Source organism: Lygodium microphyllum, chromosome 21 (assembly GCF_053477565.2).
Source record: "Lygodium microphyllum isolate KBCC chromosome 21, Lygodium_microphyllum_v1.1.10, whole genome shotgun sequence".
NCBI classification, from domain to species: Eukaryota; Viridiplantae; Streptophyta; class Polypodiopsida; order Schizaeales; family Lygodiaceae; genus Lygodium; species Lygodium microphyllum.
This window is the reverse complement of record NC_141155.1, coordinates 54,954,887-55,099,065: the sequence shown is the minus strand read 5'-3', so window position 1 is coordinate 55,099,065 and position 144,179 is coordinate 54,954,887.

Below are 144,179 nucleotides of genomic sequence, written 5' to 3'. Positions count from 1 at the left end.
CGTTATAGTTGTGAGCGTGGAATGCTATCTGGACTTTAGGGTGGTAAGGTTTTTAGGACATCCTAGCTATCGAGTTTTGCTAGGTTGGCCGTGGATCTTATGAATAGATTGCCAAGTCGATATACCCGCTGGTTGAGTGATTCTAGGTAGAGGTGCTAATCGTGTAATAGTGGATGCTTACCCTGAGTCACCTCAGAGTGAGAGGGCTCCTTTATCCTCTACTGAACTAGAAACAATAGAAGATCCATCTGGTAGTGAGACGTCATCAGCGCTGGATCTAAAGAAGGGTCCACTATAGAGGACATTTATTAGATAACATTGAATGAGTCGATAGAGCCTCAAGATCGAATAAGAGACGCAAACGTAATTGAGTTGGACCTTGGTACTGTTGAGATATCGAGCTCCACTCGTGATACGCCAGGGTGACCATTGTGTATTTATGTCACCGACTTGTCAGTTGCAGACGCGGTTGGTACACCGCCCATGAATAATAGCTACATGATAGCTATCCTTATCTACTCTAGTTCGTGGCTCAGTTAGTATGCCACCTTAGTTAGTTGAGTTTGGTTTGAGACCCATATATAGGGTTCTTCTATTTCTTTGTACTTGAGTTCTTTTGGCTTACACAACTAAGAAGAGGAAAACTGTTTTCAGCCTCCACCCTTGTGTGTCTTCCCCCATTGTGCAAGCAAGAAAGCTTCAAGCGAGACTCCTTCCTTCTCTCCCACAATCTTGACATGGTATCAGAGCCTTGTTCGTGGTAAGGAGCTCAAGAAAGCAAGCCAAGCTCGCGGTGTTTTGGTAAGAGGAGCAGTGTTGCTTTCATTTTCTGTTTTGGGAGCAGATCTCTGCAGGTAGCACAGCCGGAAATTGCAGGAGTGCATTGTCTCAGTTTGAGACGCCCTTCGCGGTGAAGCAAGAGGGCAGTATATGCTGCGGGATAGGGCTTTGGCCATTTCGGGGCCATTTCGGGGCCTGTTTTTTTGATTTGAGGCCATTTCGGGGCCTGTTTTGCAGACGGAAGTTTTCTGCACGCACTCAAGAAAAGGCTCAGTTTTATGCTGTGCGACCACTGTTCTACAGGTCGGTGAAAAGTTACTGTAGAAATTGCATCGTATGCTTGTGCGCAGAGACATTGGGAGTTTCAGAATCATCCTTGGTTCCTGTTTATGCAAAATCGTCACTAGGAAGTGACTGTGTGGTCAAATACCACTTTCACTAGTTGTGCAGATTTGCCCTTGTGAGGGTGAAGCTGTGTTTTTTGCAGTGACAGAATTTCTTGCAGTATTCTGTAATGGCGTCTGATTCTCTTTCACAGATTGTCACTGAAAAGCTTGACAAGAACAACTTCCAGGCATGGAAGTTTAGAATGACGAATTTCCTTATGGGAAAAGGATATTGGGAATTTGTTGCAGAAAATGAAGAAGAACCAGTTCTTCCTGATGTTCCCAATCAACAACAAATGCAGGCATTTAAAACATGGCATGAGAGAGCCAGGAAAGTTATGTATTGGCTGTCTATCAGTATTTCAGACTCTATGATTGTGCATATTCAGGATGCAAGTACGCCAAAGGAGGCATGGGATACTTTGTCAAAAATGTATAGCACAAATACGCAAGCCAGGAAAATGCAGCTCAAGCAAGAGTTACACAATGTGCAAAGAGAAAGTATGAGCATCAACGACTACCACATGAAGGTGAAGAAGATTGCAGATGCACTTGCTTCCATTGGGTCGCCAGTGGAAGATGATGATTTAGTTTCCGTGACCTTGAATGGTCTAGGAAAGGATTATGCACAGTTTCAGACATCCATTTCAGTTCGTGAAAGATTTCCTGATTTTGAGGAGTTGATTGCTCTTCTAATTTCTGAGGAACAGAGAAATGGTGGTGCATCTTCTTCAGGAGGAACTTCAAAAGAAGCTGTCTTCTACTCAAATGCTGGAAGAGGTAGAGGCAGAGGTAGAGGAGGCCGATTTGGAGGCTGTGGCAGAAATCAGAATATGCAGCAAACTCAAGAAAACCAGTCCTATGGAGGAGGACGTGGTAACTCTAGAGGCAGGGGGAGCCAAAGAGGTCATGGTGGATGGCAAAGAGGTCAAAATGGAAACAGTAATGTTGAATGCTACTACTGTGGCAAAATGGGTCATATGGCTAAAGACTGCTATAAAAAGAAGAATGACATCATGAATGGAAAACTGCAACAAGGGAATTATGCATCTTCTAGTAGACAGGGTGATGACAGAAATGAGCATTTGTTCATGGTGCAGCACATGAACAATTCTGTGACAAGTGCAGAAGAAAGCAATGATGTATGGTATGTTGACTCAGGTGCATCAAACCACATGACAGGTCATGCAGAATGGATGGAGGATGCAAGGAAAATGGAAAAACCAGGATTTGTGGAGACTGGTGATGATACTGTACATCCTATTGTGCAGATTGGAAAAATTCCCTTGTCTATGCAGGATGGAAAAAAGAAATACCTGTCTGATGTATTTCATGTCCCGAATATCACCAAGAATCTGGTTTCTGTTGGTCAAATGGTTGAACAGGGCTTGCAGGTCAGATTTAATCCTCATGGATGCTTTGTTGAGGATATGAAAAATAAAGGTCTCTTGATAGCAAAAGGAAAGAAGAAGGGCAGAATGTTTACATTGGATGCAGACATGTCTGAATTGAGTGCAGCAATGTTTGCACATGGGACCGGTGTAGTTGCAGATATTGATATCTGGCATAAACGCATTGGTCATGTTAATGTACAGCGACTTAAATCAATGCAAGCCCAAAATATTGTTGCAGGATTGCCAAAATTCAAGGTTGCAGAAATGCATAAGGTATGTGAAGCCTGTCAGTTTGGAAAACAGGCAAGGAAACCATTTCCTAGACATGTTCAAGAGAGTAAGAAGCCATTGGAATTAATCCACTCTGATGTGTGGACTACTAAAGCTGCATCTCTTGGAGGCTGTCATTATTTTGTCAGTTTTATTGATGACTATAGCAGAAAAGTTTGGGTGTATTTTATGAAAAAGAAAAGTGAAGTTTTTGGGCATTTCAAAACTCTTAAAGCTATGGTTGAAAAAGAAACAGGCCTGCAAGTAAAATGCCTAAGGTCAGATGGAGGGGGAGAGTACCTCTCAAATGAGTTTGCAAGGTTCCTGCAGGAGCATGGCATAAAGCAGCAATATTCATGCAGTCATACCCCACAGCAAAATGGAATTGCAGAAAGAAAAAACAGGCATATTGGAGAGGTATCTCGTGCCATGCTTAATGAAAAAGACCTGCCAGATTTTTATTGGGCTGAAGCAGTTGCTACAGCAGTCTACATAATGAACAGGACTCCCACTGCAGCAATACATGGAATGACTCCAGAGGAGAGGTATACTGGTAGGAAACCAGATATTTCTCATTTGAAAATTTTTGGTTGCATTGCCTATGTACATGTGCCAGATGAGCTGAGATCCAAGTTGGATCCAAAAGCTGAGAAGTGCATCTTTATTGGTTACTCTCTGCAGCAAAAAGGGTATAGATGCTATAACCCCTCTACTCGTAAGTTTACAGTGAGCAGAGATGTTGTTTTTGATGAGATGAGTAGCTGGTATAAACCAGTAAATGTGATTGATGATGTAGATGCACAAAATGGTAATGCTGCACAGAATTCACAGCAGCAGTCACAAAATATTAGTGGACCTGGAGCGTCCTCTAGCAGTGGTTCACATTCTTCGCCATGGACAGGCAGATTGAGATCAGGAGAATCTTCTCAAAGCAATGCAGATAGTGGTATGCAGGTATCACGAAAAGGAAAAGAGAAGGTTGATCAGCCCATGTTTGATGTGAATGCAGGTCACTCTTATGTGGATGGTGAATCCAGTGGCTCAGAACAGAGCATTGATGATGAGTTGGGTATTCCTTCTATTGTTACACCTGGAGTAAGGAAGACCAGGGATGTTTTGAGAGCACCTGGGAGTGAACCTACTTTGCGCAGGTCTACAAGAGCTAGGTATCCTGTGGATAGGCTGAAATATGATGGATTTACAGCCATTCACTATGCATATATGGTCAAAGTGATACAGGAACCAGAACCCACATCTTTTGAGCAAGCCATGGGAAAAGAAAAATGGGAGAAAGCCATGGATGAAGAAATGGATGCCTTGGAAGCAAATGCTACATGGGAGTTAGTACCTTTGCCTAAAGGTAAGAATGCAATTGGCTGTAAGTGGGTTTATAAGGTGAAGCACAATGCTGATGGTTCTGTGAACAGATACAAGGCAAGATTAGTAGTCAAGGGGTATGCACAAACATATGGCATTGACTATGAAGAAACATTTAGTCCGGTTGCAAGGATGGCAACCGTAAGAGCAGTCATTGCTATGGCTGCATCAAAGGGATGGTCTTTACATCAGATGGATGTAAAGAATGCCTTCTTGCATGGTGATTTGCAAGAAGAGGTCTATATGGAGCAGCCACCAGGTTATGTGCATGCTGTTCATCCTGAGTTTGTTTGCAGGTTGAAGAAAGCCTTGTATGGCTTGAAGCAAGCACCTAGAGCATGGTCTGACAAGATAGGACAGTATCTTGTCACTATTGGCTTTCAGATTTCCAAGGCAGATTTCTCACTTTATGTGAGAAAAACAGAGAAAGGTATTATGCTGCTTGTCAATTATGTTGATGATTTGATTATGACAGGTGACAGTGATGAAGATATCCTTCATGTGAAAATGCTATTGAAGCAGAAGTTTGAGATGAAGGATTTGGGAGAGCTGCATTATTTCTTGGGCATTGAGGTGATTAGATCACCAAGTGGGATACAGCTCTTGCAGAGGCAGTATGGATTGGACATGCTGTCCAAATATGGGATGACAGGCTGTAAGCCTATTTCAGTTCCTTTGGAGCAAAATGTGAAGCTGAGCACAGATGCAGGTGAGCTTCTAGAAGACCCTACTATGTACAGACGCATAGTAGGAAGTTTGATTTATATGACTATTACCAGGCCAGATTTGAGCTATGCTGTTGGATTGGTAAGTCAGTTTATGCAGGCTCCAAGGAAACCACATTTGGATGCGGCTAGACGCATACTTAGGTATGTGAAGTCCACATTGCAGTATGGACTATTTTATGAGACTGGGGTTCAGATACAGTTGCATGGATACACTGATGCTGATTGGGCTGGTAGTATTTCTGATAGACGATCTACCAGTGGATATGTATTCTCTTTTGGGAGTGCTGCAGTCACTTGGAGCAGCAAGAAACAGCCTACAGTTGCCTTGTCGAGCACAGAGGCTGAGTACAGGGGTGCAGCAATGGCTGCATGTGAGGTAGCTTGGTTGCATAAGCTACTTTATGATATGCATCAGTCTACAGATGGGCCAGTTGTCATTTATTGTGACAACATGAGTAGTATACACTTGGCAAATAACCCAGTCTATCATGCTAGAACAAAGCACATTGAGGTGCATTATCACTATGTGCGAGAGAGGGTTTTACTAGGTCTTATTGATCTAGTTTATGTCAGCACAGAGGATCAGGTAGCTGACATATTCACGAAGGCATTGGGCGCAGAGAAGCTGCGCAAGTTCAGAGACCTGCTTGGTGTGCAGGAATTGGGATTGAGCTCGAGGGGGAGTGTTGAGATATCGAGCTCCACTCGTGATACGCCAGGGTGACCGTTGTGTATTTATGTCACCGACTTGTCAGTTGCAGACGCGGTTGGTACACCGCCCATGAATAATAGCTACATGATAGCTATCCTTATCTACTCTAGTTCGTGGCTCAGTTAGTATGCCACCTTAGCTAGTTGAGTTTGGTTTGAGACCCATATATAGGGTTCTTCTATTTCTTTGTACTTGAGTTCTTTTGGCTTACACAACTAAGAAGAGGAAAACTGTTTTCAGCCTCCACCCTTGTGTGTCTTCCCCCATTGTGCAAGCAAGAAAGCTTCAAGCGAGACTCCTTCCTTCTCTCCCACAATCTTGACAGGTACGCCTAATGATTCACAGCCAATTAAATTAGGTTCCATGCTCAGTTTGAAAGAGAGAGAGGACTATGTATCCTTGATTTAGGAGTTTCGTGACATCTTTGCTTGGCGAACTTAGGGGCATTCCCCCCCAGTTTGGCTATGCATACTATTCCTGTAAAGGAAGGTACCCACCCTGTACGTCAGAAAGTAAGGCATATGCCTTTTGAACTAAGGGACGAGTTGTTTGAGGAGTTACAGAAGTTGTGGAAAGCAGGTTTGATCTTCCCTGTTCAGCATACTAAATGGTGTTCACCAGTCATGATTAGAAAGAAGAAGAACAATCAAATCTGACTTTGTGTAGACTTTAGAGAGTTGAATAAAGAGACTATTAAAGACTACTACTACCCATTCCCTTTATTGACCAAATTTTGGATCAATTAGCAAGTAGGGAAGTATATTTGTTCATGGATTGCTTTGCGGGATATAGTCAAATGGCAATTGCTGAGCAAGACAAGCTTAAAATGACATATATTACTGTTTTTGGTACCTTTGCATACCATGTGATGGCATTTGTGATGGCATTTGATTTATGTAATGCACTTGGTTCGTGGCAAAGAACAGCTGACAAGACCTTTGGTGACATCTCCCCAGAGGAATCGAAAGTATTCATTGATGACCTGGGGGCAGCCACTACAAGAGAAAGGTAGTTGATTATTTTGCGGAAGTGTTTTGAGTGTTACAGACAATTTTACATAGCTCTCAACCCACGGAAGTGCGTCTTTGGAGTCCCTTGTGGGCTATTGTTAGGCCATGTGGTTAGTTTAGTAGGGATTGTGACCGACCCTGAAAAGATCAAGGTCATAGTTGCCATGAGTCTACCGTGTACTCCAAAGGAGGTGCATAGCTTTCTCTCATCGGTAGGGTATTATCGGAGGTTTATCAATGCCTTGGCAGAAAGAGTGTTGCCACTGACATACCTATTGTCTTTCAACTATTAGTTTACATGGAGTGATGCTTGAAAAGTATCTTTTGACGATGTGAAGTAGAAGCTTGGCAAAGCACTTGTTTTAAAAGCACCTAAAAGGGACAAAATGTTCTATATATTTTTAGCAACCACCATGTATAGTATCAGCTGCTGCTTATCCCAAATTTGGGAGGAAAAGTGGCACCATTCGATAGCCTTTGCTAGTCGAAAGTTGGACATATTGGATATTAATTATACCTATATGGAGAAGTTATGCCTTGCGATGGTATTTGCAACCAAAAAGTTCAGGCATTACACTCTTTATGAGAAGGTGGTTTTTTATACGAAGGCGGAAGGGCTTCGATTGTTGTTGAATAAGTTACAGCCACTGGATCGTTTAGCAAAGTGGTTAATCACTTTGCAAGATTTTGATTATGAGATTAAGAGCAAGCCACCGAGGCTATTGGGCATTGTGGAATGTCTTGTGGATTTTGGAGAGCCAAAAGAGGTCTTGTCTGAAGGAAGTGACATGGAAATTTTGTTCAAGATTGATATGGCATCTATTCCCTCATGGTATGCTGTTATAACACACTATTTATCTACAGGAGAGACTAGAGCTACTTTATCCAAATCTGAGAAGAGGAAAATTAAACAACAGGCATTGAAATTTTCCTTGATCACAGGAACACTATATCGGCAGGGTGTTGATGATATCTATCGCCGATGTGTGATGCTTGACGAGGTTCCATTTATCTTGGAGAAGTGCCATGACTCCGCTTGTGGAGGGCACTTTTTTGGGCGATTGATGGTGCAAAGGCTTTAAGAAAGCTAGATATTGGTGGCCGTCCATCTTCCAAGATTCATTTGAGTATGTTAAGAGATGCGATACATGTCAAAGACATGACAATCGAGAGAATAGGAAGAGTCCACTTACGCTTATTATGGCTATTCTTCCATTTGAGAAGTGGGGCATTGACTTTGTGGATCCCATTACCCTGTTGTCCACTACTCAGAAGAGATACATTATAATATCCGCTAATTACTTTACAAAGTGATCAGAAGCACGGGTGACGATGCAGGATAATGCAAAAGAGACTGCCAGTTTCCTACTTGAGCAGATCATTTGCTGTTTCGGTCCCCCAAAGGAAATAGTATTGGACCGTGGAACACAATTTTTGAATAAGGTGATTAAAAGCTTGACTGAAGCATGGAAGATGAAGCATAACAATATGACCCCCTATAATCTGCAAGCCAATGGACAAGTTGAAGTGCCAATAAGCAGCTTGTGAGTATCCTATCCAAGATAGTCTCTGAAAAGAAACAAGACTGGGATACAAAATTATATGTGGCAGTTTGGGCATATAACACAATGCTTAAACAAGCCACTAGCCACACCGCATTCAAATTAATTTATGGGGAGGAGTGTGTCTTGCCTTTGGAATTTGAGTTGCCGACTATAAGATTCGCAATCAATCATTCTTGGGTGATAAGGATGCCCTATTCAAGCTATTTACGACTATAGCCCACTTGGATGAGATTAAATTGTAGAGTTTGTTTCACCAGGAAGTGGCTAACCATCAGATGAAGCGGCTCCATGATCTAAAAGCGAAGAAATATACCTTTAAGAAAGGACAGTTAGTTCTATACTACGATGCACATAGTGAGCTATTTCCAGGAAAGTTGGAACCTAGATGGGATGGCCCTTATAAGATAGTTGGAATCTACATGGTGTGGAATTTAAAAATAAGGTTAATCTTAATAAGATTAAAACTTATTATTTTTAAGTATGTTGACTGATGGGACGTGAAATAGGCCGGCACTGGCTATGGCACTAGCCGGACCTCATGCTCATAACATACAAACACACCCTCACGGCCTCGCGGACCAGGAGCGTCAATTTATTGCTGAAGGAGAAACTGCCCTAAAGCCTAATCTATGCATTTATAGTTTTATAGTTTTGTACTCCAACGTTTCCCTTTCTATAAACTCCTCAGAGGGAGAACCCATACCAATTGGCAATAAATACCACAATAATCACATACATAGGAGGCAACCTCTCGGTAGGAACACCGTGGCCCCACTATAGCTCTCCTACATCACAAGGTTTGCCCCCTTGATACACTGCTCAACATATAAAACAAATGAACAAACTCCACTCTTCATTTTGCAAATTTCTAGGAGATGATAACATGTGTCCTTATCGAATAATCCCCCAAGAAACGAACGTCTATCCTACGGCTTAGGATGCCTTTCCATACTCAACGTGGTCATTGTCATTGAAAACAGGTGCTATGCATCCAGGTTTTTTTATTTTGACACCATGGTTTCATGCACATGCAAAGTGAATGATCCTAGAGTGCTCAAATATCATTTTCAAATCAGCCATGTGCTATGCACAACCAGGCTTTCATTGCTTATTCTCTAACGCGTTGCGGCGATGAAAGGATAGCACCGAGATAACACTCGTGCTACTATCCTCTTAATTAAAATACATGAACTCTACGTCATGAAATGCATCCGAAAATCAACAACAATCAGCACGCAAATCACACCATTCAAACATCCCAACCCCCTACGTTTAGGTCTTGCTTTCATTGCATAGGTGTAGAGGTTCATTTTGTCATGTTTTGATGTATAGAAAGCGATAAATCACAAAACTTGACAAGGAGATAGGGCAAATTGAGGCCAAACCTCATGCTTTACCATTACCACATATCCACAAACAATTCTTATATTTTTCCTTATTTTTCCGATACGTATTTCTATTTTTTCCCTTATTTTCTCCATTTTCTTGATTTATTTGGCAATAAAACATGCTATTTTCTAGTTTTTCTTATTCCAATCACTTCAGCATACTAACATTCAATTTATCTTCCATAGTCCCTCCATGGGAACACTTTTTGCCCACCCGAAACAGAAAAACTACCATTTTGCCACTTAAAAACCGCATTTCGGATTTACGGGAATTAAATAGAGTATGGAAATCATTGCAAAATCAGAATTTTCTAATGAATAGCAATTATTCATGATGCAAACGGCACACAAATAAATTTTCATCCAATAAGAACATAATTATCATCATAAACTATAAAAAATCCTTCATTTTCTTCATAACAATGGTCATACCGTGTTTTTACGTAACCCGAGACGCCTTGAATACATGCATAATCAGCAAATGGAGCCTCCATTGCTCTCAATCCAACAAAGAAAACTTCAATCTTCAGCATGTCCATCAATCTCCATCACCATTTTCTTTATTCTCCTTCCTGGTTCCTCCATTCAAGATGTCACACATGAACAGCCCATAGAGAAGAGAGAGAGGGAGGAGAGAGAAAGAATAGAATCTGTTCTCTTCATTTACACAGCCATTCCTCACATGAAGGGCGGCAATAGAACCAGCCCATAGGGAGAACATTAGCCCTAATGTCAATTAGATGGGTTGCTTTCAGCCTGATGATCATGATCATGATGAGAGAGCGCAATTTTCGGCCGTTGCTGCATCATGCCATCACGCCATGAAAATCTCCACATTTTTTTTCATCTTATTCTTCATAAAATTTGGAGGGGGGGGGGGTCAAGGCTCCAAAGGGCACCCCTCCTTTTGGTCCTTATCTTTGTCCACCTTTTTGTATCTTGCCAATTTGTGGCCACTTCCTCGTCCGGACTTCGATTCGAGCTCTGAAAAATCTTGGGCGTCCGTCTTGACATCCTGCACTGACTAGCAGCTCCTAACATCCCACATGGTAGTCGAAAGAATTATAAAAAATCCACAAGTGTCGCTCGGGCGCCTTTTAAAAGCCGTCTTTCACTTGGTGCTTAAAATCGTCCTAGCTGCAGCTGCCGCCCTCGATGTTAAATATTTTTTCCTAAATTTTGGATTTTTTAGAAAATTTTAGGCACATTCCAAGCTCAAAAATTTTCTCTCATTGGTGACCATAGGATAGGGTGACTCAACGCGTCGAATCCCACAACAAATCTGCACAAAACAACCAAAGGACGCATCAAGCTGATACCAAATAGATACATATTAAACCACAACACAGTGCTCACCCTACCCCTTGACAAAACCAAGGCATGACATCTACAAGGAGTAGGCCTAGCATAATTTGATAGAAGGCTTGAAGCTAGTCACTAACCAACTGCTCCAACACGGCAAAACTAAAAAGAACTATCAAAGAAGGTCACCCTAAGTGGTGGTCTGAACTACTACCTAACTAAGGATAATACAACTAGGAGTTCCTACTAGGCGAGGACTCCTATAGCCTGATCAAGGAGTATTTTCTTTTAGCACAATTCTTCTTTTAGGTTTTTATTCTTCCATACTCGGGCATGTAAAAAGGAGGGAGCTGAGCGTAATGACCCAAGGAGAACAGGGCATCAGCCTCAGGTCTTGTCTCAGTACCCAAGAACCTACCAAGCCCTCGCAAGGCGACACTGAATCCTTTTCTGACACTCACTTTTATTTTCGCTCCAACCTTCCTTACTTTCTTCTTTTCCAGCAAGACGCCACCCCATAGGAAGACAAGGCATCGGCCTCGGGTCGGACTCATTCCCAGGAACCTACCAGGCCTTCACAAGGCGATGATCAACTACTTATAAATTTTTATTTATTTCTTTTCTATTTTTATAGGGGGTAGAACCCCTTTTTACACACCTTTGTATATTTTTATTTTCTTTAAGACATTCAGGGCTTCTTTTCTATCATCATCATTTTTCTTGGCAGGCTTCGCTAACTACCTCACAACTAACAAGAACTCCTAGAACGGCTGCCTAGCAGGCTAGAAGAACAAGGTCACTAGAATTGCCTTCTAAAATAGGTCGTTCAATGCCTGGCAATGTCTTTACAGGAGGCAACGACTATTCAGACCTCCCTCAGACATACCTAACCTAAACCTAGGACTTCATGCCTTGGACTCCAGTCCCCAACAAGAAAAGAAACTCCCCTACAAGTACACAGACACATATAGTAGAAAATCATTTAACTCAACAGGGATACTTGTCAACATTCGTAAGTAGTGATGGCAAAAGACTTTGATCTCCCACACAAAGGTTTCGTCTTCTTGCTCAATCACTTTGTATCCTTTGCTCCACCAGACAAGTTTCCCCTGATGGTATCTCTGCTCCAGATATGGGTGCTCCAAATAAGGAATTAACCGCCCCATCAACCAGCTTTAAGCTCTTTTGCAGGTCTCAAATCAGCCCCAGCATGGACCTGCAATGCATTTCCCGTATTAGCATACTCAGAAATAATAAGGTTTAATCTTATTAAGATTAACCTTATTTTTAAATTCTACTCCCTACAGATCAGCTAGTAGAGCCGTAGACCTATTTTTTCCTATCCTTACAATCTTGTAGGAGCCATCCCATCTAGGTTCCAACTTCCCTGGAAACAGCTCCCTACGCGCATCATAGTACATAACTAATTGCCCTTTTTTAAAGGTATACTTCTTTGCTTTAAGGTCGTGCAATTGCTTCATCTGACGTTTAGCTACCTCCTGGTGTAACAAGCTCTGCAATTTCAGCTCATCCAGGCGGGCTAGGGTCATGAAACGTTCAAAGGGTGAATCCTCATCTCCCAAATAGTGGTTAATTGTAAACCGTATGGTTGGCAACTCGATTTCCAGGGGTAACACCCACTCTTCTCCATAAACTAATTTAAATGGAGTATGGCCGGTAGCTCGCTTGAATGTTGTATTGTATACCCATACTGCCACATACAACTTCCTGTCCCAGTCTCGTTTCTTCTCAGAGACTATTTTAGACAAAATAACCACAAGCTGCTTATTAGTACTTTCAACTTGCCCATTTGCTTGTGGATTATAAGGGGTCATTTTATTGTGCTTGATTTGCCGGCTTTTAATCACTTTATTCAAAAAGTGGGTTCCACGGTCCGACACTAGTTCCTTCGGTGGACCGAAACGGCAGATAATCTGCTCTAAAAGAAAACTTGCAATCTCTTTTGCATTGTCCTTCCTCATCGCTCGCGCCTCTGACCATTTTGTAAAATAATCAGTTGCTACTATAATGTACCTCTTCTGAGTAGTAGAGGATGAGGTGATGGGACCCACAAAGTCAATGCCCCACTTCTCAAATGGAAGGATAGCCATGATACCCGTAAGTGGGTGTTTCCTATTCTCTCTGCTGTCATGTCTTTGATAGGTATCACATCTCTTAACGTACTCAAAGGAATCTTGGAAGATGGACGACCACCAATATCCATCTCTTAAAGCTTTCTGCGCTTTCAACCGTCCAGCGAAGTGCCCTCCACACCTAGAGTCATGGCACTCTTCCAAGATGAAAGGAACCTCATCAGGCATCACACATCAACGATAGATATCATCAACACCCTACCGATATAGTGTTCCTACGATCAAGGAAAACTTCAAAGCTTGTTGTCTGATTTTCCTCTTTTCTAATTTTGATAAACCATCTCCAGTCTCTCCTGTTGATAGATAATGCATGATAGTAGCATACCAAGATGGGATAGAAGCTGTATCAATTTTTAACATTTCTTCGATATCACTTCCTTCAACCAAAGTCTCTTTCGGCTCCCCGAAATCCACAAGGCATTCCACAATACCCTGCAACCTTGGTGGCTTACTCTTAATCTCATAATCAAACTCCTGCAAAGTCATTAACCACTTTGCCAAACGATCAGGCGGTTGCAGCTTGTTCATAAGCAATCTAAGCCCTTCCGCCTTCGTATAGAACACTATCTTTTCATAGAGGATGTAGTGCCTGAATTTTTTAGTCGCAAAGACCATCGCAAGGCACAACTTCTCCATGTAGGTGTAGTTGATTTCTGAAATGCCCAATTTTTGACTAGCAAAAGCTATCGGATGATACAACTTTTTCTCCCAGATTTGGGCTAAACAACAGCTGATACTATGCATGGTGGCTGTGCTGAAAATATGTAAAATACATAGCCTCTTTTAGGTGCTTTTAAAACTGGTGCTTTTACTAGCTCCTGTTTCACATCCTCGAAAGCTACCTTACAAGGGTCGCTCCATACAAACAGATAGCTAGAGGATAATAAGTTTGTTAATGGCAACATCCTTTCTGCCAAGGCATTTATAAACCTCCGATAGTACCCTATCAATGATAGAAATCTATGTACCTCTTTCGGAGTGCATGGTGGACTCATAGCGGCTATAGCCTTGATCTTTTCAGGGTCAGTTGCTATCCCCACTGAACTGACCACATGGCCTAGCAATAGCCCATAAGGCACTCCAAAGACACACTTCCGTGGGTTAAGAGCGATACAAAATTGTCTGCAGCGCTCAAAACACTTTCTGAAAATAATCAACATCCTTTCCCTTACAGTGGTTGCTCCCAGGTCATCTATAAATACTTTCAACTCATTTGGGGAGATGTCACCAAAGGTCTTATTTGCTATTCGTTGCCATGATCCATGCGCATTGCACAATCCAAAGGCCATCACATGGTACGCAAAAGTACCAAAGACAGTAATAAAAGTTGTTTTCAACTTGTCCTCTTCTGCAATTGCCATCTGGTTCTATCCTGCAAAGCAATCCATAAACGAATATATTTCCCTACCCGCTAATTGATCCAAAATCTGGTCAATAAATGGCAACGGGTAGCAATCCTTAGTTGTCTGCTTATTCAGCTCTCTAAAATCTACACATAGTCAAATTTGGTTATTTTTCTTTTTCTTGATAACAACTAGTGAACACCATTTTGTGCGCTGTACAGGGAAAATTAAACCAGCTTTCCATAACTTCTATAACTCCTCAAACAACCCGTCCCTCAATTCAAAAGGCATACGCCTTACTTTCTGATGCACAGGACGATTGCCTTTTTTTACAGGAATAGTATGAATAGCTAGGCTGGGAGGAATGCCTCTCAGCTCGTCATAACTCCAAGCAAAGATGTCACGGAATTCTTAAATCAAGGACACATAGTCCTCCCTTTCTACTGAACTGAGCATGGAACCTAATTTAATTGGCCGTGAATCATTCGATGTGCCAAGGTCCAACTCAATCACATCCGCATCTCTTATTCTATCTTGCGGATCTATCGGCTCATTTAGAGTTATTTGGTAAATATACTCTGTAGTGGACCCCTCTTTAGATTCATCACTGGATGATGTCTGACTACTAGATGGATCATCTGCTGTCTCTAATTCAGTAGAGGATAAAGGAGCTCTCTTACTCTAAGGAGACTTAGGGTAAGCATCAACTATTACTCGATTAGCACCTCTACCTTGAACCACTCGACCGGCAGGTATATCGACTTAACAGTCTGTTCGTAAGATCCAAGACCTACCTAGAAAAACTTGATAGCTAGACGTATTGTAAACCTTATCACCCTAAAGTCCAAGAAGCATTCTACATTTGCAATTGTAACATGGACTTTAGTAATGCAACCTTCTGGTTGCCTTAGACTATCATCAACCATTCTAAGAAGGGTGGAGCCATCTTTTTGGATGCCTAGACCCAACCTCTCCATCAACTCTGAACTCATGATATTGATGGAGGACCCAGTGTCTACGATGGCATGCTCTACTAATATTCCATCCATATATGCTGGAACCCTAGGGCAATTCTTTTCCGCATGGTCAAACCAATCTTCCCCTACTCGTGCTATGCCCAAAGGTTCTACAAGATACCCAATACATAGGATCTTCTTGAATTCCTTGCATACTCCTAGAGATAATTTAATCAACTGTAAGAGGTTTACATCTGGTTTGACTTCGCAAAGAGAACTTGCTAAATCAAAATCATGATAGGTAGCCAAAGCTCTCTTTTCTCGCCATACCATTCTTTCTTTTGGTCTCGGGACTGGCTTTGGTGCTTTGTTTTTAGCTCTTGCCTTCTTTCTTGGTACTTCCTCATCCTTCTTGGGATTAACTTTTCTATCAATAGGCCTTAGAGGTCCACCTTTCACTCCAGGATTTAGGACTTGCGTCCCCTTATCCCCTTGCTTAGGGATTCCCTCGACCGGTTTTGCATTCTCTTTGTCAACCTCTTTAGCTTTTTGGCCTCTTGTCACGGCTCGTAGGTTAGAGGTTTCAGTGCCATTGATGGGTACAGCCTCAATAAGGCTGACTCCATTGCCTTGTGGCAACTCCTCTATAGTGGTCTTTCCCCTTTGCAATATTTGTCGGTCCATCATTTTGCTGCAGGTTATTACCTTGCGCTCTATGATTAACTGGACCTGGCTATTTACTCCCTTGTTGGAGGGAACTAATCTTACTCCAATAGGTAGCGGCTAAGTGGCTCGACTTCCCACAAATATCACATTTAATATTTGGACAATTTCTAGGGAAATGTTGTTTGCTACACCACTTACAGCTGAATCTTGAGGGATCACCCTCTTCGGGGCATCGACTCCCTATCAGATTCTGCTGCTTCTTCAGGAAATTGACATCAACATCTATTTTCCAATATTGTTCAGAAATCATGTCGGTGTAGTGCCTCATCATATCCTTAACTTTGCCAAGGACATTAGAGGCACTCGACTCATAGCCTTGATCGTCTACCAGTCGTTCCATTGGCCTAACAATTTGATTGGGCATTGGTTGTTGACTTACAAGAACAACATTAGGGTTCAAAACTTGGCCTCCAACATTTGGTGGAGCCAACTGACTAGCCATAGGCATAGTCACACAGGGAGGAGCTGGCAGCAAAGGTACATTTTGAACCATGCTTCCTCTCCCATTAGGGTTATTCATAGGCATCCCTTGACTTCCATTTATCAATGTTAGATTGCCTCCAGGTACTAAACCCGCATTAAGATTTATTCGAGAGGAGTAGGCCGTTTGTAATCATGCTTCTACTCCTTCTGCCCATGTGATGGTGGTGTCTATATCAGCCAAAGCCACACTGCTCAATTGTACTTGAATATTGAAATCCAATCCATGCAAGAAGTATTGCATTTGGGCAGCCGGTGGAATAGGAATGTAAGTTTGTAACTTAAGAAATGCTTCCTTAAGCTTCTTGGCACAAGCTTTCACATTCTCATGGGGGTCTTGGCGTGTTACATTCAAAACACACAACCAGTATTGGCCACCTCTTTCAGGGGCATACTCTCCTTGGAAAGCTGCATAAAATTGATCGATTGTAGTTATGGTTCTAGTCTCTATGCTATGATACCATAATGTAGCCCTTTCTTTTAATGTCATATTAAAGAATATCATAAGATGTCCCTCATCTTGGATACGGTAATTAAACATTAATCTTTGGGATTCACAAATGTGAAACTCCGCATCTTCTTCGGCTAACCCATTAAAAATGGGCAAAGGAACTCCTAAAGCTGGCAAATTCGGCGTCCCTGTAAGAATTGCAATGGGTTGTGCCATGACGAAATCGGATTAACAATAGGAGTTTGGACTAATGGAATCACACCCCCACTTGAAGTGGGTTGACTTGGTGGAAGAGAGGAAGAACTTACGCTTCCTCCTGCACCTAAAGGACTATGTGCAGTCGTTGGGTTACTAAGACCACTGCCTCTTATACGTATCGGGCTACTCCTTTGAGGAGAATAGCGACTTACAATCTCCAACCGCCGTCTAGCCCTCTCAGCACGTTCTGCTTTTTGTATTTTGGCTTGACGGTCCTTGTCAGAGGACATAAACCAACTTTTTGGTCCCTAAAAACCCTAGATTCGAGAACCACCACTTGTTGGCGGCTCTCGACAGACGCACCACTGATGGGACTTGAAATGGGCCGACGCTGGCTATGGCACTAGCCGGACCTCATGCTCATAACATACAAATACACCCTCACGGCCTCACGGACCAGGAGTGTCAATCTGCTGCTAAAGGACAAATTGCCCTAAAGCCTAATCTACGCATTTATAGTTTTATAGTTTTGTACTCCAACGTTTTCCTTTCTATAAACTCCTCAGAGGGAGAACCCATACCAATTGGCAATAAATACCACAATAATCACATACACAGGAGGCAATCTCTCGGTAGGAACACCGTGGCCCCACTGTAGCTCTCCTACATTGCAGGGTTTGCCCCCTTGATACACTACTCAACATATAAAACAAATGAACAAACTCCACTCTTCATTTCACAAATTTCCAAGAGATGATAACATGTGTCCTTATCGAATAATCCCCCAAGAAACGAACGTCTATCATATGGCTTAGGATGCCTTTCCACACTCAACGTGGTCATTGTCATTGAAAACATGTGCTATGCATCCAGGTTTTCTTATTCTGACACCATGGTTTCATGCACATGCAAAGTGAATGATCCTAGAGTACTCAAACATCATTTTCAAATCAGCCATGTGCTATGCACAACCAGGCTTTCATTGCTTATTCTCTACCGCGTTGCGGCGATGAAAGGATAGCACCGAGATAACACTCGTGCTACTATCCTCTTAATTAAAATAAATGAACTCTACGTCATGAAATGCATCAGAAAATCAACAACAATCAGCACGCAAATCACACCATTCAAATATCCCAACCCCCTTACGTTTAGGTATTGCTTTTGTTGCATAGGTGTAGAAGTTCATTTTGTCATGTTTTGAAGTATAGAAAGCGATAAATCACAAACTTTGAGAATGAGATAGGGAAAACTGAGGCCAAACTTCATGCTTTACCATTATCACACATCCACAAACAATTCTTATATTTTTTCTTATTTTTCCAAGATGCATTTCTATTTTTCTCCTTATTTTCCCTATTTTCTTGATTTATTTGGTAATAAAATATGCTATTTTTTGGTTTTTCTTATTCCAATCACTTCAGCATACTAACACTCAATTTATCTTCCATATTCCCCCCATGGGAACTTTTTGCCCACCCGAAACGGAAAAACTACCATTTTGCCACTTAAAAACCGCATTTCGGGTTTACGGGAATTAAATAGAGTATGTAAATCATCGCAAAATCATAATTTTCTAATGAACAGCAAGTACTCATGATTCAAACAGCACACAAATAAATTTTCATCCAATAAGAATATAATTATCATCATAAACTATAAAAAATCATTTATTTTCTTCATAACAATGGTCATATCGTGTTTTTACGTAACCCGAGATGCCTTGAATGCATGCATAATCAGAAAATGGAGCCTCCATCGCTCTCAATCCAACAAAGGAAACTTCAATCTTCAGCATCTCCATCAATCTCCATCACCATTTCCTTTATTCTCCTTCTCGGTTCCTCCATTCAAGATGGCACACATGAACAGCCCATTGAGAAGGGAGAGAGGGAGGAGAGAGAAAGACTAGAATTTGTTCTCTTCATTCACACAACCATTCCTTGCATGAAGGGCGGCGATAGAACCAGCCCATAGGGAGAAGATTAGCCCCAATGTCAGTTAGGTGGGTTGCTTTCAGCCTGATGATCATGATCATGATGAGAGAGCGCAATTTTCGGTCGTTGCTGCATCATGCCATCACGCCATGAAAATCTCCACATTTTTTTTCATCTTCTTCTTCATAAAATTTGGGGGGGGGGGGTGTCAAGGCTCCAAAGGGCACCCCTCCTTTTGGTCTTGATCTTTGTCCACCTTTTTGTATCTTGCCAATTTGTGGCCACTTCCTCATCCGGACTTCGATTTGAGCTCTGAAAAATCCTGGGCGTCCGTCTTGACATCCCACACTGACTGGCAGCTCTTGACATCCCACATGGTAGTCGGAAAAATTATAAAAAATCCACAAGTGTCGCTCGGGCGCCTTTTAAAAGCCGTCTTTCACTTGGTGCTTAAAATCGTCCTAGCTGCAGCCACCGCCTTCGATATTAAATATTTTCCCCCTAAATTCTGGATTTTCAGCAAATTTTAGGCACATCCCGGGCTCAAAACTCCGCTCTCACTGACGCGCTAAATGCATTGCAAGTCCATGCTGGGCTTGATCTGAGACATGCAGGAGATCTTAAACTGGTTGATGGGGCGGTTAATCCCTTATTTAGAGCACCCATATCTAGAGCAAAGATATCATAAGGGGAAGATTATCTGGTGGAGAAAAGGAAACAAAGTTATTGAGCAAGAAGATGGTACCTTTGTGTGGGAGATTAAAGTTTTCTACCATCATTGTTTACAAATCCTGACAAGCATCCTTGTTGAGTTTAATGAAGAATGTGGGATGGAGCCGTTAGTTTATCCTCTAAATATGTTGAATTTTGACTATCATAATTACGAATAGGGGGAGTTGTTGATGGCTGGCTGTGTAAACCCCTTGTGGATATACACGTTATACTTTGATGGAGCGTCTAGTGGCCCTAATAAAAAAGGGAGTGCTAGAGTAGTTATCTGAGATCCCCGACACAGAGTACAATGAAATTAGTTGTTTATCTTGGGGTAGGATTCACTAACAATATGGCTGAGTATAAAGCCTTGATTATGGGACTGAACATTGCCAAGAAACATGGTATTTGGTGGTTGTTAGTAAAAGAGGATTCCCAGTTGTTCTTAAATCAGCTAAATGAGACATATACAGTCCGGAATCCATTCCTTCGTATGTATCATCGAACTCCTATGACCCTACTTGATGAAATCGAGAGCATCTCTCTTCAACTGATCCCACATTATTGGAGTTTGCGGATTCCTTAGCAAATTTTGCTTATGAGGAGAACCTCTTCTTCAACTGTGGTCCTAGTCCAGATGTTGCTATTGATAATGAGACATGACTCGATCGCTTGTGGGGAATGTTATCAGACCACACATTATATGGCAGATGATGGTTGGTATGGGTAATGCGAAGAGTAGCCGAGACCCATCTACCACTACTGTCTTGGACCCATAGGTTGGTCAGATGACATGTTATGCGTACGCCTCTTGCTATATATGTAGGAGGTATGGGTCACAACTTGATGCATTTAGTTTAGGGTAGAAAGACCTAATTTTTCCCCTTGGAATAGAGCATATTTTTGTATATCTGCCTTCTTCCAAGGAGGGATCTATATGAGTTGGTTTGCTTGATTTTTTAAAGGCCACGAGGGCCAATTGCTTTTAGGTTTTAATGTCTGATTTCATTAGGACAACACGGCCAGTTAGTCTGCAATAGAATTGTTAGAAATGCGGGATCTAGAGCATGACATAACCGAAAGCTATGGAGGATGGAAGGAGAAGTGTAGACTCATGATGGAATGGACACTGTTTGTTACACAAGTGAATTAGGTTCCAAGATTGAGACTTGGACTCATAAACACAATCTTGTGTATGTGGACAATGACATTGACACTTTACTGAAATGAAAAGAGTACTATCATTGCATTAAGAAAGAAAGCAAGTACAATGCTTTATAGGAAAGTAGGAAACTGCAGTAGGCACCATTGTGCATATGGGATAAGTTAGCCTGCATGTCCTTGACCCTGAGACTCCATACAAAGAGGCTGTTTGAGTGTGATTGCTGATTCTCAACACCCCTCCTCAATCACAACTAGGAAAGGCACAAAGTGTGTAGAGGCTGTAATGAGAACCACCTGCAAAGTGTGGGTATACCACAGACATGGCAAAACACCAGAGGCTGTCGCAGAAAAAGCTAAGTGTGGGTACCATAAGCATGGTGGACATCCAAAGGCTGTAACAGGGGCCTCACAAAGTGTACAGGGACTGTAATGCCAAGTTACATAAGGAGTTTACATAGCTTATGGCAGGAAGCATTAGGGCAAGGAAAAATACAAGGCTATTAAAACAGTCTATCAGAATTATGAGAGTACAAGGACTGATGAGTCTTGTCCTTCCGATCCTGGTGATCTTCATCTTCTTCTTCCTTTGCTTCATTTTCTTCTTCTTCTTTGACTGCGACTAGATAGGCCTTTTGGGATCTCTTTCTTGCGTGGCAGAACTTCTCGGTGTGTCCGGTCCTTTTGCAGAAGTCACAAAAGAGCTGATCTTTCTTGCCTTTGTACCTGTTGCCAACATATAATGCATGCTCATCTCTAGAGGTACTTGGTTCTTCTTTAGTTTTTAGCTTCTTTTCTTCTTCTAACAGTGATGCCTGGATATCAACAAGTTCAGGATTTGGCATGTTGATTAAAGTTGTTGATACGTTATTATATTCAGGAGGCAAGCTCTTAAGTAGAACACCGATGCAAACATCTTCATCCATTTTAATGTTGATTCCTGCAAGTTGGGTTAGGAGTCCTTCCATGTAATTAAGATGTGTGGCAAGTGATGTGCTGGACTTCATTTCAAGCCTGAAGAATTCAATTAGGAGACCATACTTTGATGATTTAGATTGTGCACCGAACAGGGTGTCAAGTCTTTTCCATGTATCCTGTGAGGTCTCACAGTTATCCACGTGATGGATATAACTGTCATCTAGCTCCAATTTGATAATGGCCTGGGCTCTGTCATCATTCTTTTGCCAAGTAGTTGCAAGGTCCGCGTCCCGCGGTTTCTTCTCTTTGCCATTTGTGATGGCCCAGAGACCCTTCTTCATCAGGATGAGCTTGATGCGGGTTTGCCAAGTGTGGAATCCGACTCCTTTGAATCGATCATTTGGCGAGTCTTTGCCCATGTTAGATTTACGGGAACAGTAGCAAATCAACTTTATACTTTATTAGATTTGAGCAACAGAAGAATTGATTGAGAGACACAAGTGCTAAAAAGCACTAACTGAGTGTCAATGAATACCAAATCTGCAAAAGTCTTTTACTCCAAGTGATCTTCCCCTTCTTGATTTGATGCTGATGTCTTCATATCTGAGTGACAGTACTTTAACGAACTTCAGAGAGTATTGCTCAGTGATTAAAATCACTGTTGATAACTTCAGTGAGAGAAACAATGAAAAATGTCAAGATTTTGAAGCTTTTGGCTATGGTGGAATTAGGGTTTCTGAGACAGGGCCCTGGTTTTTTTGCTTATTGCAGGAGCTACAGTGCATCATTTTCAAAACTTTTTACATATCTAGGAAGCTTATGTCATGGGCTACCAAAGCCCCATGGAGATTGTGCAGATTGCGGGCTGTACGGCGCACGCAGAGGCCACGAACAGAATCGGCGCAGATCTAGACAGCGACAGTCAATTTCTGCAATGCTGGAGCCATGGAGCATCAATGTCATCCATTATTGTGCCAAGATGAAGCGCCTTGAGCAGAGGAACAACTCTCTAGAAGAAATCGTGGGCTGAAATGGCCTGGTTGAAGAGTTATGGAAGCTCCAAGCAAGGTAGGTCCTGTCTGGCTATGGCAGACACAGAGCAGAGATTGGGGATTTTCACAATGCTGAGCTCCAGATGGTCCAATGTCCTGGATTGATGTGATACAGGGAAGCTTTATGAGTTGGGGAATACTTTTCCAGAAGGAAGCTCCAAGAGATTTGACTTGTGGAGTGAGATATAAGCAGTTCAATCTGACAGGGTGCTGCTGGCTATGGCTGCCATGGAAGCTTCAGTGAGAGTAGAGTTGAGAAAAGAAGTCATACACTGACACTGAGCTGGATGGAGGTTCAAAAGAATCAAGAGAGGCTGGAGAAGCAATGCCATGCCCAACTGGGCTCTGATACCATGTTAGAAATGCGGGATCTAGAGCATGACATAACCAAAAGCTATGGAGAATGGAAGGAGAAGTGTAGACTCATGATGGAATGGACACTGTTTGTTACACAAGTGAATTAGGTTCCAAGATTGAGACTTGGACTCATAAACACAATCTTGTGTATGTGGACAATGACATTGACACTTTACTGAAATGAAAAGAGTACTATCATTGCATTAAGAAAGAAAGCAAGTACAATGCTTTATAGGAAAGTAGGAAACTGCAGTAGGCACCATTGTGCATATGGGATAAGTTAGCCTGCATGTCCTTGACCCTGAGACTCCATACAAAGAGGCTGTTTGACTGTGATTGCTGATTCTCAACAAGAATGTGTTATTTCTTATTTCAAGAGGGCCCTATGTCTATTTGGTGTAGGTACGTTTAATGGTTTGCTATTTTAGTGATTGTTTCATACAGGTTGATGAAGTCGCTAGAGGGAGCCTTTGTTGCGGAGGAGCTTCTTGTGGCCATTCCAGGTGGTTTCGTCCCCTTTCCGAGTCTTTTTTCCTTAAGCAAATAATGATACATGTGTATGTAAGGGTGCTTTGTTTTTGTTGGGGATTGGCAATCAAGGTATGAAGTCCCAGGTTTAGGTTATGTATATCTGGGGGGAGGTCTGAGTAGTCATTGCATCTTGCAAAGGCATTGTCAGGCTGAAAAATCTATTTTTGAAGGAAGTTCTAGTGACCCTGTTATGCTGACCTACTAGGTGGTTGTGCTAGGCATTCCTATTAGTGTGGGGCAATTAGAGAAGCGTACTAAAAATAACCCAAAGGAAAAACCCTAAATATCCGTAAGAAAATCTATGAAATACATAGGTGTGTAAAAAGGGGTTCTAACCCCTATAAAAATAGAGAAGAAAGAAAAATCTTTAAGCAATCGTTTATCGCCTTGCGAAGGCTTGGTAGGTTCTTAGGGACGAGACAAGACCCAGGGCCGATGCCTTGTCTTCCTGGGGATGGCAACTAGCTGAAAAGCAAAGTAAATAAAAGAAGGATTGGAACAAAAATAAAAGTGAGCATTAGAAAAGGATTAAGTGTCTCCTTGCACGGGCTTGGTAGGTTCTTGGGTACCGAGATAGGACCTGGGGCCGATGCCTTGTTCTCCTTGGGTCACTACGCTCAACTCCCTCCTTTTTACATGATCGAGTATGGAAAATCCGGGGCTACAAGGAAAATGTGCTAAAAAACACCATCTATTGATCAGGCTATAGGAGTCCTCGCCTAGTAGGAGCTCCTAGTTGAGTTGTCCTTAGTTAGGTAGGTAGTTAAGACCATCACTTAGGATTACCTCTCTGATAGTTCTTTTTAGCTTGGCCATGTTGGAGAAGTCGGTTAGTGACTCACGTTGGGCTTTTTGTCAGATTATGCTAGGCCTACTCCTCGTGGATTTCATGCCTTGGTTTTGTCAGGGGGTAGGGTGAGAGGTGTGATGTGTTTTGTTGTGTATCTATTTTGTATAAGCTTGATGCTCTTTGTGGTTGTGTTTATGTGTAGATCTGTTTGTGGGATTTGACGAGTTGAGTCGCCCTATCCTGTATCGCCATTGACATAGGATTTTTGACGTCGAGAAGTACTTAGAAATAGCCCAAAAATTTGAATTTCAGGTGAAAAATAGACTTCGTCGAAGGCGACAACTGCAATCGGTATGATTTTAAGCAGAAAAGCCCCAAAAGTGCTTTAAAGACCCACCGAGTGACAATTGGGAAATTTTCATAATTTCTCGGCATGTCAAATGAAACTTTGGGAGATGCCCGGCAATGGGGACTTCGAGATGGATGCCCATGAATTTTCAGAAGTTGATTTGGATGCCGAAAGCGGGATGAGTGCCAAAAATTGGCCAACCACTTGAGAATTAAAAGGGTGTGACCCTTGGGGGCTCCCTTTGGCCGCACCCCCCCCCCCCCCCCCCCCCCCCCCCCCCCCTTGATTTCATGGGGGGGAGGGGCTATTTTTTTGCGATGAGAAATTAGAAGGCCATTGAAGGTGCCGTTGGAGATATATGAACGATGAAGATTGTAATCCTAATCAATGCAAATTGCATTGAACGGAAGCATGTTTGATGCTCTTGCAGCTTAAGATTCAATCATCCATAGCAGGCATAGAGTCTCTGTCAAGATTGTGGGAGAGAAGGAAGGAGTCTCACTTGTAGCTTTCTTGGTTGCACAATGGGGGAATACACACAGAGGTGGAGGCTGAAAACAGTTTTCCTCTTCTTAGTTGTGTAAGCCAAAAGAACTCTAGTACAAAGAAATAGAAGAACCCTATATATGGGTCTCAAACCAAACTCAACTAACTAAGGTGGCATACTAACTGAGCTACGAACTAGAATAGATAAGGATAGCTATCATGTAGCTATTATTCATGGGCGGTGTACCAACCGCGTCTGCAATTGACAAGTCGGTGACATAAATACACAACGGTCACCCTAGCGTATCACGAGTGGAGCTCGATATCTCAACACTCCCCCTCAAGCTCAATCTCAATTCCTGCACACCAAGTAGGTCTCTGAACTTGCACATCTTCTCTGTGCCCAATGCCTTCATGAATATGTCAGCTACTTGATCCTCTGTGCTGACATAAACTAGATCAATAAGACCTACTAAAACCCTCTCGCGCACATAGTGATAATGCACCTCAATGTGCTTTGTTCTAGCATGATAGACTGGGTTATTTGCCAAGTGTATACTACTCATGTTGTCACAATAAATGACAACTGGCCCATCTGTAGGCTGATGCATATCATAAAGTAGCATATGCAACCAAGCTACCTCACATGCAGCCATTGCTGCACCCCTGTACTCAGCCTCTGTGCTGGACAAGGCAACTGTAGGCGGTTTCTTACTGCTCCAAGTGACTGCAGCACTCCCAAAAGAGAACACATATCCACTGGTAGATCGTTTATCAGAAATGCTACCAGCCTAATCACCATCAGTGTATCCATGCAACAGTATCTGAACCCCAGTCTCATAAAATAGTCCATACTGCAATGTGGACTTCACATACCTGAGTATGCGTCTAGCCGCATCCAAATGAGGTTTCCTTGGAGCCTGCATAAACTGACTTACCAATCTAACAACATAGCTCAAATCTGGCCTGGTAATAGTCATATAAATCAAGCTTCCTACTATGCGTCTGTACATAGTAGGGTCTTCTAGAAGCTCACCTGCATCTGTGCTCTCAGCTTCACATTCTGCTCCAAAGGAACTGAAATAGGCTTACACCCTGTCATCCCATATTTGGAAAGCATGTCCAATCCATACTGCCTCTGCAAGAGTTGTATCCCACTTGGTGATCTAATCACCTCAATGCCCAAGAAATAATGCAGCTCTCCCAAATCCTTCATCTCAAACTTCTGCTTCAATAGAATTTTTACATGAAGGATATCTTCATCACTGTTACCTGTCATAATCAAATCATCAACATAAATGACAAGTAGCATAATATCTTTCTCTGTTTTTCTCACATAAAGTGAGAAATCTGCCTTGGAAATCTGAAAGCCAATAGTGACAAGATATTGTCCTATCTTGTCAGACCATGCTCTAGGTGCTTGCTTCAAGCCATACAAGGCTTTCTTCAACCTACAAACAAACTCAGGATAAACAGCATGCACATAACCTGGTGGCTGCTCCATATAGACCTCTTCTTGCAAATCACCATGCAAGAAGGCATTCTTTACATCCATTTGATGTAAATACCATCCCTTTGATGCAGCCATAGCAATGACTGCTCTTACGATTGCCATCCTTCCAACCGGACTGAATGTTTCTTCATAATCAATGCCATATGTTTGTGCATATCCCTTGACTACTAATCTTGCCTTGTATCTGTTCACAGAACCATCTGCATCGTGCTTCACCTTATAAACCCACTTACAGCCAATTGCATTCTTACCTTTAGGCAAAGGTACCAACTCCCATGTAGCATTTGCTTCCAAGGCATCCATTTCTTCATCCATGGCTTTCTCCCATTTTTCTTTTCCCATGGCTTGCTCAAAAGAAGTGGGTTCTGGTTCCTGTATCACTTTGACCATATATGCATAGTGGATGGCTGTAAATCCATCATATTTTAGCCTATCCATAGGATACCTAGCTTTGGTAGACCTGCGCAAAGTAGGCTCACTTCTAGGTGCTCTCAAAACATCCCTGGTCTTCCTTACTCCAGGTGTAACAATAGAGGGGATACCCAACTCATCATCAATGCTCTGTTCTGAGCCACTGGATTCACCATCCACATAAGAGTGACCTGCATTCACATCAAACATGGGCTGATCAACCTTCTCTTTTCCTTTTCGTGATATCTGCATACCACTATCTGCATTGCTTTGAGAAGATTCTCTTGATCTCAATCTGCCCGTCCATGGCGAAGAATGTGAACCACTGCTAGAGGATGCCCCAGGTCCACTAATATTTTGTGACTGCTGCTGTGAATTCTGTGCAGCATTACCATTTTGTGCATCTACATCATCAATCACATTTACTGGTTTATACCAGCTGCTCATCTCATCAAAAACAACATCTCTGCTCACTGTAAACTTACGAGTAGAAGGGTTTATAGCATCCATACCCTTTTTGCTGCAGAGAGTAACCAATAAAGATGCACTTCTCAGCTTTTGGATCCAACTTGGATCTCAGCTCATCTGGCACATGTACATAGGCAATGCAACCAAAAATTTTCAAATGAGAAATATCTGGTTTCCTACCAGTATACCTCTCCTCTGGAGTCATCCCATGTATTGCTGCAGTGGGAGTCCTGTTCATTATGTAGACTGCTGTAGCAACTGCTTCAGTCTAATAAAAATCTGGCATGTCTTTTTCATTGAGCATGGCACGAGATACCTCTCCAATATGCCTGTTTTTCCTTTCTGCAATTCCATTTTGTTGTGGGGTATGACTGCATGAATATTGCTGCTTTATGCCATGCTCCTGCAGGAACCTTGCAAACTCATTTGAGAGGTACTCTCCCCCTCCATTTGACCTTAGGCATTTTATTTGCAAACCTGTTTCTTTTTCAGCCATAGCTTTAAGAGTTTTGAAATGCCCAAAAACTTCACTTTTCTTTTTCATAAAATACACCCAAACTTTTTTGCTATAGTCATCAATAAAAGTTACAAAATAATGACAGCCTCCAGGAGATGCAGCTTTAGTAGTCCACACATCAGAGTGGATTAATTCCAATGGCTTCTTACTCTCTTGAACATGTCTAGGAAATGGTTTCCTTGCCTGTTTTCCATATTGACAGGCTTCACATACCTTATGCATTTCTGCAACCTTGAATTTAGGCAATCCTGCAACAATATTTTGGGCCTGCATTGATTTAAGTCGCTGTACATTAACATGACCAATGCATTTATGCCAGATATCAATATCTGCAACTACACCGGTCCCATGTGCAAACATTGCTGCACTCAATTCAGGCATGTCTGCATCCAACGTAAACATTCTGCCCTTCTTCTTTCCTTTTGCTATCAAGAGACCTTTATTTTTCATATCCTCAACAAAGCATCCATGAGGATTAAATCTGACCTGCAAGCCCTGCTCAACCATTTGACCAACAGAAACCAGATTCTTGGTGATATTCGGGACATGAAATACATCGGACATGTATTTCGTTTTCCCATCCTGCATAGACAAGGGAATTTTTCCAATCTACACAATAGGATGTGCAGTATCATCACCAGTCTCCACAAATCCTGGTTTTTCCATTTTCCTTGCATCCTCCATCCATTCTGCATGACCTGTCATGTGGTTTGATGCACCTGAGTCAACATACCATACATCGTTGCTTTCTTCTGCACTTGTCACAGAATTGTTCATGTGCTGCACCATAAACAAATGCTCATTTCTGTCATCACCCTGTCTACTAGAAGATGCATAATTTCCTTGTTGCAGTTTTCCATTCATGATGTCATTCTGCTTTTTATAGCAGTCTTTAGCCATATGACCCATTTTACCACAGTAGTAGCATTCAACATTGCTGTTTGCATTTTGCCCTCTTTGCCATCCACTACGACCTCTTTGGCTCCCCCTGCCTCTAGAGTTACCATGTCCTTCTCCATAGGACTGGTTTTCTTGAGTTTGCTGCATATTCTGATTTCTACCACGGCTTGCAAATCGGCCTCCTCTACCTCTGCCTCTACCTCTTCCAGCATTTGAGTAGAAGATAGCTTCTTTTGAAGTTCCTCCTGAAGAAGATGCACCACCGTTTCTTTGCTCCGCAGAAATTAGAAGAGCAATCAGCTCCTCAAAATCAGGAAATCTTTCACGAACTGAAATGGATGTCCGAAACTGTGCATAATCCTTTCCTAGACCATTCAAGGTCATAGAAACTAAAACATCATCTTCCACTGGCGACCCAATGGAAGCAAATGCATCTGCAATCTTCTTCACTTTCATGTGGTAATCATTGATGCTCATATTTTCTCTTTGCACATTATGCAATTCTTGCTTGAGCTGCATTTTCCTGGCTTGAGTATTTGTGCTATACATTTTTGACAAAGCATCCCATGCCTCCTTTGGTGTACTTGCATCCTAAATATGCACAATCACAGAGTCTGAAATACTGATAGACAGCCAGTACATAACTTTCCTGGCTCTCTCATGCCACGCTTTAAATGCCTACATTTGCTGTTGATTGGGAACATCAGGAAGAACTGGTTCTTCTTCATTTCTTGCAACAAATTCCCAATATCCTTTTCCCATAAGGAAATTCCTCATTCTAAACTTCCATGCTTGGAAGTTGTTCTTGTCAAGCTTTTCAGTGACAATCTGTGAGAGAGAATCAGACGCCATTACAGAACACTGCAAAAAGTTCTGTCACTGCAAAGAACACAGCTTCAGCCTCACAAGGGCTAATCTGCAAAACTGACGAAAGTGGTATTTGACCACACAGTCACTTCCTAGTGACGATTTTGCATCAATAGGCAACAAGGATGATTCTGTAACTCCCAATGTCTCTGCACACAAGCATACGATGCAATTTCCACAGTAACTTTTCACCGACCTGTAGAACAGTGGTCGCACAGCATAAAACTGGGCCTTTTCCTGAGCGTGTGCAGAAAACTTCCGCCTCCAAAACAGGCCTCGAAATGGCCTCAAATAAAAAAAACAAGGTCGCCAAGGACTAAAGCCCTTACCCGCAGCATATACTGCCCTCTTGCTTCACCACGAAGGGCGTCTCAACCTGAGACAATGCACTCCTGCACTTTCCGGCTGTGCTGCCTGCAGAGACTTGCTCCCAAAATAGAAAATGAAAGCAACATTGCTCCTCTTACCAGAACACCGCGAGCTTGGCTTGCTTCCTTGAGCTCCTTACCATGAACAAGGCTCTGATACCATGTCAAGATTGTGGAAGAGAAGGAAGGAGTCTCACTTGTAGCTTTCTTGCTTGCACAATGGGGGAATACACACAGAGGTGGAGGCTGAAAACAGTTTTCCTCTTCTTAGTTGTGTAATCCAAAAGAACTCTAGTACAAATAAATAGAAGAACCCTATATATGGGTCTCAAACCAAATTCAACTAACTAAGGTGGCATACTAACTGAGCTACGAACTAGAGTAGATAAGGATAGCTATCATGTAGCTATTACTCATGGGTGGTGTACCAACCGCATCTGCAACTGACAAGTCGATGACATAAATACACAATGGTCACCCTGGCGTATCACGAGTGGAACTCGATATCTCAACAGTCTTTAGGCATAAATGAGGACTATGAGCATCCAAGGATCACACAACTAGATTTCTCCTCCCGATGTGCTTCCCTCAATGCAATTTGAGGCTTTTATTATTATTTTTTTGCTTGCTCTTTCAACACATATGTTTCATGCTTGTCTTCTCTTTTAGCTATAACTTGCTCCCTAGGGCATGTAGCCCCAACTGGATTTGGCCTACAAGCTCTCGGAGTCTTTCACCAGTACTAACAAATGAGTCGCAAAGAACAAGATCACTGACTTGCTCAAATGAAGGGGAAGGAGGGTAGGTCCTCTCTGTGTTTACTAAGTTTGCTTCCAACTCATTTGAGCCTTTGCTATAGCCTAATGTTGAGGAGGGAGAAACCTCAAACCAAAGTGGCAGCACATTGAGTTCAAGGTCTTTGTATTTGCTTCTCAATCTGATCGGTTGTATAGAAATCGTTGATTGCTTGTTGCTTTTGATCACTGGACATTCTTTTGAGCATGATGAGCTACATCGTATTGTTTTGAAATGTAGCTCGCTGTTGTATGTCCACTCTCGATAGAAGCATGCTTCGCTTGTTGAAGGAGTTGATTCAGCTACAACGCATATGCTACATTCTTTTGGATAAATTGGCTCCTCGCTTGCCACCATTAACAACTACACCTTACAACTTTATGCACCTCTTTTTCCCTCCATGAGATGAACAAAAGGAAGATGAAGAGACTAATGAAGCCATAAAAGGTCCGAGTCTGCATTTTCAGCACAGACTTGAAAATCTATGAAAGAAGGAATGCTTGCAGTATGAACGTGTTGAACATTGACCATATTGGTAATCATTAGGCTTCTTGATCCTTGTAGCATCAAGTTAGAGTGAACTTTATAGCACTGGGAGTTTAGAGAGAGAGATTAGAATCAAAATCCACCATTGAAGCTCAGAAAAGCTTGAGAGAGATGAGAAGGAAGAAGATGAACCTTACTTTTAAAAAGTAGAGGTAACTTTAGACCCCTTTAGTATCCCATAGCTCTTCTTTTAACAAGTGTCCTTCAAAATAAGACAAAATATGATGACGATCCGAGCCGGCTAAAATAGATGGATCTTGCCATTATCCATTGGTTCATGCCAAGAACCTCCATCTTGGTCATAGTTTGTGACATATCTCCATGTTTGACCACGGTTATGGAAGAACTAACTCTTGTGACTAAATTTGAACTGTGGTTTTCACTCCCTAGTCACTACAACTAAATCTAATGCATGAAAATGACTTCTGACATGATCTAAACTGATGATCTAATACCAATGTCTAGAAGGGATCTTCTAACTAAATCAATCTTTCCTAATCTAATGGAATCAACAAGGAATTGACATGGAAAAGAAGCTACAATGTATTAACCTAAGGAAATCATGAAAGAATTTCTTGAAAACAAGTTGGTGCCATGGAAACTCACCTCCATGTAGGTGAAACACATGAACTAATGTGACTACCAAGAAAACTTACATGACTTCCAAGTTCATAATGGAAAAAGGCCCCTAAATTTGGCTAGGGATACCTATTTATAGCAAACCCTAAGCCCTAGTCCTGTAATCTTATTACAAAGGCTTTTAGCCTATCATGTCCTAATTTGTGGGAAAGCATGATGGAAGATGTGGTTTGACAAGTACGTCAAACAATGGAACTTTGAGTAGGGAGACCTTGTTTTTGTCTACTCGGTAAAGGGTGACAAGTAGAAAATGAAATTTTGAGCATTAGGACCTTTCTGAGTGCGCACCATTAGTAGGACGACAAAAAACGTAGAGCTTGAAACCCTTCAAGGTGAGGGCATAGGCTTCTTTTATGGCAGTGGCATGAAGAAGTACTACCCTCCCACACATCCACTACATGAGCCCCCTATGCTAGAAGCCCCCATCAATGTCCATGTAGCCACCATCACTGAATTAGAGGATGAGGATGAGGAGGTAGTAGCACCAGCATACCTATGCATAATGGCCATCGCTTGGTGCACACACACATTTGATGCCGTGATTGACAAGGGAGCTGACTTCAATGTCTTGACTCATGATCATTGGACCCTCATTGGTTAACCATAGTTGCAACCCACTAATGCTAAACTCACCCCATTCGGGGGCGAGTCATATGCACTCCTAGGGAGGTGCAAGATCGTAGTCTCTATCCATTCTGAGAGCTTGCCAGTCATCTTCTATGTATTGCCAAATACGAAGGATGTAGGCCAAGAATTGCTGTTAGGATGCACTTTCAAGAAGCAAGCACATTGCAACGTAGATTACCATATGCAGTGTATTCAACTTGCCATTGGCAAAGTTTGAATTGTGACAGCTTGGCTGGAGGCTCTTGCTGAGAATACGGGAGATGACTTGGTGACTTGCATCAAGCTCTTGGACAATACTTTCACCACATTTGCTTGACCTCGGTTTGCTTGATGAACCCCTTGCCTCTAATGTTCATTCTTTATCCTACACTTGGGAAGAATACGAGTTCATGTCTATAAAATTCCCCAAGGTCGCAAGGGACTTGATCAATAATGGTGAAATATCAAAAGAGCACGCACTCATTAGATGGCTAATAACATCATACCACAAGCGCCAAAGACCTGCGTCACTTGTTGAGCTTGAGGAACTCACTCATCTTGCTGACTCTCACTCATCATTCTTACAAAAATGGTGTAACCTACGTCTCCAATGGGAGAAAAGGGGCTGCTAAGTAATGACTAATGCTGAGCAGCAACATGCGATTAAAACAACTGAGTATGACCCAACTTACGTAGCACCAACCTCTTTCAAGGTCTTGGCCATCACTCAAAACAAACACCTAGATGACAAGGGACTTGGCCCACCCTTACATTGATCTCATCCTTACAAAAGAGGAGCTACATGTGGCTAGCCGCATTAACTCGGGTGATTTTCTAACCAATGTCCTAACTTACATTACCCAAGTATCGTTAGCCCTCGTAATGTCGAACGTTGTGCCCACTTTGAATAAAACCCTGATTTCTATGATTGGCTTATGCCAAAGTAGATAGCACCATACTATGCTCAAATGCCTTTCCTCTTCCATGTCCAATCCTAGGAAGGATTCTCATCATTTCTCGAGGGGGGAGGGGGGGTAAGGTGATTAAGAAAACATAGGCAAGAAGGAAACAAAAAGCCTTAATCAAAGCTAAAAGCAAGAGATAATAGAGAAAGAAAAAGGGGTTGGAAAGAAAATGTCAAAAAAGTTTTGCAATGAATAGGCTACTGTTCGAAAATTTCATGTCTTCAATTTAGCTTGTTGATTCTCTTCATGGAAGAAAAATCAATTTCTTGCTTACTAAAAAGTCATATGAGGAATACTAATGTTGGATTGTGATGAATGACAAGTACCCACAATGGCAAGGCAAGATAAAGGTGGCAAGCTCCCTTTTACGGAAGAAGAGCAGACTAGGTATGGCCTCAGTGTTGAGACAAGGGGCTTTAGCCATTTTGGCTTCAAACACACAGTGAACCTAGATGAGGAGCTAGCTATAAAGCAACTGGTGGAAAAATGTGCCCTTTGGAAGAAGTACGTGGGGAAAGTAGGGCAAGCAGTGGACTACGGCATGTGTACATAGTTCCTGAGAAGTTTTGATGATGCAAGGAGATGTGGCACAGTAACAACCAAGACGTCAAAATAAGAAGAACATCAAGTGGAGGTACCCCTAAGTGCTGTAATGGTGGAGAAGGCCCTAGGCTTGGCCATCAAGAAAGAAATATGCCCTCGGAGAGATGTATATGCCATGCTGGGAGTGAACAAGCATGATGTGCACATGGTGGACGGGATAAGTCTGGTAGAAATCCCAAAACTAGAAGTAAGGATGCAAGTGAAGATGGCCCATGCTCTCTTCTTGAGACAGAGGTACAATGTGCTGATGAACAAGATTGGCATACCACTGTTGGAGAGCATAGTTGCAACGTTCCCTGAAGAAGTGGACTGGAACATGTTTGTTCTGAAAACCATCAAGAACTCGGCCGTCATCTAGCCATAAGTGCAGCTTCAGTAGGAGGGGAATCCCCAACCTCAACTGCCATATCAACACGAAAGAAGCCCACTTTTAAGGCATCCACGATCACATTTGGTGGTGTCTTAACAGCCATCATCCAAGAGGCCATAAAGGAGGCAGAAGGAGTTGAAGAGGAGGTAGGAGAGATACCCCAATAGTCACGGTGCCCTGACATAGAGCAATCCAACGAGAGAACCATCAATGATTGAGGAGAGTAGGAAGTGTAGACTACCCAGAAGGAGGCCAAGGCACAAGAGAAGAAGAAGGCCACGAAGCCCCAACAACAAAGGAGAATGGAGATGACAAAGGAAGAATGGGCAGAGCTGAAAAGAGCCCAAAAAGAATCCAAAAGAGCAGAAGAAGAAAGAAGGAGGAAAGAGGAGGAAGAAATGAAGAAAGCGAGAGAAGAATCATAGAGAGTCGAGGAGGAGAGAAGACGAAGAGGCTAAGGAGCTAAGGAGAAAGGAGGATGAAGACATGGTGGAGGCCATGCCATTGAGGAGACTCATGGTGCTGGAGAGATGAACCCCCTGAGCGACCACGACAGGAAGGCGAGCCCAGTGGCAGCATGGGAGTGGCCCCTATTGTTGCACGAAAGGGCAAGGCCCCACTACATCCCCTCCCTTCAACCTTTGTGCCTCAAACCACCACCACCACCACCGCCACAACACAGGAGCCAACACCTGCCATGGACACCACTCAGCTCATGTCCATGATGCAGTTTCTGATCACGAAAGTACAAGACATGGTGCCAGGGGCAAGAGCCAAAAGGGCTGTTGCATCCACACATTGAGTCAAGGCAAGAACCAAAGCACAAAGGTTGGAACCATCCACCACTATAGCACCGCCAACAATGCCCGCGGTTGCAGACTATGATGCCTATGTAGCTGAACTCCTAGCCTTGCTAGAGAAGGATAAGGAAGAGAAGAAGGCTGTGACTGTAGAACTAGAGGCCAAAAGAGAAGTTTCTGTGCCATAAGGCTAGAGATAACACGGTGTCGTACTGCTGCGCATCCGAGATGTGAAATCCACCCAAAAATTGTGTGTGTGGGATTTGATACTTTGTACATATTTAGTTGTTGTGTTTATACTTTTGTTCTGCGTGGGCAGTATAGTGAAGAGGGTTTGGAGCAAGAGGAACTTATCTGTAATGCTCTAGTTGGCATGTCTTGCCAAGTGGTCAGTCAACCTAGACGAGGAGGTTTTGATCAACAGCTCACAGGAGCTTTGGGAGATGTGGCTGAGACTAGCACAGATTCTGAGATTGGTTATGTATATGGTGCTTTGATATTCGTAGGTGTGGTTGGTGGAGTTCTTTGTGAAGCTCAATATTTTTAGAATGTCATGCATGTTAGGTTCCGCATTAGATCTTCTATGATTGCTGCTGTATTCCGTAAAACATTGCGGTTGACTCATGAGGGAAAGAAGAAATTTGCTTTTGGCCGTATCATTAACCTGATTACTTCATATGTTGAAGCTCTTCAAGGATTCTTTTAGTTGGATGACACCACTAATGAAGCTAGGCTACAAGAAACCCTTGGTGGATTCAGACATTTGGCATTTGGATACATGGGATCAAACATAAACACTCTAATGACCCCATTAAGGGAGATTGTTGATACAATACAGGACAATGTTACAAAGCTCAAAGATGATCTCAAGGTCAGGGTTGCTGAATACAACAATGTCAAAAGTCAGCTGAATGCGATACTTCGAAAACAAACTGGAAGTCTGGCAGTTCGTGACATATTTTCTGTGGTAAAGCCTGAAGACATTATCGTTACTGAACATTTAACTACACTACTGGTGGTGATTCCTAAGTACTCGCAAAAGGAGTGGTTGTCAAGCTACGAGACTCTCTCACAGTTTGTGGTACCACTTCGCAGATTGGGTCCTTCAAGAGGTTCATTCACATACAACAGTGCCAGTGGACAGTCTGCTCATTGGGACAATGCACATCCAACTGGAATCTTACAACCACCTCCTGTAAGACGTGAAGTGCCAAAATTGGCACCTGTTGTTGTCCATCGTGTATATGTGGAACCCCTGTCAGGTTTGATATTTACTAAGGATTCGATCCTAACAGTTTCCCATGAAGGGCATGTCAAAATTTGGGAGAAGGCCGCTTTTCTAAGGCTATTGTGGGAGGAGCCTGAGGAGAAAAAAGCAGAGAATCAGTTGTTTTTTTTTGTCCTTTTGATCGGTCAGGGATTTGGGAGGAACCCGATGTGCATAATTCAAGCGCAGAAGAAGGAGAAGACAACGACGAAACTAGCATAGCTAAAGGTTGTTGATATTTTGGGGAGAGGATCGAATGCTATGAAGAGAAGGCAAAACGAAGAAAAGAGGACGGAATTGAAATCGAGGGGGGGGGGGCGAATTCATAGAGCGAAGGCAACGGACAAGAATCCAGGATGAGAATAAGAAGGGAAAACTACCTTTGTAAAATGGCATCTGACTGGTGAATTTGAAAAGAGATACAAACCCACTATTGGAGTGGAGGTTCATTCTCTTGATTTCTTTACGAACTGTGGTAAAATACGCTATTACTGTTGGGATACAGCTGGGCAAGAAAAATTTGGTGGGCTAAGAGATGGATATTACATTCATGGCCAATGTGCCATTATTATGTTCGATGTTACCTCACGACTGGATCCATGGCACTTCCAGGTCAACAGGCTGATTATCCCAGCTTTAAGCTTGTTATTGTTGGTGATGGAAGAACATAGGAGAAGTTTTCCAGATTGTAGAACCAGGGCCACAATTAATAAAACTGACAGATTGTTTCCGCTTGTGGGGCTGGCTGATGGTGTAGGACTTATGGCTGTGACACTGCTGTCCATGCAATTTGCCTACGTATGAGGCATAACAGGCCCTGCACAGAGACCTTGCTGCTCGAAGAAACTCATGTTTCAAGGGACATCAATCTGCATGTTCTGCAAATCTTCTCAGAGACAAAAGATTTGGGAACGGCATGATAAGCGAATTTCCTGGTAGTCGGCATTGGATTGGATTCAGTAACATTAATCTGCAACTACCTTATGCGATTGAATGCATCTTTTGATAGCTTGCCTTAAGAAAATCAAGCCTTTGACAAGACTTTGAAACCCAGTATCTACACATGGAATGCTTAAATCTCTTGTCACCATCAGGAAGAAACTGAATGCCTTGTAGCATCAACCTATGACAGAGTTTTGACCGTGCAAGAGCTGTGTATATCTATGCAAAATTGCACCAGATCTGGTTGGCTGTTACAGAAATTTTATCTATTCAAGAGAGTTGCTATTTAGTTGAATGTATGTCACATATTATCTAAAATTGAGCTTTCAAATTGAATCTGATCTCGCTAGATTGACCTTCTATCCTGAAATTATTCAAAGTCCTCTGTGGTCGCGACTTTGCTTTCGAAACCCTTCGACATATTTGGTGAACCCGACGTGAAAGCGTCGTAGAAATTTCAGGATGGGAGATACTTCATCATTCATTTCAGCCTCTTCTACAATTCCAGCTGCGTCCTCTACTTCAGCTCCATCATTGACTGCTGCGTCAAGTACTTCAATAGATGATCTAAAGCAGATTTTGCAGAATATGTCCATGTATATGCAGCTTCAAAATCAGCAGACACAATTGTATATGCAACAGCAATAACAATTGCATCAACAACAGTTGTCTCAGCAAAGGCAACTATATTCGGAGCACGAGAATGCAATCAGCGTGACTAAGGCGATTGAAGCAGTTGAGAATGAGAAGAAGCTATTTGATGTCCGTAATATTTCCGCATATTTGAAGACATATGAGATCAAGATGGGGCTTTTTGGAGTTCCAGCGGGACTTATGAGTAAGTATTTCCTTCGTCTTGTTACACCCTCGTTGAGGGAAAAAGTGACTGATCTTTTTATTCAAAATTCGCATTGGCAAGATTTTAAGAAAGCCATGAAAGAAGAGTATTTCCTTGAGGACTTTGGGATGGCTACATGGCGGTCATTTTGAGAGTGTTGTGTAAGTGAGAAAGCTACAAGTGAGATCCTTCCTTCTCTCCCACAATCTTGACACTGCAAAGCCAAGTGCAAGTCAATGAAGATCTATCAAAAAGGCTCATAAAAGCCCACCAACAGTTCTTGGTGGCTGATCAAAGGTAGAAGAATAGCTGAAGAGTAGCTGAATTGTCGGGATAAAGAGAAGCCCAAATGCTGGAAGTGTGGAATGATTAGCAATGATGCTGTGTCAGCAGATGGAAAGGGGTAATGAAGAGAAGGCACAACAGTGGGAGAGGCACAATTTTGAAAGAGTGCGAGGATTGATAGAGCACTTGGCAATGGCGGAGTGTGAGAGAGTGCTCACAGAATCTAGAGCTAAGGCTGCTAAAGCGTGATCCGATATGCAAAGGCAAGCCTTTTTGAGCACATTGCTTCATGTCACACAAGTTGAAGGCAAGGATTCATTGGAGAGAATGAAAAGGAAGCTAGAGTTGACAACCAGAGCCTTAAGTATGGCATGTAAAAATGCACACTCCCGACCGGCACAAGCATAACCCAGGAGCAACAACGTGGCTACTTATGGCAAGCTGGCCTCTCCATTGATGAGCTCAGGGAACTTAGATTCAAAGAACAACAAGAGCAACCCCGTCTACCCCTAGTCCAACTGATGATAGAATAAGACATCGAGGAAGGGTAGAAATTCAAGTAGGAATTAGGAGAAGAACCGCAAAAGAGACCCCAATCCGCCCTTGCTTGATCTACCTCCAAAAGAGCAAGAGGGTGCCTAGGTTCTCGAGCACATTATTGTTGCAAGAAGAAGAAGACAGGAACTTGTGGAGCAAGCCCAGCAAAGAGCATGAGCACGGCCACATCAGCTTCTTGATGAGCCCATGTCACTATGCAAGGATCACCATCTCATCAACTGGCTGCAAAAGCTGACTATCTAGCAACAACAAAAGCTCCATTCCCGACCCTTGGAATTATCGTTCCTCTACCCACAAGCCTTGGACAGAGTCTTACCCCTAGAGGTAGTGAAAATGATCATTCATTTGGGAAATATATTGGTGAATCGATGGGTCGAGAAGCGGAGCATTGTAATCACACAACGGAGGGGGGAACCCATGGACTACTAGCAGGATAAGGTCTATCAGGTTCCCAAAACCGATTGAGGTTAAGAGGTGTAGTCAAAGTGGCGGAAGAGGATTTGGGACACCAATTTTGATGCATGGATGGACGTTTGTGGTATGCTACTGAAAGAAAGGAATGATCCCGTCTACATGCCCTACCCTCGCAGACATGGAGTGGATTACCATAGGGGGTGCATGATAGATATGACTTCCTGAAGATCTTCAATATCAATGCAACAACATCGAGGAATGCATGACCTTTAAAGCTGGGGACTTGCGCCCATCCATCAACCACTTAAGGATTTCTCTTCCTGCAAGGACCCGTCCTTTATAACTACTTGTAATTACCTTAGGACCATTAGGTTTTTGCTTAAGCAAAAGCCAACAGCTGAGAAAGCCCACCTTCCCCCACTCCTTTTTGACATTAACTTAGGAATAAATAGCTACGCTATGGCTAGGCTCATGATGAGGGCAACCTTGCTTTCCTCTTTTTCTATGAAGATCCTTGAGGACATGAGCGATAACCACTTTACGAGGTGCAATCATCCTTTCTTATCAAAGGCTAGTATCAAGGAATACTTGTAGAGCTGTGCCTTTTTGACTAAGTCCCTAAGACCACCTCATGAATCATCCTAAGGAAGATCAGCTTGAGCACACCCTTGTGTTAGAATGCCGATTGTAATCATCTAATCCCAAAAAGAGAGAGAGAGAAAAGAAAAAGACAAAGGAAAAAAAAAGACAAAGAAAGAAAAAGTGGAAATACTGGATCCTCCAAAAACATCTTGAATGCCACAATCACTGTACCTAGGGTTTTATACCTAGCCCCATCCCCCAATGCACATGCTTAGGGCACATCAAGGGTAGGACATTCTCCTAGACCTATCTCCCTAAGTGATGCACTTTACATACAACGACACACAAATTAGGTCCTCAAGTGTGGGACACCATCGAGGGCTTAGCCCAAGGTAAGACTCATCTCCCAGTTTCACAAGCACATGCACCACACACTACACGGTAAGGTAGAAAAACCCCTTAGCAAGTGCACAATTTTGTCTTGTAGGTTAAGATCATGTCGCATCAAGGAGAGGGCACAATGAAGGAAACTCGTCCAATGACATCCTCAACCTCGAGGACAGGTCCACCATCTTTGGCTTCTCCAAGAAGAATCTTCCCAATGCCATTTTCAATTTCAAAGGTAGATCCACCCTTGGCTAGGGGTTTTTCCCCAACACCATTTTCAATTTTAAAGGTAGAACTCCCCCACAACCAACTCCTCGGAGGGACTCACTCCAACACCATCTTTAATTCCAAGCATAAATCTCTCCAACACATCCTCAACTAGGGCTTGTATACAAACTCAAAAAGCCAACTGGCTACCCCATCACCATCGTCCAACTCACCACCCAACAATGCCATGGGATTGGCACTTGGCTAGGAGGAAGTAATGTTTGTTGCAGAGCAAAGGAAGAGAAAAAACAGGCATCAAGAGGAAAAGCACAAGGTGGAAATAAAGGAAAAGATGCCTCACAAGAGAGCAGGCCCAAAAAAAATCTAAAAGCATGGGAACAACCACCAATAATCTAAGGCACAACCATGGAAGCAGTAGAGGAAGAGAAAAAAGAGGCATCAAGAGGAAAAGCGTAAAGTGAAAAAAAAAGGAAAAGGTGCCTCAAAAGAGAGCGGGCCTGGAAAAAATCTAAAAGCATGGGAACAACCACCAAGAGTCCAAGGCGCAACCATGGAAGTTGCATAAAGGTGTAGCCAAAACCTTTATAAAAGAGCGCCAGGCTCCCTCGTGTGCAATTTGTAACCATGAACGGGAGGTAAGACTAAGCTAGAAAGTTAGGGAAAAGGGAAGAAGGGCCGGCTGGCCATGTAAAAAGGGGATGACCGCTTAAGGGAAAGAGGGCATGTATATAAGCCAAAAAGCTAATGGAAACTCTCATTCTTGGTGTGTGGCAAAAAGCTTCTTCTTCTTCTTCTCTTCTTCTTGCCTTCTTGTGTGTGCTTGAGTGAGGGAGTGAGGGAGTGAGGGAGTGTGGGAGTGAGTGTGTGAGAGTGAGGGATTGAGGAGAAGAAGCTCCCCATCTCCTCTCTTCATCTTCTTCTATTCTCTTCTCTTATCTTGTCTTGTGCTACTATGGAGGATGGAGCTTGACGGAGAGGGATTGAGGTCGCTCGAGCTTGTATCAAGAATCATGGAGCTACTGGTGTGCAGGAAGAGGAGGATACTTGATTAAGCATCAAGATAAGCTCACTACATCCCATAGGTAGGGAGAGTCTGTTAGCTATGTGAGAGGTAGCCATGGTGGCTCCGCTTGAAACACTTGACCAAAAGTGGTTCGTAGGTTTTGGGGGTTGAGTGAGAGAGCTCCCTTCACCTACTACTATCTCCAAAGGTCCTATCAATGGGGCTATGTGGTACCTAACTATGTTTTGGGGTCTCCTCCTACTAGTGGATTCCTTCGAGTTATTACATCTAAGTGTGTTCCTTGTTATTGAAAATAGTCCTCAACTTATGTACACTTAGTGTTGGGTGCTTTGTTGTGCACCATGCAAAAAAATTCCATTTGTTTGGTGCACTTGTGTAAAAGAAATCACTGCGGGGTGCACAAACAAAACAAAACAATCATACAAGTATGGCTACCCCTGAAAGCAACCCTCCATGAACAGAAATAACCACAAAACCAGGGTAAAAGCACACAAAATCTATGTGTATGGGCTCAACCATTAATGTCAAAACAACAAAGAACTTAAAAACTCTCTCATGAAAAAACAAGATCCATCATATTCCATAGCTTCCATTTCACAAAAGAAAGAGGAAAGAGATGAAAACTTTTGCACAGAGGAGAGAGGAGAGGGAAAATTTTGCAGCACACAAAAGGAGAATGTGTGTCTTGGAAGAAAGGAGAGAAAGAAAGAGGCACATAATCAGCCGTGCACTCCACCCCACCTTTTTCCCAAAAGACACACAACCCTTCATATTTGTATTATTTCTTTGAAACATTTGTATTTGTAAGGCTTTAGCCTTCTCATTTCAATTCTTTCTAACCTTTTACAAATGCATGCACATACACTTTTGTGTATACCATATATTTATGATGGATGTGGATGTGGGCCCCTACGTAAGGTGTATTTTAGTGCTTTTGCAACAAAATGAATATTATTTCCTTTACAAAAACTAGAAATATGATGTATGTATAGACATATTTGTGCCTTGTTTTTATGCTTCTTTTGGGTGTCATCATTTTCTACCACAGTGAAACATGAAGTGTCCTCGCGAACCTTGTCAAAGAAGAACCACTGTCTAACACAAAACACTTCCAAAATTTTTAGTAAAACAACATCGATTACAAGGCCTAGCCATGGTAGGGTATAGGGACTCCAAATCTATGACCACCAGAGTAAGGGAACTCCTGCCTCAATCATACTCCCACACTGAAAAACTTGTATAGTCTTCAAAAGATAGGGTTCTATCTTAAATAAGGGATCATGAGAATAACTTCTCCATCCCATGGAGAAAAAAGAAGACTCAATCACTTAGCTCAAAAACACTTAAGGGAATGGGGTTTGGTTGTAGATTTGACTTCATGTATCTCTTTACGTAGAGTCAGGCTAGTTAATATCTATAATATGAGGATGGAATATGGAAGAAGGTATGTCTTGTCAAATGGTTTTTATTATAAATGTCAAGGATATGGCATTTATGAAGCTTTAGGTTTTGTTTTCTATTGTTCTTGTTTGTTTTTTTTAAATGGATTTTTTTTTCCTTCACGCATATGGTTCTATAGTTATTAGCATTATATGTTTTTCCTAAATGTTGTTGGGGGTAGGCCATGTGGACATAGGGATTAGAAAAAGGGGAAAATGAATTAGGGCCATGTGGGAAATGGTGATGCTAAGAAGAAGTTGGATAGAAGACCATATTAAGGAGATGAGGGTAATGAGGAAGCTAAAAGATTTTGATGTTTGTTAAATATTATAGAAATGTTTTTTTCTTTTCTTAAATGAAAACTTATTTTTCCTTTGTGTTGTATGTTTCCACATCGAGATGGGGTAAAGTTGAAATGGCATTGATGAAGGGAGGATGATATTCAAGGGAGGGAAGGAGGCATACTAGAGGGGTGGATGAGATAGAGACATAGGAATACACCTATATGAAAAGGGTTTCCTTGTGATGAGTGATAGGGGAGGGAAGGTTTTGATGTCGCATGGAGGATGAGGAGGTAGAGGTGTACCATTGACATGACCATTTCTTCAAGATGCAAATGGCTACCATGGCGGATAGGAAAGAACCATAGTTGAGGGTCATAACATTGCCATGTTCTCTCTTTCTTAATCTTCAACTAAAAAAACTATAACTGTCTGTCTCTTCTTGCACCTGTTCATCGTCTTGCACAGGGACTTGCTACTCCCAATGATGCATGCAATCCGAAGACTAGCGTGGATGTGAGGGCTAGCTATTGCTACCTCCATTCACTTTCCCTATTTTACAATGCTCTTCTTCTTATTCTTATTCTTATTCTTATTCTTATTATTATTATTATTATTATTCTTCTTCTTCTTCTTCTTCTTCTTCTTGTCCTTATTCTTATTCGTATCTGATTTGATTTCTTCATATACATATTATTTTTATGTTGCTAATTTTGAATTGCATATGGATAACAGGAAATGCAATAGATTACTGCATATAAAGGTAGATTTGGAGGTAGATGGTGAGGTTGGGAAGGCGAAAGAGTAAGGCAGGGATGTGGGGAAGGCAATAGGGAGTGCCCACTATAAAAGAAGAAGAGGAGAGGTGATAAGGACTTCAAGAGGACTATAGGCCATCCCAACAATGGAGATGCTATGGCATAGAAGGAAGACTCCCAGCAATTGTTGCTTCCATCTTCTCAAGCTAACATTATCCATGTCTTTCTCCAACTACTGCTGCTGTTTCAAAGGAACGAGGGGGACCAAATTGAAACCCTTTGCATGTTTCATGAGATCCATGCCCATCTCTTCCATCTCCTACTATGATCTTATCATCCCCTTCATCTTCGATCATCTCATCATCACTTTCTTTGACTACTTTAGTTAACCATGCACATTCCTATTTAGTGCTTGGTTACTAGTGCATACTCCATAACCTTCCATTGTCCTAATACTTTGGCTTTTACAAGTCCACTTGCAATAGCAGATGCTATGTCTTCTCATGCCGGAGAAGTCTCTTCCTTGAACTTCAATATATCCTGTGAATAGTCAGCCTCCACTTGTTTCTCCTTCATCTACTTCTTTGTGAAAGCTTGAGCAACTTTCCCAAGCTCGTCTTCCTTGGCTTGCGATATCCATTCCTTGAACTTCTTCTCACGGTTCACATGGTGGAGCCTATGTCCATTGCTCATGTTCAAGCAACCATCAAAGTTGTTGGTCTTCTTTTGACCAGCTTTTGTGGGGCCGTGCCTCTAAGAAGGGAGCCAAACCCTCCCTTCCTTCCTTGAAGAAAGAGGAGGAGGGAGTAGGAGGGGTAGATCCCATCACAATCAGGAGAGAGAGAGGTGCATTGTGGGAGATCTCTCTAGTTCCATTGACGATGTGTATGCAATCCTAGGGGATGTCGAGGAGATCTATGACACAATGGTAGAGGAGAGAACTAGTGATGAGAAGGTAGGAGAACTATAAGCAAGATATTTTTCCATCGAGGCACATCTTCTTCTTCTTTTTCTTTTGATGGGATGAGACTCCTTTACTATGTCTGACACCACATATGCCTCCTCTTTTCTCTCTCTCTCTCTCTCTCTCTCTCTCTCTCTCTCTGTCTCTCTCTCATGTGCCGATAATCAACCTCTCTCTACCTCCACCAGTAACCGCAAGGGTGTGCCTCCCCCTTCGCCTTGTTGCTCAGCCATGATGGCACCTTGTACTTCCCTCTACTCAAGGGCATCCTCTCTCTCTCCCTTGGTATCTAATTTCGTGTTAATTGTTGGGTTTTGTGGGATGATGAGACGACAAAACAACAACAGAGCACAGATAGCTTTCTCATGGCATCCATGGGCACAACTGCGAAGTTAGGGTTTTCCGTATGGATTAGCGAAGGAGTCAAGGGAGGACTGTGAAATATCGTGCTCACTGCCTTCTGAATTTTGCATTTCACCATCCTCAACCTCTTGCATGCTCTCTCTTTGTATCTCTGTATCTATGTGTGGTGCTTCTTCTTCTCATGTGAAAGGCAAGGAGATGCAAAATTCTATTGTTCCCCCAATGTGAAGTAGATAATCCATTTTTGAATATGGTGCTACTACCTCTGTTGCTATGCGGCTGAAAGGGAGGCATAGATGTAGGGTGTCAACAAAGGGGAGAAGGCAACACCATGGACTAGGAGAGGAGTAGCCGTTGAAGGATTGAGCTATTTGTTCTTCAAGATCTTCTTCTTCTTCAGAAAAAATGTGCCTCCTCCTGCTCCAAAAATCCCAAATTGTTTTCTTCTTCTTCTTCTTCTTCTTCTTTTCTTCCTCTTCTTCTTCTTCCTCCTGGTTGTCTATATACACAGGAATAAGTTTTGGAGTAGGAGAAAGATCAAGCAACACAATTCCAATTCGCAATCCCCCAGACAAGAAGGCCAGCCTTTTTCTTATCTCAAGAATACCTTTGATCGCCCTACTTTGAAACCCCTTGCCTGATCTTCATTGCAAGGGACCATAAAAGGCAGATCGTGTTCTTAGAGATGGCATCAATTTTGTGGACAGGTTCATAGCAGAAGATAACTATTCAATTGTGGCTATCAAAATATGTAGAGAAACATTGCATTCTTGCAGATTGCATCACCATCTTTATCTATTTTTCTTATTCTTTCTGTGTTGCTGCTTCTTCTTCTTCATGCTATTATCCTTTGTTGAGGGACATGCAAACATGGAATGTGAAAGGGACTCCATTATTGATGGGGGCAAGATTCTGAAGGACGTCTTCTTTGAGGGTTCATAGCATAGAAGATCTGCTATGTCCCAATTGTGTGGTCGAAACACTGTTGGCTTCTTCTTCTTCTCTAAACCAACAGTATGCTATTAACTTATCATTGTATTATTGCATTAGCTTTTTAGTCACCATAGAATCTCTTCGCAATTGTAGTTGCTGAGATTAGCTTCTTCCCCAGCTGCGCACCAAAATGAAAGCAACCATCCACGAACAGAAAAAACCACAAAACCAAGGTGAAATCACACAAAATCTATGTGTGTGGGCTCAACCATTAATCTCAAAACAACAAATAACTAAAACTCTCTCATGAATAAACAAGATCTTCATCTTCATAATGTTCCATAGCTTCCATTTCATAAAAGAAAGAGGAAAGAGAGAAAAACTTTTGCACAGAGGAGAAAGGAGAGAGAAACTTTTGCACCACACAAAAGGAGAATGTGTCTTGGAAGAAAGGAGAGAGGCACATAATCAGCCATGCACTCCACCCCACCTTTTCCCCAAAAGACACACAACACTTTATATTTTTATTATTTCTTTGAATTTTCTTTGATACATTTGTATTTGTAAGGCTTTAGCCTTCTCATTTCAATTCTTTCTAACCTTTTACAAATGCATGCACGTACACTTTTGTGCATACCATATATTTATGATGGATGTAGATGTGGGCCCCTATGTAAGGTGTATTTTGGTGCTTTTGCAAAACAAAATGAATATTATTCCCTTTACAAAAACTAGAAATGTGATGTATGTATAGACATATTTGTGCCTTTTTTTAATGCTTCTTTTGGGTGTCCTCAACCCCCTTAGCTTGTCTACAACCTAGTATGGCTCTAAGTGCAGTCTCTGGTTGCTCTCCTAAGGATTTTTTGGGGTTGTCTAGGGTCTATGTTGCTCCCTCTACACTCTATAAAGCCTAGGTTACAGTCTAGAGGCCGACTTTGGGCTACAAGTCTAGTCGGTTCAAGCTGTTAAAGGTTGCCTCTAGGCTGTTCAATTGCAATTTTTGCTAGTTTCTGGCTTTGGCATGCCAGGGTGGGCTTTTAGGGGTGTTTTAGAATCTAAGCTAACTGGTTGTGAGTTGTGGATGTGGTATTGGCTTAGTGTTTTTTTCTCTAGTCTGTTGGTTTGATTCCCAGAATCGGACTCTGTCCGATTCTGGATGGTTCGACTTTCAGAGTCGGATGGTCCGCGATTGTGGTGGTTTGACTCCCAAAAGTGGTCCGATCAAATAGGCTGGTTTGATTGCTATTGGGTGCCGATTGCCATGTTAGGTTTGATCCTTGCGTGTCTGACTAGAATGTGTTGAGAATCTGCCAATCACACCCTATGTATGCCCCTTTGTATGGAACAACTAGGCTAGGAAGGTGTAGTTCATTCTAGGAAGAGAGACAGATCCCATAGGCATAGTGATGAAATGTGCTACCAAGCAATCCTATATAATGATGTACTTGACTATCACTTTAATATGATGATAATGCAATAGTACTTGTCTCTTTCTGTCAAGTCTCTGTGTCATTGTCAGCCCTACACAAGATTGTGTTTATGAGTTCAAGTCTCAATCTTGAAACCTAATTCACTTGTGTAACAGTTGTCTTCTTTGTCAATGTCAACATGAGTAGTATCTTCATCTTCCATCCTCCATAGCTTCCGCCTCTACCATGCTCTAGATCCCACATTTCTTACATGGTATCAGAGCCTAGTTGGGCATGGCATTGCTTCTCCAGCCTCTCTTGATTCCTCACAACCTCAATCTAGCTCAATGTCAGCTCATGACTCCATTTTTAAACTTGACCTTCATCTTGAATTGTTGTCTGCCATAGCCAGGACTGCACCCTGCCTGCTTGGAGCTTCTTGATCTCCTTCCATACTCAATATTTTGACCCGCTTTCTTCTGGAGATATCTTGCCTAGGTCAGGGCGCAGCCTCCTATTACATCACAGTTCAACATTGCGCACAACAGATGGCAGCATTGCGGAAATTCGAGCTCGCTGTAATTTCTGCGCCTGTTTCAGTCCGTACATCGATTCTCTCTCCACACTGCGTGATTCATCCTGCAACCATAGGGCATTTAAAGGTTGACCCATAAACCTACTCCTCCCTGAATATCACGCGTGATCATTGCGTCTACGAGCTGCACCAGGTCGAAAACCAGTCCTCCACCATAGCTATTTTCTTTCAAGCTCATAAAACCATTTTTTTTCTCAGTCATGCTACTTGGATCACCCTATTGACATCCAGATTCACTGATTTAGTCAGTGCCACACATCAAGGAGGGGAAGTTCTTGGAGATCCTTGGATATTTTCAAAGATTGGAAGACCAAGCATTCAAACAACCACATCAAGCTCCTCTTCCAACTCATCCTTCTCACTCTTCTCACTCAACTGAAGGTTTGCTAATCTGATCTGAGTATTTACTCAGTGTTCAGCAAGATTTTACTAGCAAGGAGGGGACTCAAACAACGGGTTAATCAAGAATCACCATCTTCAACTCTAGTATCCCTTGATACTTAAGAGTGTTGATTTAACACTATCTTCACTTGTGTTTTTTGACACATTGAAGATCAATTTAGTTGCCACTTACTCACAGATTTGAAGCAGATTCTTGGTCATATCTATGATAACCAAGAAGATTCATATGTGGATACACTTTATGAAAAGTAACATGACTTATCTACACTACATAGAAGATTTTTATGATCTACTTGCAGAGAGACATGGAGTTGCTCATACTAAAGTGCAATCAATGATTCCATCTAAAGTTTTTGAAGGCACTCCAGTTACCTTGGCCATCATGAAGAGTGAGATGTCTTTGCTTGAGGGGGACAAAGACATGGACATGAAGACTGAAACTGCAAGCAAAGTCCATGGGGAACCAGACCAAGAAGACCATAAGATCAAAGAGCAAAGGAAGAAGGACAATAAGAAGATCAGCCATGAAGACCAAAAGACCACATCATTCAAAGTTGAAGAACCAAAGATGAAAGACAAGAAGATTTTCCATGCTGACAAAGAGAAATCATATGCTGAAAAAGACCACAAGGGCCTATCGGTCCTTGTCTCTCATTTTTTGTTTTAAAAGCATTGTACCTGCCTTAATGTTCCTTTCATAAGCTTGAAAAAAACTCCTCATGTAGCCTTGTACTACAGCCTCTGTACACTTTGTGAGGCCCCTGTTATAGCCTCTGGATGTCCACCATGTTTATGGTACCCACACTTAGCCTTTTCTGCGACAGCCTCTGGTGTTTTGCCATGTTTGTGGTATGCCCACACTTTGCAGGTGCTGCTCTCATTAAAGCCTCTACACACTTTGTACTTTCAGGTTGTGATTGAGGAGGGGTGTTGAGAATCTACCAATCACACCTTATGTATGCCCCTTTGTATGGAACAACTAGGCTAGGAAGGTGCAGTTCATTCTAGGAAGAGAGACAGATCCCATAGGCACAATGATGAAATGTGCTACCAAGCAATCCTATATAATGATGTACTTGACTATCACTTTAATATGATGATAATGCAATAGTACTTGTCTCTTTCTGTCAAGTCTCTGTGTCATTGTCAGTCCTACACAAGATTGTGTTTATGAGTTCAAGTCTCAATCTTGAAACCTAATTCACTTGTGTAACAGTTGTCTTCTTTGTCAATGTCAACATGAGTAGTATCTTCATCTTCCATCCTCCATAGCTTCCGCCTTTGCCATGCTCTAGATCCCGCATTTCTTACAAAATGATAGGGTTTGATTGAGCCCATGTGTGATTGGACAAACGGGTTGTTTGACTGGACGGGCGGTCCAATTGGGAAAGGTTGTATGATTGGAGGATTGGGTATCCAATTGGACCAAAGGGGCATGATTTGATTCTTAGAGTTGGGTATCCAATTGGACCAAAGGGGCATGGTCTGATTTTTAGAGTTGGATGATCCACTTGCCCGACTTTGAGAGTTGGACCTAGAAATAGTGGTTGACGGGGTGCAATTCGACGATTTTAATTGATTTCTTCAAGCATGTCTCATGGCCTCTTGCATGGCTTTCCAGATAGCAACAATGATATATAAGGGAGGGTTTAGCATACCTGGATCACATGAATAGCTCCAAAATCGAGTGCCCCAATCTCTTTTGCTTAGCAGCTCTCTCTCTCTCTCTCTCTCTCTCTCTCTCTCTCTCTCTCTCAAGCTCTCCTTAATCTCTCAAATGAAAAATGAGGTCTCTCTTGCCACCCTTGGCTCCTTATTGCCCTGCCTAAGTCTATATTCACCTTAATCTTGCTCCTCTTACCAATATTTAACCCAAGAGTTCATTTTTTGCCCTTCATTTCCCTGTTTCATCGTGTTATATAGCAGCAAAAACCCTATTGTGTGCTCACACTGTTTTGATCCTATCCTACCCAATGCAAATAAAAATCATAGAATAATGTTCATGCTTCTTTAGCCTACTCATCTACACTTCCAAACCCAAACATACTTACTTATTTTCGATGATTAACACTCCTAAATCTCCTATCTACCTCAAGCACCAGTTCACGAATGAAACCCTACTTCCATGGTCGATTCGAAGCACGTAGCGCTCAAGGTTCGAATCCGTCAATCCTGGAAATGGAACCAAAATGAAGGGAGCTCTCTCACTCAACCCTCGAGACCTATCAAGCGCTTATTGGTTAAGAATTTCAAGCCTAGCAGCCATGGCTATCTCTTACATTGCCGACGTGCTCTCCCTACCTATGGGGTGTAATGAGCTTACCTTGATGCCCGATCGAGTACCCTCCTCTCCTGTGCACACCTATAGCTCCACGATCCTCGATGCAAGCTCAAGCAACCTCAACCCCTCTCTATCAAGCTCCATCCTACATAGTTGTGCAAGAGAAGAGAAGAGAAGAAAAGAAGATGAAGAGAGGAGATGGGGAGCTTCTTCTCCTTGATCTCCCTCACTCTCTCACACTTTCTCACTCTCTCACTCAAGCACACACAAGAAGGCAAGAAGAAGAGAAGAAGAAGAAGAAGATTTTTGCCACACACCAAGAATGAGAGTTTTCATTAACTTTTTGGCTTATATACATGCCCTCTTTCCCTTGGATGGTCATCCCCTTTTTACATGGCCTAGGCCCTTTTTCCCTTTGCCCTAACTTCCTAGCTTAGTCCTATAGCCCGTCCCTGGTTACAAATTGCACAGGAGGGAGCCTGGTGCTCTTTTATATACGCCTTTATATTTAGAGGCGTGCCTTCTTGCTTTTGGCTCTTTTGTAGCTTCCATGGTTGCGACTTGGGCTCTTGTTGGTTATTCCCATGCTTTTGGATTTTTTCCGGGTCCATTCCCTTGTGAGGAACCTTTTCCTTTTTTCTGCATTGGGATTTTCCTCTTGATGCCTCTTTTTTTGCTTTCTCTGCTTTGCAGTAAACACTAGCATACCCCAGCACTGGATTGCCTACATGAAGTTAAATATGACTTTATGATGGAGTTCTTCCAAAATGCATACATTCTTGTAGCTATGCACAGAGAGTTACAATTATGCCAAGGGACTTCACATCCCTTAGGCTTTTGAGATTTAAATATGACAAATTGCTAAGATCAAATGGCATTTTGGATAGAAATTAAATGAAATTTATGGAATTATTCTCCTTAGAAGAACCAAGAAGGTGAAGGTGAATGTCGTCACAAGAGAACCCTCGCATTCCCACCAAACAAGACTAGATGCTTAGATACTAACAACCCAAGAAGAAAGGAAGACGTGTGAGATAGAGGCCAGGGAGACTAATGATATTAATGAGACTCATGAAAGGCACATTAATATGCATGTGGATAGTCATCAAGGTGCTAGGTATGCTTCTTCATCTTTTGATATTGTGCAACCTCTATGAAGGCCACACCACCAAAGCAAAGACTTGAGTACCATTTAGTTTGGTGAGAAGTACATTGTCATTCTTGCAAACCTCCACAAGGGATTTAACATCATACAATGAGGGAGTAGTCTCTAATGCAACAACCTCCTAAAATGAGATTGTGAGAACATTGTCATAATTTTTTGAAATGAGTAACATTTAGTTTGGTGAGAAGTACATTGTCGTGCTGGCAAACCTCCATAAGGGATTTAACATCATACAATGAAAAAAGGGGTATCATTAATACTCCTTTGGTAAGTGATATATTTTGCCTTTTGGTACGAGTCCTTAGGAAATAGTACGCTCTTAATTTGTTAAATTGTTTCAATTTTAATGGGAAAGACATGCATTGAGCTATAATAGTATCCCTCTAACTCTTAGCAATAAGCACACCACTCTCCCTCCCTTTTTGTGTGTGTCTACTGGATTATCTAGTTGGCCAAGCTCTTGCTCATTTTTCCATTTTGTGTAGCAATTACCCTATTGAACCTTTGGCTCTCTCTCTCTCTCTCTCTCAATGGAGTTTCCTTACCAAAAACATACTCGGGCTTCCCTTGTGGCATCCAACCAAAGTAATGGATTTCCAAGCATGGATATGCAAGTGTTATATCAGCCTCACTTGCAAGGAGATCAAGAACATCACTTGCAAGGTTAATTAAGGAAGGTGCTTGTATGTGTTACCACTAATGTGCCCTTAGGTAAGTTGGAAACTAAAGCTATCAAGGAAAGTGGGTGGGCAAAAATCCCAACGGGTCTATCCTATAATAGGATGGTCCCAGAGAATTGGGAGGCTTCTCAACATTCAAATCATGATGACATATTGACCTTAGATAATGTAGGGTAGAACCCTAGCTCATATTGTTTTAGGGGGCTGGAATGGGACCTTACCCTATGGGTAGAGAGGTCGAGCGATGCATCCCTCTCGTTTCCCATTCTCTTTGAACCAAGTGCAATATAAGTATGCCTTGGTTTAGATGCTCTGCACAAAGTAGATCAATGCTAGAAGGCTTGACCATTAGAAGCCTAGGAAGATTCAAGTCGATCCTAACAAGGTTGGCCGATACGTTTCATTGCGGAATAGACTCAAGAGTAACTAACCAACAAACCCTATGACATTCTGTGGGAGTGCTAGGCAGCATATTTTAGATCAGATTCCTAATGGACTACTAAAACATGTCACAACGTAGGCACGTTATAGTTGGTATTAGAGCAAACCAACAAACAACATAAGCAAGATAAGAGTAAATCAAGTAGAGTGAAGTAATATTTTCATTAGAAAACATTTTTTTTAATTACTCATGTGAGGATTGTTGTTGTGCCTAGACTTACAAGGCGTGGAGTAGATTCCTCATATTTCATATCATGTTCAGGACTGTTATGAGCTCCTCAAGCTATTGCCAAAGAACCAACATGATGGGGATCCTGGATCACCTCTACAACCCTTCATCGTTGTTTGTGGAAATGCGTTGGACTTGGAGTGTAGGTTATTGCTACATAGATGCCAATCGATTTGCTTATCTTCAAAACAATCTGAAGAGGCTAAAATGGTTGGAGGACTTCTCAAACAAATCAAACCATCAGAATTTGATGGGAAAGGGAAGAATATTGAATCCAATGCTGAAGTATGAATTGAATCCATAGAGGATTACTTCAGTGCAGCAAGAACATCACCTGCAAACTAGGCTGTGATTGCCAAGCTCAAGCTGATCGGCGAAGCTAGGCTCTAGTGGAAGTAGTGGTGCAAGGACCAAGCAGTAGCTGAAAGAACAATAACTTGGGATAAACTCAAAGAGATAGTCCAAGGGACAAGTTCTTTAAAATAAATAAGTTTGGTCTATCTCTGGAGACATACTACTCAAAATTTGTCTCCTTCCTAAAGTACGCCTCGACAGGTTACCAAATTTTGTGATGGGTTAGATCCACTAATGAATACCCGATTCGAATCTATGCATCCTACAGATTTACAAGACATATTGATAAGATCATGTCCCATTTCCCAAGAAGTTCATGGAATAATAGGTCTTGGTCTTACAAAGAGACCAGAACCAGGGAAGGACAAAAGTCCAATTTAAAAGAGTACAAGGACAAGGTCAAGGATAGTGGAAGAAACTGAAGGCAAATGCGGTCAATAACTTTGTTCCTACATAGAGAAATGACCAAAACCTGCAATGCTTCTACTGCAAGGAGCCCAGGCACTTCAAAAGAGAGTGTCCCAAACTTGGTGTGAGGACCACCGCCAAGGATGATTCCATGGGTGCACATGGTCAGGATCAAGCATTAATGGGGAGGGCAAGGACTTCCAATATCACTATCAGGGAAGTAAATGAAGAGGAAGAACCAACTATGGAAGCAGAGATTGAAAAGGCGACAGCCCATGCCGCTCTCCATAAAAGGGACCAAATCACTAATTCTCAGTGATCCAAAGCCCTTCTCACTACCAATGTAAGAATTTCAAAATCTTGATTGACTGTGGACGTACACATTCTTTTATTTCTCATGCTTGTGCAAGAAAGCTAGGAATAACCACAATAATTGCACCCACTTTACTTGTGGAATTAGCAAATGGGTGTGAAATCACTTGTATTAGACAAACTACCAAAGTGAGATTCCTACTTGGTGGAAAGCCAACAATTGAAAAATTTAGAGTAATGAACTTAGGAGATCATGAATGCTCACTTGGCATGGATTGGCTAATACCCAACGATGCCCACATTCACTATGGAAGGGGCCAAATTTTTTTCCGAAATTCTGAAGGGAAACTAGTTACAACTCAAGGGGAGGCTAGTAAATCCAAAATCCAATTAGCAAAGGCATCACGGATAGTTAAGAGAATCCATAAGGGTTTACCCATCTACTTGATCAAGTTGAATAAGCCAAAGCAAAGCAAGGAGTTTGAAGAAAAACCTTCATGACTGAAGGAGTATGCAGATGTGTTCCCCGTACCACTTCCAAGGGAGATTGATCATGAGATCAAACTCATACTAGGCACCACTCCAATTGCAAAAAGACCTTACAAGATGTCTATTCCTAAAGCTATCAAATTAAAGGAGTATTTACTAGGTCTTATTGATCTAGTTTATGTCAACATAGAGGATCAAGTAGCTGACATATTTACGAAGGCAGTGGGTACAGAGAAGCTGCGCAAGTTCTGAGACTTGCTTGGTGTGTAGGAATTGGGATTGATCTTGAGGGGGAGTGTTGAGATATCGAGCTCCACTCGTGATATGCCAGGGTGACCGTTGTGCATTTATGTCACCGACTTGTTAACTGTAGATGCGGTTGGTACACCGCCCATGAATAATAGCTAGATGATAGCTATCCTTATCTACTCTAGTTCATGGCTCAGTTAGTATGCCACCTTAGTTAGTTGAGTTTGGTTTGAGACCCATATATAGGATTCTTCTATTTCTTTGTACTAGAGTTCTTTTTGGCTTACACAACTAAGAAGAGGAAAACTGTTTTCAGCCTCCACCTTTGTGTGTATTCCCCCAAGTGTCCATCTTTGCATGCCATGAGTAACTCATAGTGCCATATTTTATCCAATGAAATCATTTTATAAAATCCTTTCGGCAAGGAAGAAACCCCTTTTGAGGCCACTTTTCAAGAGCACCAAAATAGTGGAATTTTAGTACCATCTAACTATACTTCTACCCAAAAAGTAAACTTGAGCCTTTTATATTAAACATCAAGGTTTGTAGTTCTACCTTGTTGTTTGCATTACTAGTTGAATACATTTTCTTGTTACCACTTTTTGGTTGACAATTGGAAAGTCTATAGGTTGGAAAAGAATTAGGTAGATAAGGAATGAAATGTTTCTTTTGGTGATGCTTGTTACCATTTTTTGGTTGACAATTGGAAAATCTATTGGTTGGAAAGGAATTAGGTACATAAGGAATGAAATGTTTCTTTTGGTGATGGTTGTTATTAAAAGGTCAAGATGGATGAGATTATTGGACAAGGAGGATATTCATGATAGATTAAAATTCATTTTTAGCATCATGGGCATAAGAGATAGCATCATGAAGAGAATTGGGCAACTTAGCTTGGATGCTTGACTTAAGATTGCCTTTGTATTTGCATTGCAACATACTCTTAAAAACTTCCTCAAGCATGTGCAATATAGTAGAAGGCATTGCTAAAACGTTTCACTATATGTAGACACATTATCCCCTTCTTTTCATGATAGATTTTCCTAATTTCACCTTGCATGGAGATGAAATTGAAGTACTGGGAAAGTTTCTTTAGCTATTTCTCGAAAGTCATTCCATGTTTATGGTTGTGCTATGGCAAATAATATTTCACCAAGGCAACATTTTATTTGTCTATTATCATTTATAGTATACTTGATTTTATCCTTCACAAAAAAAAACTTCCTCATCAAAATAATCATTGGACTTGCTCAACCAAGACAAAATAAATTTTTGCTCCTTTTTACCATCAAATTTAGAAAATTGAAAAGACTCACGATTAGTTTTTTGGTACTCCTTGATTTTTTATGTTTCAAATATGTCTTTTAAAATCAGAGCAATACGACCTCTGTAACTTGAGCGATTGGCTTTTATTGCCATTCACTCTTTTGAAGCACTTTAGAAAATTTATTCAAGTTATTCTTTAAAATTTTGATTTGTTGTTGCAAGGTAATATTTGAAATAGGTGATTCCAGATTGACTTCATTCATATTCAAAGTTCCAAATGTGGTTAAGGAAAATTAATATTTAGGGACAATCCTTTAGAATATCCCATAGAGCAAATTTTTTTGTGTGTGAAAAGATTCTTGAATAGTGTGATGCTAGATAATAACTATAGGTACCTTACCCAAAAAAAGGGTGTAATATTTCCACTTGAAAATATTATTAGACCGACTTCCCGCACACCGCGTGAAATTCATGCAAAGGTTATTCTCAGTATTGGAATTACCGGTAGTGTAACCTGTAAACCACACGCGAGAATCAAGGCCTCCGCATTGGCAAACCGGGACCGAGGTTCAAAACTGCATAAACCGCAGGAAAACTCCCTCTTGGAGGAGGTTAAGTGGATAAAGGTGAAATTTATTGCAAATTTTTTTACTTATTTTTCCCCAGCGGATGCGTGGCTGAGGGAAGGGGATGGCTAGGGCTAGATGGGAGAGGTGGTTACAAGGGGGAGACGTGGACTGCATGCATAGCCACGTGGGGGAGGCCCCCTCTCCCCCCTTGACCTATAAAAACCTCCCTTAGTGGAGGGGGAGTGGAAAAAAGGAGGAAGCAGAGAGGCTGCGCGGAGGAAGGAAGAGAGGGGTTGGAGGTCGCTGGCTGAGGGATGGGCGGTGCTGTGTAGAGAGAGAGAGAGGAAAGTTGCGCCGGCCGCTGCTGCCATTGCCAAGACACCGCCAACTACCGGCTGATTTTGCTACCACCATCCCATCTGATAGCCGCCGTTTCACCATGCTGATTGTGAGCCACCTTCAAGACGTCATCTTCCACCCATTACTGCCCCCTCCTCTCATCCACATGGTCCTCTAATCGTTGTAAGAAGCTTCTAAGGGGGCTTTCCTAAGCCCCCCTTCCCACTAGATTCCCCAATAAGTCCATTCCTACACCCCTTGGGACTTTGAAGAGAAGAAGAGGAAGTCTATAAAGCCCCTTCCCACCAATCACCCATAAGCCCATCCCAGGACTTTGAAGAGAAGAAGGGGAAGTCTATAAAGCCCCTTCCCACCAATCACCCACAAGCCCCTTCCCCCCAATCACCCACAAGCCCATTCCTAGCCCGGGATTTAAAGTCCCCATTCCCACAAGGCCGTCACAAGAACCCTTTCGTGAACCCCCTCTTTTTTCGAAAAAAAGAAGGCCCAAGCTCCAAATCCTAAGGCCTTTCATAAGCCAAATCCCGCAAGTCGGTACTTCTATCAAGGATCCGTACTTCAAAGGGAATCTTTGTGTATGAGGGAGACAGGCAAAGATTTTAAGGTTGCATAAGGCGAGTAATTCGTAGACTGCGAAGGCATAGCAGAAGCCGAAATCATGTCTGTGATGGCCCCTAAAAAGTCACAAGCCGCGCCTACAGGAGGATCATCACCTAGTATTCATGTGGATATCTCACCGAGCCCACAAGTCCAGGTTTTCTTTCTATTTTTGATTTACGTAGTAGTATTGCAATTATGCATGGTTATTGCATGGAACTAGGATGCACTTATGCTTGTCAAATCCACCTAGCTAAATGTGATTGAAATAAATTGGCTATTTGAAATTCACTAGAAGTAATTCACAATATGAAGATTGGTCATTTGTACTTCCAATGGAATGAACGAAAAAAAACATAAGGTGTCTATGCATTTTAGTACCTTATTAGCAAGTTGCTTTTGTGCATTGCAAAGTGACGAGTCTAGAACAACTAATGACTATTAGTACAAAGTCAAAATTATGGTAGTACACCTTTGATTAGGCATGGAAAGATTAAACTGCATGTCGCATTCTTAGACAAATCTTATTCGTAATGATTCATTAAGGAAGTCGTTATCAACCGTAGGAAATAGCAAAGCATGGAAAATATTTTAAGGGTTGCATGAAATAGGTTAACTCTAGCTTCAATTGACATGAATCTCATGTAACTATGTAGTAGTTATGAAAGGTTGCATAGTGCATAATGCAAAAGAGACTGCCAATTTCCTACTTAAGCAGATCATCTGCTGTTTTGGTCCGCCAAAGGAAATAATATCGGACCATGGAACCCATTTTTTGAAAAAGGTAATTAAAAGCCTGACTGAAGCATGGAAAATTTAGATAAAATGACCCCCTATAATCCGCAAGCAAATGGACAAGTTGAAAGTACCAATAAGTAGCTTGTGGGTATCCTATCCAAGATAGTCTCCGAAAAGAAGTGGGACTGGGATACAAAATTATATGTGGCAGTATGGGCATATAACACGATGTTTAAACGAGCCACTAGCCACACCCCATTTAAATTAGTTTATAGGGAGGAGTGTGTCTTGCCCTTAGAAATTGAGTTGCCGACCATAAGATTTGCAATCAAGCATTCTTTTGGTGATGAAGATGTCATATTCGAGCGTTTTACGACTATAGCCCACTTGGATAAACTTAAATTGCAGAGTTTGTTGCACCAGAGGTGGTCAAATGTTGGATGAAGCGGTTGCATGATCTAAAAGCAAAGAAATATACCTTTAAGAAAGGGCAGTTAGTTCTATACTATGATGCGCGTAGGGAGCTATTTCCAGGAAAGTTGGAACCTAGATGGGATGGCCCTTACAAGATAGTTCGGTTAGGTAAAAATAAGTCTACTGCTTTATTAGCCAATCTACAGGGAGTGGAATTTAAGAATAAGGTTAATCTTAATAAGATTAAACCTTATTATTTCTAAATATGCTAATATGCTAAATGCATTGTAGGTCTATGCTGGGGTTGATTTGAGACCTGCATGAGAGCTTAAACTAGTTGATGGGGTGGTTCATCCCTTATTTGGAACACCCATATCTCGAGCAACGATATCATTAGGGGGAGCTTATCTGGTGGAGGAAATGATACAACATGATTGAGCAAGAAGACGGTACCTTTGTGTGGGAAATCAAAGTTTTCTACCATCACTATTTGCAGATTTTGACAAGCATCCCCGTTGAGTTTAATGAAGAAGGTGGGATGGAGCCATCAATTCATCCTCTAAATATGTTGAATTTTGACTATCATAATTATGAATAGGGAAGTTCTTGATGGCTAGCTATGTAAACCCATTATGGACATACACGTTATACTTTGATGGAGCATCCCTTGGGGGCCTAATAAAAAAGGGAGTGTTGGACTAGTTATCCAAGATCCCCGATGTAGGGTTGCAATGAAATTAGCTGTTTATCTCGGGGTAGGATTCATTAACAACATGGTAGAGTATAAAGCCTTGATTATGGGACTGAATATTGCCAAGATAGGTGGTATTCAACGGTTGTTGGTAAAGGGGGACTCCCAACTGATCTTAAATCAACTTAATGGGACATATACAGTCCGGAATCCCATCCTTCATATGTATCATTGCACTGCTATAACCCTACTTGATGAATTTGAGAGCGTATCTCTTCATCTCATTTCACGTTATTGGGATCTGTTTGCGGATTCCTTAGCTAATTTTGCTTATGAAGAGGAACTCTTCTTCAATTGTGATCCTAGTCCGAATGTTGTCATTTATAATGAGATGGAACCTGGTTGCTTGTGGGAAATGTTATCAGACCACGCGTTATATGGCAGGGAATGGTTGATATGGGTAATGCAAAGAGTGGCCGAGACCAATCTACCACTATTATCTTGGATCCATAGGTTGATCAGACGACATGTTATGCGTACGCCTCTTGCTATATATGCAGGAGGTTTGGGTCACAGCTTGATGCATTTAGTATAGGGCTAAGAGCCCTATTTTTCCCCTTGGAATGGAGTGTATTTTCATACATCTGCCTTCTTCCAAGGAGGGATCTATATGAGCTGGTTTGTTTGATTTCCTTAGGCCAGGAGGGTCAGTTGTTTTAAAGTTTTAGTGATCTATTTCCTTAGGCCAGGAGGGCCAGCTAGTTTTGTCGTGTCATGTTTTATTTCTTTAGGCCAAGAGGGCCACCTAGTTTGCAGTGAAATGTGCCATTTCTTTAGGCCAAGAGGGCCCTATGTCTGTTTGGTGCAAGTATAGTTAATGGTTTTTTGTTGTTGTGATTACATCATACAGGTTGACTAAGTCATTGGGGGGAGCCTTTGCTGGCGAAGGAGCTTCTTGTGGCCATTCCAGGTGGTTTCATCCCCTTTTTAAGTCTTTTCCCTTAAGCAATTAATGATATATGTGTGTTGTCGTGCCGCTACGCGCACACCGTGTAAAAAAATCTAGAGTGTGGCTTCCTTTTACATTTAGAGATCCAATGCCATTTTAGACATTAGTGTTAGTGTCCATGGTTCAAAAATATTAGATTTTAGTTAATTTTTTATATTCTAGATATTATCCCTTGTAAAAATCTATAAAACTATAGACAACTTCTAGATTAGGATGACATGTAAAAGAAAACATGTAGCTTTCAGCTAAATTGAGAGGATTTTATGTAAAAAGAGAGATTAGTGAAATCATGCGACATGCGATCGATGTTTTCAGGCAGTGAACAGCACTCCGAAAGTGGGAGATAAAGAAGGAGTGATTTGGTAGGATTCTGGCCAAGTGTTCCAAAATTTAACCCCCCTTTCGGAGCCATTGGAAGCATTAGATTGGCAATCTGATCAGCATGGAGGAAGGTATTATTTTGTACACATTTTTGTTTATTAGAGTTATATTTTCTCATAATGTTGAAAGAAACTGACAGGCTTCATCTCTATTAGTATTCTTCTATATTTTCTAATTCTTTTTGGGAGTATTATTCTAGATCTTCAATCTCTTCAAACCCCTTCTCTTCCATCTACTCCTCTCCTTGAATCTATCTACACCCAGTTGTCTCTTATCTTCAAGAACTTGGCTTGAAACCGTCAACCCTTCTCTTATCTCTACCATCTCCGAAGTCTAAGCTCTTGAACCCCCATACATTCTTCTCTTGCCAAACCCTTGTGGTGACCTTCAATCCTACGTGTTGCGGCATTGGTGAACCTGACATGAAGGTCGGTGTAAGAGAACTTCATGATGTGGGATTGTTCAAGAGATACTCTACAACAATTGGTGTGCATACTGTAGAAAACTCAACAACAACAAATCCAAATGTTACAACAACAACAACAACAAAGGCAAGACGAATAGAAGATTTGTTCCACAGCTATCAAGGCCCTAGAAGAAGTTGGGCATGAATTAAAAAAATTTAATGGTAAAAAAGTCTCTGTTTTTATTCGATTATATGTTGAAAAAATGCTCTTCTTTGGTGTACCACAACATGCATGGCGTCATTATTTTGCCAGACTAGCCAAGCATAGTCTTCAAGAAAGAATCCATGGTTTTGTTCAACAAGATGCGGATTGGCCTACATTCAAAAAAGCCCTACACGAAGAATTTTTCTTAGAAGATTCTAGCCTAATGACGAAGAAAAGTTTCACTGAATGGGTTGAAAAACCCAACAACTCTATACCATGAGTTTGAAAGTAAATTTGGACAACTTAATGCTGAAGACCAACAAAGTATGGAAGGTCAAAAGATTGAATTATTCCTTAAGGCTGCAGATCCTAGAGCTTGTTGATCGCCTAGAAGATGCTACCTCCGAATCAAGAGTCAAGACTGCATGGACAAATGTTACTAATGTAGTTAACATGATTGCTTGAAGAGAGCGGATGCGACTAAGATTAGGCTCTACTTCAACTTCAACAACTCCATTGATGGAGCTTGTTCCACCTTCAAAATCCCCTATTCCTTTGACTAATCAACCAACTCTTTCTTCTTCAGTTCCTTCTAAAAATGATGTAATTGATGAACTCATTAAAAGCATACGTGACCTTCATCTGAATCTTACAAAAATTAGTTCCAAAGTAGAGAAGCTGGATGTCAAAGTCGAAGAGCGAGGACAAGCATCAACTCAAAGACCCATGAGAGAAGGCTTTAAGAGGCATTGTATTTGGTGTGACAGCCAACAACATGACAAGAGGGAGTGTTCTGCCTTCCGTGAGGCTGAAGCATAGAAGCTTGTCTTTTGGAAAGATGGAAAAATCCATGCAGCTGAAACTGGTCTTCCACTGGAGCCGACTAAATCCAGTTTTTGGAAAGATTAGAAGATTTAGATGTAAAGAATGCCTATGCAGCAATTGATGCAGCTACCTATGGGCTACTAATTGAGCCAACTAAATCAAGTTTAAAAGCATGTAAAACTAATGTGCAATCTAAAGTATGGATGCAAGCACTAGATCAAATGAAACGTGGTAAAGCAACCAAAGAAGATTTGGCTAACACCAATCAGTGCATTCGAGGAATAACTGGTTGGAAAGAACCGGTAGATTCTTTTTCTACCTTTGCACATTTGGATAATGCCAATCATAAAGAAGTCTTGATTGAAGAAAAGAGAAGAAGAGAAGATGAACCAGGGCCTTCCTCTTCTAGCCCTCCAAAACAGGTAACTAGAAGAACACCTGAACAACCAAAGCTTGCTAAAATATAACCCTAGATCAAGAGATGGAAGATGCACCACAAACAAAGAAGATCGAAGGAAAGAAGAAAGGCAAATAGCCAAGCTACAAATTGTAGTCTAACATAGAATCTGCAACCGATCTCAAATGAGTCCTAGAAGAACGAATTCTAGAAAGCAAAATTGAATTCACCTTAGGCGAAATTCTTGGAATTTCCAAACGTGAATTCTGTGATGTAATTATTAATGTAATCAAAAGGAAAAGACAATATATTGGTGATGAAGCTGAAGAAACAGTGCATGTTTTTTTGCAAGTTCTTCAAGTTTTCATGCAAGATTAAGAGAAGCTGACTTCACAAGGAATTCAACTTGAAGCAGTTAAAGAATTAATTACAGCAATTGAAGCTGAAGATAAAGAAAACACGAATGCAAAAATTAAAGAAGTGAAAGTTGAAAATGTAATGGTCGACTAGTCCAAACCAATCGAGCAGCCCACATCTCAAAAAGAAGGCCATCTATAGCACATGCATGAGGAAGAAGAGGCTCGGTTCATTCCAAGCAGTCACTACTCCCGTACGCATTGGGCAAGAGCAACAATAGAGACAGTCATCAAAATTGGAGAAAAAGAAACACCATGTATTGCACTCTTAGACCATGGCTCGGAGATAAACGTCATGGCAAGGAGTCTCTATGAAAGTGGTGGATGGCCCATAGATATTGATCCAAATTGGTGAATGAGAGTTGCAAACAACTCTTCTAGAGATTTATATGTTGCATGTCCTAATGTGCAGGTAACTATTGGAGACATAAAAGACAATTTTCACTTTTTTGTTCAAGACTCTTGTAGTTACCCTATCATTCTTGGGCAACCTTACATTTTTTAAGCCCACTTGGAAACAAAAGCTCTTGATGATGGTTCTTCCTATGCTCGAATCCGAAGCAAGGATAATGAACGAGCTGTCCAATTTCTTACTGTGTGTTAACCATCATCGAAACAAAGATCGACTGCCTGATTATCCTATGCCTCCTAATGCTCGAGAATTCAAGGGTTTTCATGTTGCACTACTATAAAGGGAGGCTATGGTAGTGCGTCATGTAAAACGATTGAACCTCCTTATGCTACATAAATTGTGTCTCCAATAAATTTGTATGTATGTACAACCAATAGTATGGGCTGTTATAAGTCTCTTCTAGCCATTACTAAGACTGAAAGAAAATATTTATGTCATGTAAAAAGGGAGCTGAAAACTTATGACATGATGGATAAAAAATGAAGATATTTTGAGCTTTTTTTTGGACTGATTACTACTGACGCATTGGCTGAAATATATGCAGCTACTCATGCAGAAAATCAGGCTAAAATTCAGTCCATAGAAGTATGTATACTGGATTTTTATCAAACAATTCAAGAATTTGTTGAACAGGAAGACAATGGTTTACTCAACAAGGCTGAAGTACAAGTGGAGACAAAATACAAGACACTAGATAAGAAAGTCCCACTGCCTCCTAAAAGTGAAGGGCTCGCTGATAGGGCAGCAAATTAGCCAAGTCTGCGTGATTCTTCCAACATTGGTCACAAGTTCACATCTGAAAGTATAAAAGAGCTCAAAATAGGTGAAAATTCTTTCCTTTTGCCACTGAAAAACACTCTTTTATGCAAATGCTAATGAAACATGGAAAAGCTTTTGCATTTCAACCAAGTGAAATAGGCTATGTGGATCCAAATATTGTGGCTCCTATGGTCATTTTTACGATCCCACATGTGTCTTGGAACCTCAAGCCCATTCCTGTTCCAAGGGCGCATCTACCCAAATTATTGGAACTTCTAAATGAGAAGATCAGAATGAAGATTTTAGAACCTTCTTCAGCACCTTACTCAAACCAATGGTTTACTGTCCTAAGAAAAATGGATCTTTACGATTCATTCAAGATCTATAGCCTGCCAATCGTATCACAATCCGAAATGTTGGTTCGTGTCCAATTGTTGATGAGTTTGTTGAAGCTTTTGCAGGTAGAGCAATTTATTCTATGGGCGACCTATATTCAGGATATGACCAATTTCAGCTTTCATTAGAAAGCCGAGACATTACCACAATGAAGACACCTCTTTGATTGGTCCGCATGAGCACTCTACCAGAAGGTGCAACAAACTCCATAGCCCATATGATGAATGCCATGCACAAAGTCTTAAGGGACTTTATTCCACAACTTACTCTTCCATTTCTTGATGACGTACCTATCAAGGGATGTGAAGTCAATAAAAAGAATGAGGAGCTTGACAAAGATGGTTGCAGGACATTTGTAGTTAACCATATTCATGATTGTGATGACAAGATTTTGACAAGGCTAGAAGAGGTACATCTTACCCTTTCTGGAGCTAAGTTGATTTTTGGAGTGGAAGAAGTCCTAATGGTCAGTCATATATGTGGCCCCTATGGACGCAAACCTTCTCCAATCAAGATAGATGCCATCAGTAGAATGCAAGAAAAATGCACAAATGTTTCAGAGGTGAGAAGATTTCTTGGCACATGTGTATTCTATCTCATATGGATACCACATTTTGCTCATGTAGCCAAAAATCTTTATCAATTATTAAGAAAAGGCCAAAGATTCTCTTGAAATAAAGAGCATACTCTCAGTATACATAAATTAAAGAAGCTATTAATTTCAGCCCCAACTCTCAAAGGGGCTGACTATTCAAATGGTCAACCCATCATCCTTACTATGGATACAAGTCCCATTGGGATAGGATGGGCTGTTGTAACGTGTCCACCTGTTCACTCGTAGGACATGTCTTAGCAGCCCATCGGGAAGAGAGTCCAGATAGCGCTGCCCGGCACTCCCATGGAATGTCACAGGGTTTGCGATCTAGGTCCTCCCGAGTCTGCCACGTAGCAGAAGCATTCCAATCATTCCCACTTAGGATCGACTTGAATCAGGGTTTTCCTAATGGTCAAGTTCCTAGAGAGTAACTAGCGTTGGAACCCTAGACGAACTACTTTACGCATAAATATCAGGGTTGAAGCGGATTCATGCTACACTTGGTTCAAGGAGAATGGGAAACGAGAGGGATGCAAAGCTCGACCTCTCTGCCCGTAAGGCATAGTCCCATTCCGTTCCCCTAAAACAGCATAAATCGGGACTCTAGTACTCTAGATTCTAGGTCATCGTTCCTTGCTGTCAAATTCCTTCGAGAAAAGTTCCTGGCCAACTGGGACCACCCTTCCATAGGACGAACCCATGGTCACATCCATCACACTTTCCTCAGGGTGCTTTAGTTATCTAATTACCTACCACCCTTAGTTTGACATGCAAAGACAGCTTCCTTAATTAGCCATTTAGTTACTAGTTCCTTCACATAACTTAAGCACTAACATAGAAAAACAATATCAAACAAGTTCCTTTTCAACAATTGATCTTATTTATCAGCCTTTGGAATACATCATATAATCCAAGCCGAAGGCTAATCCATAAATCTTCCCAAAGGCAATTTCATAATCTGCCCGAAGGAAATCTAGCAATCCTTAGGGATCGCTATTCCAAGTTTCTTCCCCCCGTAGACTAGTATACAGGCCTCGAGATCCAATCTTGAGTCACGTTGGCCTCTTGTACAGGACCCGGAAGGCAAGGGATTTACGGCCAGAGCCCCCCTGGCACCCAAGCGTCCTCCTACTCCAAGTAGCATCCACGGAGAGACCTCTCGCGACGGGTTCAGTCCACCTACCCGACGCAGTTAACAACTCCCTTGGTTAGGGTTAGGCAGACAGTCAAAGGTAACTGATGCTGCCTCTCCCTGCAGGCCTTCAACCTAAAGCATTAACTATTTTTTCAACTTTAATTCCTTGAGAAAAGATGTACAAACAATGCTCCTAACTGTACAAACACAATCAATCCAGTGGTCGTTTATTTGGCCAACTGCTAAGGTGTATTCCTTCTCTCCGAATGCATCCAGCATTCGATCTGGGATCAATTGCGACTTGGCAAGATCCCCAAGGGTTTTGTTGTTTGTTTACCCTTTTATCCTTGGGTTAGGGTTTATACCCTGTTAACCCAAATTAACAAACACCTTAGGTTCCCTAACTAAGAGAGTAAATCCTGGGCAATCTCGTCGCCCCAACTTGATTGGTCAATTTCTTGCTAGGCAATACATAACTGCATTAACTTGGCAAATCAGCCCAAGGAAGGGTGATGTAGTAGGATGACTACTCATCCTCTTGCAAATTGAACTTGTACTTGGAACCTGCCAACCTTGTTCCAAGGAGTGGAAATTCTACTTTGTGATTTAAACACATCATCCTGCGACGTTGCAACTTGTTGCATAGGTGTCACACTTGGCTTATGGGGTTATTTCTCCCCTCGCACGGTATTCCTTGGTCAAGGATACATTGGTCAAGATGTAGGGATTGGGAGTCCTCTTGACCCAACCCTAACCCAACTAGGTCGACGTTTGGCCTTAGGGTTTGTAAACTCAATCGGAAGTCTAGTATTAGTCCAATTTATCCTAGGGTAAAAACATTAGATCGTTCTTGCATTTAACTAACCCTAGCATTCCATGAATGTGGGTAGGGTCTTTAGGATTCAAAATATTAAGTAGGTTTGACGAGTACCATACTAGGCAGAATTTTAATGCGGTCTAACTCTACCTAGCGCATTGAGGTGATCATCGCTTGAGTTACACCTTTGCAAGAGAATAACCTAATCAAACCAATTGTCTTGCGACAAGAAGTGATCTTTCCTTAAATATGCTAATACTTTTTCCTAAAAAGATGTAAGCAATTTCAAAATGCAACATTCCATGCAAATATGTGGTTCATAGACTTTTCCTTCTATGCCGCTAAAAGATTTCAATGATCATTTCTTTTCCCTTGCACTAAAACTATAATGATGCAATGGAACCAAGCTTTAATGATTGACAATTTAGGACTAACTCGTATAGAAACCTACGATGAGTTTCAACAAGAACTATACCTATAAACCCTTTTGTCCGATGCATTGAATTCATGATTTAATATGAACTGCATCTTTTTCTAAAACAACTTCGATAAAGAAGTTCATGAATGTCACGAGACCATTAATGATTTTAATTCCTCCTTTAACACTTAACCCAATCCTAGGATGTAATTTTCATTGCATGCAATTTGCAAGATACATAAATCCCTTTCATGCAAGGCAACTACTTGGAAAACATCAAATGGATGTTAACGATTATCTTATGTGAATCACAACTAGGAAGTTATTGCCTAAATGCATTATGTGTTGTTCTCATTACTAAGGCAATCAAGGATGAATCTAGGAAAATCCACCTTTTACTTTAAGTAATATGCTTTCAGGATTGCGACTTGGACGTGCAAGCAATGTGTAACATGCATCTAAATCTTGTAAGATGAATAAATAACTGCATTCATAACTTCCCCTTGAAAATTAAACGTGCCTAATGTATTCCTTTTATGCAGAATTAAACTTCTAAGAACCTGGGCATTGGGGTTCCTGGTGTTATCCACACGCGAACTCGGAGTAGAAGCTCCCGCGTGTGCGCCTCATGTCTTTAGCTTTGGAGCCATTGATGACGTAGACCCTTGACTACGCAAACTTGGCCTTGCCCTTATGCGATCTCCGAACTCCCTCTAGTCTTTGACAAAATGGCCTCAAAAACTACCTACCTACTCCCCCCCGATGCGCAGGAATCTCTTTTACAAGACGTGGTTTACAGCACCCCAAGAAGGCATGGTAAGAACAAGGCTTATGGAAGCCTTTTAGAAGCTTCTAAATTAGAAGATTCTATACCTCTGCCTAGTACAGAATGATGTGGGGTGGGGTGGAAATGATTGGGGAGGAGGGGTGAAGGCGACGATTGAGGGAGATGAAGATGATGATCATGGCGTTGATGGTAATAGCAGGTAGAGGTGGCCTGGCGCAGCAACAACGTGGCGTGGCATGGTTGATGGCGACGACCTAGGCAACACGACGGGCTTCACGGCAGAAATAGTCTTCCCTCCCTCCTTCTCCAAGCTCTAAGGGGCGAGTCTTATAGGCTAAGGGGGTGGAGATAGCCTCCCACACGTGGTTGGCTTGCATGTCTCCCCTCCCTCATGCTTCTCCACACCACACTCCTCTTACACTCATACTTCCCTCTCCCCGCCATGCATCCGCTGAAGGGAGGGGGTTAATAGTAAAAAAAAATTACAAAATTTTAACCATTGTCCTTTTGCCTTTCCCGTAAAGGGTGTTCTCGTGCAGCTTACGGGTTTTTGAGCCTCGACCCCCTATGCTCGATGCGGTGAGCTGTTTATTGAAGCATGCGGGGTAAGCACTTAGCCACCAACATTATTCCGCTGTGGGACATTACTTAGCACTGCTTTTGCATGAGATGTGCAGGTTCTAGGACTATTAATATTTCATGGCAAAAATATTACATTCATTCTCTCCCCCTTAGAGGAATCGAGATGTCCTCATCTCGAGAAGAGCTGGGGGTATTGTTGTTTGAGAGTACTTTTATCCATCCAAGTGGCATCCTCTTCGGGATAATCTTTCCACTGGACGAGGCATTAGGGGAGTTTTGAGGTCTCGAAAATGCCCTGTAAGAGATCCTAGAGAGAGAAAAAAATTATGAAATAAAATCATTTTATAGAATTTTTAAAAGGTTTATATTTTGGTAAGTTAAAATATCAAAATTTGTTAATAAGTCATTGTCGTGATATTCTCGTGGTCACATTAAACCTAGAAATCTAGGTCACCATAAAGTTGGCAAAGTTGTCATAATGAAGATCTTACCTCTCCTCATTAAAGTGAAAAGTAATATTCAATTTGAATTTTGGTGGATACTCGATTGCCTCCCTCCATCGTTTCTCCATCGTTTCTCTCTTCTTTTTTTCTCCTCCTTATTAGTCTCTTCTTTGTTTTTGTTCTTGCTTCTAATCATATCCTTAGCTATGGATCAATCACCCAATGATCTCTGTAACTCAGCTATGGATCAATCATCTAATGATCTCTGTAGCTCTCATAAAAGACCTCTCTATCATCTTCATATTGAGTTGGATAGTGAGTATGAACCAATAAGAAAGAGAACAAAATCTATCACGGTTACAAAGTCTATGAAACATATACTAAGGTTTGAAGGAAAGAAGAATATTGATCTTTGGTTAGATGGAAAGCTATATCCCAAATATCCTAGCAGAAATAGCACTCCTCCTTTCTATAATAGCTCGTCATTAATGAGGTTTATTGGTGATGACTACAATGGATTTTTAGGTTATACACTTAATCTTGTTGCAGAAAAGGATATCCTTGGACTAGAGAATCATCTTTTGATGAAACACAATATGGAGTTGTTGCAGAAGCTAAAGGATTGTCAACAAAAAATTCATTCATTGGAAAAGCGTATCAAAGCTTATCAACAAAAGCAAACTTTATTAGGCCTTCGAAATCGACAAAGAGCTCTTAAAAATATTGAGGATCTCAAACGAGGAGGAGGAGGCTGTGGTAAAAGAATCCAAGCAGCAAGGTATATTTTTTTTCACTTGAAAAATCTTAAATATAGCTTTATTTAAACTACTTCCATTGATTTATGATGTTAATTTTGCTTAGATCTCTTCTACAACCAAATGCAAGTGAAAGAGATTCTTTAAAAGTAGCTCAGTTTTATTATCATCTTCTTCCTTCAGTAGTTTCAAATGATATTTTGGAGAAGAAAAATTTTAAAAAGGCAAAGAAACAATGCTTGGAGTCATTTGTAAAGGATCATTCTTTGGTTTTTGAGTTAGTACAAAAGACACTGGATAGTATTGGTATCAGTCGAGATGCTTATATGCAACTTTTCTAGCTTTTACAATCAAATATGAAGCAAGGACAGGTACACAATTGCATACTTCCGAAACCATTTGTGGTTAGGACTATCAAACAGAGAGTTAATAACAAAGTGATGGAGATTCTAGGTGAGCCTTTTCATATCAAGGCTAGCTTCAAGGGCAAGAAAAAGGAGGTTATATTCAATGAATTTAACAATATTTTCCTTGACTTGCCCACCCTACAATGCTTAATGATCAAATTTTATGATTTGTCAGTAGTAGCAGAGACACAGGGAGTGGCTAGATTTGTGATTAAACTTGATGAAAGTGAGATTCTGAAATGTAAAAAATTGGAGAGAAACTCTATCACCTTGATGAATAGAGCACTTTCGTCAGGTCATTGCAATCACTCAACATCATTTAGTATTCAATCTGAATATAACATCTGGTGGCTAGGAGCATTTGAGGTAGTTACTGAGAATTTTGATATACTATATTGGGTTTTTCATCAAACATCAATACCTAATGTTATTCAAAGGCAACAAGCAGGAGAAGAGCTATTTGTTGAAGGATTTGGGAACTACAGGATTGAGTGGCACATAGCTGGTGACCTAAATACACTCAAATGTATGTATAATGTATCAAAGGGAGCTAACTCGAGATCTCCTTGCTTATACTGCATGTCACCAGCTATAGAGTTAAACTCAAGCAATTGGAATAGAGCTCCCTCTAGGCACAATAAGGATCCACAGTTTAAACCAGTCTTGGACATTCCTTTAGCGAATGCCCATATTTGTACACTTCATGCACTTTGCAGGATAATTGAAAAGCTTGTTCATCTCTATATAGGATTTGCATGGAAGTTGAAGCCATTATCAACTAGAACACATGCTATAACAAAGGTTGAAAAAGTTCTCTCTGCAATTGGTTTGCATGGTGGCAATGTTGTTATTGAACCAGATCTTCAAAAGTCTAAGGATGGTAATTGTGTCCAAAAAAAACCATCTATTGGTGGAGTGAAGGCTAGAAGGTTTCTAGGCTTTCATGGGAGACTTGGCAAGATAAACTCGAGAAATGGTGGCTCAACTATTAAATTTAATCAGTGGAAATCCCTACATAATGCAGTTAAGGATCACACTGATAATGGACAAGCTTGAAATAGAAAAGCTAAAGTTTGGAAAACACTAGACAAAGTGTTTTTTTATTGTGATAAGACTGAATGGAATGATGATGATCTCAAAGACTTTAAAAACCAATTGAACCTTTTCAAAAAGGCGATGACAGAAGCTTGGGGTGATCAACACTTTACTCACTATATGCTAAGAAGTTTGTATATGTTTGTTTCTTCATTGTCGAACTCATATAATGTTTTTTAATAACTTTCTTTATTTGTTGACTATGCAGCATATTCTATACAACCATGCTCCATACTTTATTAAACAATATGGATCTCTATCTATCTGGTCAACCCAAGGTATGGAAAAATCACATTATCAAGCAATAACAAAATATTTCAGACACACAAGATATGGAGGTGGAAGACACAAGGCCAACAGTTTATTAGAGGTCTTTCAATGGTTCTATTGAAAATTTGGCATATATTCAAGCTTAAAGATACAACCACATCAAACAATATATCATCTTTAGCAAGGACTATACCAATTGTTACCCAAAGAAGAAAAGATAGATATTTAAATTCTTGCGCAAAGCAAAGATTTACAGAATGGTTACAAACCAAACAAAGAGTTGGGAAAAGATGGGTTTCAAGAAACCCTTAATCTTTGGCATCTTCTAGTTTGATTGTGTTGCAGAAGAGTCAGTTTCAGGCACCTCAACAGGGCCTTCAGAGGAGTTCTTGGTTTCAGGTAGCTCGACAGGGCCTCTAGAGGAATCTTTTGTTTCATCCCACTCAATAAGACCTTTGTATTTAAAAAACTCTTGTTTCTGATAGCCTGGAAGAAGCTTCAAATTCTTACTATCTCCTACATAAGAGAGCAAATAGGAGCTAAGAACTCCAAAATATCCAGCTCTAGATCCTCTAGCTTTCTCTGTTGGTCTATATCTGGAGAAGAATTTTCCATATACTGAAGATACACAATAAATCCAATGTCCTTGTGGATTAGAAGGAATTGGTGTTGGTACCTGTGGAAAGGGCAACATGTTTCTTTCTTTCTGAATTCCTCTTCAATGAGGTTGAACCTGCCTAGCAAAGTTGACCTGGATGTATTGGTGGCTCCCATGACATCACTATAATGAGCAAATCCATTGACTTCCAAACCTTGCATATGTCTATCATAAAAACATCTATACTCCTTAAGTTTATCTTCAAGATTCTCCAATAACTCCTTCAAATCAAAAGGAACATTGAAAATTTCCCTGATATAGCCAAACTTGGAAGAATTTCCAGTGGTGTGTAAGAAATCAAAGAGCCTATCATCAGATGTCTCAATTATCTCCTCCTCATCCATTCCTTCCAGAGATAGCTTCCTCTTTGTCATCTTGACCAGGAAAATATTTATCCTTGAAAAAAAAGCAGAATAGAACCAATATCCAATAAAACAAGATAGAACCATGGAAAGAGGCCCCAAAATTGATTTTCCAAGACAAAAAAATAAAAATAGGAGAAATTTTTTAAGTTGACTGGTGAAACGCGAAAATTCAAGTGTCCAAGGCAAATGCCTGTGAAGAAATCGTGTTTCACTGGACACTACCTTAAAGACAAAAATTATTCCAATATCTCGCCGGTGAAACACGATACTTAGCAAAATATCATTAACAGGGACATTGTTTCGCGTTTCACTGGTCAAAAGATACAAATCAAGGAGAGAAACATGAACTATAAATTAATTCTATGGAGACACAGAAATTGATCATAAAATCATTTTTGGAAAAGCTATGCTGCTTTTAAAAGATACAAAGCACATAACATCTGTAATTAATCAAGTGTTATAAAAAACACTTTCTATATTAACAAAATTTATTTTGTTAAAATACTTGTAATAAAAAAAAATTGTTACCTATCAAAGATTGTTGAACTGCTCTCCACACAGGAAGCAAGGACCTTGAAGGGAAGTCGAGACGAAATTTCGGCAGAAAAGAAGACAATGTCGGAGAAATGGCTTTGAAATGCTTTTATATTGACCGTTAAGCATGTGGTGATAGTTCCAACAAAAAAGTTTGTGTAATAATGGAAATTTACATGTACATGTGTCTCACTTAACACACCGTATCAAACTCCTCAGAAGACGTGCGCACTCTCTTTTTCCAAAAATACGTCACACGTGTGTTACATAACCCTTTTCCAAGTTTAAAAAAAATTTCCTGTAAGCAAGAGTACGTCACACGTGTGTTATAAACACTTTGCCAAGAACGTTGAGTCCATGCAAATTCACCACCTTCGCCTTTCATCGCATTTCATCGCTACTCCACCTTTACCTTTGGTGTTCCTTCCAATCTCCAAGCATTACACTGCTTCCCCAACAAAGGAAACCTTCAAGCATATTGTCGTCTTTAGGCTGAGATTGTGAAGAACAAGCTAAAAAGAAGGTATGGTTTCTGCATCTTGCTTTTCAATAACACGCTCCATTCAATGCATTCTTTTGATACTTTTCCTTAATCCTTTATGTTATTATGAGCTTATGACCACTACAAAAGAAATTTTTCCACAGTGGGAGCATTCCTTAATGTTGTGGAGATTTAAGGAAATCTTCAAACTTCTTCCCTAATTCTGTGGATATTTTATGTAATCTTAAAAGCTTTCCTTAGATCAAAGCTCTTTTTTATTGGTTTTGTTGATTTTTATGCTATTCATGAGTTGTCCGGTGAAACGCAAAAATAAGGTGCTTCAACCAGGTCTCCTGGCTTAAATTCGCATTTCACTGGACACAATGGACAACAAGTCCAGTGAAACACGAAAAGAAGCGGCTGCAAGGAGGCGCCTTGCTTGACACTCGCGTTTCACTAGACAACTCGAGAAAAATTTAGCCGAAACGCGAAAACGCCATGCAGCATGGATACCTCTTGTTTGGGACTCGCGTTTCGCTGGACATGCTGGAGAAGAAGTAACATGTCTTTTTTGGCAAATGGCTAGGACTAAGGCAACAGCAAGAAAAGAGAAGATTGATCCTAGGGATTTAGCATCAAAGATTCATCAGTCTTCAAAGCCTCAAAAGCTCTCTAAAAAGTCAAAGCCAAGGAGAAAGTTTTCTCAAAATGTCAGGTGCCTAAGGGAGATTAGGAAGGCAGTAAATGCTCTTGATAATGCAATTTCAAAGTTGTCTTTTTAGAGGCTTGTCAGGGAAATTTGTGACAGATATAGTTTGGATAGTTTCAGATGGACAAGAACAGCTCTTAATTGTATACAAGAAACCACAGAGGATTTTTTAGTTGAGTTTTTTCAAGATGCCTACATTTGTGTTGCTCATGCTCATAGGCTCACACTCATGGACAAGGACATGGTAATTCTTAGGAGGCTAAGATATAGATTTTCAAAGGTCCTTGAGCCAATTCCCCTCACTGATATGAAGACATTTAATATCCTTAATGTGCCCCCAGCTAGGAGAAAAAAATATGATTCTGGTCTTAGGGTTGAGGATGTCACCCATGAGAAGGATACAAGGCAACATGAAAAAGAGGAGAAAGCGAAAGAGGAACAAGCAGATAAATGGAGAGAGTATAGGAGGCAAAGGGTTGAAGAAAGGGAAACAGAGAAACTAGAGTCCTTTGAAAATGAGATAGCCACCCTTCTTGAAGCAGCTAATCCAAAAGGATTCAATGTGTTTTGTTTCTTACCTGGTGACTTAAGCAAAATAACTGAGGTTATCCCCTTTGATGTTGCATGTGTTCAGATTCTTAAGGATAAAAGAAGAGAAGTAAATGACAGTATTATTCTTGTTGGCCTAAGGTGTGTCCATCCATAATTACTTATAATTTTTGATTTTTTTTAAACAATAAGATTTTTCTTGTTTATACTCACTATTTCTATGCCTTTTCTAGGCGTATAATGCATGAGTTTCCTTTGGATATACAACAAAAAATTGAGGTTCTTGATCCATCTATCTCATTCTTTATGAGGAATTAGCTTGATACAAGTTTTATGGAGCACTGGCTCAATTTGATTAACTTCGATACTTTGGAGCTCCTTATAATTCCATATAATGAAAAGTAAGTGATTCAATATTCTATTAGAGTTTTTGAGATTTTATCCTACTAACTTGTTGAGATATGATCGCTTTTAGTTCTCATTGGAGCTTGATTGCAATAGACCTTGTGGATAAGCAATGCTTTTTAATCAACTCTATGAAAGGAAGCCATGGAAATGCTAAATTGTAAGTTATATTATCCAAGGGCTCCTTGATATTTCAATTCTTTTTTTTGTAAGTACTCTAAATTTCAACATATTTTATATATAGAGGTACCAAAAGATTAATTGAAGAGCTAGAGAAAAGACCCCCTATGCCGTCTGATTTGCTTGCAATAATGCAATATAGACAAGTTGCGGTAAGTTATTCACTAAAATAATTGAAACATGAGTTTATTCTATGAACTACCATTCGTCCTCTTTATAGTTTTACTTTGTGTTGGTGGTTGCAGTGTCCCCATCAGGATGATAGCCATTCTTGTGGGCTGGAGGGTGATTGCAAATGCTAGAAGAATGGTTAACTTTGTTTATCTTAATGATGATAAACATGTAAAGGTAATATGAAAGATGCTAAACTTTAAGATAGATATTAATTGCAAATAGTCCATTGATGATAAAAATATAGTCTATTATAAGAACAATAATGAACTAAAACTCTTTTTTCTATAAATGTGTGACAGTTTTCGAAGGATTGCTATACATCTGAGCATGTTTGGTACATCAAAGCAAAGCTCTTGAAGTATATAATGGTCAATTGTATACAACCAACAACAAAGATTGGTGGGGATTTGCACCATGAAGGAGATGCGGTGCCTATAACCACGGAAGGCAAATCCACAGCTTCAATACCTTCTATACCCAAGACATCAAAGAAAGGCAAAAGGACTCCTAGAAAGGATAGTTCTCCAAAAAAGAAATAGCTTTGCCATATTGCCTTGTAAGCCTTCATATATAGAAATTTTCCCTTCAGCCCTTGTATATCTCATAGAGATGGCAGATAGACATCTGCTACAAAATTTGTACATATATTTTATATTGATAGTAAAGATATCTTTTCTTGAATGTCATTGCAGCGTATATTATTTTCTCTCCTTTTCGATATCTGCAAAAAATAAATTACAAATTTTAGCTAGTTAGAAAGTGAGATCTTGATATACATCTAAGTAGATATAATATGATGTGAAAACTTACTCATTTCTTGCCAAGTTGGAATACAAAGGAGCATGGTAGTTCAATGTCTTCATTTTGTAAATCCATCCTCACTTGATGTAGCGTACATGATTTTCTAATCTTTAAGATTGCAATAATATCCTCGTTGAACCAAATATCAAGATCCACTATAGGATCCTTGCTTAAATCATTGAGATTCTGGTCTAAAGCAACTAGACTACTACCAACAAAATGCCATCGACTATAGTAAAAGCTAAGGATAAAATTTTGAGTAGCAATCGTATATTTACAAGCTATAGAGTATTGATCTATCTTACATATAATTTTTCCTTCTGTCCTTGTATCCCATCCTTCATCAACAAATTGTATGATATGATCATATGTTAGTCTCTTCACTGAAAGCATGGTTTTTGTTATTCTTATCTCCATATTAGAGAAGAAATCAATAAATATATTAATAGGCATAAATAAAGTAACTTTGCTTAGCCTACTTGAGATATTAGATTTTAGTGCTTTCTAGATCTCAGAAAATATATTACATCTATAGCCCTCACTAGTAGCTGGACTCGGCAAAGGCCACTCAAAGCTTGAAAAATATGGCAAAGGAAGGAGTTTTATTGATCCCCATTGGCAATGCCGCATAGGAATAACATAAGAATGGTCATAAAAGAATATTCCATTCTCTGCAAGCTCTGTCTTCTTTCTGCCTCTATACATTTCTTCTCCAATTGAACCATGTATAACACCAATAACATCAATAATAGATTACACTGGTTGCCATTCCTCAAGATTAGAGGGATAGACATCTACAAGACAAACAAATATTATAATGGAAAAACCTAAACCATGTTTAAGAAAGGAAAAACTTTAAGAATCAAATTCTTACAATTTGGTCTATGCATTGGAAGCTTTCGAAAGATCCAGGTTTCAAACACAGCTCTCTATGCATGAATACATGTTGCACTAGTACCTCTTTGATGCTATTCTTATTTGCTCCAAGCTTAAAATCTCGGATTCTGCCCTTCCAAGCAGAGATAAACGAGCTCTCATATCTTTGCCTTTTTCCACGTTTTCCTTGTTGCATGGCGATCCAACTACCTTTGCTAATGATAGTAGGAATCCATCTTCCATCAGTTTGGAATGAGTTAAACACTGATATGGATATGATTTGGGAGCTTGGACGCCTTGTTGAACGTCGAATTTCTGTATCCATGGTAGAAGAGAGAGATACATGCAGAGAGAGAGAGAGAGAGAGAGAGAGAGGACTAGGCTACCATAATGGAGGGAAAAACAATAGAGGAATAAAAGAAAGGAGGGAAAAAACTGAGTGCCATGCTTTTCACCAATTTGAATTTCGATTACATTAGTCATTATCATTAATCTAGAAACATCATTAAATAAAAGTAGCCGAGACTCTATGCCATTAATGCAAAAGATGTCATAATCACGAATATAAGAGACTAAAAATACATAATAAAAATACAAATTCGTAATATTATCGTATTTATATATTTTTGTAAAATAATTTTTTAATTTTTTTAAAATAGAAGTTCTCTTACGGAGGCTTTGCTCTTATTGGTCTAGAGCACTCTCTCTCCACATCCTAAAAGGCATTTTCGAGACCTCAAAACTCCCCTAATGTATTCTCTCAAAGTTCTGGATCTCAAATGTGTCTCCCTAACATCTAAGATCCTGTCAGACCATAGTTCAAGGACTCCTTGGCTAGGCATTGCAACTTGTTGATCATCAAGTACATGACTAGGGTTCAGTACATACTTTTTCAATAGACTGATATGGAATACATTATGAACTTTTAGGTTCTCAGGGAGTTGCAGTCTATAAGCATTAGGCCCTAGGCTCTTGAGAATCTTGTACGGTCCACAATACCTTGGACTTAGTTTTTTGCATTCCCCCAAGGATAGGGAACTCTTCTTGGGACGTACACGAATGAAGACCATATCTCCTTCATCGAAGGATCTATCTTGACATTTCAAATCCACGTATGCCTTCTGTCTATCCTTGGCAGCTTGGATGTCTTGTCTTATTGACTTGATTTGGTCATCCATATCTTCCAGCATCTGCTTTGAGGCTTCAACCCTTAAGGTTGGATCCGAAAAGTTCAAAGGACTACGATAGTCATACCCGTACAATGCTTGAAAAGGGGTCATCTGAATGCTTTGTTGATAAGAAGCATTGTAGGCAAACTCAACCAGTGGCAAATATTGAATCCACTTTTTGGGTTCGCGATAGTAGTGTGCTCTTAGCATATCCTCAATGACTTGGTTGACTTGCTCCGTTTGACCATCAGTTTGGGGATGGTAAGCTGTACTGAAACAGAGTTGAGTCCCAATGGCTTCAAAGATAGCTCTCTAGAAGTGTGATGTGAAGAGAGAGTCACGATCACAAATGATTCTTCTGTGCAATCCATGCAGTTTGAATATCTCCTTGATAAATAACCTTGTGATGTTTGAGGCTTTATAGTTTGTCTTAATAGGAATAAGATGTGCAACCTTGGTAAGCAAATCCACCACAACCATAATGGAGTTATATCCTCCCTGAACTTGGGGCAGGCCAACAACAAAATCCATACTAATGAATTCCCATTTCATTTGGGGAATGTCAAGTGGTTGTAATTTCCCTGGCATTTTGACATGTTCAGCCTTAATGCGTTGATTGTTCAGCCTTAATGCATTGACAAGACAAACATTCAGTGACATATTTGATAACGACACCTTTAAGCCTTTCCCAATAATAGCTCTTTCTGACTGCATTGAGGGTCTTGGCATAGCCAGGATGTCCTGAAAAAGGGGAGTCATGAGCTTCCCAAAGTATCTTTTGTTTAAGTGACTGGCTTGCCGGTATACGTAATCTCGTTCTATAGTAGACAAGTCCACTATTGATAGAGAACTCTTGATACTTTGTTTGTAGCTTTGGGTCTTGATCCTTAATAGGGATCTCCCTTAGCAATTTCTGATAGGTTGGGTCATGGCATGCCTCTTCTCTAGCTAGCTCAAGAATTGAGTTGTTTGGGATGGATACCTTTGTGGCTAGAGATCTAGCTATTGATGGATCTTGCAAAATCAGAGAATTTAGAAATGCCTTGCGACTGAGTGCATCGGCAACTACATTCTCCTTTCCAGGCCGGTATTTGATTTCAAAATCATATTCCTCCAGCACTTTAATCCATCGACATTGCCTCATGTTGAGCTCATTTTGGGTAAAGATCCATTTAAGACTTTTATGATCTGTCACTAAGATAAACTTGTTACCTAGCAAGTAGTGTCTCCAAAGCTTGAGAGCATGGATGATAGCTAGTAGCTCCAGATCGTGGGTAGCATAATTCTTGTCATGGCTCTTCAGTTTCCTTGAAGAGTATGCTACAGGATGATTTTCCTGCATAAGCACACATCCTAAGGTAAGTGTGCTAGCATTAGTTATTACTTCAAACTCCTTACTAAGGTCTGGAAGTTTCACGATAGGTGCTGATACCAAGCTTTGCTTTAGTTTATCAAAGTTGGATTGTTCAGCAGTTGACCATACAATTGATGTTTGCTTCTTTAGTAGATCCGTCAGTGGCGCTGCAATCAAAGTATAGTTTTTTAAAAAAACTCTGTACCATCATGTCAATATAAGAAAAATACATATTTCTTTGACAGTTTTTGGTGCTCGAGAACGTCCCTGGATCTACCAAAATTCCTTCCACTGATACAATGAATCCCAGATATTCAATCTATCACTTGAAAAATGCACACTTCTTCTTCTTGGCATAAAGCTTGTGTGCCCTCATTGTTTCAAGGACGATGCAAAGATAGGGTTCATGATCTTCTTCCTATTTGGAGTAGACTAGGGTATCGTCGAAGAAGACGAGTACGAAGTCATCAAGATATGGCCTAAAGATATCCTGCATGAGCCTATTGAAGGTAGCAGGTGCATTTGTCAGCCCGAATGACATGACCACGAACTCAAAGTGTCCATATCTTGTGATGAATGCTATCTTTGGGATATCCTCCTCCTTGATCCTTATCTTATAATATCCAGACCTGAGATCAATCTTGGAGAAGATCTTTGCACCTTGAAGAAGGTCAAGAAGTTCATCTATTCTTGGAATGGGATATTTGTTCTTAATGGTTGATTGATTCAACCCTCTGTAATCAATACTTAGCCGAAGCGTTCCATCTTTCTTTCTTTGGAACATCACTGGAGCTCCCCATGGTGAAATACTAGGATGGATCTAGCCTTGGTCTAACAGTTGCTTGAGTTGCTCCTTCAGCTCAATCGCTTTTGGGATGGACATTCTATATGGCCTCTTTGCGATTGGTGCAGCTCTTGGCACTAACTTGATTTCATGATCGACTTCCCTTTGAGGAGGAAGCTCTGTCAGCTCTTCAGGAAATACGCCTGTGTACTCCTTTAGCCATGAAGGTTCTTCCTTAGACTCTTGATTCTGATCTAGCTTATTAAGCTTAATCAAATAGACAGGTAGCCCCTTTCTAACTCCTTTCATTATCCGAGATGCTTCGGCCAATTGAATTTTTGGCCTACCAGCCTCTCCTTGAGTTATGACCAATTCCCCTTCAGAGTTTCGAAAGGAAACTTGGCCCTTTCCACAGTGAATATGGGAATCATTAGGTTTAATCCAATCCATTCCAAACAAACACTCATGGATACCTAGGTTCATAACCCTGAATCTGATCGAAGTCGGCTTTCCACCCAGTAGGAATTCCACCTTACATTACATGCCCAATTCAGCTTTTAGCCAAGTGACCTAATCACTTAACTTCTTTACCAATACTCACAGTTAAGACAAACATTGATAAGAAGTCTATTTAATTCATATGGCATAGCCCTTTCGAGTACAATTATTTTTGGGAAGATGGAACAAGCTGATACATTAATTCAGGGAGAATAAGATTGTGTTACATTCAGCTACGAGAACTGAGTAATAGTATGGATTGGGATCATGGATTTTCAGGAATTGATAGGTCATAGGAAGATTAGGGTATCCTTTCCTTTGATATCCGTTCTTCTCGTAACGTCCCAATACCTTAATTTTGTTCGGCAGGGATTATTCGAGTCACTTCCTCATACGCATATGTGTTCTGCTTGACCTTTCGACCCCTGACATGTAGGGTTGCGTTTGCGTGAGCCTCAACAAAGATGAACAGCTTCACAATCTTTAAGTCTTCCATCCACTTGATTCTCTTCAAGTTGGTCCGAAGCTACGCAAGACGGTGGGCAGCTAAATTCCTGAATCACCCGCCCATCTCCATTCCACGTACAGGGGTGAAGGATTGTAGATGCAGTCTAGGATATTCATCATATCGATCCTCCGTTGATAATCCGAGGCACTCATCGCAGTCATAAACATAACCTAGAACACCAAGAATTTGTTCCATGCTTTGGAACTCTTCAGGCCAGCTTCGATAAGTAAGGAAATGTTCTTAACAACAACATTTGCTCTACTTCTCCTTATTAAGTTTCCTTGAAAATATTAGATCCTCGTTGGTTCGCTCTGATATAAATTGTAACATGTCCACCTGTTCACTTGTAGGACACATCTTAGCAGCCCATTGGGAAGAGAGTTTAGATAGTGCTGCTTGGCACTCCCACGGAATGTCACGCGGTTTGCGATCTAGGTCCTCCCAAGTCTGCCACGTAGCGGAAGCATTTTGGCCGTTTCCACTTAGGATCGACCTAAATTAGGGTCTCCCTAATGGTCAAATTCCTAGAGAGTAACTAGCGTCGAACCCCAGATGAACTAATTTACGCAGAAACGTCAGGGTCGAAGCGGTTCATGCTGCACTTGGTTCAAGGAGAATGTGAAATAAGAGGGGTGCAAAGCTAGACCAATCTGCCCATAAGGCATAGTCACATTTCATTCCCCTAAAACAACATAAATCGAGACTCTAGTACTCTAGATTCTAGGTCATCGTTCCTTGCTGTCAAATTCCTTCGAGAAAAGTTTCCGACCAACCGGGACCACCCTTCCGTAGGACGGACCCATGGTCACATCCACCGCACTTTCCTCAGGGTGATTTAGTTATCTAATTACCTACCACGCTTAGCAAAGACAGCTTTCTTAATTAGCCATTTAGTCACTAGTTCCTTCACATAACTTAAGCACTGACATAGAAAAACAATGTCAAACAAGTTCCTTTTCAACAATTGATCCTATTTATCAGTCTTTGGAATACATCATATAATCCACCCCGAAGGCTAATCCACAAATCCGCTCGAAGGCAATTCCATAATCTGCCTGAAGGCAATCCAGCAATCCTCAGGGATCGCTATTCCAAGTTTCCACCCGAAAGGCTAGTATGCGGGCCTCGAGATCCAATCTCGAGTCACGTCGGCCTCTTGTGTAGGACCCAAAAGGCAAGGGATTTACGGCCACAGCCCCCCGTGGCACCCAAGCGTCCTCCTGCTCCAAGTAGCACCCACGGAGAGACCTCTCGCGGTGGGTTCGGTCCATGTACCCGGCGCCGCTAACAACCCCCTTGGTTAGGGTCAAGCAGACAGTCAAGGGTAACTAATGCTGCCTCTCCCTGCAGACCTTCAACTTGAAGCATTAATTATTTTTCCAACTTTAATTCCTCGAGCAAAGAAGTACAAACAATGCTCCTAATTTTACAAACACAATCAATCCAGTGGTCGTTTATTTGGCCAACTGCTAAGGTATATTTCTTCCCTCCAAATGCATCCAACATTCGATCTGGGATCAATTGTGACTTGGCAAGATCCCCAAGGGTTTTTTTGTTTGTTTACCCTTTTATCCTTGGGTTAGGGTTTATACCCTGTTAACCCAAATTAACCAACACCTTAGGTTCCTTAACTAAGACAGTAAATCCTGGGCAATCTCGTCGCCCCAACTTGATTGATCAATTGCTTGCTAAGCAATACATAACTGCCTTAACTTGGCAAATCAGCCCAAGGAAGGGTGATGTAGCAGGATGACTATTCATCCTCTTGTAAATTGAACTTGTACTTGGAACCTGCCAACCTTGTTCCAAGGAGTGGAAATTCTACTTTGTGATTTAAACACATCATCCTGCGACGTTGCAACTTGTTGCATAGGTGTCGCACCTGGCTTATGGGGTTATTTCTCCCCTCCCACGGTATTCCTTGGTCAAGGATACCTTGGTCAAGATGTAGGGATTGGGGGTCCTCTTGACCCAACCCAACCTTAACCCAACTGGGCCGACAACGTTTGGCCTTAGGGTTTCTAAACTCAATCAGAAGTCTAGTATTAGGCCAATTTATCCTAAGGTAAAAACCTTAGATCATTCTTACATTTAACTAACCCTAACATTCCGTGAATGTGGGTAGGGTCTTTAGGATTGAAAATATTAAGTCGGTTTGACGAGTGCGATACTAGGTAGAATTTTAACGCGGCCTAACTCTACCTAGCGCATTGAGGTGATCATCGCTTGAGTTACACCTTTGCAAGAAAATTACCTAATCGAGCCAATTGTCTTGCAACAAGAAGTGATCTTTCCTTGATGCTAATAATTTTTCCTAAAAAGATGCAAATAATTTCAAAATGCAACATTCCATGCAAATATGTGGTTCATAGACTTTTTCTTCTATGTCACTAAAAGATTTCAATGATCATTTCTTTTCCCTTGCGCTAAAACTATAATGATGCAACGGAACCAAGCTTGAATGATTGACAATTTAGGGCTAACTCGTATAGAAACGTACATTGAGTTTCAACAAGAACTATACCTATAAACCCTTTTGTCCGATGCATTGAATTCATGATTTAATATGAACTGCATCTTTTTCTAAAATAACTTCGATAAAGAAGTTCATGAATGTCACGAGACCATTAGTGATTTTAATTCGTCCTTCGACACAACCCAATCCTAGGATGTAATTTTCACCGCATGCAATTTGCAAGATACATAAATCCCTTTCATGCAAGGCAACTACTTGGACAACATCTAATGGATGTTAACGATTATCTCATGTGAATCACAACTATGAAGTTATTGCCTAAATGCATTATGTGCTATTCTCATTCGTGAGGCAATCAAGGAGGAATCTAGGCAAATCCACCTTTTACTTTAAGTAATATGCTTTCAGGATTGCGACTTGGACATGCAAGCAATGTGCAACATGCATCTAAATCTTGTAAGACTAATAAATAACTGCATTCATAACTTCCCCTTGAAAATTAAACATGCCTAATGTATTCCTTTTATGCGGAATTAAACTTCTAAGAACCTAGGCATTGGGGTTTTGGGTGTTATCCACATGCGAACTCGGAGTAGAAGCTCCCGTGTGTGCGCCTCGCATCTTTAGCTTTGGAGCCATATCTTTGGAGCCATCGATGACGTAGACCCTTGACTGCGCAAAATTGGCCTTGCCCTTATGCGATCTCCGAATTCCCTCCAGGCTTTGACAAAACGACCTCAAAAACAGCCTACTCCCCCCCCCCTTGTGCAAGAATCTCTTTTACAAGACGTGGTTTACAGCACCCAGGAAGGCATGATAAGAACAAGGCTTATGGAAGCCTTTTAGAAGCCTTTAAATTAGAAGCTTCTATACCTCTGCCCAGCATAGAATGATGTGGGGTGGGGTGGAAATGATTGGGGAGGAGGGGTGAAGGCGATGATTGAGGGAGATGAAGATGATGATTATGGCGCTGATGGTAATGGCAGGTAGAGGCAGCTTGGCGAAGCAGCAGCATGGCGTGGCGTGGTGGCTGATGGCGATGGCCTAGACAGCACGGTGGGCTTGACAGCAGTAGCAGTCGTCCCTCCCCCCTTCTCCAAGCTCTAAGGGGGGAGTCTTATAGGCTAAGGGGGGGGGAGATAGCCTCCCATGTGGTTGGCTTGCATGCCTTCCCTCCCTCATGCGGGGTTAATAGTAAGAAAAATTGCAAAATTTTAACCATTATCCTTTTGCCTTTCCCGTAAAGGGTGTTCTCGTGCGGCTTACGGGTTTTTGAGCCTCAGCCCCCTACGCTCGATGCGGTGAGCTGTTTATTGAAGCATGTGGGGTAAGCACTTAGTGACCAACATTATTCCGCTGTGGGAGATTACTTAACACTGCTTTTGCGTGAGATGTGCGGGTTCTAGGACTATTAATATTTCATGGCGAAAATATTACAGCTGTTGGCCAAGAGGATCTTGAAGGTAACAGGTATGCAATTCGTTTTGGAGCAAAAGTTCTCAATGAGCTTCAAAGAAGGTATGCACAAGTAAAAATGAAATTGTGGGGAGTTGTAAGAGCATTAAAGCGTGATCGTGAATACTTTATAGGTGCTTTCGTAGTGGTAGAAACTGATTGGCTTCCACTGTTGGGCATGATTGCCAACTGCTCTACACCCGACATTGCTATGCTAAGATGGATTGCATATATTAAGTCTCTCAACCTCAAATTAAATCATATTGCAAGAAAGGCAAATCTAGTTGTTGCTGACATGCTATCACATGCAAGATATGACAATGAAGAAGAGCTGATGGAAGAAGATGAAGCTGAAGAATCTATATTTGCTGAATTTCATTTCATGGCTTCTGAAAATACATTTTCAATTACTACGTATACTAGTCCAAAGCTGAAAACAACAAGATGGTCAACTAGAAGCCAACATGCTCATTGCATTGCTCAAGTTCTTGTTCATTTCCTTGAAGAAGATTATGAAGAAGATTGGCTAAAGATCAGCCAATATTTAAGCACAATGAAGAAGAAGGAGACTTGGATCGATGAGGAGTTCAAGCATATCAAAAGGAAATTTTATGGCTTTTTTCTTAAAGAAGGACATCTATGGAAGCATGCAAAGAAGAAGAAAGGAGCGCCTGTCCGAGTTTTAGGTAACAAAAGATTGCAACAATAGGTAATGAAGGAATTTCATGAAAGCTTGTGGGTTGGCCATAGAGGCATATGGGGAACCTTTGGTAAAGTCAAAGAAAAATATTGGTGGCAGTGGCAATCAATACGATTTTAAGCTGCAAGTCCCTAAAGCACTAATGCTTATTTTCATGGAAAATCAAACGCTGGAGGATGACCGAGTTGGAGTTTTCCTAGATGCAAAACAATGTCAGGAGTCCAACGCAAGTCTCGGATCGTTTGATCCCCCATTTAATCCCTGCAAGGTTCGAGATTATGAAGCAACTACTGGATCTGGAAGCCGGGAAGAGTGGGACGGGGTCCAGCTTTGTAGATTTCAATGTCATGGAACCACCCATCCAAACGGATCTCGATTCGGATGTCGTTTGCCCCCTCAAAACTTAAAAAACCATTTGCCAAAAGTGTGAAAGCAAAAGTCATGAACTAGATACTTTGGATTTTAAAGCTTAAGCTTGCTGAAGCTTGAAAAAAACTCAAGAAATGAAACGCCATGGGGGGACATTGGGGGGGGGGGGGGGGGGGGGAGGGGGGAGAGAGGGGGCGTCAATTTTTCGGTGCCCCATTTTTTCCCAATTTTTTAGCATTTTCTGATCGGGCAAATGAAGAGGAACCCTCCTGGCTGTGGAATGGAGATTCTCTGTGCCTCCGATCGCTCCAGACCATGCGAGAAATGATGCACTGAGCAAAGAAATAAAAAACCATTATTTCTCTATCCTCCCTCTCTCTCCTGCATAGAGGCACTTCATATGGCAAGAATCAAGAAGAGAATCGTGTGATGGATGCTTGTTCGGGAGGCACCGGATTGTTCCAAGAGGCACCAGATTGTTCCAAGAGACTGAGGAGGCTGAAGGCTAAAGATCTATGCTGAAATCCATGGCTGGTTGGTCGATACATAGTCCCAATTAAATATTCAAAAAACCTGAAACATACAAAAAGGCGGTATGCTCTATGTTATGAAAGAATTTTGCTTATTTTTTATCGTTCATAGTCTAAATGGTGTGCATATGGGCTGAAATTTTATTTGAGTGTTCCTTGCATTATGTTTGAGGCTTGCAATCACTGTTGTGTAGAACCCCTATTGATTTGCAACAATTAGAAATTTTCAAAACCCAAAAAAACACTAATTTTGATGGAAATTGATAGTTTCTTTGATTTTAAAAGGGAAAAAATGAGTGGACATTGAATAAAATAATAGAAAATATTGAGTTTTAGTTCAAATAATCAGTTATTAAAAAAAACAAAAAATTACCTATTTTTAATTAAAATAAATAGGAAAAAAATAGGAAAAATGAATCAAAAAGAGTTTCTTGCGTTTGAAAAAAATGGAAAAATAAGATCTATGTATGTGAATGTCTGATGGGGCTGAAGCACGAGGTTAAGCCTCGATTTGGCCCTTATTCTTTGTGTTGAAGTGTGTATTTATTACTTTTACATACAAAAAAATGACATTAAAAACCCTCTACACCTATGCACCGCAGCAAAATTTAAACGGGGAGAATGATGTTATACCATAGTTTAAACGCTGAAATAATACAAAGTTTGATTGTTCTCTTTATGCATAACATTTAGGATGCGGTCTATTTAGAAATAATGGATCTAGCAGCACGAGGTTAGCCTTGGTACTAGGTTCCTACAATGTAGCATTGCGTAGTAGCGGAAATTCATTAAAAGGGTTGTTTTTGCACAACACATGGGCTGATTTTAAACCATAGTTGTTTATGCACAATAAAGCATTCACCATTGCATGAATCATACACATGGTATCTATTCCTAGCATGCACAACAATTAGTTGAAGTATAAATGACCCACGCTAGAGAGAGAAAGGCACCCAAGCTGTAGGTCTAGAACGCGGTCTAAGGGGACAAGTAAGTGAAGACTAGTACATTCCTGGAATGATATAATATTAATACCAAGAGCGGAGTCTGTTTCATATGTGTTATATGTGTTAGCGACGCATCGAGGGGTCAATCCCCAAGGTATAGAAGAGTCACAGTAGGGCTGTGGCAATCGCCAAGGGGTTGCCTCCTATGCTGTTCTACGTGGTGAATTACACCAAAATGTGTAGGGTCTCCCTCTGAGGAGTTTAAGAAGGTTTAGGGTTGGACTAAAAACACAATAAAAATGCAAAATGTATGTACAATGGCAGGGCAATGTGCCCTGTAGATGCTCCTGAGTGCGAGGCCGTGGGGTTGTCTTGCACATATCAGAGGTCCGGCTAGTGTTATAGCCAGTGCCAGCCCATTTTAGGTCCCATCAGTAGGTACTTCTAAGAGAGTTACTTGAGGGAACTTTGGATTAGCATAAGGCTTCTAGTAGGCCTACTCCAAAGCAAGGATGGAAGATAAAACACAAGAGAAAAAAACATGATGGAAAGAAAAAAGGAAAAAATCAGGGTACAAACTACAGTCAAATATTGAGACTGAAATTGACTTGAAGAAAGTTCTTGAAGAGCACACCTGAAATAGTGGGGTTGAGTTTACTATTTGGAAAGTGCTTGACTTTTGGGAAATATGTGCTCAACATTAGGGGCTTTGGATGCACTCATATTGTCTTAGGATCTTGGACCACAAAGCATGACAACTATCTCTCACCTAGCCTCTAGCATCTCATGAATGTTATGATCCATTTGTAGTGAGCATGCATGGACTTCCTTGAGCATGAAGGATGAACTTTGCAAGCTCCATGATCCACGATGCACTGCCTTAGTTCTTCTCAAACATGGGTATAGGTGAGAGAGTGTGATAGAGGGAAGAAAGGAGGCTTCAACCACTTGGTCCCTCACTCTCACACACACACACACACACTCTCTCTCTCTCTCAATAATAAAATTAAAAGGAAAAGAACAAAGAATTTTCACACACATGAGTAGCCTTTTCTATTCTTTTCCAAGTTGATCATGGCCTTTTTTATATGCAAGTAAGCTCTTGTCTTATCGAAGGAATAAACTAGACATGGGATGGTAGGTTGTCAAGTACAATTTGCATGGAAGGGAGCTTGGTTCTCTAAAACAATGGCACAAAGTCTTATAAGAATAATTGATGTATTTGAAACTTGTATCAAAATTTATACATCTTGATTTTCATGTCTTAATCAATCTTCTTGTCTTTCTTTTTTATGTATTGCTATATTTTTTGTTAACATTTTATCACCTTCTAGATGAGTCCAAGTCCCATGGCACTTTCACCAACTAGATGGTATGGCTACAAGTGAGAGTTTCTAGGATACATGGTGACGAAAAGAGATGTGCATGGCTCAGTAGAAGGGGATGAGAGCATTGGAGTTAACTTGAAGGGGAGGAATCAATGATAGCCAATGATAAAGGTATCATGATGGGTATAGGCCACCAATGTCAATGATTTTTTAGAAGCTTCATGGTACTTAGGGCATATGTTTAACTATTCATATAGTGGGTGTGTACTCATGCATGTGCAATTGGAAGCTAGGTTTGGTTTCAAGTAAACTTGGAACATTTTCCTACACTTGAGGAGCCACTTGGTGAGAGAGTGTGATGTGGCTCTTTCGTGAGGGTGACAAGTCATCCAAGCAAGCCTAGAATGTCCCTCCCTTGATGTGCCTAAGGATTGTGATGGGGGGAAGGGAGAGGGGGTTTCCCTAGGTACAATGAATGTACATGTGCTTTTTTTAATTATCTTTTTTTATGTTTTGGAATAAATAAGTACACAATAGTTGACAACATACCAAAGAGGAATAGGCCACCTAGATATGGATCTAAGTGTATACTTGAGACAACCCATGCTGAGAAGATACTCCTTGAAATTATCTTGTAGTTGTAGTGAGGTGTCTAAAAAGAATGGGTATGAGCACATGGCAAATCTACTCTCCACCATGTTGTCTTGTAACAATTGAATATAGTAAGTTAGCAATAATAGCATGGATAAATATGAATTATTACTACTAAATCAATTCCAATACTTGCTTCAAAGAAGAGTGGGGATAGCCCATATTCATAAGGAGTTACTAGTTGATGCAAATGCCTCATAAGGTAGTTATGAGAAGGAGGGGTCTAGGTAGTTAGCAAACTCTCTTACAAAATGCACAAAGGATGGGATCATGTTAATAGGCTAGAATATGTACGTTCTATTAACATGGGTTTCTCTAACATTGGGGATCTTTGGGAAACTGCACCCACCATATTCCTTTTTGAAATAATATTCATCATGCCTTCTTGGGTAGGGACAAAAGAGTGGATTTTTTCACTCCCCATTTCAAGAATAGAAGGATTTTCGGACCATCCTATTGCCTTCCAGCAAAGAGTATTGCCATTTTGGTAGTCCTAGCCATACTTTCATGGGCTTTAACTTTAAATACCTCCCTCTACTTCCTTGGATCCTACAAGAATTTTGATAACCTTCCACATCTAAGGGATCAAGACACTTTGTAGCATTGTTTCTACTATTCATATGAGCAACTGTATAGTGCATTTGGGGAATGGATTTTTGAATCTACTCCCCTCATTGATCTTGGAGTTAAACCTTATAGTAGGATTTCCCTCTTGTTTTTCTTGATGTGTATGTACAGTCCCCTTGATATTTTCTCTCTTTGTGTATGGTAAGAGTTTAGGGGCGATGGTATACTCTATCACTATTTGTGGCTGAGCTCATAGAGTCTAGATCATGGCTATGTAGACTTCCTTTTCCTCTAGGTCTTCCTCTTCACTTATTTGCTGGTCCTCTAACTCCCTTATATCAAGTTGTTATAAGTCTAGTAGATCCATGGGGGGTGTCATCACTATGGGTGAGCTAGGAAAATTGACAGAGGTTGGTTATTGGGGTTGCTTGGGTTGTATCACTATGTTGCTTTGAGTTTGTGCTCTTTGTGATCCTTTTGCCTCAATTATCAAATTAGGTCTTCTTGGTTTGCCTCCTCTATCAGAAGGTTGATTCATTGAATTTTCTCCATGCTTTCCAAAGTGTTGGAAAGAAATCTTTATAGGGCCTTCAGTTCTTTTGGACTCTCAAATTGAGGCATGCTTGCTGCCATTATAGCTTCTGTGAATAGCTTTTATTGCTTCACCATAACCAATTTTGCAAGCATCTAACCGGTTGGCTTTCACTATATAGAGCTGGTCATAACTCATTGTTCAACTTCATCAAGGTGGTCTCATATATCCTTTGCATGTCATCTTCTACCATGCTTATATCCCTTGACAAACTATTGAAAATGGTCTTGCAAAAGCCTTCATATATGAGGCACTCCATTGACCCTACATTTGGTGATGCTTCAAGTGCCATCTCTCAGATGAGGCACTCCATTGACCCTATATTTGACGATGCTCCAGGTGCCTCCTCTCATGTAAATCTATCATTTTTTTCTCTTGAAATATTTCAATATTAGCATTGATGAGTTGGCAAAAAAATATTTCTATTTGTGTGGTTAGCTTAGCTGCTTTCATTCTATAGTCTACAAATGACTCGTCTTGCCCCTTGATCCTATCTTGAATCTCACTCATAGCAATCTTCTATTCTTTAAGTTGATCCTAAAGTTTTTTAAGAGTTTTGTCATACTCCTTAAGCTAACTTTGGAGCTCTTGCAATCTATTTTTCTTGGAGTTCTTTGAGTGCAATGTCCTGCTCCTTTGACTGGTTTTAGAAATCCACAAGCATCAAGTCACACTATCATATGATTTTATGTCCAAATTATGAAGCATGTAAAAATCCATATCTCCATTCATTGAAGGGCATGGAAACATGACATGAAAAGATAGGATGTAGGATATTTTGATTCACTTTAGAGCCTTGATTTAGTGGTTTAGTCACGTGTTTGAGTTGGACTCAGGGGGAGAAGGGAAAGTCAAGTAAGTCTATGATTAAAAGTAAGAAGGCATGTGACCTCATGTAGGGAGTAAGTGGAAGGAAAGGCTCTTTTGGAGTAGGAAAGATAGGAAAAAAATAGAGAAAGTGAGGAAAAATTTAGCAAGGAATGTAAGGCACAAATATTCTTGGAGAGAGTTGAATCATTCATGGTGGGAGAGAGGGTAAGATCTCATGCAAAGAGGATGGAAGAAGAGGGCTAAAGACTCCTAGATACTCAAGTTATTTTTTTGGGAATCAAAGAAGGATTCTTGTGGATCACTTGAGATATGAGAAGGGAAAAATAGGATACTTAGGGTGAATACCACTATCTTGAGTTTTTATCTTGAATCTTTTGGATATAGGGATCCACACTTGAAGCATTTGGTTATCTACAATAGGTAGATATTTGAAGTATATGATGAACCCATTAGAGGGTGATTTTGGGACAACATATAGGTGGTCTTTTGTTGCTATAAATAACACTAGACTAGGGTTGAAATCATGCATTTAGGCCCTTATAGAAATCTCATTGGTTTCTTTACTTATTATTGCTCGATTTCATAACTGATTGGATGGTATCTACTATATGCTATATATTTTCTTGGATTGGATATGAGTTTTGAAGCTTATGTGATTGCATAAAGCCTATGTATAGAAAATAGTTGTCCTACAGAAGGGTTATCTCTGAGTTCTCATCTCGTATCTTTTTGGGAAATTGTCCCAACACAACATATTGTGCTTATACATTGAGTACATGCATCCGAGTTACTTTGTTGTGCATCAAATGAATCAAAGGGATTTTGTGACAACTTCAATCAGCATTTCTATGTCCTCAAATTCATTCGATCTTCTCTTTTCTTTCTTTTCTAACTCTACTCTCTGTGTCCTTCTTTCTTAAACCCCCTTGGTTAAGGCCTTTGTTTTAGTACCCCTAGTGAACCCAATGTGAAAGTCGTCGAAAGGGTGCAAGCAGGGTGATGTATCAATTTTGGGTTCTTCTATAGGAAAAAGTAATGAGACAATGCAGTTGATTAAGACTTTTAATATGTATGTACAATCACAAAAGAACTGATGCAAGATTTTGTAAATTTTGAATATATAATGGTTAGTGCTTTGCAGCTGTGGAAATTAAGAATATTTAGTGGCCATAATATTTTGTCTTACTTGTATCTATTTGTAGAGAAAATGAAATTTTGGGGCTACACAACTTACATGGAGCTAGTACTTTGTTCGATTCACTGTGCATGAGTTAGAAGAATGCATTACCGAATAGAATTTGATGGAGCTAGATTGGACTAGACTTTAAAAGGATTTAAGAGAAGATTTTTACATAGAGGATGCTAATTTGGTTAGTCGTAGAATGTACCAAGAGTGGGTAGCTAAGCCCAACAAAGAACTTGTAGCCACTAAATTGTTATGTGAATTTGAAAGTAGATATGATCACTTGGATGTAGCAAAGTAGTAATCTCTAGGGGCATAGAAGATTGAGGTGTTTTTACATGTAGCAAATCCTACCTTATAAGAGAATTTGGAGGATCTTTTGAAAGATAAAACAATAGAACTCAAACTTAAGACAAAGTAGCATCGTGTAAAAGAGGTTGTTGATGCACTTGTGAAGATCTTCATGTCGATTACCTATCATAAAAATGACTATATCATGCCATATCATCATGGCACATAGTGGATGCCATCTCGTGTAGATCTCAAGATCTCAATACTCTCCCTCGAGCTCAACATGAGCTCCTAAAATCCAAGAATAGTCCTAAAGCATTGAAGCTTGTCAGCTCCCAAGGTCTTGGTGAAAATGTCAATAGCTTGATCCTCTATGCTAACAGAGTGAATATCACATACCATAACCTGCTCCAGAAATTAAATGGTAATGGATCTCTATGTGTTTGATCCATGCAGATATACTATTTTTCTCCTTGAGAAATCAGAGATAATAGATAGATATTATTTTTAAATGATATTTTTTAATTAAAATAAAAAATTATCATTTAAAGTGTAAACATTGATCATTATTGGAAGGATAAGTTTTTTTAAAATATGGTTGGAGAGAAATTTGATCATAAATTTGTATAATTCCCAGAACATCACCCCGAATCTCAATACTGTGGAAGCTCAAGAGAAGAAATTTCTTCTCAAGCAGTACAAGCCACTAGAGTTTGATGGTAAAGGAAGGAACATTCCAACTGAAGCAGAAACATGGATAGAGTCTATGGAAGACTATTTCATTGCTGGAGGGACTACATCGTCAAATCAAGCCATGATTGCCAAACTAAAACTCACAAGAGATGCTTGTCTTTGGTGGAAATAGTGGTGCAAGGACCAAAGAACATCCGAAAGCACTATTACTTGGGACAAGATTAAGGACACTGTGTGTGGGAGATATCTTCCACCCACATATCAAGCCTAGAAGATGAACAAGTTCTTCAATCTAAAATAGTTAAGCTTAAGCCTAGAAGCCTACTACTCCAAATTCGTAACACTTTTAAAATATGCACCTATGATGGATGTTTCACAGCAAGTATCCAAATTTTACAATGGTATAAATCCACCCCTGAATATACATATTGAATCAATGAGACCATCGGATTTACATGATGCATTGATTAAAGCAGGTCCAATAGTTTAGAAGTTCAAAAGAAGGCCAAGAAGTGCAAAATTTTGGGAAAAAAACAGTCATGGTAAGGGCAACTTCCAAGGTTATGCAAAAACAGCCCAAGGGCAAAACCAACCAAATTATCAAGGTAAACCCCTTCGAATTTAAAAGACGGTGGAAGTACCCACTCTTTCACATCACCAAAATGTGCAAAAAGGCTAGGCATAATTACTACTCTTGCACCTAGATTTCTTGTGGAGTTAGCAAATGGCAAAGAAGTTCTATCAACACAACAAACTAGCAAGGTCAAATTTAGCTTGGGTGGAAATTCTTCCAAAATGAACTTTCAAATTATGAACCTCGAGCTTATGAATGTCTGCTAGGAATAGATTGGTCAATTCCAAATAATATCCATATCCATTGTGGAAAGGGCCAAATCACATTCCAAAACTGAAAGGGAGAACAAGTAACCACTCAAAGTGTAACGTGTCCACCTGTTCACTTGTAGGACACGTCTTAGCAGCCCATCGCGAAGAGAGTCCAGAAAGCGCTGCCCGGCACTCCCATGAAATGTCACGGGGTTTGCAATCTAGGTCTTTCCGAGTCTGCCACGAAGCGGAAGCATTCCGGCCATTCCCACTTAGGACCGACCTGAATCAGGGTTTTCCTAGTAGTCAAATTTCTAGAATGGTAGCTAGCGTCGAACCCCAGGCGAACTACTTTATGCAGAAACATCAGGGTCAAAGTGGATTCATGCTGCACTTGGTGCAAGGAGAATGGGAAACGACAGGGATGCAAAGCTCGACCTCTCTGCTTGTAAGGCATAGTCTCATTCCGTTCCCCTAAAACAACATAAATTGGGACTCTAGTACTCTATATTCTAGGTCATCATTCCTTGCTGTCAATTTCCTTCGAGAAAAGTTCCCGTCCAACTAGGTCCACCCTTTCATAGGATGGACCCATGGTCACATCCACCGTACTTTCCTCAGGGTTGCTTTAGTTGTCTAATTACCTACCACATTTAGTTTGACAAGGAAAAATAGCTTCCCTAATTAGCCAATTAATCACTGATTCCTTCAAGTAACTTAAGCACTGACATAGAAAAACAATGTCAAGAAAGTTCCTTTTCAACAATTGATCTTATTTATCAGTCTTTGGAATACATCATATAAATCTAGCCTGAAGACTCTTCCATAATCCGCCCGAAGGCAATCCATAATCCGCCCGAAGGCAATCCATAATTTGCCCGAAGGAAATCCAGCAATCCTCAGGGGATTACTAATCCAAGTTTCTGCGTGTAGACTAGTATGCGGGCCTCGAGATCCAATCTTGAGTCACGTCGGCCTCTTGTGCAGGACCCTGAGGCAAGGGATTTACGGCCAGAGCCCCCCTTGGCACCCAAGCATCCTTCTGCTCCAAGTAGCGCCCTTGGCACCCAAGCGTCCTCTGTGGGTGCTCCAAGTAGCGCCCATGGAGATACCTCTCGCGGCGAGTTCGGTCCACGTACCCGGTGCGGCTAACAGCCCCCTTGGTTAGGGTCTGGCAGATAGTCGGGGGTAACTGATGTTACCTCTCCCTTCAGGCCTTCAACCTGAAGCATTAATTATTTTCCAACATTAGATTCCTTCAACAAAGAAGTAGAAACAGTGCTTCTAACTGTACAAACACAATCAATCCAGTGGTCGTCTGTTTGGCCAACTGCTAAGGTGTGAATCCTTCTCTCCGAATGCATCCAGCATTTGATCCCGGATTGATTGCGACTCGGCAAGATCCCCAAGGGTTTTATTGATTGTTTACCCTTTTATCCTTGGGTTAGGGTTTATACCCTGTTAGCCCAAATTAACCAACACCTTAGGTTCCTTAAATTAAGACAGTAAATCCTGGAAAACTTGTCGCCCTAACTTGATTGGTCAATTGCTTGCAAGGCAATTCATAGTTACCCTAACTTGGCAACTCAGCCTCATAGAAGGGTGATGTAGCAGGATGACAACTCATCCTCTTGCAAATTAAACTTGTACTTAGAACATGCCAACCTTGTTCCAAGGAGTGGCAAATCTATCTTGTGATTTAAACACAAAGCCATGCGACGTTGCAACTTGTCGCATGAGACAAGTGTCGCACCTAACTTGTGGGATCATTTCTCCCATCAAATAGCGTTCCTTGGTCAAGAAATACTTTTGGTCAAGATGTAGGGTTTTGGGATGTCCTCTTGACTCAACCCATCCCTAATCATACTAGGCCGACAACGTTTGGCCCTAGGGTTTTTGATTCCATACGGAGGTTCAATATTAGGTCAATTTACCCTAGGGTAAGAACCCTAGATCGTTTCTTACATGGGCTTTTAACTAATCCTAACATTATGTGAATGTGGGTAGGACCTTTGAGATCGAAATTCTTGGCTTGGCATCGCAAGTGCGATACTAGGTAGAATTTTTAACGTACTAAGCCCTACCTAGCACTTGGAGGTGTTCATCGTACCAACTATTTATGCTTTTGTGAATTCCATGTGTGTTATGCCATTACAAGCGATCTACCTAAATTGATCTAATTGTCTTGCGACAAGAGGTGATCTTTTCTTGGAGACACTAATATTTGTCCTAAAAGATGCAAATAATTACAAGATATAAACATTCCATGCAAATATGTGATTCATAGACTTTTTCCTTTTATGCAATTATAAATGTAAAATAACCATTTCTTTTCCTTGTCTAATCTATAATGATAGACAATTTACGGCTAACTCGTATAAAACCTACGTTGAATTTCATCAAGAACTATGCTCATAACTCCTTACTTAATGCATTGAATTCAAGCTTTAATATGAAATTGCATTCTTCCTTAAATACAACCTTCGATAAAAGAATTCCATGCATGACGAATGTCATAAGACTATTATTGACTTAATCTGTCCTACAGCACTTAACCTAGCCTAGGATAAAATTAACATCGCATGCAACTTGCAAGGTACATAAATCCCTTTCATGCAATGCAACTACTTGGACAACATCCAATGGACGACAACGATTATCTCATACGAATCCACAACTAGAAAATTATTACCTAAATGCCTTATGTGTTTTTCTTTTTCATGGGCAATCAAGGATGCATTTAACAATCCACCTTTTATGCAATATGCGATTAGGTTTGCAACTTGGAAACGCAAGCAAACCCCAATGCGCAACATGCATTAACTTTGTAAACGAATGGATAATTGCGTTAAAAAATTCCAAATGTATTTAACTCGACTACATGTATTAAAGACATGCTTAAGTGCATTCCTTTCATGCGAAATCAATTTCTAAGAACCTGGACATTGAGGTTCGGGGTGTTATCCACACGTGAACTCGGAGTGGAAGCTCTCGCATGTGTGCCTCGTGTCTTTAGCTTTGGAGCCATCGATGACGTAGACCCTTGACTGCGCAAACTTGGCCTTGCCCTTATGCGATCTCCAAACTCCCTCCAGGCTTTGACAAAACGGCCTCAAAAACTGCCTACTCCCCCCTCGCGTAGGAATTTCGTTTACAAGACGTGGTTTACAGCACCCCAAGAAGGCATGGTAAAAACAAGACTTATGGAAGCCTTTTAGAAGCTTCTAAATTAGAAGCTTCTATACTTCTGCCCAGTACAGAATGATGTGGAGTGGGGTGAAAATGATTGGGGAGGAGTGAAGGCGACGATTGAGGGAGATAAAGATGATGATTATGGTAGGTAGAGGTGAGGTTGTCGAGAAATCAAATTATGTATGCCCATAGAGGCTGAATGTGTGCCCAAAAGAGGCTTGCCCATAAGTGGCTTTGTATGAGAGATATAACAAAGATGTATGCTCTAGAAGCACTAAGAAGAGATGTCCAAAATCCAATATGCACAGTGAGGTACAGTGGTACTATCCAAAAAGCTATAAAGACATGTACTTGGTTGACACTCATTTCAAGGTAATGGAACTATCAGTTTGAGTTACTCAAGACTGTGTTTATGAGTCCAAGTTAATCTATCTTGGAACCTAATTCACTTGAGTTGCAATCTCTCATTCTGATAATGTATCGTGTGTTTGATTTGCATCCACCATAGCTAACTATCTCTAGATCCGTGTTTTTAACATGGTATCAGAGCTATGGCTGAGCTAGGTAGCTAGTGGGCATAGTCTTTCAACATTTCCTTCTCATTTTTTTTCTTCTCCTTGTATAAACCATTCATCATTCACTATTGTGTAGGAGGTGAAGAAGCTTAAGGAAGTGTTGTAGTGCTATTCAAGAAGATCTATTTGGAGTTCACATTAGAGGCATTGAGGTCTATTGTCATTGCCATATCCTCAAGTTGTCATTTGGGAGAAAATAGAGAAAGAAAGACGAGAGACAAAGAGATAGGGGCCTTGGAAGCTTGTAACATTGATTCTTTCAACCAACTCATTGAGATTCTTGTAGAGTTGACCATAATTACGCCCCTTTGAGATGGTAACATAAATTGAGACCCGGATATCCAAGTGGAGAGGCTCCTTGTTGCCATCATCAAGGGGAGCTACATCCACCATCAGCATATCATCTACAGGAATAGCTTTGACCAACACACACTTATAGAGGCCTTGTTGGCTAGAACCAGAGTATCGAAAAGCATATGTCGCTGGCATATCATTCCAGCCACATCAATGCCTACATCCTCTTGACTCTCTCCACCTTCTGGAGGGGGAGAAGATGCGCGTGAGCCGGTAGCTGTGAGGGAGTAGGCAGCCAAGAGGAAGGCAGCATTCATAGCAAATGCAGCACAATCGTGCAGGGATTGGAACTCTGGTCGTGCAGCCCTGATGACTCCAAGAACCCCCCCTCGGTCGCTATTTCCGTTGAACCTTCTAGATGCAGACTCGACTGGAGCTGATTCATGGCAAAGTCAACAGCAAGCTGGATGTTTTCCATCTTGGGTGCCCTTGTTGCCATTCCTTTAGGGATTCGACTTGAGTCACTGTCACCACTCGTGTTCTTTGGCTCAGTAGGAGCCATGGCAAACATTGTCGGAGGAGTGACTCAGTGCGAGATTCAACACAGGGAGCGTGAGCAATAGAAGCAATTGGAGCAAATCCAAGCTTTGGATGAAGCAGTAATGGCTAGTGTGAAGAAACGTGATGTTTCACGGGGGATGCTATTGCATAGGCCGATTCCAACAAATCGGCTACCGAAATCAGTGCCGAACGACTATTCGAATTGGGAAAAGCCTTTTTTTATTTCAATTTTCTTATCACTAAAGTTAAAAGCTAGGCTTAGTCAATAGAGGCCATTCACACCCTAGCCTCCTCACAAACCATTTCACAAGCCTATTTCACACTCATCATCAAATTGCATTCACATTTAACTAACTTTCACACTATATGTATCTCAACTTGGCTTGAACTAAAAGAACGGATTGTTAATACGCTTGATAATTAGTTATCAAATATCCTAAGAGGTTACTTGAGATTAGAGTTTCTATTGAACTCCTATTCTTGTAAGGGACTAGACACTGCCCGAGTATACTCACAGTAAGACCTTCCCGTATGAATTGATTTGCTTGCACGAGTGCTCAAAAGGAAAGTCAATGCCAAATGAAAACCCAAAAGCCATGTATTCTAAAATTCATCTCATGTGTGAGAAACGGAGCTCATGTATCCATCAGTGTACTCATGTGCAAAAGCATGAAGCAAAACGACTATTGAAGCAAAAAGAGAAGTACCACACATCGGAAAAAGGGACAAGAAGCACAACAAAATCCAAGGAGCATGAAGAAAAAGAAGTCCAAAAAGACGAAGAAGATCAAAGGTTGCCAATGAAGCAACAAAACAAAAAGGATGAAGAAAATATTTTTCCACTGCTGCAAACCAACAAAATGTTTTTGCAAAAAATTCCCATAGAGGATCTGGAATTCCCTGAGTGGATCTGTTTCCTAGAGTGGATTTAAAACCCTTACTAAGAATGTAAAGTTTCAAGCCTTAACTTGACTAGGCTACCAAAGAGCTAGTCTCCTAGTCCATGTCTACATGTAGGGGGGGCAAAAGCCAGCAAGGGTAAAGACTCATCATTTGAGGGGGGGTGTTGAGAAATCAAATGATGTATGCCCATAGAGGCTGAATGTGTGCCCAAAAGAGGCTTGCCCATAGGTGGCTTTGTATGAGAGATAGAACAAAGATGTATGCTCTAGAAGCTCTAAGAAGAGATGTCCAAAATCCCATATGCATAGTGAGGTACAGTGGTACTATCCAAAAAGCTATAAAGGCATGTACTTGGTTGACACTCATTTCAAGGTAATGGAACTATCAGTTTGAGTTACTCAAGACTGTGTTTATGAGTCCAAGTAAATCTATCTTGGAACCTAATTCACTTGAGTTACAATCTCTCATTCTGATAATGTATCATGTGTTTGATTTGCGTCCACCATAGCTAACTATCTCTAGATTCATGTTTTTAATAGAGGTGGCCTGGCGCAGCAGGCAATGATGGTGGATCATGGCAGCAACAGCGTGACATGGCAGTAGCAATACGGCGTCTTCTCACAATAGCAAGGGCACACGATTGCTTCCTCCCCCTCATGCTTGAGAGGGGGGTCTTATAGGATGGGGGGGGGGGGGGGGGGGGGATAGCCACCCACATGGCTTCACATGCATGCCTCCTCCCTCCCACATGATCTCCACCTCTCAAGGCCCTCTCACACTCCCTCTCCCCGCCATGCATCGGCTGGGGAGGAGGGGTTATTATCCCCTTTTACCTTTTCACATGAAGGGTGTTCTCGTGTGGCCTACGGGTTTTTAGCCTTGGCCTCTTTTGCACAACCCGCAGCTAGAGTTTACTAATGCGCACGCGGGGTAAGCACTTGACCACCACATTTACCGATGTAGGAGATTATGTTAGTTTTCTTTTTGCGCGGATTACCGGTCTTCAATATTTCAAGGCGGAAATATTACATTCTCTCCCCCTTAGGGGAATCGAGATGTCCTCATCTCGAGAAGAACTGGGGGTATTGTTGGTTGAGAGTACTTTCATCCATCCAAGTGGCATCCTCCTCGAGATAACCTTTCCAATGGACGAGGTATTCTCTCAAGGTTCTTCAGTTTCCAAAGCAAGTAGTGTCTCCAAAGCTTGAGAGCATGGATGACATCCAACAGCTCTAGATCATGGGTAGCATAATTCGTCTCATGGCTCTTCAGTTTCCTTGAAGAGTATGCTACAGGATGACCTTCTTGCATAAGCACACATCCTAAGGCAAGTGTGCTAGCATCAGTTATTACTTCGAACTCCTTATTGAGGTTCAAAAGTTTCAGGATAGGTGCTGGTACCAAGCTTTGCTTTAGTTTATCAAAGCTAGATTGTTCAGCAGTTGACCATACAATTGATGTTTGCTTGTTCAGTAGATCGCTCAGCGGTGCTACAATCAAAGCATAGTTTTTTATAAAGACCCTGTACCATCCTGTCAATCCAAGAAAACTACGTATTTCTTTAACAGTTGTTGGCATTGGCTGCTCTACAACGTCTCTAACCTTGGCCGGAACTACTGAAATTCCTTCCGCTGATACAATGAATCCCAGATATTCAATCTATCATTTGAAAAATGCACACTTCTTATTTTTGGCATAAAGCTTGTGTGCCCTCATTGTTTCAAGAATAATGCGGAGCTAGAGTTCATGATCTTCTTCATGTTTGGAGTAGACTAAGGTATTGTCAAAGAATACGAGTATGAAGTCATCAAGATAGGGCCTAAAGATATCCTGCATTAACCTGTTGAAGGTAGCAAGTGTATTTGTCAACCCGAATGACATGACTAGAAACTCAAAGTGCCCATATCTTGTTGTGAATGCTGTCTTTGGGATATCTTCTTTCTTGATCCTTATCTGATAATATCCAGACCTGAGATCGATCTTGGAGAAGATCTTCACACCTTGAAGACAGTCAAGAAGTTCATCTATTCTTGGAATGGGGTATTTGTTCTTAATGGTTGATTGATTCAACCCTCTGTAATCAATACATAGCCGAAGCGTTCCATCCTTCTTCTGCTGGAACAGCACTGGAGCTCCCCATGGTGAACTGCTAGGACAAATGTAGCCTTGGTCTAATAGTTGCTTGAGTTGCTCATTCAACTCAATCGCATCCGGGATGGACATTCTATATGGTCTCTTTGCAATTGGCGTAGCTCCTGGCGCTAGCTTGATTTCATGACCAACTTCCCTTTGAGGCGGAAGTTCTATCAGCTCTTCAAGAAATACGTCTGCGTACTCCTTTAGCCATGAAGGTTCTTCACTAGACTCCTGATTCTGATCTATCTTATTCAGCTTAATCAAATAGACAGGTAGCCCCTTTCTAACTCCTTTTATTATTTGAGATGCTTTGGCTAGTTGAATTTTTGGCTTCCTAGCCTCTCCTTGAGTTGTGACCAGTTCCCCTTCAGAATTTCGAAAGGAAACTTGGCCCTTTCCACAGTGAATGTGGGCATCATTAGGTTTAAGCCAATCCATTCCAAGTAAACACTCGTGGATACCTAGGTTCATAACCCTGAATTTGACTGAAATCGACTTTCCACCCAGTAGGAATTTCACCTTAGCGGTTTGCCTGGTACAAATGACCTCACCACCATTTGCTAATTCCACAAGTAAGGTAGGTGCATCTTTTGTGGCTATTCCTAATCTTCTTGCACAAGCTGGTGAAATAAAGGAATGCGTATTGCCACAATCAATCAAGGTTTTGAAGCTTTTACCTTGATAATCCAATGGAATCTGAATCACCGAGAACCGGCGATTCGGGCCTTTCTTGTGAAGGGCGGCATGAACTGTTGCCCTCTCAAAGTCAACTTCCATGGTCGGGTCTTCTTCATCACACAACTCCTTGTTGGCAACACTAGAGGTTCTTCCTCTGGCCCCAACAACGGCTCCTTGGCCACGAACGGTTCGTTGGAATGGTCCTTGACATTGTCCTCCGTTAAGCTTGGGACACTGCCTTTTAAAATGAATGGGCTCGTTGCAATGGAAGCAACAAATATTGCGACCATTAGCTTGGGTAGGAACGAAATTATTGACAGTGTTGGTCCTAGCTCTCTTCCTTTGTTCCTGATTTTGACCTTGCACTCTTTTCGCTTGGGACTTATACACTCCCTTGTTCTGATCCTTGTAAGACCAAGTTTTGTTACTTCTTGGCCTGGTCTGCACCTCCTGTATTATGGGCATAGCTCGAATGAGCGCATCCTGAAGGTCTGTTGGGTGCATTGATTCGAGGCGAGTGTTTATCGGTGGGTTTAATCCAGCACAAAACTTCGATACCTGTTGTATCATATCCATATGTGGCGCATACTTCAAAAGAGAGATGAACTTTGAATAGTAAGCATCAAGAGATAGACCAAGCTACTTCAGTTCATAGAACTCGTTCATCTTCTGCATGTGTTAGGCAGGTGGTAAATATCTTCGTCGCATAGCTCTTTTAAGCTTCTCACAAGTAACTGATACTTTCGAGATCCCTTGGTCTCTGCATCATTGCTTCCACCAAAGTCTTGCTTCGCTTGCAAGCTTCAATTTGGCGAGCATCGCTTGGTTAGCGGGTGCAGTACCTACTGCTTCAAAATAACCCTCCATGGATTCAATCCAGATCTCGACATCAGTTTGGACGGTCCTTCCTTTGCCGTCAAATTCTGGTGGCTTGATTTGCTTGAGAAGAAACTTCTTCTCCTAAATCGTGGCTGTACTTCGTATAGGGGTCGGACTAGGAATCTACACTTGGGGTTGTGCCTGGGCATTAAAATTATTTACGTTAAAAACTTGCTAAATGTTTCTCTCTTTACATTACATGCCCAGTTCAGCTTTTAGCCAAATGACCTAATCACTTAACTTCTTTATCAATACTCATAGTCAAGACAATTTTTTAAAAAAAGTCTTATTTCATTCATATGGGCATAGCCCTTTCGAGTACAATTGTTCTTGGGATGGTAGAGCAAGCTGGTACATTAATTCGGGGAGAATAAGATTGTGTTACATTCAGCTACAGAAACTGAGTAGTAATATGGATTGGGGTCATGGATTTTCAGGAATCGATAGGTCATAAGAAGATTAGGGTATCCTTTACTTTGATACCCGTTCTTTTCATAATGTGCCAACACCTTGATTCTCTTGGCAGGGATTATTCGAGTCACTTCCTTGTACACATACGTGTTCTATTTGACCTTTCGATTGCCGACATGTAGGGTTGCGTTTGTGTGAGCCTCAACAAAGATGAACAGCTTCATGATCTTTAAGTCCTCCATCCACTTGATTATCTTCAAGTTGTTTTGAAGGTACCCAAGTCGATGGGTAGCTATATAATAAATTCCTAAATCACTTGTTCATCTCCATTCCACGTACAAGGGTGAAGGATTGTAGATGCGGTCTAGGATATTCATCATATCTAACCTTCGTCGATAATCCGAGACACACATCGTAGTCATAAACATAACCTGGAACACCAAGAATTTGTTCCATGCTTCGTGACTCTGCAGGCTAGCATCGATAAGTAAGTAAGGGGAATGTTCTTAATAGGAAAATTTGCTCTACTTCACCTCATTAAGTTTCCTTTTAAATATTAGTTCCTCATTGGTTCGCTCTGATACCAACTGTAATGTGTCCACCTGTTCACTTGTAGGACACGTCTTAGCAGCCCATCGGGAAGAGAGTCCAGAAAGAGCCGCACGGCACTCCCATGGAATGTCACGGGGTTTGCGATCTAGGTCTTCCCGAGTCTGCCATGAAGCGAAAGTACTCCGACCGTTCCCACTTAGGACTAACCTGAATCAGGGTTTTTCTAATGGTCAAATTTCTAGAACAGTAGCTAGCATCGAACCCCACGGAAACTACTTTACGCAGAAACGTCAGGGTCGAAGCGGATTCATGCTGCACTTGGTTCAAGGAGAATGGGAAACGAGAGGGATGCAAAGCTTGACCTCTCTGCCCGTAAGGCATAGTCTCATTCCGTTCCCCTAAAACAGCACAAATTGGGACTCTAGTACTCTAGATTCTAGGTCATCGTTCCTTACTGTCAATTTCCTTCGAGAGAAGTTTTTGGCCAACCGGGACCACCCTTCCATCGGACGGACCCATGGTCACATCCACCGCACTTTCCTCAGGGTTGCTTTAGTTGTCTAATTACCTACCACATTTAGTTTGACAAGGAAAAATAGCTTTCTTAATTAGCCAATTAATCACTGGTTCCTTCACGTAACTTAAGCACTGACATAGAAAAAAAATGTTAAGCAAGTTCCTTTTCAAAAATTGATATTATTTATTAGTCTTTGGAATACATCATATAATTCCAGCCCAAAGGCTCTTCCATAATCCACCCAAAGGCAATCCATAATCCACCCGAAGGCAATCCAGCAATCCTTACGTATTACTAATCCAAGTTTCCGCCAGTAGACTAGTATGCGGGCCTCGAGATCCAATCTCGAGTCACGTTGGCCTCTTGTACAGGACCCAAAGGCAAGGGATTTACGGCCAGAGCCCCCCTTGGTCCCCTAGCGTCCTCCTGCTCCAAGTAGCACCCATGAAGAGACCTCTCGCGGCAGGTTCGGTCCACATAGTGGACGCGACTAACAACCCGCTTGATTGGGTCAGCAGGCAGACAGCCGGGGGTAACTGATGCTGCCTCTCCCTTCAGGCCTTCAACCTAAAGAATTAATTATTTTCCAGCATTAGATTCCTTGAGCAAAGAAGTACAAACAGTGCTCCTAACTCTACAAACACAATCAATCCAGTGGTCATTTGTTTTGCCAACTGCTAAGGTGTGAATCCTTCTCTCCGAATGCATCCAGCATTCGATCCGGGATCGATTGCGACTTGGCAAGATCCCCAAGGGTTTTGTTGATTGTTTACCCTTTTATCCTTGGGTTAGGGTTTATACCCTATTAGCACAAATTAACCAACACCTTAGGTTCCTTAAATTAAGACAATAAATCCTGGGCAACTGATGGGACGTGAAATGGGCTGGCACTAGCAATGGCACTAGCTAGACCACATGCTCATGACAAACAAACACACCCTCACAACCTCTCGGGCCAGGAGCATCTATCTTCTGCTAAAGGACTAACTGTCCTAAAGCCTAATCTATGTGTTTATAGTTTTACAGTTTTGTAGTCCAACGTTTCCCTTTTTCTAGACTCCTCAGAGGGAGAACCCATACACATTGGCAATAAATACCATGATAATCACATACATGGGAGGCAACCTCTCGGTAGAAACACCGCGGCCCCACTGCAGCTCTTCTATATCGCACGGATTAGCCCCTTGATCCACTGCTCAACATATAAAACAAATAGAAAAACTCCACTCTTTCATTTCAAAAGTGCTCTAGGAGATACCATGTGTCCTTTCCAAATAATCCCCCAAGAAATGAGCATCTATCCTATGGCTTAAGATGCCTTTTCACACTCAAACGTGGGTCATTATCATTGAAAATAGATGCTATGCATCCAGGTTTTTCCATTCCGACACCATGATTAACATGCACATGCAAAGTGGATGATCCTAAAGTGCTCAAAAATAATTTTCAAATAGGATTGTGTTGTGCATAACCAGGCTTTCAAATGCTTATTCACTAACCCGCTACCGCGATGTAAGGATAGCACCGAGATAACACTTGTGCTACTATCCTCTTAATAAAAATACCACAAACTTCTATGTCATGGTATGCATTAGAAAATTAGCAACAATCAGCATGCAAACCACACCATTCAAACATCCCAACCCCCTATGTTTAGGTGTTTCTTTCGTTGCATAGGTGTAGAGGTTCATTTTGTCATGTTTTGATGTATAAAAAGTGGTAAATCACAAACTTTGATAAGGAGATATGGCAAACTGAGGCCAAACCTCATGCTTTGCCGCTACCACACATCCACAAACAATCATTATATTTTCCTTATCTTTCCAAGACGTATTTCTATTTTTCCCCTTATTTTTTCCATTTTCTTGATTTATTTGGCAATAAAATATGCCATTTTTTGGTTTTTCTTGTTCCAATCACTTCAGCATACTAATATTCAATTTATCTTTCATATTCCCCCTATGGAAACATCTTTTACCCACCTAAAACGGAAAAACTACCATTTTACCGCTTAAAGACCGCATTTCGGGTTTACAGGAATTAAATAGAGCATGTAAATCATTGCAAAATCAAGATTTTCTAATAAATAGCAATTACTAATAATGAAACTAGCAAACAAACAAATTTTCATCCAATAACAACATAATTATCATCATAAACTATCAAAAATCCTTCATTTTCTTCATAAAAATGGTCATACCGTGTTTTTACGTAACCTGAGACACTTTGAATGACTGCATAACCAGCAGACGGAGCCTCCATTGCTCTCAATCCAATGCTGCACTTCAATCTTCAGCATCTCCATCAATCTCCATCACCACTTCCTTCATTCTTCTTTCCCAGTTCTTCCTTCAAGATGGCACACATGAACAGCCCATAGAGAAGAGAGAGAGGGAGAAGAGAGAAAGATTAGAATCTATTCTTTTCATCGAGACAGCCATTTCTCACGCGAAGACCGGTGATATCATCAGCCTAGAGGGAGAAGTTGAGCCCCAATCTCCGTTGCATAGGTTGCTTTCAGCTTGGAATCATGATGGGGGGGATTGATGGCGCAAAAATCGACCTCCTATTCACGTCACCATGCTCCATGTTTTGTTCCACTTTTCTTCATAACATTCAGGGGCGGGGGGGGGGGGGGGGGGGGGGGGGGGGGGGGGGGGGGGGGGTGTGTTTAAATTCCCAAAGGGCATCCCCCCTTTGAGCCAAGTTTTGGTTCACCTTTTCATATCTTGGCCAATTTTTGGCATTTTTCTCGTCCGAGCTCCGTTTCAGCCTGTGAGAAATCCTGCTCGTCCGTCTTGACATCCCGCACTGACTGGCAGCTCCTGGCATCCTGCACGGTAGTCAGAAAAATTATCAAAAATCCACAAGTGTTGCTCGGGCACCTTTTGAAAGTCTTCTTTCACTTGGTTCTTAAAATCGTCCTAGCTTCAGCCGCCGCCGCCGCCTTCGATGTTAAATATTTTTCCCCTAAATTCTAGATTTTTTGGCAAATTTTAGGCGCATCCCGGGCTCAAAACTCCGCTCTCATTGGCAATCATGGGATAGGGCGACTCAGCCCGTTGAATCCCACAACAGATCTACACAAAACAACCAAAGGAAGCATCAAGCTGATACAAAATAGATACATATTAAAACACAGCACAATGCTCACCCTACCCCCTGACAAAACCAAGGCATGAAATCCCCAAGGAGTAGGCCTAGCATAATCTAATAGAAGGTCCGAAGCTAGTCACTAATCGACTGCTCCAATATGGCCAAACTAAAAAGAACTATCAAGGAGGTTGCCCTAAGTGGTGGTCCGAACTCCCTACCTAACTAAGGAAAACACAACCAGGAGCTCCGACTAAGCAAGGACTCCTATAGCCTGATCAATAAGTATTTTCTTTTGCCACATTTCTTCTTTTAAGTTTTTTATTTTTCCATACTCGGGCATGTAAAAAGGAGGGAACTGAGCGTAGTGACCCAAGGATAATAGGGCATCGACCTTAGGTCCTATCTCGGTACCCAAGAACCTACCAAGCCCTCGCGAGGCGACACTGAATCCTTTTCTGACTCTCACTTTTATTTTCACTCCAACCCAAGAGAACAGGGCATCAGCCTCAAGTCCTGTCTCGGTACCCAAGGACCTACCAAGCCCTCGCGAGGTGACACTTAATCCTTTTCTAACGCTCACTTTTATTTTCGCTCCAACCTTCCTTACTTTCTTCTTTTCCAGCGAGACGCCACCCCTAGGAAGACAAGGCATCGGCCCTAGGTCTGGCCCTGGGTCTGACTCGTCCCCAGGAACCTACCAAGCCCTTGCAAGGCGATGATCAACTGCTTATAAATTTTCCTTTCTTTTCTTTTCTATTTTTATAGGGGTTAGAACCCCTTTTTACACACCTTTGTATATATTTTTGTCTGTAAGATATTCAGGGTTTTTTTCCTCTCTATCATCATCATTTTCCTTCGGCAGGCTTCTCTAACTGCCTCACAACTAACAAGAACTCCTAGAATGGCTGCCTAGCAGGCTAGCAGAACAGGGTTACTAGAACTGCCTGTTGAAACAGGTCTTTCGATGCTTGGCAATGTCTTCACAGGAGGTAACAACTACTCAGACCTCTCTCAGATAGACCTAACCTAAACCTGGGACTTCATGCCTTGGACACCAGTCCCCAATAAGAAAAGAAAATCCCCTACAAGTACACAGACACATATAGCATAAAAACACGTTACTCGTAAAGGAGAGATATTACCTGGATAGGGCCACGAGAAGCTTCCGCGCGACATAGGCTCCTTCCAAGCTCTTCTTTAAACCTATCTAGCACAGAACTAAAACAAGAAACCATTAACCACACGTGTGCTAAACAGACAACTGGCCCTCTTGGCCTAACGAGATCAAATAGAATAGCACCTACACATCCCTCCCCGAAATAGTACAGATATATAATAATATGCTCCTTTCCAAGGAGGAAAAATAGGGCTCGTAGCCCTAAGCTAAATGCATAAGGTTATGACCCATTCCTCCTGCATATATAGCAAGAGGCGTACGCATAACATGTTGTCTAATCAGCCTATGGGTCCAGGATAACAACAGTAGATTAGTCTCAGCTACTCTTTGCATCACCCATATCAACCATCGCCTACCATATATTGCCTGCTCTGATAACATTCCCCACAAGCAACTGTGTCCTGTCTCATTATTGATAGCAATATCCAAACTAGCACCACAGTTGAAGAAAATGTCTTCTTCATAAGCAAGAGTTGCCAGTGAATCCGCAAACTGATTCCAGTAACATGGAATCAGCTGAAGAGACACTCTCTCAAACTCCGCAAGTAGGGTCATCGCAGTTCGATGATACATACAAAGGATGGGATTCTGCACTGTGTATGTCCCATCTAGCTAATTCAGGATCAACTGGGAATCCCCTTTTACCGCCGAATACCACCTTGCTTGGCAATATACAGTCCCATAATCAAGGCTTTATACTCCACCGTATTGTTAGCGAATCCTGCTTCAAGATAAGCAGCTAACTTCATCATAACTCTACGTCGGGGATCTTGGATTACTACTCCAACACTCCCTTTTTTATTAGGGCCCCTGGACGCTCCATCAAAGTATAATGTATACATCCACAATGGGTTTACATAGCCTGCCATTATGAACTCCTCTATTCGTAATTATGATAATCAAAATATAACATGTTTAGAGGATGAACTGACGGCTCCATCCCACCTTCTTCATTAAACTCAACAGGGATACTTGTCAACATACGTAAGCAATGATGGCAGAATACTTTGATCTCCCACACAAAGGTTCTATCTTCTTGCTCAATCACTTTGTATCCTTTGCTCCACCAGATAAGTTTCCCCTGATGGTATCTCTGCTGCACATATGGGTGCTCCAAATAAGGAATTAACTGCCCCACCAACCAGCTTTAAGCTCTTTTGCAAGTCTCAAATCAGTCCCAGCATAGACTGCAATGCATTTTTTTCATGTTAGCATACTTAGAAATAATAAGGTTTAATCTTATTAAGATTAATCTTATTTTTAAATTCTACTCCCTGTAGATCAGCTAGTAGAGCCATAGACCTATTTTTTCCTATCCTGACAATCTTGTAGGGGCCATCCTATCTAGGTTCCAGCTTCCTTGGAAACAGCTCCCTACGCGCATCTTAGTACAAAACCAATTGCCCTTTTTTAAAGGTATACTTCTTTGCTTTAAGGTCGTGCAACCGCTTCATCTGACGTTTAGCTACCTCCTGTTGTAACAAGCTCTGCAATTTCAGTTCATCCAGGTGAGCTATGGTCGTGAAACATTCAAAGAGTACATCCTCATCTCCCAAAGAGTGGTTAATTGCAAATCATATGGTTGGCAACTCGATTTCAAGGGGTAACACACACTCTTCCCTATAAACTAATTTAAATGGAGTATGGCCAGTAGCTCACTTGGACATTGTATTGTATGCCCATACTACCACATACAACTTCCTGTCCCAGTCTCATTTCTTCTCCGATACTATTTTAGACAAGATACCCATAAGCTACTTATTAGTACTTTCGACTTGCCCATTGACTTGCGGATTATAGGGGTTCGTTTTATTGTGCTTGATTTGCCAAGCTTCAGTCAAACTTTTGATCACTTTATTCAAAAAGTGGGTTCCACACTAGTTCCTTCAGTGGACCAAAACGGCAAATAATCTGCTCTAAAAGGAAACTTGCAGTCTCTTTTGCATTGTCTTGCCTCATCACCCGCGCTTCTGACCATTTTGTAAAATTATCAGTTGCTACTATAATGTACCTCTTCTGGGTAGTAGATGAGGGGGTGATAGGACCCACAAAGTCAATGCCCCCCTTCTCAAATGGAAGGATAGCCATGATAGGCGTAAGTGGGCATTTCCTATTCTCTCTGCTGTCATGACTTTGATAGGTATCACATCTCTTAACGTACTCAAAGGAATCTTGGAAGATGGATGGCCACCAATATCCAGCTCTTAAAGCTTTCTGTGCCATCAACCATCCAGCGAAGTGCCCTCCACATGCAGAGTCATGGTACTCTTCCAAGATGAAAGGAACCTCGTCAGGCATCACATATTGGTGATAGATATCATCAACACCCTATCGATATAGTGTTCCTGCAATCAAGGAAAACTTCAAAGCCTGTTGTTTGATTTTCCTCCTTTTTTATTTTAATTAATCAGCTCTAGTCTCTCCTGTTGATAGATAATGTGTGATAGCAGCATACCAAGACGGGATAGAAGCTGTATCAATTTTAAACATTTCTTCAATATCACTTCCTTCAGCCAAAGTCTCTTTTGGCTCCTCGAAATCCACAAGGCATTCCACAATCCCCTACAACCTCGGTGGCTTACTCTTAATCTCATAATCAAACTCCTGCAAAGTGATTAACCACTTTGCCAGACGATCAGGCGGTTGCAGCTTGTTCATAAGCAATCTAAGCCCTTCCATCTTCGTATAGAAAACTACCTTCTCATAGAGGATGTAGTGCCTGAATTTTTTAGTCGCAAAGACCATCGCAAGGCACAACTTCTCCATGTAGGTGTAGTTAATTTCTGATATGCCCAATTTTTGACTAGCAAAAGCTATCGGATGATACCACTTTTCCTCCCAGATTTGGGCTAAACAGCGCTAATACTATGCATGGTGGCTGCTAAAATATGTAAAATACCTCGCCTCTTTTAGGTGCTTTTAAAACTGGTGCTTTATTTAGCTCTTGTTTCACATCCTCAAAAGCTACCTTCCAAGGGTCGCTCCATACAAATAGATAGCTAAAGGATAATAAGTTTGTCAATGGCAATGTCCTTTTTGCCAAGGCATTTATAAACCTTCGATAGTACCCTATCAATGACAGAAACCTATGTACCTCTTTCGGAGTGCGTGGTGGACTCATAGCGACTATAACTTTGATCTTTTCAGGGTCAGTTGCAATCTCAACTGAACTGACCACATGGCCTAGCAATAGCCCATAAGGCACTCCAAAGACACACTTCCGTGGGTTAAGAGCGATACAAAATTTTCTGCAGTGCTCAAGGCACTTTCTTAGAATAATCAGCATCATTTCCCTTACAGTGGCTGCCCCCAGGTCATCGATAAATACTTTCAACTCATCTGGGGAGATGTCACCAAAGGTCTTGTCTGCTGTTCGTTGCTATGATCCAGGTGCATTGCACAATCCAAAGGCCATCACATGGTACGCAAAAGTACCAAAGTCAGTAATGAAAGTCATTTTCAACTTGTCCTCTTCTGCAATTGCCATCTGGTTGTATCTTGCAAAGCAATCCATGAACGAATATATTTCCCTACCCGCTAATTGATCCAAAATCTTGTCAATAAATGGCAGCAGGTAGTAATCCTTAACCGTCTGCTTATTCAACTCTCTAAAATCTACACATAGTCAGATCTGGTTGTTTTTCTTCTTCCTAATGACAATTAGTGAACACAATTCCGTGTGTTATACAGGGAATATTAAACCAGCTTTCCATAACTTTTGTAACTCCTCAAATAGCCCTCCCTCAATTCAAAAGGCATATGCCTTACTTTCTGACGCATAGGACGACTACCTTCTTTTACAGGAATAGTACGAACAGCCAGGCTGGGAGGAATGCCTCTCAGCTCATCATAACTCCAAGCAAAAATATTGCGGAATTCTTGAATCAAGGACACATAGTCCTCCCTTTCTGTTGAACTGAGCCTGGAACCTAATTTAATTGGCCGCGAATCATTCGGCGTGCCAAGGTCCAACTCAATCACATCCCCGAATCTTATCCTATCTTGCAGCTCTATCAGCTCATTTAGAGTTATCTGATAAATATCCTCTGTAGTGGACCCCTCTCTAGATTCATCACTAGATGATGTCTCACTACCAGATGGATCATCTGATGTTTCTAATTCAATAGAGGATAAAGGAGCTCTCTCACTCTAAGGAGACTCAGGGTAAGCATCGACTATTACTTGATTAGCACCTTTACCCAGAACCACTTGACCGATAGGTATATCGACTTGGCAGTCTGTTCGTAAGATCCAAGGCTTGCCTAGCAAGACTCGATAGCTAGGAGGTCCTACAAATCTTATCACCCTAAAGTCCAAGAAGCATTCTACACTTGCAACTGTAACATGGACTTTAGTAACGCAACCTTCTGGTTGCCTTAAACTCTCATCAACCATTCTAAGAAGGGTGGAGCTGTCTTTTTGGATGCCTAAACCCAACCTCTCCATCAACTCTAAACTCATGATATTGACGGAGGACCCAGTGTCTACAATAGCATGCTCTACTAATACTCCATCTATGTATGCTGGAACCCTAGGGCAATTCTTTTTAGCACGGTCAAACCAATCTTCCCCTACTCGTGCTATGCCCAAAGGTTCTACAATATACCCAATACGCAGGATCTTCTTGAATTCCTTGCGTACTCCTGGAGACAATTTAATCAACTGCAAGAGGTTTACATCTGGTTTGACTTCGCAAAGAGAACTTGCTAAATCAAAATCATGATAGGTAGCCAAAGCTCTCTTTTCTCGCCAAACCATTCTTTCTTTTGGTCTCGGGACCGGCTTTGGTGCTTCTTTTTTAGCTCTTGCCTTCTTTCTTGGCACTTCCTCATCCTTCTTAGGATCGACTTTTTTGTCAATAGGCCTTAGAGGTCCACCTTCCATGCCAGGATTCAGGACTTGTGTCCCCTTATCCCCTTGCTTAGGATTTCCCTCAACCGATTTTGCATTATCTTTATCACCCTCTTTAGCCTTTTGGCCTCTTCTCACGGCTCTTAGGTTAGAGGTTTCAGTGCCATTGACACGTACAACCTCGATAAGGCTGACTTCATTGCCTTGTGGTAACTTGTCTGTAGTGGTCTTTCTCCTTTGCAGTATTTGTCTTGGTCCATCATTTTGCTGGAGGTTATTACCTTGCGCTCTATGATTAACTGGACCTGGCTGTTTACTCCCTTGTTGGAGGGAACTAATCTTACTCCAACAGGTAGCGGCTAAATGGCCCAACTTCCCACAAATATCACATTTAACATTTGGACAGTTTCTAGGGAAATGTTGTCTGCCACACCACTTACAGTTGAATCTTGTGGGCCCACCCTCTTCAGGGCATCGACTCCCTATCAGATTCTGCTGCTTCTTTAGGAAATTGACGTCAACACCTATTTGTCGATATTGTTCAGAAATCATGTCAGTGTAGTGCTTAATCATATCCTTAACTTCGCAAAGGGCATTAGAGGCACTCAACTCATAGCCTTGATCGTCTATCCATCGTTCCATTGGCCTAACAATTTGATTGGGCATTGGTTGTTGACTCACAAGAACAACATTAGGGTTCAAAGCTTGGCCTCCAACATTTGGTGGAGCCAACTGACTAGCCATAGGCATAGTCACACTGGGAGGAGCTGACAGTAAAGGTACATTTTAAACCATGCTTCCTCTCCCATTAGGGTTATTCATAGGCATCTCTTGACTTCCATTCATCAATGGTAAATTGCCTCTAGGTACTCGGCCCGCATTAAGATTTATTCGAGAGGAGTAGGCTATTTGTAATCGTGACTCTACTCCTTTTGCCCGCGTGACGGCGGTGTCTATATCAGCCAAAGCCACACTGCTCAATTGTACCTGAATATTGAAATCCAATCCATGCAAGAAGTATTGCAATTGGGCAGCCGGCGGAATGGGAATGTAAGTTTGTAACTTACGAAACACTTCCTTAAGCTTCTTGGCATAGGGTTTCACATTCTCATGGGGGTCTTGGCGTGTTACATTCAAAACACGCAACTAGTATTGGCCACCTCTTTCAGGGGCATACTCTCTTTGGAAAGCTGCATAGAATTGGTCGATTGTGGTTATGGTTCCAGTCTCTATGCTATGATACCATATTGCAGCCCTTCCTTTTAATATCATGTTAAAGAACATCATAAGATGTCCCTCATCTTGGATGCGGTAATTAAACATTAGTCTTTGGAATTCACAAATGTGAAACTCCGCATCTTCTTTAGCTAACCCATTAAAAATGGGCAAAGGCACTCCTAAAGCTGGCAGATCTGGCGTCCCTATAGGAATTGCAATGGGTTGTGCCATGACGACAATCAGATTAACAATAGGAGTTTGAATTGATGGGATCACACCCCCACTTGAAGTGGGGTGAATTGGTGGAAGAGAGAAAGAACTTGTGCTTCCTCCTGCACTTAAAGGACTATGTGCAGTAGTTGGGTTAATAAGACCACTGCCTCTTATTTGTATCGGGCTACTCCTTTGAGGAGAATAGCGACTTACAATCTCCAACAACCGTCTAGCCCTCTCAGCACGTTCTGCTTTTTGTATTTCGGCTTGACGGTCCTTGTCAGAGGACATAAATCAACTTTTTGGTCCCTAAAAACCCTACATTCGAGAATCACCGCTTATTGGCAGCTCCCGGCAAACGCACCACTAATGGGACCTGAAATGGGCCGGCACTGGCTATGGCACTAGTTGGACCTCATGCTCATGACAGACAAACATACCCTCACGGCCTCGCGGGCCAGGAGCGTCTATCTTCTGCTAAAGGACTAACTGTCCTAAAGCCTAATCTATGCATTTATAGTTTTATAGTTTTGTAGTCCAACATTTCCCTTTTTCTAGACTCCTCAGAGGGAGAATCCATACACATTGGCAATAAATACCACGATAATCACATACATGGGAAGCAACCTCTCGGTAGAAACACCGCGGCCCCACTGCAACTCTCCTACATCGCAGGGATTAACCCCTTGATGCGCTGCTCAACATATAAAACAAACGGACAAACTCCACTCTTTCATTTTGAAAGTACTCCAGGAGATACCATGTGTCCTTTCCAAATAATCCCCCAAGAAATGAACGTCTATCCTGTTGAGATATCGAGCTCCACTCGTGATATGCCAGGGTGACCGTTGTGCATTTATGTCACCGACTTGTCAGTTACAAATGCGGTTGGTACACCGCCCATGAATAATAGCTAGATGATAGCTATCCTTATCTACTCTAGTTCGTGGCTCAGTTAGTATGCCACCTTAGTTAGTTGAGTTTGGTTTGAGACCCATATATAGGGTTCTTCTATTTCTATGTACTTGAGTTATTTTGGCTTACACAACTAAGAAGAGGAAAACTGTTTTCAGCCTCTACCTTTGTGTGTATTTTCCCATTGTGCAAGCAAGAAAGCTACAAGTGAGACTCCTTCCTTCTCTCCCACAATCTTGACATGGTATGAGAGCCTTGTTCGTGGTAAGGAGCTCAAGAAAGCAAGCCAAGCTCGCGGTGTTCTGGTAAGAGGACCATTGTTGCTTTCATTTTTCTGTTTTGGGAGCAAGTCTCTGCAGGTAGCACAGCCAGGAAGTGCAAGAGTGCATTGTCTCAGGTTGAGACGCCCTTCGCGGTGAACCAAGAGGGCAATATATGCTGTGGGGTAGGGATTTAGCCCTTGGTGACCCTGTTTTTTTGATTTGAGGCCATTTCGGGTCCTGTTTTGGAGGCGCAAGCTTTCTGCACGCACTTAGAAAAAGGCCCTATTTTATGTTGTGCGACCACTCTTCTACAGGTCGGTGAAAAGTTACTGTAGAAATTGCATCGTATGCTTGTGCGCAGAGACATTGGGAGTTACACAATCATCCTTGTTGCCTGTTGATGCAAAATTGTCACTAGAAAGTGACTGTGTGGTCAAATACCACTTTCGTCAGTTTTGCACATTAGCCCTTGTGAGGCTGAAGCTATGTTCTTTGCAGTGACAGAATTTTTTGCAGTGTTCTGTAATGGCGTCTGATTCTCTCTCACACATTGTCTCACTGAAAAGCTTGACAAGAACAACTTCCAAGCATGGAAGTTTAGAATGACGAATTTCCTTATGGGAAAAGGATATTGGGAATTTGTTGCAAGAAATGAAGAAGAACCAGTTCTTCCTGATGTTCCCAATCAACAGCAAATGCAGGCGTTTAAAGCATGGCATGAGAGAGCCAGGAAAGTTATGTACTGGCTGTCTATCAACATTTCAAACTCTATGATTGTGCATATTCAAGATGCAAGTACGCCAAAGGAGGCATGGGATACTTTGTCAAAAATGTATAGCACAAATACGCAAGCCAGGAAAATGCATCTCAAGAAAGAGTTGCATAATGTGCAAAGAGAAAATATGAGCATCAATGACTACCACATGAAAGTGAAGAAGATTGCAGATGCACTTGCTTCCATTGGGTCGCAGTGGAAGATGATGATTTAGTTTCTGTGACCTTGAATGGTCTAGGAAAGGATTATACATAGTTCCGAACATCCATTTCCATCCGTGAAAGATTTCCTGATTTTGAGGAGTAAATTGCTCTTCTAATTTTTGAGGAGCAGAGAAATGGTGGTTCATCTTCTTCAGGAGGAACTTCAAAAGAAGCTATCTTCTACTCAAATACTGGAAGAGCTAGAGGCAGAGGTAGAGGAGGCTGATCTGGAGGCCGTGGTAGAAATCAGAATATGTAGCAAACTCAAGAAAACCAGTCCTATGGAGGAGGACGTGGTAACTCTAGAGGCAGGGGAGCCAAAGAGGTCGTGGTGGATGGCAAAGAGGCCAAAATGCAAACAGCAATGTTGAATGCTACTACTGTGGTAAAATGGGTCATATGGCTAAAGACTACTATAAAAAGCAGAATGGCATCATGAATGGGAAATTGCAACAAGGGAATTATGCATCTTCTAGTAGACAGAGTGATGACAAAAATGAGCATTTGTTTATGGAGCAGCACATGAACAATTCTGTGACAAGTGGAGAAGAAAGCAACGATGTATGGTATGTTGACTCAGGTGCATCCAACCACATGACAGGTCATGCAGAATGGATGGAGGATGCAAGGAAAATGGAAAAACCAGGATTTATGGAGACTAGTGATGATACTGCACATCCTATTGTGCAGATTGGAAAAATTCATTTGTTTATGCGGGATGGGAAAAAGAAATACCTGTCCGATGTATTTCATGTCCCGAATATCACCAAGAATCTGGTTTCTGTTGGTCAAATGGTTGAGCAGGGCTTGCAGGTCATATTTAATCCTCATGGATGCTTTGTTGAGGATATGAAAAATAAAGGTCGCTTGATAGCAAAAGGAAAGAAGAAGGGCAGAATGTTTACATTGGATGCAGACATGTCTGAATTGAGTGCAGCAATGTTTGCACATGGGACAGGTGTAGTTGCAGATATTGATATCTGGCATAAACGCATTGGTCATGTTAATGTACAGCGACTTAAATCAATGCAGGCCCAAAATATTGTTACAGAATTGCCTAAATTCAAGGTTGCAGAAATGCATAAGGTATGTGAAGCCTGCCAGTTTGGAAAACAGGCAAGGAAACCATTTCCTAGACATGTTCAAGAGAGTAAGAAGCCATTGGAATTAATCCACTCTGATGTGTGGACTACTAAAGCTGCATCTCTTGGAGGTTGTCATTATTTTGTCACTTTTATTGATGACTATAGCAGAAAAGATTGGGTGTATTTTATGAAAAAGAAAAGTGAAGTTTTTGGGCATTTCAAAACTCTTAAAGCTATGGTTGAAAAAGAAACAGGCCTGCAAATAAAATGCCTAAGGTCAGATGGAGGGGGAGAGTACCTCTCAAATGAGTTTCCAAGGTTCCTGCAGGAGCATGGCATAAAGCAGTAATATTCATGCATTCATACCCCACAACAAAATGGAATTGCAGAAAGGAAAAATAGGCATATTGGAGAGGTATCTCGTGCCATGATCAATTGAAAAGACTTGCCAGATTTTTATTGGGCTGAGGCAGTTGCTACAACAGTCTACATTATGAACAGGACTCCCACTGCAGCAATACATGGGATGACTCCAAAGGAGAGGTATACTGGTAGGAAAGCAGATATTTCTCATTTGAAAATTTTTGGTTGCATTGCCTATGTTCATGTGCCAGATGAGTTGAGATCCAAGTTGGATCCAAAAGCTAAGAAGTGCATCTTTATTGGTTACTCTTTGCACAGCAGAAAGGGTATAGATGTTATAACCCTTCTACTCGTAAGTTTACAGTGAGCAGAGATGTTGTTTTTGATGAGATGAGTAGCTGGTATAAACCAATAAATGTGATTGATGATGTAGATGCACAAAATGGTAATGCTGCACAAAATTCACATCAGCAGTCACAAAATATTAGTGGACTTGGAGCGTCCTCTAGCAGTGATTCACATTCTTCGCCATGGACAGGCAGATTGAGATCAGGAGAATCTTCTCAAAGCAATGCAGATAGTGGTATTCAGGTATCACGAAAAGGAAAAGAGAAGGTAGATCAGCCCATGTTTGATGTGAATGCAGGTCACTCTTATGTGGATGGTGAATCCAGTGGCTCAGAACAGAGCATTGATGATGAGTTGGGTATTCCTTCTATTGTTGCACCTGGAGTAAGGAAGACCAGGGATGATTTGAGAGCACCTGGGAGTGAACCTACTTTGCGCAGGTCTACCAGAGCTAGGTATCCTGTGGATAGGCTAAAATATGATGGATTTACAGCCATTCACTATGCCTATATGGTCAAAGTGATACAGGAACCAGAACCCACTTCTTTTGAGCAAGCCATGGGAAAAGGAAAATGGGAGAAAGCCATGGATGAAGAAATGGATGCCTTGGAAGCAAATCCTACATGGGAATTGGTACCTTTGCCTAAAGGTAAGAATGCAATTGGTTGTAAGTGGGTTTATAAGGTGAAGCACAATGCAGATGGTTCTGTGAACAGATACAAGGCAAGATTAGTAGTCAAGGGGTATCCACAAACATATGGCATTGATTATGAAGAAACATTCAGTCTGGTTGCAAGGATGGAAACCGTAAGAGTAGTCATTGCTATGGCTATATCAAAGGAATGGTCTTTACATCAGATGGATGTAAAGAATGCCTTCTTGCATGGCGATTTGCAAGAACAGGTATATATGGAGCAGCCACCAAGTTATGTGCATGTTGTTCATCCTGAGTTTGTTTGCAGGTTGAAGAAAGCATTGTATGGCTTGAAGCAAGCACCTAAAGCATGGTCTAACAAGATGGGACAATATCTTGTCACTATTGGCTTTCAAATTTCCAAGGCAGATTTCTCACTTTATGTGAGAAAAACAGAGAAATGTATTATGCTGCTTGTCAGTTATGTTGATGATTTGATTATCACAGGTGACAGTGATGAAGATATCCTTCATGTGAAAATGCTATTGAAGCAGAAGTTTGAGATGAAGGATTTGGAAGAGCTACGTTATTTCTTGGGCATTGAGGTGATTAGATCACCAAGTGGGATATGGCTCTTACAAAAGCAGTATGGATTGGACATGCTATTCAAATATGGGATGACAGGCTGTAAGCCTATTTCAGTTCCTTTGGAGCAGAATGTGAAGCTGAGCATAGATGCAGGTGAGCTTCTAGAAGACCCTACTATGTACAGACTCATAGTTGGAAGTTTGATTTATATGACTATTACCAGGACAGATTTGAGCTATGCTGTTGGATTGGTAAGTCAATTTATGCACGCTCCAAGGAAACCGCATTTAGATGCGGCTAGACGCATACTGAGGTATGTGAAGTCCACATTGCAGTATGGACTACTTTATGAGACTTGGGTTCAGATACAGTTGCATGGATACACTGATGTTGATTGGGCTGGTAGTATTTCTGATAGACGATCTACCAGTGGATATGTGTTCTCTTTTGGGAGTGCTGCAATCACTTGGAGCAGCAAGAAACAACCTACAGTTGCCTTGTCGAGCACAGAGGCTGAGTACAGGGGTGCAGCAATGGCTGCATGTGAGGTAGCTTGGTTGCATAAGCTACTTTATGATATGCATCAGCCTACAGATGGGCCAGTTGTCATTTATTGTGACAACATGAGCAGCATACACTTGGCAAATAACCCAGTCTATCATGCTAGAACAAAGCACATTGAGGTGCATTATCACTATGTGCGGGAGAGGGTTTTACTAGGTCTTATTGATCTAGTTTATGTCAGCACAGAGGATCAGGTAGCTGACATATTTACGAAGGCATTGGGCACAGAGAAGCTGCACAAGTTCAGAGACCTGCTTGGTGTGCAGGAATTGGGATTGAGATCGAGGGGGAGTGTTGAGATATCGAGCTCCACTCGTGATATGCCAGGGTGACCGTTGTGCATTTATGTCACCAACTTGTCAGTTACAGATGCGGTTGGTACATGCCCATGAAGAATAGCTAGATGACAGCTATCCTTATCTACTCTAGTTCATGGCTCAGTTAGTATGCCACCTTAGTTAGTTAAGTTTGGTTTGAGACCCATATATAGGGTTCTTCTATTTCTATGTACTTGAGTTCTTTTGGCTTACACAACTAAGAAGAGGAAAACTGTTTTCAGTCTCCACCTTTTTGTGTATTTCCCCATTGTGCAAGCAAGAAAGCTACAAGTGAGACTCCTTCCTTCTATCCCACAATCTTGACATATCCTACGTCTTAGGATGCCTTTTCACACTCAAACGTGGGTCATTGTCATTGAAAACAGATGCTATGCATCCAGGACTTTCCATTCCGACACCATGGTTAACATGCACATGCAAAGTGAATGATCCTAAAGTGCTCAAACATAATTTTCAAATAGGACTGTGTTGTGCACAACCAGGCTTTCAAATGCTTATTCACTAACTGGTTGCCACAATATAAGGATAGCACCGAGATAACACTTGTACTACTATCCTCTTAATTAAAATACCACGGACTTCTATGTCATGGTATGCATCAAAAAATCAGCAACAATCAGCACGCAAACCACACCATTCAAACATCCCAACCCCCTACGTTTAGGTGTTGCTTTCGTTGCATAGGTGTAGAGGTTCATTTTGTCATGTTTTGATGTATGAAAAGTGGTAAATCACAAACTTTGATAAGGAGATAGGGCAAACTAAGGCCAAACCTCATGCTTTGCCACTACCACACATCCACAAACAATCATTATATTTTTCTTATTTTTCCAAGACATATTTCTATTTCCCCCCTTATTTTCTCAATTTTCTTGATTTATTTGGCAATAAAATATGCCATTTTTTGGTTTTTCTTGTTCCAATCAATTCAGCATACTAACATTCAATTTATCTTCCATATTCCCCCCATGGGAACATCTTTTACCCACCTAAAACGGAAAAACTACCATTTTACCGCTTAAAGACCACATTTTAGGTTTATGGAAATTAAATAGAGCATGTAAATCATTGCAAAATCAAGATTTTCTAATAAATAGCAATTACTCATAATGCAATCAGCACACAAATAAATTTTCATCCAATAAGAACATAATTATCATCATAAACTATAAAAAATCCTTCATTTTCCTCATAAAAATAGTCATACCATGTTTTTACGTAACCCGAGACGCTTTGAATGACTGCATAACCAGTAGATGGAGTCTCCATTTCTCTCAATCCAATACTGCACTTCAATCTTCAACATCTCCATCAATCTCCATCACCACTTCCTTCATTCTTCTTCCTCGGTTCTTCCTTCAAAATGGTACACATGAATAGCCCATAGAGAAGAGAGAGAGGGAGGAGAGAGAAATACTAGAATCTATTCTCTTCATCCAGACATCCATTTCTCGTGCAAAGACGAGTGATAACATCAGCCCAGAGGGAGAAGTTGAGCCCCAATCTCCGTTGCATAGGTTGCTTTCATCCTGGAATCATGATGGGGGGGATTGATGGCACAAAAATCAGTCGCCTGTTCACGTCGCTATGCTCCACGTTTTGTTCCACTTTTCTTCATAAATTTTGGGGGGGGTTAAATTCCCAAAGGGCACCCCCCCTTTGGGCCAAGCTTTGGTCCACCTTTTCATATCTTGGCCAATTTTTTGCCTTTTTCTCATCCGGGCTCCGTTTCAGCCTCTTAAAAATCATGCGCATCCGTCTTGACATCCCGCACTGACTGGCAGCTCGTGGCATCCTGCACAGCAGTCGAAAAATTTATCAAAAATCCACAAGTGTTGCTCGGATGCCTTTTAAAAGCCGTCTTTCACTTGGTGCTTAAAATCGTCCTAGCTTCAACTGCCGCCTTTGATGTTAAATATTTTTTCCCTAAATTCTGGATTTTTTGGCACATTTTAGGCACATCCCGAGCTCAAAAATCTTCTCTCAGCAACCTTGTCACCCTAACTTGATTGGTCAATTGCTTGTTAGGCAATTCATAGTTACCCTAACTTGGCAACTTAGCCTCACAAAAGGGTGATGTAGCAGGATGACAACTCATCCTCTTGCAAATTAAACTTGTACTTAGAACCTACCAACCTTGTTCCAAGGAATGGCAAATCTATCTTGTGATTTAAACACAAAGACATGCGACGTTGCAACTTGTCACATGAGAGAAGTGTTGCACCTAACTTGTGGGATCATTTCTCCCATCAAATGGCATTCCTTGGTCAAGAAATACGTTTGGTCAAGATGTAGGGTTTTGGGATGTCCTCTTGACTCAACCCATCCCTAATCTTACTAGGCCGACAATGTTTGGCCCTAGGGTTTCTAATTCCATATGGAGGTTTAGTATTAGGTCAATTTACCCTAGGGTAAGAACCCTAGATTTTTTCTTGCATGGGTGTTTAACTAACCTTAACATTCTGTGAATGTGGGTAGGACCTTTGAGATCGAAAGTCTTTGCTTGGCATCCCAAGTGCGATACTAGGCTGAATTTTTAACGTACTAAGCCCTACCTAGCACTTGGAGGTGTTCGTCGTACCAACTATTTATGCTTTTGTGAATTCCATGTGGGTTATGCCATTACAAGCAATCTACCTAAATTGATCTAATTGTCTTGCGAAGAGGTGATCTTTTCTTGGAGACACTAATATTTGTCCTAAAAGATGCAAATAATTGTTGGTTATAAACATTCCATGCAAATATGCGATTCATAGACTTTTTCCTTCTATGCAATTATAAATGTAAAATAACCATTTCTTTTCCTTGCCTAATCTATAATGATAGACAATTTACGGCTAACTCGTATAAAACCTATGTTGAATTTCACCAAGAACTATGCTCGTAACTCTTTGCTTAATGCATTGAATTCAAGCTTTAATATGAAATTGCATTCTTCCTTAAATACAACCTTCGATAAAAGAATTCCATGCATGACGAGTGTCATAAGACTATTATTGACTTAATCTGTCCTCAGAACTTAACCCAGCTGCAATTAACATCGCATGCAACTTGCAAGGTACATAAATCCCTTTCATGCAATGCAACTACTTGGACAACATCCAATGGATGACAATGATTATGTCATACAAATCCACAACTAGAAAATTATTACCTAAATGCCTTATGCGTTTTTCTTTTTCGCAGGCAATCAAGGATGTATTTAACAATCCACATTTTATGCAATATGCGATTAGGTTTGCAACTTGGAAATGCAAGCAAACCCAAATGCGCGACATGCTTAACATGTAGAAGAAGACTCTAAAAAGTAAAACCCTTAGAGAGTATCTCATCTAGTGGAAAGACTACCCTCAAGAGGATGCCACTTGGATTAACCAAAAATCACTATGTAACCAATATTCCCAATTTCATTCGAGATGAGGACATCTGGATTCCTCTAAGGGAAAGAGGATGTGATATCCCAACTTTAATTTCAAATCTTCCCGACTTCTCATAAAATGGACTTGAAGAACTCTAAATCATTAAATAGAGAAGATCTCAAACAAAATGGTCCGAGGTCCATAACCCGATATTTTCCTGAATTGATAAGGACTGTAGCCATCCACCACGAAAGTCACCACATGAATGTGAGTTATGAACCATAAGTTGAAACTGACCAAACACATTTTTAACTTGGCAAGTAAAATAAAACACAAAGCTTTAAGCTTAAAAGCTTAAAAAGCTTGAAAATAAAGAAAGAGAAGAAGATGTCGCGAACAGGCCATTGCCTCCCCCCTCCCTTTTTATTGAAAAAAATGATGCCATTAAACCCCCAATTTTGGCATTCCTGATTCTGGATCAAAATTCCTAAATTCATCTTTACTAATTCAGCCAATTGACTCCAGCAATCTCTCCCTCTTCTCAATTTGACAAGAGTCTTGGATTGAAGCAAGATCGTTTGAGAGCCAGGTGAATCAACCATGGCATCTCTAGCAACCTCTCTGGGCCTCAAGGTCAAATTGCAACATCAGATTGCATCTTGAAAACTTCTAGATTGCTGATTTGCCAAGATACCCTCTGTAAAGAGCTCTTCTTTTTAGTCACACCAGCCCTTCTTATTCAATTTAGCTATAAATACAAGACATGGGGAGCTGTTGAGAGCAATCCAAGCAAGAAAGGAGAGGCCCTTCTCACAAGTATAGAGCAAGAGGAAGTGGGGCAAGAGATGCACGAGGACGGGAACCCTTGTCACAAAGACAAGAAGGATATTCTGTGAACTCTTGGAATCAAATTATCCATCCCTTCTATCCTACTTCTCTGTGGAATCAAGACTCTTCTCAATTTTTCTAAATTCTTGGTGATTGCTTTCCCCCATCAATCAAAATTCTGTCAATCTAATTATTTCCAAGATCCTTTGCCAAAAATCACATTTTCAATATTGCGATTAAAGACCATGGCCCTGAAGAAGAAAGTTACGAAGGTCGCGGAGGCAGGATCTACCAATAACGCTACGGACATAGTCACTACAAATGGAATGACGAGTACTGGGGTTACAAACAAAGCTGTGAATACCATCAACCAAGCACCCATCATGGATCCCCATGTACTACATTTTATGATTAAGGCAACTAGCAAGCTACCATCCCATGAAGGGGCAACAAAAACTACATCCGTAAAATAATATTTTATTCAATTCCTACATATAATCTTTTTAAAAGATTTCTTAATCGCAAATTCCAAGGGGTAACTTGGGTCTGTACGAGATGAACCTAAGAAAGTACAAGAAGTTAATGTATCTCTAAAAGATTTAATATTTTTTATTTGTGTTGATCAAACAAAACCTTTGATGGGTAATCATAGACGCTAATCCTTGGTATATAAGAGACCTTAAGATGAAATTGCCAAAGAATACTATTTGTAATTAAACTAACGAGGATTTTCTTTTATTGCGGGCACAGACCCACAAAACTCCAAAGGGGTTATTCTCAAGAATAAAATTCTTGTTTAGATTCAGTCCAACTAGATCCCGAGGAAGGGAAATCTAAGAAGACTATTGGAAAGAATTGCCACACTTACCCTAATTTTGCTACTTACTCTAAGTTTTCCCTTGAAGTTATTATTTTTGAAAGGAAAATATTTTTCTTGGAAATAAATTTGCTAAGAGTAATGCATTTAAAATAAGATGTTTGTGATTGTAAGTTAGGTACTGATCTTTCCTAAAATCATCAGGCTAAAATATGGATGACTGAGTACAAATCACCGACTGAGATAGTATTCCTGTGAGCACACAATGCCAACGATTGGGGCAGTGTTCTTAATGGCGCTAGACCTCCCCAAGGCTAGCATGAATAAAATCTAATCCAAGGGGTTTTTCTTTTGTTTCACGTTGTCAAAGAGTTTACTGTTCATAATATAAATCATGGGATTCTTATGAACACAGAAGAACTTCACTGGGAGTTATATGAGGAATTTGCATACAAAATTCAGACATTGTTATCCAATAACCAACTTAGTTACATAAGTTCTTTTGTATTTAGCATATAATTTTCAGTTATACCATGTATATTGATGAAAAATAAGTCTATGGGAACCTACAACTTGGTCAACTAGAAGTAATTAACAGTCTGCAAGATAAATCACATTGATTCAGGTGTAAAGATATGGTCAGAACTCAAGAAAAATGCCAAAAGTTGCCAAAAGTTCACTAAGTTCACAGGGGACCTGAAGTAATAGACTTAAATGACCAGCAAGTGACCTGGGTAGGTCAAAAAGTGACCTGGGCCTGAGCAGGGAGCAGCCCGCATTTTTCGACGCAAAATGCGGGCTGCACAGTCTGAGCACAACTGGAGAAAGCTGAAGCTATGGTGCATGCTTTGGAGCATGCAAACTGAAGATCAATAGGCCCAGAAGCTGAAGATGTAAACACGGTGAGAGCTCCACTTCTCTGCCCATTTGGTCTAACAAAAATGCATGTTGAAACAGTCTATAAAAGGGGAAAATCTGAGAGAAAAGTATTCAGCCTACTCTTATGCACGACTTCTCTCATTTTGTCTACCTCATTCTTGGTCCAATGAAGCCCAACTTGTACCCAAGTACTTGAGTGACTTTGGGGCAAGCAAAGGGTGAGGATTTTGAAGGTATATGGGCTGTTATGGGCTGAAATAACCAGTCATAAATAGGGAAACCCACTATTATTGTCCATATTTATGAGCAAACAAGATATTTATGTGGTTGTAATGGAAGGAAATGACCTCTTTTCATCAAGACTTTGTTCATTAATGATTAGAGGAGCTTCTTCATGAGTTTATGCACTCATTTTGAGCTTGATTATGGGCTGGAATTTTTGGTTTTAAAACAGGGATGAAGCTAAAATTATGCTTCTTCAATTCATTTCATGTATCATTGGCCCAAATCTTGAATGTATTTGAGTCTATCAACATAATACTTGTTCCAAAGGGTTGAAATCCATCTATGTACTTGAAATAAAAGCCATTAGAACTTGCATTTGATATTCATAATTGAATTGAGAATCTAAAAATATCCTTTATGATATGATGTATGTATCCAGAGGCATTTGATGTAATCAAGATAGAGTTATTTCTTACGTTCATGTATGCTAAATACATAGAGAAAAAGCTTGAATTCTTCTTCCGTACCTAAATCATTTCTAAATCCCGGATCTTATTAAACCCCAATCTATTTCCCCTTCTTGAACTTTGAATCCTAAGCTCCTCTTCTACACTAAAGCCCTAGTGGTAGACCTTCAGCCCTTAACACGACGACAACGTTAGTGAGTATAGACCAATTATGATGTGAAAGGTCTTGTTATAGGGAACTCGAGTTAGCATGAGGAGGTGAGGATACCAAGGGGCTCTGGTCATAAACTCCTTAGGCCCTTACAAGCAACCAACTACCCTTCCATTTCTAGTCTATGTCGTGGAAGTTCCAATACTAGTTGGGGAATAGAACTTGGAAAGAATAATAACTTCAAAAAATTTAAATTTTCATTTTTATGAAAAAGAAAGTATTAAAAATGAATTGCTTTACTCTATTTTTGTATTATGAATTAAAGGCATGTAACTAATTTGTATCAGGAGATAATTGAAAGAAGCTGTTGGGTGGACTCGGTAAGCCATAAGCTTTCCTAAGAAGGAATAAAAATTGCATTTTTTATGGCCCATTAGAGATCAATGAGCGTGACTTGCGTCACTTTAGAACCCTGGGCACAAGGGACTAAAGTGTCATACTTCTCCCATTCTCTTTCAACCTAGCACAACATAAGTCCGTTTTAGACATCAGCAACTCCTATAGAGGATGGAATCTCAATCTGCTAATATAATCAATCGTTATAGTAATATATTTGACAAAAAAGAATCAGGTTGATCCTCGTGTGGGAATGGCAAGAACTTCCACTGTGGGGTGTGGACTCAAGAAACCCTAATTAGCAAACTCTGAGGGTTTTCATAAAAATCCCAAATAGCACTTTCTAGGACATCTCTTGATGGACTACTAAGAATGTACTACCAAGGGCGAACACATTACAAGCTATCAAAAAATCATAGTATCGATAAAATACTACATAACAAACAATTGTTCACTTCTGTCTATTTCTACTACTAAATGCGTAATCACATTGTTCCATTTTCCATTTCTAATTTTAGCCTTCTTTTGAAAGCATTTTTTAGAAATGTGGCCTTTGTGACTATAGTACCAATACTCCCTACTATCACTAGAATTATATTTCCTATTGGAATCTATAATTTGGCCTCTTTTGACTCTCCCTTCCTCTACACTGTTCTCCTTTATTTTGATGTGTATCATAACTTTGACCACGACCATGACTTTGGTCTCTACCACAATCTCAATCTCTTCCAACAATGTAAAACACATATTTAGACTTGTTTTTGTTTTGAGAAGAAGAGGAATCCAAGCCAAGGTCATTGTCTTGAAGTATCAATCAATATAGATATCAAGTCTACAAAATCAAGGATATCATCCCTCATTTTCATAAATGATCTAAATCTCTTATATTCATGTCCAAGTCTATTTAAGCATACATGTATAACATCATCATCATCAAATTCTACACTCATAGATCCAAGAGCTTCCACAATACTCTTGATCTTCAAGGTATAATTATTAATGGACAAGTTTTTTCTTTTCACTTGGTTCAGCTATAACTTGAGCTATAGCTTTCTAGCCTTTGTATTTACTTCAAACAGCCTTGCCAGATTCTTCCATGCAATAGTGGGATACCAAATTCCTACCAGTAGCCCATCATGCTATCTATGATACCAATAGAAAGCTAATACATGACTATAAATTGTGTCTACTCCCAATCTTTCCTATCCTTTATCTATTCTATAGTGGTATTTTGCATAGGAACTTCGAGTGCTACTACCATGTCTCCTTCAAACTATGTAATTCCAAACACCTTTGCCTTCTAAGAAATTTGTCATCTTGAACTTCCATGCATGATAATTGCTCTTATCAAGCTTCTCACTAATAATCTTGTTGAAGCTGTCAACCAAACATATTGACATAACAAACATCTTACCAAAAACTACATTTTTCAACCAAGTTGATACCAAGTGCACCAAAACTAAATATATAGCCTTTTCCACTAACTTCACAACAATAACTAGAATCTAAAATTTGTGTCTAGATGCCTTCTGTGTGTGCAATCCAGCAAACACTTGAAACCTTATTAATTCAAAATCTATAACATGTACACCTATTAACAGTCGACATAGCTAAAACTGTAGTATATCCAAAAACTACTGTTGGGACCACTTGCAAGTCTAGAAGAGAGGCCGAAACAATCTCAAATGTCAAAAATGACATTGGAAATGTCTAAAGACTTATCTATAGTATATACACTATTATTTTTACTCACCAAGCTTCATTGCGATCAAACACTACAATGTTATCAGTCTGAGGAGCATCTTATGGCTATAACCCAAGGCAAATCGAGTAAGGTGAAAGAGCTTCTTACCCATTTCTTTATTGCTTGCTTTCATTCTCTAATGCATTTCCCTCATCCTTAAATCAAGATCCATGCAATCATGGGACAACTCTAATACCATGAAAATAGACAAGAGGGAAGAGAGATGAACAAACCAAGAGCACACACATAAAAAAGAATGAAAACTTAAGCACACAAAGGGATAGGGCTATAATCTTCTTTCTTTCTTATTCTTCTATACAAAAGAATTATCTAAAATATGACAAAAGACTAATATGAAAGTATCGCAACCTATGTTGCATGTAGTCACTAAGTGTGAATCTACCAAGGAAAGAAGAGGTGGTGAATGTGCCATAACCAAGGATGGAGGACCATGTGAGTATAGTTCCCCGGTTGTAGAATCATTGGCTTATCCCCATGTTGGTCACCTAACATGCAAGTGAGTCATATCTTGCCACATCACCAAGATGAGTAGTGGTTGCTAACGCATGTAGAGCTTAAGATCTCAATACATTGGGCATAAACTTACTACTAAAATACTAAAAGAATTGAAATTTAGTTGTAATTCGCTTATTTTGTTGGCAAAAAAAGAATATTTTGAGTAGATCTTATCCGTACATGGGAAGAATTTTGCATTTCAATCATGTAAAATAGACTATGTGGATTCCAATGTAGTGGCTCCAATGGTGATACTTACCATTCCACATATTCTGTGGAATTTGGGGTGATTCTTGTGCCACTGGATTTTTTGCATAAATTAATGGAGTTATTAAATGAGAATATACACACAAAAAATTAGAGCTATCATCAACACCATACTTAAATAGATGGCTTACTATGCCCAAGAAGAATGTGCAGTGAGATTTATCTAAGACATGCAACCAATGAACAAAGTGACTATGAGAAATAGAAATGGTGGTGTAGGTCCTATATTTTATGAGTTTGCTGAGGCATTCTCTAGTAGAGTGATTTATTATTTGGGGGTTCCATACTTAGGGTATAACTAGTTCCAGCTAGTAGTGGAGAACAAAGATATCACTACCATGAAGACACCCTTTGGATTGGTATGGATGTGTACACTTCCTAGGTGCAACAAAGTCTATAGCACATATGATGAATGTGATAAACAAGGTCTTAAGGGATTACATACCATAGTTAACTATGACATTCTTAGATGATGTACAAATAAAGGGTGGTGCACAGGATGAGAAGATTGAAGAGCTAAATGAGCATGGTTGCAAAGAGTTTGTTGCCAACCATATAGCTGACTGTGAAAGGATTTTGGTTCACTTAGAGGAAGTGCATTTGACTCTTTTGGGCCAAAAGTCTATGTTTGGACTTGAGGAGGTAATACATTTGGGAATTTCCTAAGTTCCACTTTCAAATAAGAGGTAAAGATTTGACTATCTGGGTAAGTCTTAACCTAGAATGACATTCTTGGCTTGGTCTAATTTAAGAAGACTAGAAGTTGCCTCATGAAGGGACAAAGTGAATAGTTTGAAAGTGAAAGTTGATAAGTCAATCTATATAGTATTTAGCATAGACTTCACCTCCAAGGAAATACAATTTGACCATATGGACAAATATTTAGTACATTAGAAATTTCTAAAGTATATAAAAAAATCCAAATTCCTTGATATAGTGTTAGGTATTGATTGTGAGTCTATGTGTAGGCCCTATGGTAGGAAGCCTACACTAGTGAAGGTAGATGGGATTGACAAGATGTAGGATACTTGTTCTAGCATTTCAAAGGTTGGAAGGTTTTTAGGGGAGTGTGTCTTTTACCTCATATGAATACCACATTTTGTGCATGTAACTAATGATTTATATTAGCTATTACAAAACAAATAGAAATTTCAATGAGATAGAAAGCACATCGAAGCCATGGGGCAACTAAAGAGATTGTTGAACTCTAGATTGACATTGAGGAGGTTTGATTATTCAAAGGGAAAGCCTATTATCATTATAGTGGACACTAGCCCAATTGGTGTCGGATGGGCAACTGGGCAAGATAACAAGGAAATAGATATGCAATCACATTCAACACAAAAATGTTAAATGAAAAGAAAAATATGTACCCATACTTAGCTATGGGGCATTGTGGGAGCCCTTAAATGTGACAAAAAGTACTTTATAGATTCACATATGCTTGTGAAACAAATTGTTTGACATTCTTAGGGATGATTGCTAGTTATCTCACTCTCAATATTACCATGTTAAAGTGGATTGCGTATATAAAGTCACTGTTAGGGCTCGATTTCCATTAGTTTTTTAGTATTTTTATACCTTAGTACTTATATGCATTAGGCTTTTAGGATCAGCATCATGTGTAAAATGACTTTATATTTCATATGATATTCACTTGAAGTTCAGGCACCAATCCTGAGAATCACAAAGTTGTAACTTTTCATATTCAATGTGATTAGGAATGAGAAATCTTTTAGGATGGTGCTAGAATATGGGCTCGCTTATGTCTAATTCTCTCTATCTGTATTGGTCTCTTGAATATTAATGATGTCTACTTAAAGTTATTCAATTAGGAATGGTTGTAATAACAGTAAACTATCTAATAATTTTCAAGAGAGTGGTGTCAATTGGATGATTATAATATGTATTTTATGTATGCATATCTTTTCTAAACATTACATCCTTAATATGGCTATGAATGGATTCAAGAAGTTATTTGCAACAATAGGACTATTTTCAGGCAGATTGATGTGTTCTATGTTCCTATTGTGGACTTGAGAGGCCATAACACTTTGGTAGTCATGCTATTCTCATTGGCAAAATTCTCATGATCTAGGCATCAGGCCTAGAACCAATTTCCACAAGATCAAGCTGCTACAGGAGTTCCAAATATCTCAATTTTATACAACCCTACTATAGAAAAATCGAGATACCTTTTGATGGGCATATCCAAAGCAAGTGTGCTCAGAGTAAAAAGAAAGCTCATTGGATGTATGTTTAGCCCATATAGGTGTTGCTCCTCTATAAACAAAGCAAAATTGAAACTAAGCCAAAATAGTAAGTTGTCTACAAGCTATATGTAGTAGAACAAGAGATAAAAGGACTAGTTTTCAGCCAAATAAGCCTCTGAAAGATAAAAATTTAAAACCAATTATGGATGTTGGCCACCTTATGAAATTGCAAAGCTTGCCCGTAATTTCTTGGATCAAAATATATACTATCATGATAATAATCAAGAGGAGGAAAATTGTCATCCAACTCATAATCTTGACCACCTAGGTCAAATGGGTAGGAAGAAAGATCCCCATAATCATAACCATAATCATATCCATCCTCCCTAATGTTATAGCCATCATAAAGCTCATGTACATCCTCGTTATCAACATACCAGTCATAAAATTTATTATCCAAGTCTTCATAACCATAATCATATGCATTCCACTCATCTTCTTGTTGGTCTAGACTCAAATTCCTCAATTAATCTATCATAAGCATGATCAAGAACTTTAGATGCTTCATTTTTAGCATGCTTATATTCTTCCTCAAGGCTGGTCACTTACCAAGTGATCTTTATATACATTGTCTTCTACTAGAAGATCCTCTTGCTGATCATCTTGGACTTCTTCATATGGTTGGTCTTGATGATCTATATCTTGGTCATTAGCCTCTTCATTCTCTTCCTCTTGCCCCTCATAAAACGCACTATCAACTTCAGGATCATCATTATTTTGAAACAAAGAATTCAGCATTGCATTTGGTTGATTCCCATTGATTTGTTGGCTAAGATCTATGGGATAGTCCACTTCATCATGGCTTTGTACCAAGTAAACATGTTGTCCATGGTTTAATTCTGAAAATTTAGACATAATACCAGCATCAAGATGTTCCAAAGAAGTAAACACATCAAGTAGAGTAGGCTAAGCTCTATCCTCAAAGTGATTGCACCAAATAGCAATCAATGCAAACATTTTCTTTTTCCATGCAACATGCTTCAACAAAAGATTTATAGCCAACTCTACACAATTGTGAAGATCCTTATGGTAGACACAAATATGAATCAAGATGAAGGTAGCATATTCCTCGATCTTGGTAGAACATTTCCCAAGGAGCTTAACTAGTGAAAGCATACCAACATCCAAGATTTCCAATGCTAACTGCCTTTCTAACAAAGCCCATAATCGCCTCCTAACCAATGGGTGTGTATAAACCAATGTAGCCCACTAATTAGCATCAATCTCTGCAAAGAGAGTGGAGAGCAATGATACCAACAAATGTAATATATCCTCGCCTTGAAGAGACTGTAGAAGCATAGCACCACTGCTATAAAAATACTTCATTAATGCCCACGAATCATCTTGAAACTCCAATTTTTTCATGGTTAGTAATCCCAACAACATTTTTTTAGCTTCAACATTACATATACATCCTTATAAGATAGTGTTATCATGGAGATTAATAAGAGCCTTCATTACACCTTGTTAAACCAACTGAGAAGTGTGTGGTTGCAACTGATGGATAAGTACTTGCTTGTGACCAAATTCACATCTATCACTTCCAACACTATTTGAGAGTCATCATAAGTCATGGAAGTATGTGCCAAAGTACCCATAATGTCTATCAAAGGAATATCCATCCTATTAGAACTAACATCTCTAACTAGAACCATAATACTTTGTTTCCCTGCTTGTGGAAGGCATAGTCCTACAATACCTACAAGTACTAAATCAGCCATAACTTTCGACTCAAATATTTGATTGACAAAATTATTTATTCAAATTGAAGCTAACACTTTCCTCTTCGAAGAAAGCCCTTAACAATAAATTTTGGAGTAGGTCCAAAAAAGATATAATTGCCCAAAGTTGGTTGACTGAAACTGTCCACAACGTGTTCTATTTGAATGAGCTTATGCATGATAACTGACCTAACCCTCTTAAACCTTAAATACCATCGGGGTGACTATTGTTTCCTCCTTATTTTCCCATATATCCATTTCCCCTTATTTTTCCAGTATATCCCACTCATTACATCCCTCTCTCTCATAAACAGCCATATGAACAAGGAACAAAGAGGAGAGAGAAAAGAGAGAGAAAGATTGAAAATAGATCTCTTCATTCAATGTATCATTTTGCGCGATAATCTGAGCGATGTAGGTGATCAATGAGATTTACATCTCAACTTGGAAATAATTATCTAGCTTACAAGAATGTTGCCATTTGTAGGGCAAAAAAAACTTGCCCTGATAGGCAATTATCTTGGTTTCTCAAAACTCATGAATTTTGGAAAATACAAAATAGATTCTAAGTAATTGATAAATGTGTGCATTTAAACTTGGCTACTTACAAGGCTACCCCATTTAGAAGGTTTTATTATTTTTATGGAGACTAGCTCCTCAAAGGAATCAATTAGCTAAACATGGATGGGAAATTTTGCTCAAACTTTTTTTACCATGTCCTATGCATAGTACATGATTAATCCATGAATCCATTCTAAGGAGTAACATGTTTTAAGCTTTAGGGGCACCAAAAAAAATGCATCCATCTCCATCCCATTAGGAAACGGCCTCAAAAACCCGATCTATCTGGATGGGCAACTTTTTGGCATCGAAATCTATCACCCTATCCTCTGTCACATGATTTCTAGCTTCAAGATCTAGTAACTGCTTCATAATGCCAAACCTTGCGGCTGTTAAATGGGGGGTCAAACGAATTCTTGATAAACTAATACTTATGTTGGATTCCTGGCATCAAAATGCATCTAGGAAAACTGCAGCTCCTTGATCTATAACCATTCTATTTTGCACCAAAAACACCTCTTTTATGGGTCTTGAGCTTCTTTTGCACTTGAATTCCAATTTTAAAATCTACTCTCATTGGTGACAACAAGATAGGGTGACTCAGCCACCATCGAATCCACAAACTAATCTGCACAAACAGGAACCATAAAGAGCATCAAGATGCTACAAATAAAAATACACAATAGAGCACAAACACCACTCTCACCCTACCCTTTAACAAAATCAAAGCATGAAGTCCACAAGGGATAGGCCAAGAGTAGTGATAGAGATCCGAAGAGCTAGTTGCTAACCAACTTCTCCAACACATAAAACGGCTAAAAATAACTATCAAAGGAGTAATCCGAAGTGGTGGTCTAACATGTCTACCTGACTTAAGACAACTGGACCATGAACTCCTACTAGGCGAGGACTCCAATAGCCTGATGACAAATGATTTTTGACTCCGATAAGTCCTTAAAAATAGCCAAAAAATCCTAATTTCAAGGGAAAAATAGACTTCGTCAAAGGCGGCACTTGCAGTCAGTACAATTTTAAGCAACAATCCCCAAAAGTCCTTTAAAGACCCACCAAGCGACAGTTGGGGAATTTTCATAATTTCTTGGCATGTCAGATGAGACTTCAGGAGATGCCCAATAGTGGGAGACTTTGAGACGGAAGCCCGTGAATTTTCAAATCGTGAATCGAAGGCCGGACAATTGAATGGGGGTGTCCGAGGCCAAAGACAAAAGAGAAGTAGTGTGAAAAGGACTTTGGGGGGCCAAGGGGGGTGACCCTTGGGGTCTCCCACCCCCCAAATTCTCACACAATAGGAGGGGGAGCTGGGGACATTTTTTTGGTTGTAAGAAAAAACAATGGATATGGCGGCAGCAAACGGTGACGTTTTTGGAGGGGAGAGAGAGGGCCATCTCCCACCTCAATATACTCATATCAATTGATTGGATCAGCCTAATGTTGGTTCTCCACTCTCCCTATCACCATCGTCGCCTTTGAAAATGGCTGCCCGTCGGATGGCCTAATCAAAAACCAGTATTTCTCTCTCCTCCCTCTCTCTCCCCTTAAGAGGCAATTCATGCACATGAAGAAGAATGAAGACCGGTTGAAGAATGGTTGTCTGGCATGAACCGGATTGCTCCAATATCAAAAGGAAGCTGAGAGGAGATGTTCAGCACTAAATATTTTCTATTGGTTGGTCCGTTGGCAACCCGGAAAAATAATTCAAAAAACCCGCAACAAACAAGTAAGCGGTATGTGCTAATTTTACAAAGAAAATTTGCTTCTTTTTTATGTTTGATGGTTGAAATGGAATTTATATGAAACAAAAAATTTCTTGGAGCTTGTTTGCATTATGATTGAGGGATGTGCATTTAAAAAAATACATATTCATAATAATAAATAGTCGCAATAATTAAATTATGGCTCGAAAAGTGCCTTTTTAGTGTAAAAATGAAGGTTTTATTGGTTTCGAGTGGGGAAAAGAAATGCACGTGGGATAAAATTCTAAGACAAAATATCTTTCAGCTATCATAATCAATCTCTAATCACAAATTGAAAAATAATCTATTTTTATGCACAAATAAATAGAGAAAAATAGCTAAAAATAGGAAAAATAGGATTTTCACGTTATAAAAATCTAGAAAACTATCATTCATAGTTGTGGCTATATAACAAATCTGAGGCATGATGTTTCGCTTCAGTTTGGCTTTGTTTATGTGTTATAGTTCATGGTTTTTTTTCGTTTTATTCAAAAAATACATACAAAATAATACCCTACACCTATGCAACATAGCATAACATAAACGTTAGAGAGGGAAAGGGTGATGTTAAGAGATTAAGAGGGCTGAGAGGGTGTGAATCTTTGAAATAATTGATTGTGCATTCCATTTAGAATTGTGATATTTCAGTTTAAGAGGCTAGTAGCGTGAGGAATCGGTGCTAGTCTCCATACATCGAAGCACACGTTTAGTGAAAATCATGAACGGGTTGTTTTTCCACATTTTTCCACATTACAAAAAGCTGCTTTGATCAATATTGTTTGTGTACTAGGATCATATACACTATGCATAACGCATGACATGGTATCAGTCATGGATTGCATAGCAATTGTCTTCCTAGGACATGACTTATACGTTCAGAGGAAAGGAGCCTTTGCTGTAGGTCAATTGTACATTTTCCTTAGGACTATTGGTTGAGGATCTATATATCCATGGATTGTGCAAAACAAGGGAAGAGTGGAGTTTGTGTGTTATGCTTTATATGTTGGAGCGATGCATCTTGGGGCCAATCCCCGAGGTGTAGGAGAGTCGCAGTGGAGCCACAGCAATCAACTAAGGGGAGCTTCCTGATGTTTGTGTTACGAGGCATTATGCCTATATGTTATGGGATCTCCCTCTGAGGAGAAGGGAAGGTAAACGTTGGACTACATATCAGCTACAAACACATAATTAAGTCTATCTAGTGTACGTCGGTGTATTACAAACGCTCCTTGCCCGCGAGGCCATGCGATGGGGTTATCCGTTTTGTGCATGAGGTCCGCCGGCTAGTGCCATAGCCAGTGCCGGCCCATTTTAGGTCCTATCACTTGAACTATTGAAAATCATATGCTTTTTATATTTTACCACTTTTTTTCTTCAGTATTTTGATACTTAACCATGTAAAAAGGAGGAAGATGAGCATATTGGGACCCAAGGGAAACAAGACATCGGCCTCAAGTCCTATCTCAATACCCAAGAACTTACCAAGCTCTCACAAGAAGGTGATACTAAATCACTTTTTTCTTTTGATCACTTTTATTTTTTCTCTAACCATCATTTTTTCTTTATTTTTTGGCTACATGCCAACCCCAAGAACACAAGGCATCGGCTTAGATCTCTAACTCATCCCCAGAAAACCTACCACGCCTTTGCAAGGCAGTAATCATCTGCTCTTGGAATTTTTCTTTCTTTTTTTAGGGACTAGAATCCCATTTTATACACGTTCATATTTTATATATTTCAAATATGTTTATCATTTTCCCTCTTGTATTTGGCAGGCTTCTCTGTCTGCCTCACAACTAATAGGGATTTCTAGAAATAATTGCCTAGCAGGAGAACACGGTTACTAGGACTACCCTCAAGAAAAGCTCTTAGAATGCCCGACAATGTCTTCATAAGAGGCAAACAACTACTCAAACCTCCCTAGACACACCTAACCCAACCCCAGGACTTCATGCCTTGAATATCAATCCCCCACAAAAAGAAAAAAAAATTATCCGCATAAATATAAGCATACCGCACAAAGGGAAAGGACTCAAAAAGGAAGGATATCACGTGGACTTGGCCACAATAAGCTTTTTCACAGCAAGAGAGTCTCTCTAGGTGCTCCGTCAAATTTGTTTAGTGCAGCACTAAAACAAAAACCATTAACCACATCCACACCCAACAAACAAATGGCCCTCTTGGCATAATGAAATCAAACCATGTCTATGCAAAACAACAGGCCCTCTTGGACGAAATCAAACCATAAAGCACATAAGTCAACAACCTACTACTAAAAACAAACCCTTGGTCCATACACAAACCATATTGAAGCATGAAACTAGACCAAGGGGATGGACTACTTAGGCCCTATACTAAATGCATTAAATTATTAGCCTACCACCTACATAAATGGCAAGGGGCATCCTAAGAATATATCATTATGATCTGATGCATCCATAACAGAATAAGAAGATGGTCAATCACTACTTGGCTCATAACCCATAACAGAATAAGAAGATGGTCAATCACTACTTGGCTCATAATCAATAATAGAATAAGAAGATGATCAATCACTACTTGGCTCATAACCCATACTAACCATTGGCGGCCAAAATAGGACATGTCAACAAAGCAATCCCCATAATAGCCCTAGACTGGCATCAAGAGGCAATTATACAAGCCCCTCAAAGGACCATACTTAAGAAAAATATATTTAACAAAGGCATAATTAGCCATGGAATTTGCAAAGTGATTCCACTATCAAGGAATCAATTGGCATGTCACTGCCTCAAAGATCTCAAGGGTATCCAAGGTTGCACAATGGTACATCCTTAGAATGGGATCCCTCACACTATAAGTTCCATTCAATTGATCGATTACTAACTAAGAGTCGCCTTTCACTAATAACTGGTGAATACCACCATTCTAGGCTAGATTCAATCTCACAAGTAGAGCCTTGTATTCCACCATGTTATTCTTAAAAGAGGTGCCTAAATATACTCTGATTTTTAAAACCACTCAACAACAGGGATCCTAAATGAAAACCCCTACACTTGCATGCTTAGCAGATCCTCAAGAAGCTCTATCAACATATAATGTATAAACTAAGGCTTCATTAATGTAATCTACCATGGAAATCAACCTACTCATATTTATGATAGTCAAAGTCTAATTTAGAGAGAGGATGTAAGATAGATACAATCTCTCCTTCCTCACTAAACTCAACAGGGAAGCTAGTAAGAACCCAATATAATAGTTGTGGCAATAGATCTTAATATCCCACATAAAAGATCCATCTTGCCACTCAATAATATGACAACCCTTACTCAACCAAATCACTTTTCCTTACAGTCTTGGATAAAATCCCCATAAGCTACTTATTAGTACTCTCTACTTGCCTATTAGCTTGGGGGTTGTAAGGCATGGTCTTAAACTACCCTCCACAAGCACGGACATGGCACTCTTCCAAGATAAATGAAACATCATCAGGCATAACACATCAACAATAAATATCATCGACCCCTTGTTGATATAGTGTTCTTGCTATCAAGGAAAATTTCAAGGCTTGTTGCCTAATTTTCCTCTTTTCAAACTTCAACAAAGCAGCTCCAGCCTCTCTTATGGATAAATAGTGCATTATAGCAGTATACCAACAGGATGGAATGGAGGCCATATCGATTTTAAATAAACCCTTGAGGTTAGTTCCTTTAGCCAAGACTTTTGTTGTCTTCCCAAAATCCACAAGACATTTGATGATGCCATGTAACTTTGGAGGCTTACTTCTAATTCAATAATCAAACTCCTGCAAAGTGATCAATCACTTTTCTAGGCAGTCAGGCAAGAGTAACTTATTCAACAATAGTCTCAACCCCTCTATCTTTGTATAAAATGCTACCTTTTCATGTAGAATGTAGTGACTAAATTTCTTTATTGCAAAGACCATCCCAAGGCATAGTTTCTCCATGTAAGTATAATTAATCTTGAATATCCCCAATTTGCGATTGGTAAATGCAATCAAATGGTATTACTTCTCCTCCCAAATTTGGGCTAAACAGCACAGTTGATACTATACATCATAGTCACTAAAATTATATAAAATATCTCATCCCTTTTAGGTTCTTT